Genomic DNA, 144,179 nt, shown 5'->3' with positions numbered 1-144,179 from the left:
GTTTGTGCTTCCAGTTGATTGTTTTTGTAAAGCAGAAATACAAGCATGGTATTAGTATTGTGCTAAAGTCCTAAAGGGATCCACAATCAGTTGAACATGTTGTCCTAAATGTTTTGTAATTTTCCAGCGTATTATGACCACAGGGGGAAGAAATTTCCACTAAAAAACTTTAACATTTTCTGGAAAAAAAAAAAGGAAATTTCTGAGCTTCAAAAGTCAAAAATTTGCTAGAAAGAAATTTGAAATTTTGAGATTAATCTCAGAAATTTTCTGGAGAAAAACAAGAAAAGTTCTGAGCTCCAAAAGTTGAAATTTTGCTTCAAAATTTTGAGATTAGTCTGAGAATTAAATATATATACTGTATATACAGTATACTGTATATATACATATATATATACTGGAAATTTCTTAATTTCAAGTCAACTTATTTTTAAAAATTTCCAAAATTTGAAAAGTTTCGACATTTCAAACTTTCATTCAAGTTTTTTTCTAGAATTTTTCTTTTAGATTAATCTCAACATTCCTGAGTTATTCTAGGAAATGTTCAACTTGCAGAAATATGCTTGTTTTCTAGATGATTTTGGAGAATAATCTAAAGTTTATTGTTTTTATTTTCTAGAAAATTTCAGAGATTAATCTCAAAATTAGATTTTTTTTGGAAATGAACGCATAAACACAATGCCTGTGTGACAATATTTGATCTAAATTTATAAAAACTAAACATAATTTACATTAAATTAATGTTTCTTAAAGTCTATTGTTACAACTAGTTGTGGATTTTTTTTTAAGTCACCTCTAATTTTCTTGCCAATATTATATTTTCACTTTCATCGAATCTTTTAGAAACTTTTAGTTTATATTTTAGGGCCTCTTTTGCAATAAACTCAGATGCCAACATGATGAATGGTTTGTTGCAGAGAGCTGCTTAGAAAAAAAGTAATTTTATTCTGCAAACTTTGCTTTCACAGCAAACATTTATTTACGACTTGGCGCCTTCCCTGCTATTACGTTTTTGACACATTGCTATGCATTTCTGACTAAATGACAAAACAAGCAAAAGTAAAAATAAAAATAAATCAACATCCTTACAAACTGTGATAATTTCTCCGCTCCATTTTGCAGAAACCTGTAGTCTCATCGGTTGAATTACTGAAATATAATTTTGTAAATGAATATTTTTGTTTTACCACTGAAACAAATAGAAGATGCTCCACTTCAAGAGTAATTTAGTTTTACCTTTGAAGCTGGGAAATAGTGAAGAAAGTGAGTTCTCCTCCCTCAGCATCTCGTCTCCAAACTGATGGTGGTATTACTCTGGTTTTATTTCAGACCAGCAAAATGAATTTTATAAATTCACCTCATGAATTTATAAAATGAACAAGAGTTTTAATGCATGTTGCTCTTAATATACTGACATTAAATATAAAAACCTAATTTTGACGCTATTATCGGTTTGTGCAGGAGCTTTTAGTTTCCTGGAACTGACATTCAGACTTTATTGTTATGCTGATTATCCTCATGAAACACTTAATTATATTCTTGAGCAGTGCATCTCGCCACCATCTGAATCAGTTAAATCTCTGGGGCTTTTGTGTTTTATGAAAGGCATTATTTTACTTCCACAGACTAATGAAAACACAAATTAAGATTTCAGTCAGAGATCAGCACATCCACAACGACGCAGTGCATTTTAATGTAACGTCCAGTTGTTTATTTCTTCAGCATGTTCAGTTTTCTCCACAGTTTGCCCTGGAGGCAGGAAAACTTCCCAACAGTGAGGAAGAATGCAGGTTCAGTGTTCTGGAGACTTTTGACGGACACGTTTGTGGTCGCAGGGTTTGAACTTTTGGGTCACACCGCTGCCCTCTAACCACCGCCTTCAAAGAAGTGCATTTCAAAGGAGCCGATAATCTTCAACAACAGGAGTAATTTATGGGTCACTGTAGCCAAGTCACGGTTTATTAATTCAGAGAGCCGACGCAGGTCACTGCCAGCGACTGGGGCGAGTTGAATAACATGTTGCCCAACCTCCCTGTGCTTCACGAAGGTGGAAGTGAATGCTAATCCAGCCAGCCTGCTGCACGGTTTACTAATAAACCGTAGAGAGCAGGATGGGGTGCGAACGCCGCTGCCTGCAGCTGGTGAGGCTAAAGGCCAGAGAGCGACTCAAACCTCCCAACCTGGAGGATTGTAACGTTAGTTTGTGTTATTGGTATCTTATATAATCTAAACCTAAAGTTTACAATTTACTTCACATTTTTCTCTAGCGTCCGTGTGCTAGCATTAGCATGCTAGTCGCTAAGGATAGTCCATGGATGTCTAATCTTTGTTTTCAAACCAAGCAAGTGTCTCTTTGGACTTTTTGTACAAACCTTGGCTAAAAAATATATATATTTAAATAATTATGTTGAATTTACATAACATTGTTATGTAATGTTATGTATAGTACTTGCAATGTCTTATGTCAACTTTTCCCTCTTTAACAGAATTTGAGCGAGTTTATTAGGCGAGGATGAGTTCAAAACCAAACGACTGTAATTCCTCAAAGCCTTTTTCCCCATTTACAGTGAAAATGCAACTAAAAGTATGTCTGTTAGTCATACCCTGTAAGAAATGTGTACTTTTATATTATCTGTGACATTTCTGTGGCATTTGAAACCACTTCCTCGCCGTTCTCCTGGAGCACATACAGGGATCGGATAAGCCATCTATATTGGATTTAAATCCCAGGATCAGAATGTTCCTATTAAAATACCCTCAAGCTGAAAACCCGATGACATTTACATCTGCTGATTGCTATTTCAGATCGGCGCGACACCCAGCGTGTTATTTGGATGTTGTCTGGATAGTCGGTGACGCTCTTATTCTGCAGAAATTTCTGGATGAAGTGGGGAAGCTCCCTGCCAGACGTCCATTAAACGTAATGTTGTGACAGGCGGGAGTCGGCTGCAAATGAGCATGTGTCACTTTGCAGAGTTCATACTCTATATGTTTCAGCAGGTGCTTGTGTGCCTTCGCCTGTGTTTATACCCAAGTGTCACAACAAATGATTGGAAACATGTATGAGCTGATTCTGTGTGCGGGCGTCCATCACCGGCGCTCTAATGGAAACGTCTCTTCTCTGGATGACGGAGCGAAACGCCTCCTGTTTACAAAATGGAAATCTTGTGCAGTCAATCATTTATTACAGTTTTTTTTTTTACGTGTTTTTCAGCCGAGTTTGAACTTGATGCCTGGAATATAGCTCCATGTTTGGAGAACTAAGCAGCAAAGGTGGGCGATATGGACTTGGAATCTTGTCAGTAAATTTCATGGTGGTATTGTGATAATGATAAAATGTTTTAAAAAAAAACTATTTATTACACATTTTTGGGTGATTTCATGGCTGTGGATGCATGAAACAGAAATCATGGAGCCACAAACACAAATACTCCTCCTGAAAAACTTTCCCATTTTCAATTGGCTTCTTAAAAATAAGTGTGATTTTCACAGAGATACCAAAAATTGTACTCGAGTAAAAGTATCACTACTTAAACATATTTTTACTCAAGTAAAAGTAAGTAGCTGTCCAAGAAATCATTCAAGAGCAAAAGAGTATTTGGTAAAATGTCTACTCAAGTACAGAGTAACTAATCAAATTATCAATCATTTAATATTTAAAAATTTACATTATCATATGGACCAAATTATAAAGTTAAGTGGAAATTTTGGTATTTTAAGGACCAAAATGATAATAATTCATGTAAGTAACAAAAAATAACAATCAGGGAAAATAATTTTTTTAAATCAATGTCTTTTAATAAAAAACTCATGAAGCTTTAACAAAAACTGCAGGTGTGTCTGAATCTTTGGTTAAAACATGTTTGTTTTTCATTCAGTGGGTAGAAAATCCAGAACATTTACTCAAGAAGAGCAGAGATATTTTATAATAAAGTCACTGAAGTAAAAGTAAAAAGTACAGCGTAGAAAAACTACTCCTGAAAGTAACTTTTTTCAAAAAGTTACTCAAGTAAATGCAATTGAGTAAATGTTACGACCCTCGTCTCAGTAAACCCAACTGACCAACATGCTGGAGTTCTGATTGCGTTGCCAGGTAACGGGCTGGGTTTTACTGGGGTTGCTAGGTAACGGCTCAGCGCTGCTCATTCGTACATTCCAGAAGTTTCTGCCAACGGGTCATTTTCAAGACGTGAAAAAATAGTAACTTTAAGCACTTTGGCTGTTTTCCAGAAGCAGTAGAAACTCAAAGTATTAAAAATAAAAAACAGGTAAAATGTTCATGTGCGAAATTTCTGGATGTAAACATCAACATGCAACGTGTCTGTTATTTTTTGCTCCATTCTGGCAATTTTACAGCTTAAAACATAAAATTGTTGTAAATGTAATTGAGTAAATGGAACTAGTTACTACCTAACTGTGGTAGTTAGGTAGTAACTACTTAGAACCTAACTTCCTAAATATATACTTAAATATATATGTCTATATATATTTAAATATGTGCCTATATACAGTTACATATATTTAAATGTAGCTACACTTAAATATATTTTCAAATTTAATGATATGATGGAACTTAAAACATTTGCGGAAATGAGTTGGGCTTTTTTTTACTGTTTGTATCTGAAATTTATCGAGACGACGATAAGTCAAAATTCTTATTGTGACAAAAAATTTTCACAATAAATGATAAACGATCCAATAAATGCCCACCCCTCCTAAACCCGTCATACTGGCTCTGTGGGGCACAATTTCTACAGAACATCATCAAACTGAAAAGAAAATGCAGATTTTGCTGTTCAGGCTTCCTTAATCCTCCTGAACCATCTTCAGTATAAAGACTTTGATCTTGTTTTTGATGCCATCAGTTTACAGAGACAACAAGGTGCCAAATCAAATCTTAGTCAGAGGACCATCATTATTATAAAACATCACGTTTCCCTCCACCAAACAGCAGTTTTTGTAGCTTTTTTCCTGATTTCCACCAGTGATGGACAAGCACCCAGAGGATCAGCCCAGTAAATTAGCAGGACTGCTGCCTAATCATGTAAGCGACACCCACAGACATCTGGTAAACACTTCAGCCGGAACCATGCAAATGAACTCTGGCATAATGGATGGCCAATTATGGATCTGACTGATGGGGCGAACACAGGGGGCTCAGGCGTTTTGTGTGTGGATTTTGTTTTTGTGAAAGCCAGCGTGCAGAATAAAGGTGTTTTACACGCTTTATTATAAATATGTTCTTCACATTAAACATTTCCTGTCAGTATTACAACACTGCTTTAGGGCCACTGTAGATATTAAAGAGGACTAAATGTCTGCAAAAAACCCCTCAGAAGTTGAGAGATTAAGCTCTAAAATTTGATTGAAAATATGTTGAATTTTCTGAGTTGGAAATGTCAACAATTTGCAAGAAAGAAAATCTGAAATTTTGAGGTTAATCTGAGTAATTTTCTAGAAAAAAACCAGAACATTTCTGAGCTCCAGAGGTCAAAAATTTAGAAGAAAACACTTGGAAATTGTGATATCAATCGCAGAAATTTTGTAGAAAAAAACATTTCCGAGTTGGTGAAGTTGACAATTTGCAAGATAAAAATAAAAAATTTTGACGTTAATCTCAGAAATTTTCTTGAAAAAACAAGAACATTTCTGGACTCAAAATGTCAAAAGTTTACAAGAAAAAAAATTTAAATTTAGAGCTTAATCGCAGAAATTTTATAGAAAAACACAGAAATTTATAAACGTCTATAGCCGAAAACTTTCATATTTAGAACTGCAGAAATTTTCAAGACAAAAATCTTCTAAATCTTTCTAGAACATTTCCTAGAGTAATCTCAAAATTTCTGGGGTTTTCTTGCACATTTTAAACTTCTGAAACTCAGAAATTTTCTAGAAAAATCTTTGAATTTTCTGAGATTAATATTAAAATTTGTCTTGGAAATTTTTGACTTGCGGATCTCAGAAAATTCCTTGTTTTTCTCCAGAAAATTTCAGATATTAATCTCATATTTTTATTTTTCTTCTATAAATTTTCAACTTTTGGAGCTCAGAAATGTCCTAGTTTCTTTCTGCAAAATACAGAAATTAATTTCTCCTTTTTTTCTAACTACAATGGCCCTAATTCACTGTCGTATAACATAGATTTTTTTTTTTTCAAATTAGATCTACACGGTTGCAAACATGTTTATCTCAATAGTGTGTAGCAGGGTGGATTTTTGCTGCTCTCTCTCCCCTGCAGGTTTCCTCATCTGTGTGTGACAGGATGACGAATTTACATTACGTTTATAAATGTGTGTGTGTGTGTGTGTGTGTGTGCGCGTTGGGGGTCCTGTTGCTCGTGGGGGTTGGACGTTCTTCTCCAAAGGTATGGTTTGCGACGCAGCAGGCAGGTGACGAGGATTATACAGCCGCTGGCAGAGGTAAATAATGCGGCCACTCTGCCGGCCGCCGTAGCGGTTGCCTTGGAAACAGAGAGCAGAGAGTGGCCCTAATTTTGTGTTGGACTCCCTGAGACAGATGAGCTGTTTGGCGTGTCGAGGGAGGTTGTTCTGCGTTTGTGTTGGAGGAACAGACACAGGATCCGCCATTATGCTGCTGCTGAAGTTGCTTTCGCTGAAATGTTTCAGCATGAATATCTGGAGAGCCTGAGAAAAAGATAAATATGTGACCAAATTTATTTTGAAAAATAAAACTAAATTGGTGAACAACACTACAAAAAGACAAAATCTCACCAGGTATTTTAGTATAGTTTCTCTTAATACACTTTAAATATGACAAAACTTTTACAAGTAGCAAAATGTAGGAGCTTCTTTTAAGTCAATAATACCTTAATTTTAATGAAATAGAACCATTTCCACTGGCGGATTGTTTCACCTATAAAATGGGAAAATGTCATGTAATAAGTGGAATAATCCACCAGTGGAACTAGTACTTTTTCATCAGTATTAATGAATTATTGTCTTAATACAAGCTCCTGTGGACACGTTGCATGTTATTGTTTACAACCTGAAATTTTCCGTATGAGAGAAGAAGGTATTATTAGTTTAGTGCGCTGTGCTGCAGCAGAGCGCGAAATAACACAGAAAAACTGTTGGGGAACAATTCAAAACCACTTACTCTTCCTTTTTCTCGCTCTCTGAGTCGCCTACATGCACACAGACCCGTTTCCATAGCAACTGACTGGCAACAGCTCCACTATATTTATCAGGATTCAATATGTAAACATTTCCCACACAAAGAACAGAACATTCAGTCTGTTACAGTTTTATGTTTTCAGGCTTGATGTTCATTTTGAGATTATTAAGTGATCGCTGTGGTAGATTAGCTGCCGCTGCTATTAGCCAAGCTAACACAGTGGTGGTTGATTTGCTAATTTAAACTCCTGCTCTACTGATGATCTGTCAGAGCTGATGCTTAGTTGCTCTTTTTTTGTTGTTTTTTTAACTGGACCGAAACACACAGAAATCCACAGCACATCTACATGCTACGGTTGCCATAGTCAAGCTAGCAAAACTGACATTCTTCCCTCTTCATCATTATTTTTCTTAATTAAAACTTTGTTCTGAACTTGTTTTGTAGTTGACAAAGTATTGACAATCATATGTGCCTTTTTCCTTTATATATCACACATACACTTAAGGTTTAGCGGGTTATATTGACAACTTAATAGCTAAAACCAAAGCAAGTCAACGTTAGCAAGTTTGTTGCCCTTCGCGTGACGTTGGGTTGTTTACTTGTATTATTTCAAGTATACAACGATATTTGCAGTAGAAAATAGACCAAAAATACTTTGTAAAATTTTGTCTTTTTGCAGTGAAATTATCTGGATATTCTATTTGTGGATGATATGCTCCACCGTAGGACTCATGTTTTAAAACCCATACAGAGATTGCACCAGTTGACTCTTGAGATGTTTGTACACCTGCTGAAACTAAAATAATTAACTGCAGGTGGGATTAGATTAGAGGAGGCTCCTGTAAATCAAACCAAATAGGGTTCATAATGATATTAACATGATATTGAGTTTTCAGGGTTGACAGGAGACCCATTTTTCTTGGTTTAAAGACTCTGATCACTGTGGAATATTCGTTTTTGAGATAATTATGATGTTTGGAGCTTAGAAAGGTTTACATATTTCTCAGTGTGTCATTATACAACTTGGTCTTAAAGTTTAATGTGAAAAAATGTTTTTATGTCATTTCATTAAAAGAAAAAACACAAAATCTCACAAAGTCTAGTTTCTACTACAAATATCTTTGTATACTTGAACAAGTAAGACATTGGTGGTTGTTTTAAGTTAATAATTCCTTAATATTAATGAAAAGGCAGATTATTTCACTAATAACATGGGAAGAATGTCTTGTTATGAATAAAATAATGGAACTAGTACTTTTTTCCATCAATATTAAGAAATTATTAACTTAAAACAACTTCCTATACCTTATTTGTAAGATAGTTTTGTCTTATTTCAGTATGAAATTAAACCAAAAATACTTAAGATTCTGTTTTTGCAGTGTAATGTGCAGGTTGTCCTAATATATATCAAACATCATTTATTTGCTCTTTTTGTCTCTTCCACAGCTATAAAATCAGACCTTTGTTATGTCAAGTTGTAGGTGGAGTCTGAACAGTCGATCAAGCTTCGCCGATGACAGCTGGACAACAGCAAATATTTCAGCGACATTAATAAAATCTTTCATTTTCAGCCTCTGCTCCACAGTTTGATATTACTGTCTCTCATTCAGCGCGCCTCGCTCCGTCCCTGTCATCCGCTGGGCAATAAATCAATAGCGTATCATTGAAGGAGACGTCTGTGGGAATGGGAGGAAGCGAGACCTCGGGGAGGAGCGAGGCCGGACTTTAAGATGCTCAGATGAAGTGTTTCAACGCTAAACTCTAAATCAGTTCAGGTCACAGAGAAGGAGCCATAAATGGCTCCCATAAGAGATAAGATAAACATTTTAATGTTGTCTCTGTGTTTGTGCAACAGCCAAATGTTCTGGAGAAAAATGTTTCAACTGCAGCACATATGTGGTTTGTTTTTCTGTTTACAAATCAGTTTGGGTTAAGGTCTGCAGAGATTTTACGGAGCTGAAGTTTGATCAGATTCTGCTGTGTGAGTCGGCGCCATACAGCAGGGCAGAGGCATTGTTATAGCTAGAAGGACAAAAAAGAGGAGTAAATGTCAGCCAAATATTTTATTTCTTTTAATAATCAGAAGTTTTCTAGGAAAAATTGTGAAATTTCTGAGTTTCAAAAGTTTAACATTTTCTAGAAAAAATACCTAAAAACATTTGATCAATTGCAGAAATTTTCTTAAAAAATGTTGAAATGTTTGAGTTTCAAAAGATGAAGATTTTCAAAATTGTTTTTTATTTTACATTAGCGAAAAATTTCCAAGGTTTTGAGTACATTTGTAATGGAAACACAGCTATTGAGAAAACCAAATGGAAAGGATCAGGGCATGTTTCACATTGGGAGCCAATATCCATAAATGCAGCTTTTTTAATCAGACTTAAGTTTTTTTGGCTAGAGAGTCTGTTTTAATCGGGGATGTTTGAATACATAGCTGAACTCTCATGCAGACCAAAAACAGTGAACTGGACTGCATAAAAACCTCAGTCTTGGTTCAGTTGAAGTGAATTCTATTTGAATGCTTATGTGAACGCCAAGCAGACCAGCGAAAGCTTCAAAAGCAGGAAGTGGACTACAGCACAGGGCATTTTGGGTGAAGTACAACCAAAGCAAACGCGCTACTCTAGTGTGAAAGACAAAAGAGAACTCCTACAACCACTAAAGTCTCCATTTTTGTTTACATTTTGTGAAGGAAGTTGCTCTCAGCGTGTTCTTCATAGGATTTCATGTTGTTTCCTTCAGTGGTTCTTGGTGCAGCGCCACCACAAGTATTTCAAAGGGTTTGCAGTGTGAAAGAAAACCATAGCAGTTGGAAATGTAACAAATGTTGCCACTTCGGTTCCCGATCAAGCCGAGTCTACCAGACTACACCCTAAAATTACTCCAAGAATGAATCAACAGTCTCACTGGAGGTAACCAGAAGTCAACAAGTAAACCTCTGAATGGTTTAAAACAAACTAAAGGAAGGTTTTGAAGTGACCCAATTCAAGTCCGGACTGGAATTTGATACAGAAGTTGCGGCAGGGTTCGATTCCTTCCCAGCAACCATGAAAGACTTGCTATCGGTTTTACACAAATCCTTTCTGGCAGTTGTTTCTGCCAAATGTGACACAAGCATTAATTAGGTTTACGACGCAGCTGTACTTTTTCACAGAGGTGGTCCGGTTGGTTTGGAAATTTAATTTTCGGAAATTAAATTGTGTTCGATCTTAGAACTTTAAATCAAAGAATCAGAATAATGCTTCAGCATCCATAATGATCAATGAGTCTTTGTAGCTCCGACCAGTGCCTCCCTGTATATTTCATCCCTTTGGCAGAAGGTGGGCCTCATTCATAATGTATTGTGCATATAAAACACAACAGACTTCATCAAATTTCAGACTGTAAACCGTCTGGCTTCAGTCCCAACAGCAGCGCCCAGGGCATCCTAAAACGCAGACACACACACACACACAAGTAAACCTAAACACTTCCTGTTCAAACATTGATCTGCAGTCTTTTGTTTTCAATTTAGTCACACCTACAGTCACTAAAAATGGGCTTTAATTAATGCTAATCTACAAGTCTTTGCTGTTTGTCTTTTATTGCTGTTAGATATTAGATCTCTGTATTTTTAGTTGCTTTTCCCCCCCTGCCTGTCTCTAAATTGTTTGTCTATACATGTAGTTTAATTTTGATAGTATTTAACTTTGGTAAATACTGTTTCTGTTTGTATTCTAAATATCTATAAACCTGTACCAAAGATCATCTTCAGCCTGCTTGTATAATATTTAGGTATAGCTCTCTGAACGCGAAACAGACCGAAGATCGTTAAATAAGGAGATGCGATCGAGAGCCTAAGGAATTCTGGGTAAATATAATCAAAGCAAACAAGCTAGTTGGGCGCTTGCAGGAGTAATGTCTCGTTGTCCTTTACCAAAGAAAAAGCTAAAATCTGACGATGCTCCATTTTTGTTGCAGCGCCATTTAACCGTTGTTAAATGTCCTCCCCTCATTTTGCACTACGTTACCCATGATGCACCTGTTTGTTTTGTATTTCCACTCGCTCGTAGCTTAGCGAGTTACTTTCTGTCCTTTGTGTGGCTCAGTGCCCTGAAACAGCTTCAACGTAGCAGAAAATGGCTTCCGCCGCTCTTATAATGTAAGTATAGTTTTTTTTCTGCTTGAAATTTGTTTACTTTAGTTATTAGTTTAGTTGGCAAAATTGTCTCCTGTTTTATCTGACTGCTGGTAACTGCATGGGGTGTCTTGGTGTGTCGTTTTGATGGTTCTCTGCATCGAAAGAAAACTGTTTAGGTGTTTTGAGTATTTTGGCTTACTGGAGACTCTATTTAGGTTTTAAATTTTACCCTAATGTTTGCCCGTGATGTAGGTAATGCGCCAGTTAGACGCTATGAAGCTTACCGGAAATTACGTGCTCTGTAAACAACCATTCGCCACCGCTAAGAGAGAAGTACCGATCCGAACCCGATGGCGGTTAATATTTATTCAGTATTTAGAGGTGTAGCCAACACGTCTTCTTTCATTTCCTCCGCTGCCATTGCTAAAACTATATGGGACGGTTCCACTCCGGAAATGAAGGGAAGCTTTGTCCTATATTATCTGCTGTCTCCCGTTTTTATTTTCTTTTGAGGTCTGTGATATTTTCAACTTTAGGAAGAAAGTTCACTCTCAGAATGGATTTGAACTTATCTCTTCTACTTAAGCAAAGCTCATAGTTAGTCATAAACTCTGTAGCTTTCTATGTCCTTCTAAATCTGGTCCTTAGTTGCATCTTTTGGGGTCTGCTACTGCCTCTAGTGGTGTGGGGGTAGTAACACAACTAACATAAATACATCATTAAATCAGGACATCATAAAATCTTTATGGCACAGTAAAACATGAATTTCTTTAATAAAACACTTTCTTCATTTGCTCAAGGATGTAGAGCTAATTTGTATCTTTTGTGTTTCTAATATATAAAAATGTTTAGTGTTTAACTGATAAATTTTCAGAATGTGCACATTTTTTTTCCGATTAATCGTCAGAATGTTCGATTGTTTTTGTTTTATCCCAAAAACTGTGAAATTAGAACCTTATCTTGTTTTGTTTTTAATCTGCCATAAAAAAACATTCCAACATGTTGTTAATGTGACATTGTTGCGGTGAAATCACGTTTGAATGTTGTTAATGTGCGTTACAAGCCATAACTGTGGAGAAGAAACCACTCAGAGGAGCAATTTAAACACAAACTGAGTTGTGTCATACCACCACAGCACAGACGAGCGCTCACCTTGCCTACAGCAGATTTTCTATTTAATCAGCATTGCTAGGCAACCATTGTTCAAGCTGCAAGGACACCTGTTACATAGAAATATTTCTTTATAAACTGTAAATCAGACCGAGAGAACAGTGAGTCTGAGGAAAGTCATCTCGTTATGAAGTTTAATTTCTCTACTGGGAATTTAAAAATCTGCTCGGGAGTCGTTTCCAGTCCATAAATCAAATCCTGACGAGGCTGACGCATAAAACGGCGAAGCCTGTTCGGCACCTGTTGGAGCCGAAGCCACGATTTCAGGAGTTAATGGAGGAATTTGCAGTTTCAGCTCCAGATGAATGAGTTCTGCAGAGAGTTCTGCTGAGTTGACACAGTTCAGGGTTTGATGTCCTTGTGGTTTCGTTTTGATGTAAAGCTGACCTGTTTCACATGATGCAAAAGGTCATAGATTGGTGTGTCAGCGTGCGGATGGATTCCCTAAACTCCAAGAATGACAGAAAAAGCAGCTGCCTTCATTCATTTGACTAAAATTTACACAAACTATTGATTGGCCTGTAAACTGTCGTCTGGTCTGAGCGAGTAATCAATGCGCTGCAGTGACAGTGTCTCTGCTGAGAGACTCACTACTTTCTGAATGAGTCATTCTGCCGTTTTTTTCAGCAGAAGAGATGACACCACAGAGCATCAGCTGCGTTTCTGTTTCTACATCAGCGGGCTTTGACTGGGCGGATGGACGGGTTCATAGTGAAAGTGGTTAGAGGCTAAATATCAGCCGATATAATGATTCGCTCTCAGTGTTTGGGGCTATTACAGCTTCCTGAAAAATGTGCGTTCTGCTCCAGAATTGTCCATCCATCCATCGGTTTGCAGAGCTGCAGCCTGGTAGATGAGGATACCATTAAAATGTTTATTTCTGTAACTCTTTGTGAGTTACACGGCACACAAATGTTGATTGTAACATTTGTGTAACGTTTGTGTAAAACTCAAACTCCAACAGTTTGAGTTTTATAACTAGTCATAAGCGAAGAAAAAACATGTTCTAACATCATATTTTCACCGTGTTATTCATTTATGAATAGCACAGTTTCAAACTAAATATTTATTTTGCAAGCTAGGTAGTTAGCAAGCTAACTGTTTAATTTGCAGCTAAATACTTGCCTTCAAACTAAATACCAAGCATACTATGTAGTTACCTAAATAGTTAGCTGAGTGTTTAGCTTCAAATTAAATATTTAGATAATATTCAAATTGACTTGCTAAGAAATGGAGGTAGACTACCAAAATAAAAGCTGCATTTTGCAAACCTCTTTATAAACTCTTTTAGCTAGCTCAGAACTAACTAAAAAGTGCAGAGCTAAATATTTAGCTTGCTCACATATTTAGTTTCAAACAATATTTGTCTTGCTAGCTAAATATTTAGTTTGAAACTGACATTTATTACAGTTCTCAGCTTATGGTTTCTTAAATATCTCTGGCTTTTTATGTTTTTATATTTTAAGATCTTGTTGCCAAAGATGTATCATCTTGTCTGTTTCCACTATTTTAACATTCATCCATCTGTTATTTTAAGTCTCTACAAAGGACAGAACATTACATTTTCTCTTAAAGGTTTAATCCTTTTTTTGTGAAAGACTATTTGTCTCTGTTTAATCACAATTTCAGGTTGTAATTTGCAAATTACCATCAGCTAAAAGAGCAAATCAGCTGCTTTAATTGAAGGGAAAATAAAGCAAATACTGAATTTGATTCCAGGGTTTTGTTGAAAAAATTACTGCAGATGTGCATGAACAACTTGCGTCATGTTTTTAATGTAAACATATATACAATATAGTACATATTTTAAAAAATATTAGTATCTTTCAATGTGCAAAAGCTATGCTCAGCTATTTTTTTGGCAAAGTTCTTGTCACATTTCAGACTTCTGGTGTCTTTCCAGCTGTATGTAGCAACCATAAAAAACTGCAAAGCCCTAAATCCTATAATCCTTTTTTAATAGTAGTTATAAACAAACCCAATCTTCAAGCAATCCTAATGGTAACTCCATACCGTAGATATCAAACCTACAAAAAAAGGGTTGGAAATCAAGCATTTTTCATGGTCCTCTTTTAACCCTGAAAGCTTTTAACACTCCAAAATATGCATTTCCTTCCCTCTTTTCACGACAAACCTGCCCTGTACTGTACTAAATTACTTGTTAAGACGGATCATGTTTTATTTCTTGGAGCTTGGCGGCTTTCTGAGTCCGGATCTCGTCTCGGGGCGGACAACAAATCGGCTCCTTCACGGCCCAGTGAACCATCGACTGGGTAACCAGCAGACAGGAAAGATGCATGGGGCTTTAAACCGTCGCTGGCCTCTGCACTCTTCCTCTGCGAACCGCGCGCTGCTCCCTGACTCTGGACGCTACACACAGAATAAAAATGAGGCGAGGCAGCTGGAAAATTGAACATGTTGTCAGGCTGCTCTCGGTGATTTAGGAACTGTGGGTTGGAGTCATTTGTTTTAGCTAATGTAAATACAGTGATGGTGGGGCTGGTGATGCACAACGCTCACTGGGGTTACTGGTAATGGGAGTGTTACACTGGGATATGCTGATTACTGCAGTGTAGCATTTTGACGTATACCCACATCAGTGTGGCAAATGGTGCCATTTTGGTTGATGGCGCCAGTTAAATTTGGTTTTAACGGGGTTATAAGAACAGAAGCTGATGCACAGTCAGTGTTTTAAATGCTTTATATTTTCTACTTCTAATTAAAACTGATGTGAAATAACTATGTAGAGTAACCAGATGCATATTAAATCATTATGCACCACTTTATTTCTAGGCCTGTTGTAATAAGTAATAAATAAATTAATCAATTAATTGCATTAATAATTTCCATTTGGATTATTTATTGTTTTCTCTTTTCTCTTTGTGTTTCTACCAAAAACTGGATGATAAAAGTCTTCAGTCTGGGGCTTTGGTCTCAACTAGCCCTACTATTTGTTTATTTTGGATTTAAAATGTCTTCCAGTTCCAGTGGAAGACATTTTAAAATGTACATTGGAATTTGAAGTCTATATATCTTTGAAATGTGTTCTTGCATTATTATACCATTATCAATATATGACTTGAAAATAGGCCAATTTATTAGCTTTTGGTTTATGTTATAACTAGGCTTGTTATGATAACAAATAAATTGTCCCAGAAATTATTGCAGTAAACAATAAAACTGTTTTGAGCACATTTTCAAGTATTACAGTGGTAATGGCAAGATCAATAAAGTTGTTTTTTTTATTATTGAGCGAGTAAAATAAAAAATAAACACTAGCGAAAGATCACAAGTGTATTTACTGCTAAATACCATTCAAACTTATGAAATCTCCTTGTTTCTTCTTCAGTTTACTATAAACATGCCCATTAAATGCAAAACCCACAAACACATTTGTGTCACTTTCACAATTACTTCTTAATCCTCTCAGTTTATAAAAAAAATACTTCTCAGGATCTCAAACAATAAGTTTTCAAGTGAAGGTGTAAAAAAAAAAAAAGTCTTCCTCTTCTTTGTTGCTCTTTTCCTCCGCTCCCGTGCCATTGCAAATGAAAAAGCAGATTATGTTAATACAATGGTTGGCACGTAAGCAGCTTAGCTAGCATCCAATCTTTGATCCACATTATCAGACACAAGAAATCCCACAAAGAAGGCTGCGTGTTCACATGCTGCCAGCCTGCTCTGATGTTACACGTATGCTGTTCGGCTTTCTGCTACCGACACAATGGCTTCAACGAACCTCCCGCTTCTTATACCGAATCACAGCTCGTCTTTATACGACTACATATTCATTTTGCCTTTATCTGGGCCGTATAGGAGGCGTAAAAGAGAAGAAAAAAGATCAGAACAAATTTGTTTTAAACTGTTAAATTGCCAGAATGTTATTGTTTACATCCAGAAATTTTGCGCATGAACATTTTGCCTGTTTTTTTTTTGTTTTTTTTAAATCTTTGATATGACTTTCTACTGCTTCTGGAAAACAGCCAAAGTGCTTAAAGTTACTATTTTTTGGTGTCTTGAAAATGACCTGTGGGCAGAAACGTCCGGATTGTACAAATGAGCAGCACTGCGCCGTTACCTAGCAACCCCAGCAAAGCCCAGCCCGTTACCTAGCAACCTAATCAGAGCTCCAGCATGTTGGTCGACTTGGGTCATAACTAGTTACATTTACTCAATTACATTTACTCGAAAAACTTTTGGAAAACAATTACTTTTAGGAGTAGCTTTACTAAGCTGTACTGTTTACTTTTACTTAAGTAATTTTATTATGAAGTATTGCTACTCTTACTTGAGTAAAATTTCTGGGTTCTCTACCGTCTGTGAGTAAATTCACTGAATAAAGAACAAATATGTTTTAACGCGCAACGCCGGAAGTCAGAAATATGACTTTTATTTGTCATCCATAGTCGAGCTGCAGTGATAGAACAATGTTAATTAAATGAAAACTGGAGATGTAGGTGTTATTAATTTAGTGCAGTGTGCCATAGGCAGGGTAATAATAATGCAGAAAAAACATTGACAAAAACTCAAAGAACTCGAAGCTGAAGAACTTGAGTTCTTCAGCTGCCCATTGTTATAGAAACCAACAACAACTGCAACAATATATCAGGATTCAAAACATAAAAACACTTGGACATTTCCCACACGAAGAACAGAACATTCATTGGATTACCGTTTTATGTTTTCAGGTTTAATGTTTATTTTGTGATTATTAATGCCATTATTAATAAGAGATTGCTGTGGTAGAGTGACTATTTATATGGTAGATAATAAATTGGCAAATTTGAACATCTGCTCTACTGATAGTCTATGAGAGTTGGTGTGTAGGTTTCCCATTTTTTAACTGGACCAAAACGGACCGAATTCTGCAGCACATCTACATGTTAAGGTTGTCAAAGTCAAGCTAGCATAGCTAACCTACTTCCTTCTCCCTCGCTATTTTTTTTTATTAAAACTTTTTTCCTGATCTCAAGTAGTTGTTGTAGTGTTTACAATTAGTAGCAAGGCACTGCATTCCTCTTTCTTTTATATATCACGCAAAGATTTAAGATTTAGCGCATTATGTTGACAATAGCTAAAACCAATGGTAGTCTTTGTCAGCTAGCAGCCTTCCAGCAGGGATATGGGGAGCAAGACGTCATACTGCAATGTGTCTATAAGTTCAAGGATTTTATTGCAGTAATGGTTTCCCATAATTACTTATAGGTTTCCAGCTGTTCTAAAAAGCTATTTCTCCCATAAAATAAGCTACAATGAGAAGTATTGTTCTGGCCATGTGGAGTAGTTGACTCTTTTCAAACATTAAAGGAAAATAAATAACCCCTCCATAGTAGCAGTGAACGCTCTGTTTGAACATTTAATAAAACTGACAATTGGCCAGGACTTGACCTCCGGTAATAATTAACCGCTCGGGTTCTCGGGAGTCAACGGACGCGACCTCGCCGCTCTATGACCTCCTGTAGCAGTTCTGCTGAAAAATCCTGGGACCAATTGCAGCAAGTTCAGTAAAAGTCTTATCTAACAAACACAGACGCTCTTTCTCTCACACTTTGCGCTATCTTAAAAGTTTCAGCATGACATATCTCCGTCACATACACTCCCTTACATTCCAGTTTGCAAACACAATCCTCAACGTATCGCTGCGTCTGTTATTTCAGGTTTCTTCTAATGAAAGATCTGTCAAACATAAAGGCTGCATCACCTCATAACGCTCTGACTTTCTTTAATTTTCTTTAAAAATGGGCCTAACCTTCAGATGCTGGCCTGACCCATTGCGAAACTTCAAACCAAAGCAAGGTCTTAAATTTAACCCAAATGTTTGTTGGCACAACATGATCACCACAGTCTGGTTGCTCCCTGCCTCTCACTCCGGTTCACTGACCACACTTTCTGTGACCTTTGGGTCATGACGCTCTCACGTTTCCACCCTCTCCCAAGTGCCAAGTTAGATACATCTTGGTTAGTGTGTTACTAATTGGTTAAATCTGCCACTTACTGTTGAGTTGTATTAGGCACAGTTGTTTTGCAATTTTAACTTTAAGAGGACATTTTACACGTTTCTTATATATATAACGTGTAAGTATATACAGTATATACTTCAATTTGTGTTTCTACTGCTTCTGAAAACAGCCAAAGCGTTTAAAGTTACTATTTTTTGGTGTCTTGAAAATGACCCATGTCAGAAACTTCCGGAATGTACAAATGAGCAGGTACCGTTACCTAGCAACCCCAGCAAAGCCCAGCCCATTACCTAGAAACCCAATCAGAGCTCCAGCATGTTTGGTCAGCTGGTTTTTTGCTGATTTTACTCAAACTTGGGTAGTAAGGAGTTACATTTACTTAGGTAAATGTACTTTTAGGAGTAGTTTTACTGCGCTGTACTTTTTCTTTTACTTAAGTAATTTTGTTATAAAGTATCGCTAGTCTTGAGTAAAATTTCTGGATTCTGTACCCGCTGAGTTAATAAACTGAATGAAGAACAAACGTGTTTTAACCAAAAGTTTGTTTAAAATTAAAAAAGTTCTTTTGTTGAAAGAAACTGAAATGTCTTTTGCCTGGTTTTGTTTTTTATTACTTACATGAATTATATTTTGTCCTTAAAATTCCCACATTTTCACGTAACTTTATAATTTGGTCTGACTATATTATTGACCAGTTACTCAGTACTTGAATCGACTTTTTACCAAATACTTTTTTACTCTTCAGTAATTTCCTGGATGGCTACTTTTTACTTTTACTTAATTAAAAATATGTTAAAATACTGCTGCTCTCACTTGAGTGCAATTTTTGTGTACTCTGCCCTGCACTGGTTTTGCTGTACAATGGCTGCTGGAAAAGACAAGTCTTTTGTTGAGTTACCATCCAGAAACAATGCAGATTCTTCACTTTTGCATGAATGGGAGAGGACAAAAAATTTATTTTTCTAAAATAGATTTACTGCTTAATTATAGCTCCATTTAGAAAATACTACATAAATATGTTGATATATTTACCTGATATTCTCTAAAAGAGAACGAAATGGTGTTTGAAATGAACAAATCTCAGTTTACTCTGTACAAAGTACGGAGTGAACTAATTTAAAATGCACTACTAAGAGTCTGTTTTGGTTTATAACATACAATATATGCATTTTTTGAACACACTTTAAGACTGATGTTTGTGAATCTGTAGTGATATAACTCCACCCGGATTCATCCTCCTCCTCCTCACAGACATGGATTCTGTTGGACGTTTCAGTTTTCCATTTTTTGACGAGCAGCTCTTTATATCACTTGACAAAGTAGTGGATTGCCTGGAAGTGTCAGATTCTGGCAGCAGCACCGAGAGCCTCCCCACGGTGGTTTCTCGGTGCCAAGCGAGGCTGAACCGCTGACGACTGTGCCAACGCAAGAGCATGGAAGTGGAAAATGCTGAACAGTTGTCCCCAAAATTAAGCGAAGCAAACATCGCTCTGGGCAAACATGAAGAACACAAGTGGATGACAGACAAGTTGTAAATCCAGCTCTTTGAAAAGATCATTTAAAATAACTTACACTGTGTTAAAACAATACAACCTAAACAAAGGAACACTTTTGAGCTGAAAAACAAATGGTTTTATTTGTAGCTTTTGGGCCAAAATACACTTAAGACCGTGTATAATTATTATTTTATTTTATAACTACTGATTTTGTTTTGGTGTCGATATATTTTAAAACCTTATTTACACATGTGAAAGATGATTCATCAGTCGTCTTTAGCTGAAAATGTCCTTAATATAATATAATAAAAATATCCTTCCCTTTTTCAAGCTGCAGGTGGGGGTTTAACAGACTAAATAGAAAAATCCTTTATTGTCCTACAATGGGGACATTTCAGTGCAACAGCAGCAAAGTGACAGGCAATCAAAGCAAAAAGAATCACACAAAGAATATAAAATATGTAAAAACAAAGTAAGGAATAAAAAGGCTGCACAGTAAGGGGAAGATTTCAACATGTAGTGTACAGCAGTCCAAAGGAATGTGCTACTGAGTTGGTTAATTTAAAAACATACAAAATGTTCTTGTCTATTTGACCATAATAAAGACTGTTTACGTAACAATAAAAAATGTACTGGTCTGGGTTTGGTTAAAGTGAACTCTGGTGCGGTTTGAATGCAGATGAGCGGACCGGAGACTGCTCCAAAAGCAGGAAGTGGACTTACAGTGCAGGGCATTCTGGGTAAATACAATCAAAACACGGGAGTCGAACTCTAGCGGGAGAAATGGATCGTGGTCTTTTACCAATGACAAGCTAAACCGCTAAAATCTGACGCCACTCCATTTTTGTTTCTATTTTGTGAAGAACGAAGTTGCGCTCAATGTCTTTTTCAGAGGCTTTAGTGTCATTTGCTTCTGTGGTTCTTGGTGCAGCGCCCTCCGCAGGTGAGGAGGGGAACAGGTTTTCCAAAGGGTTTGGTTGTATTTTTCACAGTGCAGTGAGAACGAGAACCACAGCAGCCGAAAATGTAACAAATGTTACATTTTGGTCTCCAATCGAACTGAGTCTAAAGTGGGAAAATGGCATATTTGTGTCCATGTTCATCCTTCTATAACCACCGTGTTCCCATTCTCAGACTCCCAACATGATAGAGCAATGTTTGATGAAGGCCAAACCAACTCAAACTGTCTAAGTCCACTTCTCTCCAGTGGTTTCACCAGATCTCAGTCCAGTAGAAATCCTGTTGGATGTGCTAGAATGGGAGATTTGACTGCTGGTTGTGAAAATAAAAGTCAAAATGGTTCAAGATCTCTAAAGAATGGACTCTATGCCATAAGGGCTCAAGAAAAATGAAGGTAAAAGGGGTCCAACTCAGTGCTAGCAAGGTAAAGATGTTGCTTGTGATGATTTATAGCATATCTAATATACGTATTTATGACTTACATTGCTGCCTTTACCTTTTAAAATGCAGAACCTTGAAGAAATTAATCAGATTCAGTCAAACTGTTGCCTAATTCATCTGGTTGGACGTTGTGGGATCAACACTGACTCACTGTTGTGCCGCTGCTCAGACTTACTGAGTAATGAAGCTCGGCTCCTGCTCACAGGCACAAAAGGTACGACTTTCAGCCGTTTCTGACTCAGACGTGACTCACAACGAATGAGGATCGGCTTGACAGAAATCTGATTTTATACGGCAACCTTGAACATATCACAGAAAGTTCTGAACTGCTGTGAGTTTTATACTTTTATTGAAAGTAGGAGCCGAAGTTTCCCCAATTTGAGCTCATATTTATAACAGATTTTCACCTGAGCTCACAGGTCAAAAGGCTTGTACACAAATCATGGTAATAATTACCACATGTCACAGTGAGCAGCTGCATTTCAGTGGCAAACTGCGGTGCTTCTCCGTAAACGAGCCAGCAGTGTCCTTTATTGCTTCCATTTTATTATTTTTAGTACTTTGCAATAACATTTCAGTGGATGACCTTGTCAGCAATAAATCTTTAAATTATAACAGAGTAAAAGGTGTCTTATGGTTTTCGTTTTTCCTCTTTCTGTTCATGGTATTTGTGATTGTAAATCTTTTTAAGACTTCTTTTAAGCGGAAAATCTGTATTACACCTGAAAATTGCCGTTGCTCATTTGAAAATGTTAGTTTTTACAGTTTTATCTCTTTGCTTAAGTTTTTGAAAGGGACCCTATTCTGCAAATTTTACTTTTTGCATGTTTTTGTTCTTCCATTTTGGGTCTAAGCTGCTAACAAAAACACCCAGCCCTTTTTCGCCAATAAGTTAATGTTTTGTGGCGTCCGGAAATTGAGGCATTTCACTAACTTTCCAGTTGTTGAGTCACATTTGACAGGCACTGCGCCGTTGCCTAGCAACCCAGGCTGAGCATGTTTGGTCAGTTAGTTTTACCGCTTTATCCGCTGTACAATGGCTGCTGGAAAGGACGAGTGTTTTGTTGTTGACTTACCATCCAGAAACAACTTTCTGCATTCTTGCTGGTTGTGCAGAAGGCTCTACTCATGCTTTTCAGAGATCTACAGTTGTTTTATTGTACATTTCTTGGCAGCCATTTTCACGTGTGAGTGTAAACGTTGAACAGCTTATTTGGATTTAAAGTGAGAAGATTAAAACAACTAAACATGAATATGTTCTTTATAGGCAATATCCTATCCAACATTAAAACTGGAATGAGATTTCTTGTGATATTCAGATTTTTAACTTCAGGCGTTCCACTTGGTTTTATATTCAGACTTCAACATTTTTGGGATTAAATGTTAATTTTAATACCTTCATTTCCAATTATATGTTTTCAATTTAATTCAGTGTGCAATCTGCCAAATAATATACGTTTTTTTATATAGTTTTCTGTGAGCATTAATTTTGTTAAAAAATTTGACACTAGTTTCCTTATTAAATGCACCTATGCTAAACTAATATCTGCAATTACAAATTAGCTCGAGTCAGCTGTTGAGCTGGAGCGAAACAATCACAGCAAAGAGTGCTGAATGGATTTCAAAAGGTGGGAAAATGTGATTTTTCTCTAAGTACTCACAGACCATGTGGATGAGTCATCCCTGCGGTTTTGTTTTGAGGCAAACGTTTAAAATTCATAACATAAAGCGAACCTCATGTCATGTATTGTTTTCAGGCATATTAAAAAAAGACGTGGGCCAAGCTAGCAGCAGAACAGATCAAGCTTTACCCGCTGCTCTTTTTCTATCCTCTCCTTCATACTAGCAGTAATCATCACAGCCTGAATCCTGACAAACAAGGCGTTTTTCTGGCCAGTATGGATCATGTTGTTCCTTCATTTGGTCTTTTGAAGAGGTCAAGGCAGATGCAGACAGTGGCTCTAAAACAGGGTGAAAATAGAAGCTTGTTCCTGCTGTGTGAACCAGACAAGGCCATTTGTTTCGGTCCCAGGCGGTGAGATCTTATCCGCGTCGTGACCTCATGTTGTGTGAAGATATCCGTTCAGATTGGGGCTGAATTAAGTGTGCATGTTTAGAAGCGTCTGCACACGAGCGTTTGGTGAAAAAAAGTCTGGAAACTTTGGAAAATATTCTTTAAAGCTGAGATTTACAAGATTTCACTGCTGAATTGTGTTCTGATTATTCCCTTGAGGACGCTCCGATTATTGTGATGTCTATGAAGATAATCTTAGCGGATATTCCTCTTGTGGAAAGAATGATTAGGGATATTTAACATGTTGAAAATGAACAACATGAATGTGACGTGTAGCCAATCAGAAAGCAAAGTGACAAAAACATGGAGGCAGAATCCAAACAACAGAAGACAAAACAACCATGGTACACCGTTTTTTTGTGTTTTTTCTTTGGTAAAAAATAGTCCACAAACTATAACCATTGCTTCCTTTTTGTCAGCCATGTTTGTTTTCTCTGAACTTCGGTTTCACCTCGAAAGGTTTTATGAGATTTCCCGTCTTGGAAGTAAAATCTCTTTGTTTCTGGTGCACATTGTAGGACAAAGCCTGACATATCAGATTTGTTTTTATGATGTTCAGGTGCTCCAGATCCAATAAAAGCACTGAAATGTACTTTTATCAAACTTCATGATGCTAGCTGCATTCCCATTACAAATGTTTGCCAAATTTAGTTTCTATGCTGCTAATGTATAAAAAACACAATCTAGCTAATGGGGTATTTCCATTAAATAAGAATCACATTTAAAATCACGCGTAAATAAGTTTGCTCACAAGATAAATCCTTAAAAAAACCATATCGCACCATCATTCTCCCTCCACTTCCTGTTGTCTTCGTTGTCGTTTCCTTCAGTAGTAACATCCATTTGTTGATCATGTGACTCTTTATTTGCCACCATTTGGTTTGGATAATTTTGGGAAAGACTGTAAATGTAACATTTTTCTTAAAGTGCGACTCAGAGAACACGATTTGTGTCTTAAGGATTCAAAAAGGTGAAGCTGATGCTTTGTATTTGTGAAAAAGAAAATATATAATTACAAACCTGTAGTATTTTCCTCTGCCACTTCAACTTTTCAGTTACAATCCACAAATACTTTTGCACCTAAAATACCTTATAAGAGTCTCAGGTTTTGAGAATCACCCGACATTTTTAAACTCCTGACATGTGAATCAGGCACAAAGCGGACATCTTGAGAGTGCAGTCTGTCGTTTTCCCCAGTTTTTTTCTTTCAACTTGGTTTTGGTCAATAGTTCTTGACGCTTTCTGAAGCTTTTAAAGTTTTTCTTTGGTCTTGTGGTGCTTTTACACTCATTTTCAGAGTGACATAGTAACAGTTACTTGAATGAGCTATGAAATGGAACTATGTGCCTGGAAAATATATAATACCCCCACGTTAAAGCACTTAACTCTGTTATTTGGGTGTAGAGAGTTTTGTTTACTCAAACATCTGAAAATTTAGCAATATGATTTCAAATTAAAGTAAATTAGTTACCAGCAGCTTATCAGAAAAAACACATTCATGTTGTTCTGAATCTATGAAAAATGCCAAAGTTAACATAGATTGATAGAAAATGTGTATTGGATTAAATTACAAAGTGATTCAGAAGCTTGCTGTTGCTGAAAACTCACCTCAGCAGGGAATGGATCCCTGTCTGCATGTCCTGTAATTACTGAGGTCTGTCCGTGTCGCTGTGGAAAGGCGGTCCCTCCTCCATCATTCCACAGACGTTACCTGCATGCGCCTGCAGGTGTGTGGGCGTGTGGCGCCTCTGCATGCTGACGCCTCATGAGGATCCATAATAGTTTTTCTAGCACTTCTCAGCCTTCATGCATTCACTCACTCGTCGTCTCTGCCCTCTTTGCAAATTCCCACTTTCATTTTATTCGGCCCTTTTAAAGGTTGTGAATATTATGGATGTTTAAGTGGCTTTTTACTGCACTTCATGAGAGCGCTCTCCATATATGTATATCTAGGAGGAAGATGATATTGTTAGAAGAGAAAAAGACGAGTCAAAAGCTGCGTTTCCTTTCACCATGTAACTGCGCAATTTGACATTTTAAATATAAATTTGCTTAAAGGGGCAGTGTTATGACATATTTTTTTTACTTTACATCATTAAATAATGTTACTCCCTCATCAAAAACATACCTGGAGAAATCGTTTGGAGAAACGCTGGTAAAAATGTTATTAAAGGGTTAATGGAGGAGGCGGAGTTTCAGAAACCAGGAGTTTTTAAAGAGACATAGACCCAATTTTCATTCATTAAATTACAAAGTTAATTTTATTTTAAGGTATATTTAATATTTGTAGCATTTTTATACCAACTGAATGTAAGATAGTTACTTAATTGTGTTATAAAATGGCACTGTGTGCCTGGAAAATGCGTTGTACTGCCCCTTTAATTGAAACAGCAATTTCGAAAACTCTTGTTTATTGATTTAAAAGTTTTGGACATAAGATGACAAGATGTTTGTTTTTTTTTTTTTGTTTGGCCATATTTTAAGCTGGATGTTGCCACTGGCGCAAACCACGAAGAAGACAAGAGGAAGTAGTCGGAGGGTCATGTCGCCGCATGTTTTTTACTGACTTATCACATAAACTTTAATTTTAATTGTTTCGTATTTAATGGAAACATCGCAATTGCAAAATAGTTTTGTTTTTTTTTTACATTCGCGGAATAACAAAGTTTTACGAACATTTGTAATGGAAGCTCAACTGCAGGCACCAACAGATGTGATAAAAATGTTTTTCTGCAGTTTCATCCCGAGTAAAAACTGAGATGCTGCACTCATTAACTTGTCACCTCAAGAAAAAGTCTTTTTCGTACATTTTTCCAATTGATTCTGTCATCAAATTCAGTTTTCTGACTGAAAATGTTTCCTATTGAGTCACAAATAAGTATGTAAATTAAACCGGGAAGTCCCATTAAAATCAAAAACATCTTTCACAACAGAGACGCTGAATTTGACTCAACATCTGTTTGCAGCCTAATATTTTCCACTCTGACCTAAAAAAGAAGAGCAAACAAAACAAACTTCTGATGATTAATGATCGTAAACATAGAGTAATTTATCAGGCTGTTTAATGACTGCGAATTAATGGAAGTGCTTTGCATGAAATGTGAAAATGTCAAGACGCCGATAACAAAAATATGATCCGTCAACAGAAAGGCAAATAGTAGTAATCAGTCTTGAAAAGCTGAAGTTCTGTTCTGGCTTTGCAGAAATAACACTGACTTAGTGACTGATGGCTCCGCTGTCATGTTTGGCAGAATCGGGGGGCGTGCGTCGCTGCCAACCGTTTTTATATCATCTTCCACTGTGTGGAAAAATAATCTGCGGACCAATACTGGATTCTGAATCACATTGGAGCGGAAGCATTAAAGTCTGTTGGGATTTTCGGATTGTAATACAAACTGTCTGAGAGGATAGTTAGCGAGTTGCTATGCCAGGGAAAGTCAGCGGCTCATTGGTTGGTCTTTACGCTGCTTTCATCTCCAGTCATCCACTTCATAATTCTCTCTTTTTGTGGTTATCTGGCTCAGTTTATGTGGCGTATCTCTCATTTTTTTATATTTCCCTTCCTAAGAACAAGACGTTTTTTATTTTCTTTGAAGTTGGTTTGCTGTTCTTTAAAGGAGTTCTTCTTTTTTTTACTTTACATCATTAAATAATGTTATTCCCTCAAAGAGAACATACCTGGAGTGTTGCTTTGATTCTTTCATTCATGTTTGAGAAATCCTTTAATCTCCATGGCAACCATTCAGCTGTGCAAAATGCCTGGGTGGCCTTAGCTCCGCCTTCGAGGACGCAGCTTCTCCCTCAATCAGCTCCTTCAGACTAGCCAGCAGCAATTAGCAAACACCTGGTGCAACTGCATATCTGCTGAGCTCAATATAGGAGCTACTCCTCAGTGCTAAGCTTGTAAAAATGTTGTCAAAGGGTTAATGGAGGAGCCATGTTGTGATGACTTCCTGAAGGCGGATTTTCAGAAAGAAAATGAGTTTTTAAAGAAACAGAGGCCCAATTTCAAAGTGCTGCATTATAAAACTAATTTCTTTTAAGTCATATTTGACATGCAGCATGTTTTTACAAACTTAAGGTAACTTTGTTATTTAACTGTGCTTTAAATGGCTCTTTGTGCCTGGAAAACGCATAACACTGCCTCTTTAAAGTTTTCATTTTTGAGTTTTTGCTGCTTTTTTGCTCTATTTTTATCCCAGTTCAGCATCAGACCATGATGCCATGTTGTGTCATTTAAAAGGAATGAGGTAAGGTGGGAATAAAGCATGTTTTAGGGATAAGTGTGTGTTTTTCGGACTTCCTGTTTTAAATACAGTCAGATGCTGAGTTCAGTATCCAAGATGGCCGCCACATATCTTAAGGCTGTTGGTACCATAAGACACTTTATGCTTTTAATACAGCTTGAGTTGCTGTTTTATTTGATTTATTTACTCAACTTGTTTTCTGTTTGCTGTTAAATATCTTTATGTTTTATTTTATTGTTTTAGTCTTTGTTTTTGTTATGATGGTTGGTGTAAATTGTGAAGTGCTTTGGTCAGCTGCTGCTGCTGCTGTTGTTTTTAAATATAGAAATAAATAAATCTGACATTGACATTTCTGACAGTCTGATTAAACCAGTGGTGCACATATTGCTGTATAACCTCCATCGGAGACATGCTAAAATAAAGTGTTAAAGAAGGTCATTTTATTACAGTAGTTCAATTCAAAAAGTTACACTACTTTACTTAAAGTGTTTATTTCTAAGTCTTATTTTCCAACAAATTAAATTTTAGGTTTTCATTATGTGTAAGTCCTGTACTTAAGATATTCTTGTAAAAAGAACAGTTTGCATAAATTAAGCTGCATTAAAATACAATTGTTGCGTATAAATCATCTCACTAGTCAAAATAGATCTTAAGAGGAAAATTTTACAGCTAATCTCATTTCAGTGTAGTTTATAAGCCATAATTATTACCAAAAGAGGTGTAACTGTTAATATATTTAAAGATTGAAGTACAGTGATTTCAATTTAAATATTTAAAGGAATCTATCATCTTTATTTTTATTTATTTTCAGTGTTTGGAGCAGCGGTGTGCTGATATTTTTATGCTTCTGTATTCAATGTGACAGTGTGTTTTCTCATCTGTGTTTGTTTTTTTAAGTGTTAAATTTTTATAGCCCAGCTGCTGGCCTGAAGGTAAATCTCTGCTCCTGTTCTCACTGCTTTTATTTGGTAAATATCCAGCTTACGGAGCTGAAAATATTCAGACGCACTGGTGTGTGTGTGTTTTTTTTTTTTTTTCTTCTGGCTACTGTTTAAATTAGAAAGTAATTTACTAGTTTTATTTTACTTTCATTGTAGAAGTATAAATCCTCTGAGATGTTGACCTTAATCTGAGCAACTGTTGCAGAGATTAACGGGCGAACTGAAAGTGAACAGCTCTTATTCACAAAACGCAAACAGACTTGAAGGTTGACCAGCCTAGCTTAAATTAATTACACCGAATCACAATTTACAAGATTAAAAAAGTGTTTTATAGTCACAATTTTATCTTTATTTGGCACTAAAGATGCGCTGAACAAGGAAGCTTTTGTTAATTAGAGGCGCTCAAGTCTCGTGTTTACCATGCAGAGGGGATTTTAGACAAACTGAGGTCATGAATAAAAAATACAGCCATTGTTTACGGCTTTCATTTTGCTTATTTTATGTTCATGCAGTCGTTTGCATTACCTACGATAAAAATGAATGGAAAAGGGAGGCTTGATTTGACCCAGATTGCAGAAGTTTGTCATCTAATATGACAAACCGCTAATCTCCTTTTCAGGATTCGCTGCTGCTTTTTAGTAATCTGATGAAAAAAATGGCACACAGGAAGTGGATGAGAAACTCTTTTATGTAGTAAATGTAGTTTTTAGATAATATACAGTGACATTTATGTCAGATAATTTTGTAAACAGGACACTGTTATTACAATTTTTGTCAATATATTCTGACTTGTATCATATTCCATAAGAATTGCCAGTATTAAAGCAAAGTTGATGGCAACAGTAAATTACACCAAATCACAGTAATTATTTTACTGTGTCAAATAATTGACACAGTAATCAATAAAACGCAAACTAACAGCAATCCTTCAATTTGTGAAACCTATGGTTAATTAGCTCTTTAAAATGTTGCTGTTCTATACTCTTGTAAGAGCTGGCTGTACTGGAGGGATAACCCTAACTTGTATGTAAACAAGTGGATTTTATTTGTTTATTATTTGTTTTATTATTTAGGAGCCGAATTCAAAAAGGTCAAAGTATTGTGATTATACATTGATTGGGTAATGAATACTCGATAAAAGATTTTCAAAAATTTATTCAGTTTATGTTGAACAACCGACTGACTCTGGTGTTTTCTCCCAATTTTTGCTGCCGCCATTTTGTGGACAAGTGTAATTTGCCGACAGCTGATGTAAACTGCTTGTGTGGAGGGAAAAAATTAATTTCACATCAGTTCAAAGGGCTAATAAAGAGAATCATAAGCACAAAAACAAAGGATATTATGTATATAATTTTAGTACGTTTTGTTTTATAAACACACTATATAGTTACAGTTATGTTTTCTCCCATTAATTACTGATTCTATTTATTTCAGTTAACAAAAACTTTTAGTTTTTACTTTGTTAACTTAATAATAATGTTGGTGCTAATGCTACCTTTCATACAAGAAGAAAAGCCAGAAGCTCAGCTTTATCTGTTTTTAGTATTCTCTCTATATGTTACACATAAAATCAATAACATAGTGAATACTGATTCGGAATAGGCAGGGGTCCACTGTACAACATAAACCAGCTTAAACATAAACCCCACTGGGGTTAAACATAAACCCCACTTAAACATAAACCCCACTGGGGTTTATGTTTAAGCTGGTTTATGTTTAACTGGTTATGTGGCTGCTGTGCTTCTGCGCTAACGCTAGCTTGTAAAATTTGTTTACAATGGAGGTATTACAAAAAATAAAACAAATTCATAAAATTAAAGACTCATGAGGATGGGAAAGTCACATTAAAAGTAGCTCTTGAAAATAAGTTAGCCACCGTATTTTCGAACGCGGAAGTAAATATGGAGCACACTTCCGGTGTTTGAGCGCACTTCCGTTTCACCGCTTCGCTATGCTAACTAATAGCAGCTTAACTAAACTGGTGACAAATTTCGTGAGCACGTTTCCAAAAATCGCTGAATGATCGAAATGGCAGGTCTACGACAGAGACTAAGACAATAAAAAGACAATAAAAAGTAATAATATTTCGAGAATAAATTTGTACGATAATAAAGTCTGACTTTATTCACGCAACCTTATGACTGTATTCTGTAATACATGACATATTCTTGTAGCCTAAGACTTTATTGTGGTAATTTTACGACTTTTATAATGACTATTCTCCTACGACTTTATCCTATTTTATTTTCGTAATACTTTATTCTCAAAATGTTCAGACTTATTCGTGTATCATGACTTTATTCCCGGAATTGTATGACTATTCTCGTATTTTTTTTATTGCCCCATGACTCCGTCCTGGTGCTGTCATCGAAAACATGTTCATTTAAAACATAAAATATAATAGACTTCTTTCAGAACAACTTTTGTGACATTTAAAAAGGATTTAAATGAGCATTTAATGTGATCATCGTGACAACAGGCGTGCGTGTCCTTTCAGCGGGAACAAATTCATCTGCTTCAATCTTACTGTCCACATCTGATTGTGTCACGGAGCCGCATGCCATCATGAGTTTGCGTGAGCCACCTCCTCCTCCTCCTCCTCTTCCTCCTCCAGCCCCGCACACGCGCGTCGGGAGCGCACAGAGGGCGCACCGGTGTCAGTTTGCTCCAGCCCTCCTCTGCAGCGGTCGCTTGTTGCTGTTGTCTCGGAGCAGGGATTTTTCTTATTATTATCTTTAGGGGGAGTGGAAATTCCGCCGTTTCTGCCTCCCCACAACCAGACTGCGTGTGTTCCTGACAGTTCAGCTGCGAGCAGACACGCAGAGAGAGAAGCTGGACTCGAACCGCACGGAGTCCACAGCAGGAGAGCTCCGGGGTATTTTTCGGCTGAACCCTGATTTTTGTGGCGTTATTTATTTATTTTTTTATTCCTCCTTTTGGAAGTATGTGAATCATTTCTGCCGGGTGTCAGATCGGGAGCGCAGCGGTGCCACTTTTTGCCCCTGGATTTTGGTTTTTGCTTCTTGTTTTTTTTTTTGCGTTTGGATTATTTTCTTCCAGGAGATGCCAAGTTGTTGCCTGTGAAACGCAGGATGCTGGGGACTCTACAACCACCAGATCCCTTACTCTGAGAGAATATCCGTTATTTCTGATTCTCTCCTCTTCTTCTTTGGTCTTGTTTTTGGTTGGTTTATCTTATTATCGATGTGGTGCCATAATCTAAGGATGCGCTGTGGATTTCTATTGTTCCTTTTCACCCAAATCATCTCGGTGTCTCCGTTCACTTACATTGGTAGGTTGACATTACAGCATTTATTATTGACCCGTATTTATTTTTATTTTATTGCATGTTGTTATCAGCATTGTTAGCTCCCACCTGGCTTTCCTGCAGTGGAACCAGAATCGATTTGTTTTTAATTTATTCACAGATGAGGGGGAAAAAAACAAAAACCAAACAAGCGTAGGATGAAACAAAAGTGAAGAAATAACAAATTAATAATCAAGTGAGAATGGTTTAAAATGGTAAAGATATCTAAAGAATTTAGTTTTATTTCCATCCGAACCCGCTGAAGCATGATCTCCAGGCAACAAGCAATTTCATAAACCACTCAGAGAAAATTTAATTTTATCGCGCCGCCCGTTTTGCTGCTCCTCACCTTGAAAAGCGCGATCACACCTTATGGCGCGGATGCGACTCGGCTTCACTTTGTGTCGCACATTTCTTCCGAAATACCCGGCAGGAAAGTTGGAAAACGTTTTTTCTTGGAAGAAAAAGGCGCATTGTGCGACCCCTCCTGCGCCCTCTCAGTTACATGCATGTGAAATATTCAGCCTGTTGGATGGAGACAGATGGTTGTGTCCAAGATGTTAAAGATCGGAAAAAAGAGTGGAGAAAACTGTTATGATGTCATATTTAATCATTTAAATTGTTAATTTATCCAGAACTACAGTAGAATCATCACCCACTCCAGGTTGTTTTTTCTGCTTCTTTTAATCAAACTTGGTCCAAATGTGAAAATAATAAGTATTTTTAAATTTCAAACTGTGGTTTAAAGAGATTTCCAGATTTTGTCATTTAAAAACAGTGAAGCCGCCCTTTAATTCATGCATTCTTCTTCATGTCCAGCCATGTTTTCTGACTGTTTACACTCAGGAGGCAGCTCACTACAAATTGGCTTGAATAGAAAAGTCACGTGGTACTGGTGCCGCCCTCTGATAGAGCTGCGCCCTGAGTGAAGAGCCCTATCACCCATAAAACCACCACTTTCTTTCTGGATTCTGCTGTCATTTTTTACATCCTTTGTAATCACTTCCCGCCTTCCTTTGTGGTGCAGATAGATGCGGCGGAGAGATCATGATCCACTCGGCGAACTACCTGACCTCCCCGGGTTACCCCGGCGCCTACCCGCCCTCCCAGCTCTGCTTGTGGGTCATAACCGCACCGGAGCCCGGGCAGAAAATCCTCATCAACTTCAACCCACATTTTGACCTGGAGGACCGAGACTGCAAGTAAGAACCCTGTCTCTCTTTCTCTTTCTCTTTCTCTCTCTTCACTCTTCCTCACTTTCTCTCTCCACTCAATCCTGCCTGGATACAGAGGCAAACTCTGCCCTCTGTTGGTGAAGAGGCTCTGCTCTCAGACGGAGGTGATCTCAGAGGAAATGGAGTTTGATGGGTTTCGTTCTTGATAAGGAAGAAGGTTCGGCAGCAGAAAGCCGTTTGCTGCAGCTCTGGTCGATGGAGTTCAGTTTTCTCCCTGCAGGAACGAAGATGATGATTTTCATCTGTTGTGTGGATTTATTTTACTACCTGAAAACTGTCTGCACAGATAAAGTAACTGGATTTTTTTTGTTGTCATTTTGTGAATGAAATGTGAAAGGATCATTGCTTAACAAATTATTGCAAATAAGTAAAAACAGAACTAAAGATGTTAAATGTAACCTTTTAAATAACCCACTTTTTATCAAACAACATGACAAGAGATGTTATTCCTGCATGTTTCTTTTATTTCCATGAGAAGGGGTGTCCAAAGTGCGGCCTGTGGGCCATTTGTGGCCCATGAACTGAATTTATCTGGCCTCCGACCACAAAACAAAAATGGCACAAACTTGTTTTTCCAGCTCCAGATTTGATTTGAGGTTGATGAGGCTAAAAAAAAAATCTTTCAGTTAAGAGTTCACTGTCTTTCAAAAAAGATACAAATTAAAGTTTTCTAATTATGGAAGCAGCCATTTAATTACATTTCATAGTAAACAGATCCACAAACATTCAGTGGCTTTTACTCGAGGGCAGACTTTCACTTTAAAGCAAAAGTTTGAAGAAGGAGAAAGACATAACTTGTTGCTGGGAATATACACAAAAATCCAGACAAATTGAAAAAAAACTATAATTTTTTAAGATATAGACATCAAGTTTTCAACAAGATCACAGGCTGAGGTGATCATCATCGCAGGTATTTATGTTAAATTACTCTTTCTGTAGTCACAATGAAAACAAAACACATAATATTTTATTTCTTTGGGACGAGATATTAATTTGTATTTAGTCCAGACTTGTTTATAAAAGGATCAAATAAATTAGGGGCTAAAGAAACATCCATGAGGAACACCGTTAGATATCATCCTGATTTTTAATTTGACACAGTGACTTTTCTCAGATGTACCATTTATTGCACATGCTTCAAACTCCAGGCCCGTGGGCCAAATCTGGCCCGCCATAGCGTTTTATGTGGCCCTCTGGGTTCTAGACTAAACACTAAATGTGCTTAAATATCATGTTATCAATCAAATCAATGCAGTTTTCATCTGTTTACTGCCAAATATACCAATCATTCCCTGCAGTTTCTTGAGATTTATCATGGAAATTCACAGAAAATCAACAAAACCCCACACTTTTTTGAGCCAATACATAATTGGGAGTTTATTGCAGATTTTTCTCAAAAATTGTGAAAAGCTTTTCTTTCTTTAACTAAACGGTTTCCTCAGCTTTAATTGATGTCAGATTATAGTCCATGATCTAAACAGCGAGTAGTAAAAAGTCGCATTTACCCACATAAATGAGCACAAATATTGTAAATCTTTCCAGATAAGCACCACAAACACTTTGATTTTTATTGCAAAAAATCACAAAAAGAATCATGAAATCCTGGAGGGACTGAAAAGATGTTCAGTAATATTATGTAATTTTAAGGATTCATTGATATTTTAACAGTTTGTGATCAGGTTTTGTCAATATATTCTGGCACAACCGGCCCTTTAAGAGCGTTTATGATCTTGATTTGTATGGTAAGGTTTTCTTTTTGGCTGCATGTTTGTTGAATGGTGTTTGAAAGCCCAGAACCGGACCTGCAGGGTGCCACAGTCCCCCTGGTTGACATGGCGAACGTTCGCTTGTTGCGCTCATCATGTGTGTTTTTATGGCATCTCCTTTGTCCTCTTGTAAAAGCTCAGTAAACGCGTCTGGTGTAAATCTCTGCTTGCTGTCCAGCTCTGCCTCACAGATGTGGGGCAGGAGGTTACCTCCAATACTATCGGATCACATTTCAGCACCAAGGGACTAATAAACCATTAGTGCTCGGACAGATACTGGATATCGTGTGTCCTTCACTGGGTTGCACGTCTTCTGTCTGCGTTGGGGAAAATGCGTCTGGAACGGGTTTGTTTTTGGGAAACGCTGCTGGTTAAGTCAATTATTTCCAAATTAAAGACTTCCTGATGGATAATTACTAGCTTATAAATAGCAGAGGGGGAAAAAAAAGAAGCGTTTTCTGAAGTTGTGACGCTGTTGACGCCTGATTGTCCTTCCTACAGTGGACGGTGGCATCGTTTCCACTCTGAGACTTGCAGGAATCAAACAGCCTGGCCACCCAGCAGCCACCGCAACAAGTCATTTGGCTGTTGCCTGGAGGGCCTCCGCTCCGCTCGATCGGTTTCATTATTTGCTGTGCGAGTTTGTGTTGGATGATGGTCGGGTGTAGCTCGTAAGTCTTGGGCTTGGCAGGAGCGATGTTGTTTTTGGGAACGACTCAAATGTACTCGCCGAGGGAGGCCTTGAGCGTTTTGGCGAGACGGCATTCCCGCTCAAAAATTTCCTGAGATTCATATCTGCGTTTTAATAACTAGTGGTCTGAACTTAACGGAAACGAGACTTTTAATTGGAGTTTTTCAGAAGTCATGCTTGTTTTCTGAAGGTCTCCAGCTAATACCTCCTCAGGAATCGTCTTATTTGTGTAAAGTTAGGCTTCTTACAATAACAAATTTAGCTTTTCCCTGAAATTATTGCGATGATATTATCGTTTTGAAACCATGTAATGTAAATAACGGCGTAATAATGCAAATTTACCCTCTCAAAGATCAATAAACTTTACACTGGAACTGGAAAACCATTTAAATTTCCAAAATTAATAAACAAAACAATGAAAAACAACAAAATAAATGAAATGAACCGTTTAGTCTCTACACAAAATTACTTTTAAAAAAATATGAATCATCAGAATGGAAACTATCAAGCTTACTTTAATTTATTATTAAATTGGTTTATTGTGACAGGCCTATGTATAGTTTTAGATTCAACCAAATTGCCTTGGTTTAATTGAAAATGTTATGTTTGCATGGTTTAGATGGCAGACTTAACTTATCTCTCCTTTCCATTAAAAATGGTCAGTTAACCAAATAGAAATGGGAAAATTTTAATTAAACACCTTCAGAAAGTGTGAAAAACTATCAACACCACCTTACATGTTAGCAAGAAATGCTCCAATTTATCAAACACAAAAATCTAACCAAATAGTTCCTAAAGCAGCAAAATATTAAGGATTTCCTCCAAAATAAACAATGTACTAATTGGGTATTTTATTCAAACATGGCCAAAATGCCACGTTTATTACACTGGAAATGTTTTTGTTTGTTTCTGCCAGCAGGTTGGAGGAAAAAACTATCACCTTAATTAGAGAAAATAACAAAGTTTAACATTTTCCCTTTGAAGCCTCATAAACTGATGAGGCAGTCATCCTAAAGCAGCTGTTATCATTTAGATCAGAGTAGTTTTAGTTTTATTCGAAGACTTAAACCAGTGTCCGTCTCCTCCAGGCTGCATCTGGTTTCAGTGTGTTAGTCACATGGCTTCTTTTAGTTACTTTATTAAGTTATTACCATTTGCTCTTACAACACTGCTTGGACATAAATATTTATTTATTGTCAGAGTGACACTTGGACATTCGGCGTTAGAAAACTGATCTTTAATTCACCTGTTGTCAATTTGCAACATTAAATTTGAGTTTCACCCTTAAAAACAGGATTTTTAGACATTTGTTGCTAAAATACTTGACGGTTTTCATGGATTAGTGGTAGATCTAAGATAAATAGTATGTGACATGTAACCAGGGTGAACATTGTTGATTAGCCAGGGCTAATTTTTAGCTTGGCACTTTTGCTAGCTTTGAAAACCTAAGTTAATTTTTTCTAAAGCGCTAATTTCCTTGGCTGTTTTGTAAACTTTTAAAGTTGAACATTTGTGTTGAAGTTTTGGTTATTTTGGTTCAGAAGACTGTAAGTAGCTTGAAGTTTATATTCATGCTCTTATTTTGAAGTGGGCTAAAACTGTTTACGCAGCATCTCCATTTCCTCTCTTTATGTTTTCTCTTCCCCCCCAAAATTATTTAAAACAAGAAACATACACGAATAACATAAAACACCGACAGTAGAGAACTGGATAATGTTCCATAGTTTAGATTGTAGATCATGTAAATTATAACGTCTAAATCTGTTGTAGTCTTTCAAGGACAGATATAATTTGGGTTGAAGCTAGTGCTTTAGCATTTGCTTTATGTTCTTTAGGGTTAGCGCAAATAACGTTTTACCACTGTGATGAAATAGTTCATTATTTGGTTATTATTTTCCAGATTTACTAGCAATCCTGTGTATAATTTTGCTTCTGACCTTGAAAACTTTTCTATATTTTGCTTTATTTTAGCCCTGAACAAGTCAGCAGCTAAACACCAAATAACTGTAAGAATCAGAACAGTATCAGTATTAGGTCGCCTCCTTTATTTCAATAAAAGAAAAGTTTTAAAGTAAAAATCAAACTAATTATAGGTGTTTTTGATAAAAAGTTGCAACTTTTTCAGTACTGGTTACTGAAATGATCAACAAACTTAGAATCACATCTTCATGTCAATAAGTTTCTGATTTTGTTTCATGAATCCTTCATAATCCCACACTGAGCGTCATTTTCTCTCGTCGTTTCCGGAGCGACGGCCAGATCGAGTCTTCTTTCACGTCTGCCACGGAAATAGTTGTCGAAGTGAATCCCTGCAGAGAGCGGGAAAAATCCAAGTCGAGTTACGGGCGGGGAACATGCGTCGGCGGCCCGGATAATTTTGGGACGTCTCTCTTTAGGAGCCGGCCAAACCGTTTCCCTCCCACACAGCTGCAGCTCAACTCTTCTCTCTCAGCCTCACGCTTCCTGGCAGCTCAAAGTTTCTGTCACTTACAGTATGCTTGGTGTTCGCACAGCGAGAGTCTGCACAGTCTGCACATTCAGATTCATGCACCAAGAGGGAAATTTAAAGCTAAATCAACCAATTCCTTCTTATCAGAACTATCACTTTAATCCTGGTTGTATTGCTAGTTGTGTGACGTTAATTCAAGATTTTATTGCTCCAGGAAAATTCCCTGAAACACATCATCTGATATCATCTCTGCAAGAGTGTAATGGGAGCCAGTCACTCCTTACTGAAACCGTTTCCTGGAGCTGAGACTGAGTCACAAGACCAGCCGACGTCTTAAAGTGTGACATGAGCTGGAAACAGGCCAGGATGTTTGCATGCACACATCTTCGCGGTTTGATTCACAGCCGGTCTCTGCTGGTACAATGGGAGCTCGACGTATTTTTATTCATTCATCTACAGCTGGGACGTATAAACTTATGGCCAAAATTGAGGACTGAAAAATAGTCACAGGCCAAAAACAAAAACTAAAATCATGAAAATAAAGTAGCTGGATATGTATTTATTGTAGATCCAAAACTTGAACTGAATCTTTACGACAGCCGTTGCAGAGACAAAATAATTTGTATATTTCCACCAAAAACTCAAAAAATTTGTGATTTGTTTTGAAATTCCTGAAAAATTTCCAAAAAATGTTGACATTTGAAATTCAGAAAGTTTTTTTTCTTTTTTTTTAGAATTTTTTCACATGAAGCTAAAAATTGTATTTTTTGAATAAATTTTTCTAGAAATGCACAAAATCAGTCCAAGGGCCACAGATGGCCCTCGATCCGCACTTTAGACGTCCCTGATTTAGAGTATGTTGCATATTTTTTGTGTTGAGTTGTGACAGTCGGTAATCTAAAGATGGTGACCATAGATGTGTATTTATTTAATGGATGGATGGCAGCAGGTTGATTGTTATTGAATAAACCTGCTGAGGATAAATGAATGCAAATGATGAATGGATGATGAAATTAGATTAATGGATCGACAGATGAGTGGCTGATGGGTTTTTGAGTGATGGGGTTAAGTGTCCAAATGGAAACCAGTCCAGAAAAATGTAAAGTTTGATGTGAGGACTGATTAAATAAAGGCAGGATGGGTTAAAGGATTGACCTTAGGAAGACAAAAACAGAGACTAATCGATCGATTATTCCTCCAGACGATGTGGAAGGAAATAAGTTTTGGGCCAAAGACCCATGAATCCCAGAAAAAAAGATTGTGGGGAGGGAGAGAGGCATGGATGGATGAATCGTTGGATGGATGGTATACCATGAATGTTGGATGTTGTGACATGGATGGATGGACGGACAGACAGACAGACAGACGGATGGATGGATGAATCGTTGGATGTCTGTCTGTCTGCCTCGGTTCGGTTCGGTTCGGTTGAAGTGAAATCTGTTTGAATTCATATGTGAACGCAAAGCGGACTGGCGATTGCTCCAAAAGCAGGAAGTGGGCTACAGCGCAGGGCATTCTGGGTAAATACAACTAAAACAAACATGCTAGCCTAGTGCTAGCACGAGAAACGGCTCTTAGTCTTTAACCAAAGACAAAAGAGAAATCTTACAACCGTTAAAAGTTGCGCTCGGTGTCTCCAGAAGTTTCTGGTCCTCCGGTGACGATCAGTGTTTGTAGGAACCGGATGGAGAATCATTCTTCACTCTGAATTGAAGTGTAGAGAACTGAGGCCTAAAGCGGTTAGAGGAGCCAGACTTTAAGCTTTCTGTCTGTCAGGGTTGTTGTGGTCAGTCTGACCTCTGACCTCTGGGACAGTCCTCTCACTGTTTCTCCTGCTGCCTCAGGCTCTTCTGACACGTTTCTTTATTCTCGCTCTGAACTCCATCTGCACTTGTCCTGTTTTCATCCCTCTCTTCTTTTTTCCTTTTTCTCGTCTGTTCACCATATGCTCTGCCTTCCTCTGCTGAGTTTGACAAATGAAGGTGAACTTTAGACTTCTGTACAGCCAGAGTTCTGGTTCTGTCTGTCAAAAGACACATGAACGCAGCCGCCATATTGCTTCCAGTATAACCAAAGCACCAGTAGATCTATTACTGGTGTCCAATATGCGGCCCGGGGGCCATTCATGTTTCATCATAAACATGAATGTATGACAACAACCTTTGGAAATGATTCATCAACTCCTAAAAAACACTTTGTTGCTGCCATATTGATGCAATTTAAATTGCTACATGCCTTTTTCAACAATACTGTGCGAGACAACAATGACAATAACTATTCTTTATGCTTGTTGTGTTTAGTTTCCAGACTTGAAGCTGAAATTGAGTTTAGGAGCAAATGTAATTATGAAATTCCCCAGATCAGAGTCAGAACAGTGGGAAAACGCTGGAGCACAAAGACTTCCACCAGCTGCCTCTTCTCTATCAGCAGCAAATATTTGTCCAATGGGAGGAAGAAGGAAATATAAATCCTGCTTTTGTTTCTCTTATTTAAAGGAATATTGTTTAGAATTGCTTTTCAAACAATTACGGCCGCAAACTATGTGAATCCATTCGCACATCTGGGAAAAATGATGCACAGTTACCAAAATAAAAGCCCACACACCTGGAAATAAGCAATAAAATCACAAATACACAAAATCTTACCAAATATTTTTGGTCTACCTTCTAGTGCAAATATTTTTAAAACACATGAAATAAGATAAAACTGACTTACAAGTAACTTCTGTTCAGCTTATGAGTCAATAGTTCCTTAATTTTGACAGAAAAGTTCTTGTTCCACGAGCAGATTGTTTTGTTTATAACAGGAAGGTTTTTTTTCCATTTTATAAGTGAAATAATCTGCCAATGGAACAAGCACTTTTAAGAAATTATTGACCTAAAACAAGCTTCTATAACTTGCTGAAATGTTACTGAAATGCTCAAGTGTAATAAGATATTAGCTGTAGAAACTGGACCAAAAATACTTGGTAATATTTTGTGTTTTTGCAGTGAATTTTGGGTCCATTGAGCAGCATTTCACACGCAGCAGATCTGACTCTTAACGAGCAGATTAACAAGAACAGGGTTTGCTGGGAAATTCATTCAGCAACGTCACACATCAGCGGCAATCCCAGGATTTACAGCCTGCGTCGCTGATGCAGTCCAGATGTCTGCCCACCCCCAGCTGTGACAAAGGGACTTATGTCAGGACGAACAGCTGGACTCATGACGGAGCTCAGGCCCAAACAGGCTGGAGCTCAAACGTTGGTAACTGGAGGTGAATTCGGACCACAACGGAAACCGTCTCACAGACTTTATGGAAGAAAAGCCGTTATACATTTCCTCCCAAGACAAAATTTAGTAACATTTATTTGAAGACATTTATTCTAAGACTGACACAACACTGTCATAAACATGATATAAACATCTGAACATGAAGGAGTCTCCATGAATGCTTTCAGCTGTTGTCATGAATTTATATTTGGTAAATAATGATGCTTTTAATGCAAAGTTCCTCTAAATGCTACATTAAAAGTGTCAACTTTGCATTATTTGCATTATTATTTACCAAATAATAAAATGCCATTATTTAGTAAATAATGATAATAATTGTGATTGGTATATAATGACAATGACACTATTGGTAATAAAATTACCAAATTATGACATTATTTGATAAACAATAGCCAAATAATAAACACAAGAATATCCACTATTGTTGATAATATTACCAAATAATGGTCAATAATGGACAATTATTATGGACCATTATTCCATACCAAATAATGACATTTTGATGCAATGGAAAGTTGCATTAAAAGTATCAACTTTGCATTAAAAGTGTCATTATTTACCAAATGACACTTAATGAAAAAACAAACATTCATGAAGATTCCTTCATGTTCCTGAACAGGAAAAAATAAACCTAGTTATATGTAAATGAACCCATTTTGAGGAATTAGATTTTCAATCATACAGACATAAACACCCAAATTATTCTTGTTTTCTTTAAGGAATCCCACTTCTGGAGCTCCAAGCTAACAATTTACCATCATAATTGACACGCTGGGAACAGATTTTACAGGAATGGCGTGTGATTGATTTAAGGTTATGAAGCCTATATTCTCACGAGGAACAAAAGATATCCCCCTTATGGTGAAATCTGTTAACACCAACACAGCATTTCTGACATAACATTATGTCAGACTTATGCACACTTGTTCAAAAAGAAAACCAAATTTCTTTTGATTTTGTGGTAAAAATCTATTTCCTGTTCTGATGAACTCAATATAAAATCTTCTTTTATGAGCTTTAACAACCTACATCTGATCTCAGAAGACCGTGACCGAACTTCACTCGGTTTGATCCAACTCCCATTCAAATCCTCCATGGAAACAAGATGGCAGCCTAACATGAGGTCACTGTCAGGATACCGAGGGGTCGGAGGTCAATCAGCAGGTTAAGCTGCGTCCCGACCTCCTTGTTGGAGGATGAGCAGCCTGGGAGGCTCTGTCCTTCCTTACATGTGTGACAGGAAGCTCTTCCCTCAGTGGAGCGGAGCGGCGGTTGTTCAGTAGCCAGAGACGGACAATAAAGCCTTTCTGTGGCTGGGCTTGTGAAAGAACGTCTGTCTGGGTAAGAAAGGCCACCGACTGACCTCCAGCTGTAGAAACTGAATATTATTCACATGGATCCAGTGGAAAGATGAGACGGATAAACATGTAGGAGGCATAAACAGATATTAAAAGCATAGATGCTGGAATATACTCAGTCTGGTGACCCACGTCTCTGAGGTCAACCCAACACTTTGGGCTTTCATTAAGAGATGCCAATGGAGAAGCACTGAAACATACTTAAAACTGTACATTTGTTTTCCATTTGTTTTCAGTTCCAGCTTTGATTTTTGGTGTGTTGTTACTCCCACAGAGTTGGGAAAAACCCATGACAACCCAAAACACATCAAAAGGTGTTGCAGAAAGCGCCAGGAAAATTATTTTCATACACAAAGAGCCAAATTTGGCTGAAGAAAAGAGACGTCTCAGCCCTCTTTAGAATAGAAAGACAGTTTCAACTAATCATGGAAATCTGAACTTGGGATTTTAGCACCTTTTATAGATCTTAAAACTTAATAATTATGTGTTATTGAAAGATTGGAAGATTAATACCTGGACACCAACTATAAGGTCTTAAAAAATGCAAACATTTTAAAAAGACTTAAATAAATAAGTAACGTTTAGCCTGGTGGGGACACAATGAAGCCTGGTGGCCCGCCAGGCTTATAATGAACTGGGGGAAACCCTGCAATGGGAGCTAGACATCGATTGGAAAGGCCTTGGCGTCTGCATAGATGGAGATCATTGCTGGGTGGAGGAATCTTGGACCAGTTGTCCCAGTGAACCCAGATAAGATGAAACGAAAGATGGAGTGGATTTATATCAGATGCATACATTTTTGGGCTATAGCTACCATTATCGCTCTGTACTCTGAAGTATTTCATGTCATTGAAACTTTATTATTCCAACTTTTCAGTTAATAATGAATCAGACTACTGAATTACTGGAGCTCATCAGGCTTTGAGGAAATTAAAACATTCGTCTTCATGAGTGTTGAAGGGAGAAACTGGACGGAAATTTGTTCTGGCGCTTTCTATGGTTCACATAAGGATGATAGATAACAGAAAGTCGTCACTCTGCTGAAACACCATCCCTACGGAGAACATCTGAGCTGCAAATGAACACCTTCATTTTGAGAAATGCTGTGTTGGTGTTAACAGATTTCACCATAAGGGGGATATCTTTTGTTCCTCGTGAGAATATAGGCTTCATAACCTTAAATCAATCACACGCCATTCCTGTAAAATCTGTTCCCAGCGTGTCAATTATGATGGTAAATTGTTAGCTTGGAGCTCCAGAAGTGGGATTCCTTAAAGAAAACAAGAATAATTTGGGTGTTTATGTCTGTATGATTGAAAATCTAATTCCTCAAATGGGCTCATTTACATATAACTAAGTTTATTTTTCAAATGTTTGTCATTAAGTCCAAACACCAGCAGGCGGTTACATTTTTCTCATGTTTCTCAGCCTCCAAACCCTCCTCTCTGTCCGTCTGTCAGCGATTCTCCCTGCTGGAGTTTCAAAGTTTGCTCCTGAACACAGTGGGATAATTAAAAACAAATGTTTTCAGGCAGGAAGTCTCCTGCATTTAAGCCTGGCTGTGAATATTGTCGGAGACCCGCGCGTGTCACAGCGTATTGGAAGTGACGTTGTGTTTATTGCTTTGGCCTTAGCTCACTTAAGAGAGGTGTGGATTGAGTGTCTGTTGACAAAGCGCCATTTTCCTCCCAAACCTCTCAGGTGCTGCCTGAAAGGTTTTTGCTTTGCTCAGGATCCAGACAGCTTTCTCTGTTTTCCTAAGAGTCGGGTTACCCAGCCTGAGTCGGGATGTGGCACTTTCGATTAAAGTGATTAGATTGTCGGCCATTTTTCTGTACAGCAAGAAGAAAACCATCGGTCGTCAACCAACAAAGTTTTCCACTACTTTCTGCTTTCAAAGCAAAATTCACATTTTTGCACGTTTTTGTATTTCCATTAGAATCTCAGCTACTTCTAAAAACAGTCCAAGCTCTAAATAAAAAACACCAACCTGTTTTTGGCAATAAGTTGATGTTTTCTAGTGTCTGGAAAATGAGCCATTTCAAAACTTATTTGACGGACACTGTACCGTTACCTAGCAACCCAAGCTGAGCTCCAGCACTTTGGTCAGCTGGTTTTACCAGTTCAAGTTGTAAATAATCTGCCAGTGATTTAAAGGGGACCTATTATGCAAAATTCATATTTGTCAAATTTTTGTGCTTCCTCGTGGGTTTCTGCTGTTTCTAAAATCAGCCCAACTGCTAAATTTAAAAAACACCCAGCCATTTTTTAGGCAATAAGCTAATAATTTTGGTGTCTGGAAACTGAGCCATTTCAAAAGCATCCCAATTAAGTCACTTTCAACAGGCGGGCACTGTAGCAACCCCCGCCTAGCCAAACTCCGTTACCTAGCAACCAAAGTAGAGCTCCAATGCGTTTGGTCAGCTGGTTTTACTGCTGTATGTGCTGTACAATGGCTGCTGGAAAATATGTGTGTTTTGATGTTGACTTTACCATCCAGAAACAGTTGTTGCATTCTTGTTGATTGTGCAGGAGACTCTACTAATACTTGTGAAAGATGTGCGGATGTATAGTTGTGCATCTGTTTGCAGCCATTTTCATGCGCGAGTGTAAATGTTGAGTTGGGGGCGTGGCCAGCAGCAGATTGGAAGGATTTAAAGTGACAGAGGCCCTAAAAAATAAAAATTACAGAACTGATCAGACTAAAATCTCATTATCTAAGAATGCTTTTATGACAAATATGCAATTAACATTTTCTTTAGACCTCTACTTACCGATATTATAACTGGAACTAGATTTCGTTTGATATTCAGACTTTTAATTTCAGGAGTACCACTTGGTTTTCTATTCGGACCCCAACGTTTTTTGGTTTAAATATTACTTCGAAATGTATATTTTCAATTTAAATCAGTGGATAATCTACTGATTTATAAATCTTGTGTTGAAATGTGATGAGCGTGTTTTGTATAGCCCATAGATTCTAGCCTGCCAGAGGAAGCATAATATTTCACTTCTAACTCCATAAAATCTCATTTCATCCTTCAAGCTCCCTGAACCGTCTAGGAAAGCAGGGGGTGGAAGCGCCGTTTTCCCCTTTTCCTCGTCTGTCTTAGGGATTAAGACTCCTCAAACGGGAACAAATTTCTGCAGTTTTTTTGCCGTGGTTTTAATTTCCCCGCAGGATTGCCGGGAAACGAATTGCCGAGACAGTTCGTTCGTGTCTCGGCTCGAAGGTGAAGGATGAGTTCGTTCTTGCTCCTGCTGCTTGGCCTGGTTTATTTGTTTGTAGCTGGTTCTGTGCGATTCCTGCGGGTTGCTTTGAAGGAAAATGTTTTGTACTTGCAGCTTTTACTCCAGAGTATCATGTGGCGATTTTTTAAGGCGTGAGCTATTAGAAAATTACATTTCACTGTGAATATGATCACTTTATTGGCAGAAATAATTGTTGTTTTTTTAGTATAACTAATATAATTTAAAAAGAGTGAATTAGCTAATATTTTGGTGAAAACTGGCATGAATTGCGCTTTTTATTTTTACTTTTCCACATCCTCCAAGCTGCATGAATGTGCTTGAAGCAGCACTTTGTGGCTCTCTGTACTTCTATTCTTGCATATCTAACAAAAATGTAGATTCCTGAAGCTATTTTTGAAGTTGAAGAGGATTTTTGTTGGTATTTTTTCTGTTATGATATATTCTTTATTTCTTAGTTTCATAGAAGTCTACCCCAGATTTTTGCTTTAAGCAAGAGAAAGAAAATTTGGCATGAATCAAAAATCAGATGGTGTATTTTAATACCAAGCATTCTTGGTTTTTGAATTTTATTTGTTGTAAAGCTGTTTTATAACCACAAAATAAGAGAAACAACCGCAGAGTGCCACTATCAGGATTATTCTTAAAATAAAAACCATAAAATCACATTCACACAAATCATGTAACACATTGGACAGTCGTAGTTTGAGCGTATCTAAATTATTCCCAATAGTGTTTCACCAACTGCAGTTTCCTGGTCCACCACCGATCTTTAAGATTTTGATTTTGTCAGATATTGTTTAGCAGCAGTAAGTTTGTTTGAGACGTGACGTGGTGGGCAGGTTTGTCTGTTTCTCACGGCAATGCAAACGATTACATAATCTGATTTTTAGACCTTAGCTGAAGTAGATATGCCGAGTTTCATTTGATCGCCAAAAATGAAGGAAATCGGGCCCAATTTATCGGTGTACCCCAAAAGAAAATTCAGGTCAAGTAGCGTGAAAACTACGCTACTTGACAGCGTACTTGGCTGCTTTGCTAACTTTAGCAAAGCAGCCAATCCCGGAGCGCCATTCTTTTTCTTTGGAGTTGATTGAAGCAAAAATAAGTAAGTTTGTAGCTTCTGGGTTTGTCCCAAAGCGGTTTTCATTTATAACATTACATTTTCATGTGCATTAACCACTAAAATAATGAGTGTTTTTGTTTAAATATTTGCAGATTTTAGCTATTTGTGGTTAGCGCTGGTCACCTCAGGAGTCCAGTTGTACAAATTTGTATTTTTTTAATTATTTTTTTAAACTTACCGACTGACTTGCTTTACTGCAAAAACAAAAAATCTTACCAAGCATTTTTGTTGAGTTTAGCAAGATATAGGAGCTTGTTTCAGGTCACTAAATTCTTAATATTAGTGAAAAAAGTAGATTATTTTACTTAAAAGACATTTTTCTTAAAAGTGAAGTAATCTGCCATTGGAACTCCAACTTTTCATCAATATTAGTTAATTGTTTACCTAAAATAAGATCCTGTAGCTTGCTAATAAGTTATTGTAAATTAATGTAGTCTTAATTCAAATATACAGAGATATTTTCTTTAGAAACTAGACAAAAATACACACTGTTGTTCTTCTAAACTACATTAAATGTGGTTTTTATCCCTTTTACTTAAAGATTAATCTTCCATTGTGACGTTTAAGTGCCTGAAATTTCCACCAAATCTTCCAAATTCACCAAAATCAGTGAGTTTTCACATGTATGCTAACACAACAGAAATATTTTGGATACATTTTCGTCAGCTTTCACAGAATCTGCAAAAAAGTACTTCATCACATGAGCAGAGAAACAACTAAAACAACGTTTGTCTGTGACAGAATATGAATTACTCAGCCGTGTGAGTCATTTAGCGAGAGGCTATTTTAGGTCGAAAACAGGGGAAGTGTGAAAAGAGTGTAAAAGCAGGAGGCTTCGCTGGGTATTTCCAACTCTAAGCACACATAAAGACGCCATCTGCAGCGCTCCGAAGACGACAGGCCTGCGTTTATCTGCCGTCTGACAGAAACTCCTCGTGTTTTACAGCGGCTAAACGCTGCGGCCTTCTGTGTAACTGTGTGCTGACGAAAAGCTGCTCCTCGGTCGCATTGTGGCGGCTTCGCTTGCTCTGAGCTGAAAGTGGGTTGAAGTGGGTTCAGGTTAGCGAGTCAGACTGAGTCAGAGATAAAGACATAAAATCTGCTTGTCTGGGAGTGTTTGTGCGAAGGACTTCGGTTCGATCGAGGCCTCTTGAAGTTCTGAGCGCTAATTTAAGTCGCCAGGATGTGACCAAAAAACCGCGGCGAAGGAATGCACGCATCAAACGGACCTCAGACTTTCTCGTTGGCGGGTTTTATGAGCTGCCACATTTCTCAGCTGTTTCAGATCGCTCAGCGTTTCTGAAGGCAGACTTTTTCTGGGTAAATATTGAGAAGGGAAGAAAGGGCCGAGTCAAAAGGTTCGTTTACCTTCTGACTCCCACATGCAGTCACGGATAACATTGTTACAACGCTGCGACGAATTAAAACAAGCTCAGTAATTTGTATTGTTTTTCTCTTTCCTCCAGAAACTGGATGACAAAAGTTTTCAGTTTGGCTTTTTTTTAAGAATAATTTTATTTACGGAGACTTTATAATTCATTTTATTTGTTGTTTTTGTTTTGGATATTTAAAATATTGTCCAGTTCCAGTGTTAATTTAAAATTAAAAGTTTATTGATCTTCCAGAATGTGTTCTTGCATTATGATACCATTATATAACTTGAAAATCAACTCAAAACAACAATATTATCATTTATCGCTATAACTTCTCAGACAATGTTTTGTCCAGGCCTCACAACGCACTTAAACATTATTCGAAAAAGTTTTATAAACATAATTTTAAGCTTTCCTTTTTCATAAGCAAACACCTCTTGTCATTTTTTCGGTTTAAAGTTACAGGCATTAAATTTAAGAGTGATTAAAAACAAAATTTTACACATTTAACTTTTAAAATAAACATGTTTCCACCACACCTTACTACTGTTGGTGCGAGGAGCGGCCATCTTGAAACGCAAAGCCCGTATTCCAACTTGTCCACAGTGAAAAACTAGAATTTTGTGGAAACAAAGTTAAAATTTGGTGAAAAAAGTAAAAATTTGGTGGAAATAACAAAGTCTAAATTTGGTGGAAAAATGACAAACACTTCTGGAAATAAAAATTATTTTGCGGGAGAATCAAAATTTGGAGGTGAAAAATTTTCATTGTGTGAACAAAGCAAAAATTTAATGTTTATATAGTTTGGGGGTCCCAAATTAAAATCTGCCTTGGGCCCCAAAAAGGCTTTGGCCAGCTCTGGCCAGGAATTTTCAGAACCGCTGTCTCTGTTTGTTCCGACTTTTCTCACCAGAATCTCAGTCCTGCTGAAGCTTTTGGTAAGAAGAGGAAGGATGAGAGCCGGCTGTGTTTTTACTGACATTAAGAAACAGATTGATTAAAAAAATTGGGCCGGTGTCCGCAGACACCATGAATCACTTCCAGCTCCGGCTTCGCTTTGCAGGAGGCAAACGTCTGCGAACCCGGCCCGTAAATTCCTCTGCGATGCCTTCCAGATGTGCCGTAAGAAGCCGGCCGCAGGGGATCGCATCGCAGCACGGCGTGGCATGTTAATGAGCTGTAATATACGAGCAGATCAGGGTGTTCGCTTACAGCCCGCCACTCTGAAGTGGGAAGGAGGTGGGAAGAAAAGAAACTCCCTGCTTCCATTTGGGTCAGATCTATTTAAAGTGGGATGCGTTAAATTTAGCAGTAAGAATCATTGCTGTGTTTAGTGACGGTTTACTCACTACTCCCAGGGATAATTCGCTTTTACCCTGACTAACCTGCAATCTTTCTGTTTTTATTTTTGGTAATTTTCTACTTTCTTTGAGCAGAATTCATCGTTTCCTTACTACTCATAGTTTAAAAAAAATTATAATTGATGTTTTTAGAGTTTTGTGGTAAATTGTTAAAGATGGGAAAACCAAAAGCTAACAAGAAGATGAAGTTTATTAACTTGCTGGAGGAAATTAGGAAGCCACACAAATAGAAAGAAAAATCTTCTGATGGGACAGAAACTGGTAATCCGGTAAAATGGTGGAATAAGTACAAAGAAATCTGATGAATTCACAAATTCAGAATAGATTTAGCTGCAAAAACTAAAACTTTCAAATCAAATTAGTCTGATTGTTTTCATTATTGAGTCTTTTTAACTCTCTAAAACTCCTGTTTTTCTCAGAGTGACGTCCAGTTACTGAGTTATCCAGGAGTTAAACTCTGAAGCTAATCATTGAGTACAAGTAACTGGCTGGTGGAAAATGATTAATGGTTATCTCACTTATGATTAGTTGTTAGCTTGACTCAGATTAGCTGGTAGCTTTAATCTAACTAGAGGTTAACTAAACTGTTTAACTGTTAGCTTGAGTCCAATTGGCTGTTAGCCTGTATTTAATTAGGGGTTAGCTTGAATATGAGTATATCTTAGCTGTTAATTTGTGTCTAATTAGGGAATAGCTTAACAGTTCAGCTGTTAGCTTGAGTTGGAGTGGAGCTTAGCTTGAGTCTAATTAGCTTTTAGCTTGTCTCTAATTAGTGGTTAAGCACTTTAAACTGCCTTATTGCAGTAATGTGCTATACAAATAAACTTGATTGATCAGTTTGTCTCTAATTTCAGATTAGCTTGACTGTTTAGACGTTTGCTTGAGAGCAGTTAGCTGTTAGCTTGTCTGTAATTAGGAGTGTTTAGATGTTTTCTTGAGCCTAATATGTTGTTAGCTTGAGTGTAAAAATCTGTTAGGTTCTCTGTTATTTGCTGTTAGCTTGACTGTTTAAATTAGCTATTAGCTAGTCTGTAATTAGGAATTAGCTTGAGTGTTTTAACTGTTTGCTTGAGTCTGAGTAGATCTTAGCTTGAGTGTTATTAGCTGTTTGCTTGTCTCTAGTTAGGGTTTAGCTTGAGTGTCTAGCTTTTAGCTTTGAATCTAAGCTAGTTAGTTTTCTTCAGATTAGTTATTAGCCTGAATATTTTCTTTTTGGCTAGCTTTGATTTCCCTTTTTTATCAATAAAGCATTTTTGAATTTGAATTGAACGTGACGTGTTGGTAGCTTAACTCAGCAGCTAACTTGAATATGATGAGCAATTAGCTTAATCAATTAGCTACTGGCTACGTTAAGTTGTTTTAGGATAAACTTCTTTATCAGAGCTAAAATTGATTATACTGCCTGGAGTTTAAACAAAATTTCTACTTGATTATTGAATTTTAAATATTTTCTAGTGTTAGCGGCATTCATGACAACTTTATGACGTCCAAATTGCATCTGTTGCTCACTGTGAGGAAGAGAGGCTACTAAATATCATAAAATGTTAATTTAAGCATCTGCCCTGGGCTTCCAGATGGACGGATGACTGTTCCCCCCTTGAGCAAGGCATTTTCTACGGACAGCTGCCTTTGCAGGGCATGAACAGCCTCTGTGGTTAATGGGGAGATGTGAAGGGCTGCGGACTGAAAGCCTCTGTTTAACTAGAGAGTGAAGAGACAGAGCCACTTCATTAAACGGCCTGTCTGTGTAAACACCGCCTGACTGAGTGAGTGTAGCCATCTGCATGCAGCTGATCACGCCTCTCCCTCCTTACCGCTCGTACTTTACGAGAAGCTGGAGGAGAGGGATGAGAAGTCTGGAAGCTATGAATGAAATCACCTAAACATGGCCGCTGACGCTAACGCTTTACAGCTGAGCGTGTAAATCCATTTCTCACCGGGGGCTTTAAAGCAGACACAACAAGAACCAAACGCAGAAGCAGAAAATGAGCCGATTTCATTCTCCTGCGGCGGACGTTTTACCCATTTTTACATGTTTATGCCCTGAGCTGCCTAACAGACACTGGTTTACAGGTTTAAACATAACTCCGTTTGATACTTTACTCATAAATAAATAACTTGTTATATTTACAATAACTATAAATCAATTAATCACATGATAAATCTAAAAAAAAGTTTTTCTCTTTTTCCCTCCAACGCCTTGAAAAACACTGATGTAGATGTTTTACTCACCTCAGAATGCCTGATGCTAGAAACTGAAAGCGAAGCTGACAGCATTACCTACGTTTAGAGCATTAAAAATCTCCTTCTCAGATGGTGAGTTGATCATTTCAATTGAATAAAGATAGATAAATAAAAACCAACTGTGACATCACAGTAAAAGTGTGATTCCAGTATACAAGCACAATTCTGAAGAGTGACACATTTAGACTCATGTCACGTGTTTTTTTACACCATCACTAGCTAATTTTTTTTCTTATGGAGTTGGAAAGAAAATACTCGTCTTTTCACGCCATTTTTTTATAAAATGAAGAATAATTTTTTTTCTGAAAGTGGCTCAAGTTTTTGTGTAACATAAAAATAATAAATTAGCCATTGACTGGTTCCAGATTTGGTGTTTCCTCATAAATTGGTCTCATTAGTCACACATTCCTTTAATTCTCCAGATTTTTACCCGAGAGCCTGAGACCTTCAAGCTGAGGAAATATTTTGATATTCTACCCTGTTTCTTGTCACAAAGGTTAAAGGTCAAACTCGGTCTTAAAAGGGTGATCCCAAAGCTGCTGGGGATTCTCAGCAAAGTGTGAAGTCTTAGTTTGAAGCAGCTTCTGCTGTTACACATTTCAGCTTTCATTTCTGATTTTTTTAATAAATCAGTGAATTCTTGGTTTATTTTGTACCATTTTGAAGATTTTCACCTTTATTATTATTTACAATTTGTAGCTCTATTGTAACATGGAGTTCAATAACCATTAAACCTTGTTATTATGTCTGTTGTCCGTTGATATGTTTGTTTAATTGATGTTGAAGGAAATCGTGTGGCAGTTTTTCTGGCTTTAAATATTTTTCTTTAAAAAGTCAACATTTTTGTTTTACTGCATTATATTCTCCAATCTTGAAGGAATTGTATTTGACTTTAGACAGAGATTATGATTTAAACTGATGAAAATGCATAATTTATTCATAACTCTGTAGGTAAAAAGTCAGAGTGTGTTCGCTGGATATTTTCTGCTCTGTTGTTACATTATGGAGTTATAGCTTAATGCTGATCAATAGTAATCTTGATATTTTTTTCCCGTCTTAGTTGTTTTTTTTGCAGTGTTAATGCTTCTGATAACATTATCTGATCATCTGGAATCCAGTTATCGCTCCCACTTTAGCGTAATGGAACCTGGATAACAGATGCCACTGGACATCACGTTGCTCCTAATGTGTTTTCCTTTTCAGTTTGACACTAATTAGCCATTAGCTTTGGGATTATTAGCTATGAACTTTATTATGTCTACCTGTTAGTTTGACTGTCATTTACAATTATTTTAGTTATGGCTGTTAGCATGACTCTAATTAGCTAAGTATGATAAGCTCTTTGCTTGACCTTGATGGACTTTTAGCTCAATTCTGATTAGTTTGGCTAGAATTAGCTTTTAGTTTCCCTCTGTTTTAGCAAAATGCATCTAATCTGTGCTACAGGTGCCAGAGGGAATGACACTACTTCTGTTTGTTGTTTTTTAGCTACAAATCAATAACTGTTGGCTTAACTATGATTGGCTGCTATCGTCACTCCAAGCAGTGGTTAGCTTAACAATGATAAACTTTTACCTCGATACTAATTAGCTGTTAGCTTGACTAGGTAGCTGTTGGCATGTTTTCTACCTAGAGATTTGCTTGATTAAAAGCTAGACTGACTATGATTAATTGCTATCTAGCCTTGTTTAGCTTTTAGCTTAAGTAAGATGGACTTAGCTTGAGAATGAATAACTGCTAACTTTATGCTGAAAAACTGAGTGTGACATTAATTGTTGAATTAGTTTTTAGCTTTATTGTGATTAGCTGTCATTTTCATTTTGATCAGCTGTTAGCTTGACATTCAGTAACTATTTTTTTCTTTAGCTCTGATTAGCTGTTAGCCTCACTCTTATTGCTACTTAGTTTGACTCTAATTGGCAGTTACCTTTACTTTGAGTAGTGGTTACCTGGTTACACAGATTACTTGTTTAATAAGAACTAGCTGTTAGCTTGACTGGTGTTAGCTTTTAGCATGATAGTGATTAGCCTTTAGTGAAAGGTTTCCAATTGAGCTGAAAACTGATACTGCTTTAATTCATTTTCATCAGAAATTTATCAAAGATCAAGAAACTTGACAATACTTTTAACTTTTTATTTTAAGAAACATCATTCGTAGCCTATGGCTACCAAACATACAATCACTGCATTTTTCTATTATTTACTTTTGGGATATATATTTTGAAATTTTTTTGAGGTTTTAAAATTGTATTTTAGGTGATTTAAATCTAGTAAAAACACATTTTGGCTGAAAAATGTGAACAAACGACAACAAACAAGGCGGTAATATTAGCTTATGACCAGATATTGCGGAGAATTTTCTTTAAACTGGAGATACATGCTGAAAAAGAAACAGCATTGTTGGTAAAGGTGGTAGTAGGTTCACTCACAGACAGCGAAGACAGATAAAACTTCACGGTGGGAATAATTTTCTTCACATTGCTGATATCGCTGCCTTGTTCTTCCTTCCTCGCTTTGAGAAAGAGGAACTCATGTTCTCTGTCATCCCCTCCAACTCTTTTTATACTGTTATCTTTCTAATATGCTTTTCATTTACTCACTTGAGCAAGAGCTGATATTTTCTTATCGGTGTGTGTGGAGCAGAGACATCCACACACACACACACACACACACACAGCCAGTTGTTTTTCTTTTATCTGTGAACGGGTGTGTATATAAAAGAAACTACTTTGCTTAATGATAGTTTAAAGTTTTTATTTTACAAGGGAATTATCAACAGAAATGGTTTTCTTTTTTTATCATTGATGCAGAACTGCACAATAAATAAATACCAGTATGTATCGTGACAGCCACTAGCCGCTCAACCTCTCACGGCTTTTAAGCTAAGCTGGTGGCATTGACTCACTCCCTCTGTCTTTGGTTACCTAGCAACAGCCTGCTTAGTAACTTCTGGTTACCTAGCAACGACTTGTTGAGAAAGTTCCGGTGCAGCAGTTTTATGTTTTTCCACCATGCCTCAAAGCTGCTTAAAAATAAAAATATATATTTTAAAAAATAAACGGCGTGAAGTGAAAACTGTGGATAAAACAAGAATTATTTCAGTTATTTAAAACAAAAAAAAACCCACGAATGAATAACTGTCGATATCGACTCATATGTAATCCTTTTATTATAATATATTTTTCAGCCATTTCGTCTACATTAAAGTATTTATGTTTAAATATACACAAAAAGCGTTTAAGATTGTTTGTGTCTTCAGCATATTTTAAAAACCTGATCAGTATTGATCTATGTCTGTGTTTTTCTGGAGGTGTGAATTGTTTTGTATCATGTCTATATTTTAATTGAAATATCTTTTAAGGTATGACTATCTGGAAGTCTACAACGGCGGCGTAGACGAGGCTTCGTCCATGGTGGGGAAGTTTTGCGGGAAAATCGCGCCGTCGCCGATCATCTCCAGCGGCGACCGGCTCCTCATCAAGTTCGTCTCTGACTATGAAACCCACGGAGCGGGATTCTCAGTTCGATACGAGGTCTTCAAGACAGGTAGCTTAGTTTTTATTATGTCACCTTTGGATTCCTATTATGTAGATAAATAACCTTAAAATGGTTGACGGTTTGGTAGCAATCTCTCCTAAAGGCAGCGGAAGATGATTAACTCGAAACATTTGCTTTTTTGTGACTTTAAAGAGTTTTAGATGTAATTTCTAACACTTATATTTAGATAAATTAGGAAATACAGCAGAAAGAAGGCCAGATGGAGCAGAAATACTCCTATTTGTGTCTCATAGTTTTGATTTTAGTGATTTCTGTGAATATCTTTCAAAATATCTTTGAGACCTTACCTTTCAGTAAGGTCTCAAAAAAAATCTGAGACCTAATTTTTCAATATTAGGTCTCAGATGTAATTTTACTGACATCAGATAATAGCTTCATCTGTAAAACATTGGTTCCCTTTGCTTTATTGTTTGCCCAAGCCTTTATTCAGACTGCATTATTTGCTATTCACAGCTTTATGTCAATGACAGCTCAGATTATAGCGTGCCATCCAAGCCGTGATTGTAATGAAAACATTCTCATGATGGATAAAAGCAACTCAAAATATTGTTTTTGTTCACATCTAGATTAAATCCCCCAACTAAAACAAGACTCTTCCCTTCTCTATGTAATTTATTCACTATTGTTTATCCTAAACCTATACAAACAGACTCAAATATACACACAGACCCACAATATTGGGTTAAGTGTCACTTGGCGAACTGTACCTCAATCACAGATGTTTTGTTTGTCATTTCCAAGCTTCTGGCATAAATCTTGATGGTTTCCTGGTACAGATCCAGTTTTTCAACAAAATAATCACATTTTTTCCAATGTTGAGGTCTAGACTTTGGGAAGTGGCTGCTTTTTCCAATATTTTGATCCATGTTTGTGATCAGTGAACTCCTGAAACGTCAACCAGTGTTCACGTTTCGCCCAGCTGTCAACAGGAAGTCTTCAACAGGAAGTTGAAGATTTAATCCACCAGTACCAGTGGTATCGAAGACCACCATGCTTTAACTGGTATTAAACATTATTACAGTGTTTTTTGGTTTGAATGGCTCATCTTTACTCCTCAGTTTCCATCCAATTATCAGGCGAATTTCGACATGAATAAATTCATTGGTGTGTTTCCATCTGCTGGACAGAAAACTGTTGGTTTAAACTGATTATTAACTCTATTTTATCAAACTAAAGGAGACTTTTTGAAGACAATTACACATCAATGATCTCTAAAGCAGCAAAGCCGATACCAGTGACCATTTGAAATGGGGAACTTCTGGTTCTGTTTTTACCAATGTGGGAAAGCGTGGTTTATAAATATCCTTCTGTTTGACGTCCTTGGTCAGAGCGGAGCCTCTGGTACACTGACCTCTGGACCGCCAGCTAAACAGTCAGCGTCCCGGTGGAGCAGGACGTATCAGGATAGACCTACATAAACACTTCCAGCGCTGGGAGGAACCCCGATCCCTCTGTCCTACATTTGTGTTTTCTCTTCCCTCCTGGCTTTATTTGAGCCTCTGCTAACAGAGAATCTCCTGTGGCCACTTCATTTTTTCACTCCAAGGGGGAGGCTGGACATAAATCAGATGAAAACGGAGCTTGCATGAGAGTCCTCCTCATTTTTCTAATGTTAGCTCCCCAGAGAGCAACAAGCGTTCATGTGTCTCCCAGAAATAACAATCCCCTGCGAACGCAGGTTACAGATTGCTGTGATAAACAGATAGGCAGGTCCTCGTCTGTCCCTATGTGGGTATTTTGGAAGTCGCGGCTCATTATGCTTTACTGCTCTGTGAACTGAAAACAAATTTCTGCACAGCACCGTTCGGACTGATGGAGGTCAGGATGACATTAGAAAGTCTGGGTTACAGTTCTGTAAATGCAGATTTGTAAGGAAGCGTTTATATGCAGGGCTTATTAGTATTAGCTTCAATCAACGACTGTTTGGAGACAAATTTAGATATTTGATGCCTGAATTAGAGATATATTGATAACTTATAAAGGTGACCTATTAGGCTTCCCTGAACAGGTCATTACATTTTTCTTTTACACAAAATCATTCTCAGATAACGAGATTTTAGTCTGCTCAGTTCAGAATGAGCTGTTTTAGGCCATCTGTCACTTTAAACCTAAATAATCTGCTGCTGGCCACAAACCCAACTCAACGTTTACACTCACACGTGAAAATTTCTGCAAACAGATGCACAATTACACAACTGTACATCTTTGAAAAGCATTAAAAGAGCCTCCTTCACAATGAACAAGAATGCAGGAAGTGGTTTCTGGATGGTAATTCAAAAACGAAACACTTGTCTCTTCCAGCAGCCATTGTACAGCGCAGCAGTAAAACCAGCTGACCAAACGTGCTGGAGCTCTGCTGAAAATCCTACTAAATACTTGGTAGGATTTTGTGTTTTTGCAGTGTGGTCCTGATACATACTGGTTGCTATGGTAACCACCAACTGAAAACCACAACTTAACGTAACTTATGTAGCAATAAAAGTGAGGAGAAAACAATTTGTATAAAAGACGAAATGTATTTGAAGAATAAACCTTACACTTTTACAATTTTGAGAAACCTTACACTTATAATGATTAGGACTGGACGTGTCACAATATAAGCATTTCATATCAGTCGATATTGATAAATATTGATTAGTTTATTGAAATCCTGCCAAACTGGTGGCTTGACCTTTTCTGTTTCATCCACAGTTTTCACTCCTCACTGTTTGTTTTTAAGCAGTTATGAGGCACGGCGGGAAAACCTTAAACTGCTGCAGCGCAAGTTACTCTACAGGTTGGTGCTAGGTAACCAGGGGGAACTGGAAACTGCTCATTATGCAATGGGTTGTTGCTAGGTAACCAAAGAGTGAGTGAGTTAGGTGATGCTACCAACGTAGGTTAGCTAGCCGTTAAAGGTTGAGCGGCTAAAGCCTTTCCTCTGCCTACATCTCCCAGAATGCTGTGCGGTTCAGTGAACGTTCTCTCTACTGAATATTGAATTTTCTATCAGATGTATTATTTATGTCTATTACGATATATATTGTTATTGATTTACTGTCCAGCCTTAATAATAATGTCATAAAAATCTTTTAGAGCAGCAACAAGCTGTAGGATTTATCTATGCTAACATCTCCTGAACACTGAGTGTCCAGCTCTGTTTTCCGCCTGGTGTTTTTGTTTCTGTTTGCATTTGTCGGCCTTTCTTTGTCCCTTTGTGTCTGAGTAACAGACAGGTGTGTGGGACCTCGGGCTCATTTAGCTAATGGGCTGTTTGTCCTTGGAGGCAACAGGGGTGACCTGCAGATGAGACGGATGCTGTGGCATAGAGAAACGGCTCCGAAACTGGGACACAAGTGTGTGTTTCCGTTGGTGTGTGTGTGTGTGTGTGTGTGTGTTGGCCTCAATATGGGTCCTCCACCTCCTAACAAGTTAAAAACAGCACTTGTTCTCACTCAGGTAATCCCCCTGCCATGCTGCTGCCTTTTCTTCTCGCCACATTTAAAATCCATTACAGTCGGAGCAGCAAACTGTAACCGGCTGCTAAATGGAGCCGCTGCTCTGCTTACAAATAGGCTTTAAATTCAGTCGCCAGCTTTCTCTCTCTGTGGCATTGTGACTCTCGTTCTGATTTGTCTTTTGATCTGGGATATTATTCTGAACAGTAAACCCAGTGGTGCCACTAGGACCCATCAAAAGATTACTGAAAAAACATTAATTTAGTTAATTTATGCCTGTTTAACCTACATATGGAGCCACATTTTTGGCCGAGTTCCAGTTTCATTTTGGTAATTTGATTTGTTTCTGTCTGAAATTTGTTTGGTTTTGGATGTTTAAAACAACAACAAAAAAATTTTATATAGCTCTAATGTACAACCAAACCAATAACAGGTTATAGTTTTAGTAAATTTAGCCGTTTCAAAATCCAAATTTTCAATTTGAATTCAAAAGGTAGTTCTTTTTTAAAGCTAGTTAGTCAAATAAAATCAGATACTGACTGAAATCTAATAAAAAAGTCAAATGTGAACTATATATATCAGTTTCACCCCTTTTATTCAGATTCTAACCTTTAATCTGTCAAGTGCAGTCCAAAATATTTTAATTCAATCCAACATATTATCGTTCAAATTCAATTCATTATACTGGGAATTAAATTAAGTATTTCTTGTGTAAATGGATCCAAAGCATCTAATTAGTTTCATAGCAAATTAGTATTATTTCAGGGTAGTTAATGTTGGATCCAAAATATTTAAATTAGGAACCCTGGTCTTTATTTTATTAAGGTGATGTTACAGTAAACTCTGTCTGGACTAATTTACTCATTTATTTGTTGCTTTTTTGCATTGAGGATGAAAATACTCAAACAAAAAAGTCAACATTTGTTTTATAATTGTTCATAATGAAGTCATTGTGGTCGTGCTGAGCTGATTTTTTAGAGTTAGAGAGGGAGGGTGGTGTTGCTTCCCCATCGGAAAAAGCAAACCGCAGCATGAGGAAGTTGCTCCGATAGTTGTGGATGCAGAAAACAGTTTCTTCCTGATTTACGGCCGATTTCTAACAACCAGAACCAGAAGTGAGTCGTGTTGCAATCTTTCCCCACCTTCCTTTCTGCATTTCTGTGCATCAGTTTGTGGCTTCAGCCTTCACTTCCCTGCCTGTTATTACGACATGAAACCCCTAAACACAGCCTGAAGCGCTGCGACGCTCGTCCAGACGACACGCTCCGCTGCGCTTAAAGATGGCGGCGGTAATGAGCGTTTTGCAGCAGCGTTGGGTTGCGTCGCTCCACCCTTTCTTCTGACCACAGCGAAGATTTCATTTATAAAGCCAAGTGGGACATTTCTCCCCATCATACTGGGACTATATTGGTCCCAACTCTACATTAGATGTTGGTTTTTAACCAAAAACACATGTCTCTGTTTTTTGTGAGATCATTTTAAAGCCATTGCTGATTGAATGGCGTCGTCTAGGCCTGTCACAATAACAAAATTTGTTGCGTGGTAAATTGTGATAAACAATAATATTGTTGCTTTGAGACCATTTTCAAGGAATATGCAGCTGCAAGAACCATAAGAACCGTGGGAATAAATACAATTTGATGTGATTAGTATAAAATATTACATATTTTCTTATAATCAAAATAAGGGATGGTGATGAAAATTTTTATCTGGTGATAAAGTCACAATATATTATCTGATAATCTATTAATATAATATAAGCTTCTGCATTTTGCTTAAAAGTTACTTGTAAGTTTTGTAAAACTTACAAACTGCAACTTTAATGCGGTCTACACTGCAAAAACACATAATCTTACCAAGTATTTTTGGTCTAGTTTCTAATGTAAATACCTTATTACACTTGGAATACGACAGAACTAACTTACAAGTAGTTTATCAGCAACATAAGACCCTGTTTTAAGCAAATAATTCCTTATTATTGATGAAAAATTACTAGCTCCACTGGCAGATTATTTCACTTATCATGTGGGGAAAATGTCTAGTTTTAAGTTAAATAATCTGCCAGTGGAGCTAGAACTTTTTTGTTAATATGAAGTAATTATTGACTTTAAACAGGCTCCTATATCTTGTGAAAATGTACTTGTAAGTTTAATAAAAGTTACATGATGCGGCTTTAATGCGGTCTACATCGTAGAAACAAAATTTTACCAAGTACTTTTGGTCTAGTTTCTAGTGGAAATATCTTAGTTTTGTCTCAATTCAAGTATTCTAACTTAAAAGTAACTTTTCAGCAAGATACAGGAACTTGTTTTAAGTCAATAATTAATTAATACTGACTGAAAAGTACTAGTTCCACTGGCAGATTATTTCAGTTATGACAAGACATTTTCCTGTGTTGCTCTGCCAGCGGAACTAGAACTTGGTTGCTAGGTAACGACCTGCGCTTGACTGGCGTTGCTAGGTAATGGTGCAGTGCCAGTTGATTGCGAAATAATAAGTGGACCTAGTGCTTTTTCACCAATATTAAGGAATTATTTACTTAAAACAAGAACCGATATGTTGCTGGAAAATTACACGAGTTTTATAAAAGCTACATACTGCAGCTTTAAATTCTTATATAATATTTATTTAGCTTTTGTGTAAAATTGATCTTTTAAAAAATTTGGTTTGGCAAATCTGCGCTGATTTTCCCTCCTTTCTCGGCCCCAGCTGCGTGTTTCTCAGACTCTCTCTCCGAATCGAAGCATGCTTCACCTCCCGTCCCTCCTCATCATTTATCATGTCACCCCTTAATGACGCCACCTGTGTCAACAGCAAGGGGTCCTCAGCGGTGTGTGTGTGTCGGGGTGTGTGTGTGTGTGTGTGTGTGCGTCTCGCTTCATGTCCCATCTGGACCCGGCATCATGAGAAACGCTCCTCTTCCTCCTCCAACACGGTAACTTTCACACGCGCAGCCTCTGCCTCGGAGCGATGCTTCGCCCTCGAACGCGCCTCGTGTCGACGCCGTTTCCCCAACATCGCTCTCTGGCTCGTGACATCGGTCACGTCGAGGTGCGGGCCGCCGGCGCCGATGACGGATGAGAGGCGACGCAGGCTTCTAGAAAAAAAAACAATCAAAAAAAAGGAAAAATGTCTGCTGCCTCTGTTTACATGTTCATCCGTTATTTTATGAAGTGAGTTTATGATCCAAAGAGCTAATTTGTGTAAACACAGGATTGGTAGCAGTTTATAACAACTACACCAGGGGTGTTCAAAGTGTGGCCCGGGTGCCTTTTGTGGCCCTTGGACTGATTTTGTGTGGCCCCAATTGCAATTAAAACATTATACAAATTTGGCCCGTAGATGCAGATGGAGACTTAAAACATTGTTACCAACATAATTTTCCTACACAGGAAAACGTAAAGTGCCACACAAATTATTCGTCTTTTTAGTTTTAACTTTGCTTCACCCAGAACGTTTTTCTTTGTTCTTAAACTTAAATATAGCAAACGCTTTGAAACAAAGTGACCCAAATCTGGTTCTTGTTACTGAAAATAAATTTATTCAATTGAGTCCAAAAAAACTGAAAACTGAACATTTTTTAATACAGCAAACCTGCAAAATTAAAGTTGTAGTAAGTTGTAAATTTCCGTCAAAAAAATCACAAAATTTCTGAGTTTTTGGCTGAAATTTATTCCCTTTTTCCATCTACAAAGGTCCTAATACACCTTTAGAAAAATCCCGTTCAAGTTTTTGCTGTAGAATAAACATCCAGCTTCTTTATTTGCTTGATTTTAGGTTTTTGTTTTTTTGGGTTTTTTTACCCATGGCTATTTTAAGTCAACAATTTTGGCCCACATGGCAAAACTTCAATAATGCTATAAATTATCACTTTATCTCAGGAGTGTCCAAACATTTGAAATTCAGAAATTGCCAAATTTTGTGTAGAAAATTCCTGATTTCAAATTTCCTTGTTTTTTCTAGAAAATTTCTGAAATTACTCTCAAAGTTTCTGAGTTTTTGGCAGAAATTTACTGCTTAGCAAACTACTTGGGTTTTCTGTATTAAAAGAAATACATCTAGTTTTCAGAGTTTTTTTTAGGTTCGATTGAATAAATTTATTTTGAGTAATATGAACAGGATTTGGGTCACTTTCTTTCAAAACATTTGCTATATTTATCCAAGTTTAAAGATTTGGGCAGCAAAGTTGGCTTTTCAGTAAAAATCTCTGAATAAACGTATTTTTGTCTTTTGTTAAAGGATGAATAATTTGCGTTGTACTTTCATTTTCCTGCATACGAAAATTATGTTGGTAACAATTTTTATCCTGATTACAAATCAAAAGTCTCCATCTGCATCTATGGGCCAAATTTCTATCATTTGTGAATGACAGTGGGGGGCCACACAAAATCAGTCCAAGGGCCACAAATGGCCCACAGGCCGCACTTTGAACACCCCTAGTCTAGGATCTATTGAATCATATAATCATGCAGCATTTCTGCAATATGACCTGACCTGACTCTTCACGTTGACTTTCTGATTTAAGAGTTTTTCTAAATATAAGATAAATTTATTTTTTCAAACTGTTTGGTGGAGAATTTAGCAGATAAAAAACTGTTTCTCTGCAGGAGCTGATTTATTTTTACCGTCTCTGTTCTGCACCTTTTGGGTTTCTTTTCTTTGATTCTGAGTTGATTCCTTTAAACGTTCAGAGTTTTTGAAGATTTTAAAAGATCAAGCTAAAGATATTTTTCCAGACATCTGAGGGCAGATAAGTTGTCTCTTTTCTCTGGGTGAAAATCAAAAGCAGAACCTTTCTTGTTTTGATTATCCTCCATGTCTTACATGTTTCCGTTTGTCTTTTCTGTCATCTAATGACTTAAATTTGCAGAATTTGTAGCTTTAATGAATTTTAAATGTCTTCGTGACTCTTTGTGTATCTCAGAACAAACAGGAGCTATTTTAGTGGCCAGCCAAGCTAAAAACAACCATGAAACGTCTCTGAACCATTTTGCTTTTCTTCAGAGAGTTGAATAAAAGCGTGAATGGACACGCAGTGATAAAACACAGCTGCCCGACTGCAGATTTACTGAAAGTCATTTGGACGAGCCACAGATCTGTTGGGAAAACTGTTAAATGTCCTGATCTGACCAACAGGAAGGAAGTTGTTGGTTTGGAGGAATAAAACCTCGACTTTCAAGCAAAAACTTGTGTTTTAAAACAGAAACAGATAGAAATCAGCAAAATCGGAGTCTTTAATGCTTTTAAATAAATAATAAACATAATATATTGAGCTTTTCCATGGAGAGAAATGAACAATATTCACTGAAAACGTCACTGTGGTTAAAAAGTCACAAGATTTACATGTGGCTGATATTTACAGATAATTAACCGATAATTTCTCTCAGTAGATAACAAAACGGTTTTGAATGTTTTTCTGCCTTATTTCTTATATTTCTCTTACCAAATAAAGCATTTATTGATTTATTTATAGATTAATAAAATTTCAATGTGCATTCTTATTAATTTGTCTATTTATGTATTTATTTCATAGATTTATTTTATTATTAGTCATATTTAAATGACTTAAAATACCACATTTATGTACATATTTTTAAAATTTGTTTTATATTGCTTATAGTTATAATTGTATTTACCAATATTTAACAGTTTGGATGCTTGTCAGCAAATAAGTAATTTCCTCTTTAGGATCAATAAAGTATATTCCATTCTGTTTAATAATTGCTTAGTAATAATAAAATTCTGGTTATAAAATTCTGTATTTTTGCAGAATAATGTAATCAAACCAAAAAGAAACCCAAAATACTGGAGTCCTGACAGAAAGCCGATGATAAGATTATTATCTAATTGTTTGTCGTGTTAGAAAAATAACATGTGAAACAGATTTTCTGAGTAAATAATTACACGGATTTCTGTGTCTGTGTGTTTGTCTGAGTTTTTGTCTCGTTGCTTCATGTTGACACTTTCAAACTGCCTGAAACCGCCAGTAAATACGAGCCAAACTGGGCACGGGCTAATGTCTAATTAAATCTAAGAAAATCTGTTTTATTGCAGCAACAAAATGTTTCACAGGAAATAAAAAAATTATATATATACAAAAGCAGCCTCTGATACATGTGTTTATATATTTAGGTTTGGGGGGAAAATCTGAAATACAGCAGTTTTTTAAGTATTTAACATTAAAATCAGAGTCTAGTTACGATATTACCATTTTCATTTCTGTTAAACATCTTCAAAATGGGAAAGACAAGGAAACAACTCCTCATTCAGATGTTACAATCGAGGCACATACGTTCACATCAAAATTAAATTAAGAATATCATACTGTACAGCAAGGGCGACATTTCTACATAAAATGTGTGAAGTTGTCAAAAATATTGAACTGCAGTCCAAAAAAATGTGCAAAATGTGCATTTCTTAATGCAAGAAGTGAAAACAAAAACTGTTCAAACAGCAGAAATGTTATTTCAAATGAGTAAAACCTGAAAACACAAGCAATTTGTTGAGAACAGTGATTATTATATTCTATTTTATTTAAGAATTTTAGCAGCTGCTGGGAGGAATGATCTATGATTACGCTTTTTTGTGCACCTGGGATGTACTGTGTAGTATAGAGGAGGATCTGAGACGAAATTTTTCACTTTTTAAACCTTTCTTTAAATGTTTAACAGGGAAAAAAATGAACTAGTTCACTTTCCATGTGAATTTAAAGCTGCATTATTTAACATTTGTAAACAGATAATCGATTAAAAAAGATAATTTTTTTAATCTGTCAAAAAATCAATCTCCCAGAGCTACTATTGCTGTCCCCAACAACCAATCAGAGCTAGGAGGAGGGTCTTAGCGCTGTCAATCAATCTCATGTTGTTACACGTTGCTAAATGTTAACGGAGAACAAACAATTCACAGTTACAGGAAAACAGTTTATCTGGTGTCATCGATGGTTATGCTAACTAGCCTTAGCATTCAAATCAAGCTATGCTAGCTGTAGCTTAGCACAGAGCAAAGGGGTGGAAGGGAGGAAGGATGAGATTGACAGCGCTTAGACCCGCCTCCTGGTTCTGATTGGTTGTTTCTAGTTGTTTCCAGCTAGTCCCCCAGATTAACTTTTCATATTTATTCGACATGTAAAAAAAAAATATATATATATATATATATATATATATTGTAAAAGTTACATACTGCAGTTTTAATGAAAATTTTCAAATTGTGAATTGGAAACGTGAATTCACTGAACTGGTTTTATTTCTGAACGTTTCAGCTTCGGATAAGTTCTGACTCCTCATCTGTGTCGCCTTCAGGTCCAGAATGCTCCCGGAACTTCACAGCTCCCAGCGGCGTCATCGAGACGCCGGGTTTTCCCGAGAAATACCCCAACAACCTGGAGTGCACCTTCATGATATTCGCCCCCAAGATGGCGGAGATCACGGTGGAGTTCTACAGCTTCAACATGGAGCCCGACACCACGCCTCCGGCCGGCGCCGTCTGCCGCTACGACTGGCTGGAGGTTTGGGACGGCTTCCCCGCCGGTGAGGAACCAGAACCAGACGCTCCGTTAACGAAATGAAAATCACAAATTCAGAGAGTTTAAACTACAACCATACATTAATTGGACTAGATTCTCTTTGAATAGCTTTGAGATTATTAATTTTGAACTGCAAGATTATTCAACTAATTCACTTTTCAAAAATGAGATTTTTGAAAAACACTGAAAATTCTCTTTTCATGTTTCATGTTCAAATGTTGAACAAGAAACATGAAAAGACTAGTTTACCTCTGATGTGACTTTAATGCAAAGATTTCAAATTTTTAATGATGATTGTGTAAAAATTAAACTAGTTCCCCAATAAATTTAACTCCAAATTTTTACATTTTGAACAGAGAACATTTATTTTTTTATGAATTTACTTTGAACATGAATTTTGAGCAATATTTTCAAGAAATATTGAGTTTATAGTTTATTTGCAGTCCTCTGCATAACATTGTTTGGCCCTTTGGTCCACACTGCAAAAAAACAAAATCTTACCAACTATTTTTTTTTGTCTAGTTTCCAGTGCAAATATCTTAATTCACTTGAAATAAGACAAAACTTTTCAGCATGAAATCTGAGCTTGTTTCTAAGTCAATATTTCCTTAATATTTATGGAAAACGACCAGTTCACTGACAGATTATTTCACTTATAACCAACCAAACATTTTTCCATGTTATAACTGAAATAATCTACGAGTGGGACAAGTTTAAAAAAAATAAATATTAAGGAATTACTTACATAAAAATGTCTTACATCTTGCTAAAAATTACTTGTAAGTTAGTTTTGTCTTATCTCAAGTGAACTAATTTAACCGATTAATTTAACTCCTACAGACAAATAAAATCTTAAAACCTTTATTTATTTAGATACAAGACAAGGTATTTTTCTTTAAATAGCAATGTTTTAAAAAAAAAACAGACAAGGACAATAAAATGTTATTAAAACAGCAGCAGTGCATTTGTTTACAAATTTACAGATTCTTTTTCTACAAAACTTAGACTACTTTTCTATTTAGTATATAATTGAAGACATAAAAACAGCAAAAGTCTTAAGAAATAAAAACTGCTCTCAATTGGACATTTTTGGCACTAATGGCAAAAAGTTTGGACTGCCCTGATCAAGGCAAACCGTCTAAAGTTTGATTAAATGGGACTAAATAGGAGCTCCAACTCAGTGGAGCCGATAAAATGAGTAATAAACAGAATCATCCAGCAGGTAATGATTGTCCTGTTTGACTCCAAACCAATTCTTCTTTGCACAAATGGCATCTGGATGTACTGACAGTGGAGGGGAGACGCCCACGCAGCTCGCTCATTGTTCCTTCACCAACCGCGTCTGGAAAACCGGCTCATGAATGACGGAGACGCAACCTGTTCACACTCCCTTTCCTCCAGCTTGGACGGCTCGTCTCTGCCTCCATTGTTGCCTAATTAGCCGTACGGCGCGCCGATAATCACCAGAGCTGCAAACCTGGGCCGGGCGCCTGGCCCGCGGCGCCCAGAGAGCCTTTTCTCCCCGATTACTGGCTCGGGAACATGAGGGACTGGCTCAGGTACACAGAAACTGACACGCACTTTAAAGCGGCGCCAACCTGCCAGGACTCTTCCTGTCAAACGATCCGTGTCGGCACGCGTTCAGGTGCATCTGTGCTCAAGAGCGTTTGTGGGTTTGATTGAGCCAAACGTGTTTGTCAGGGAAGATAAGGGAGCGTCTGCAGGAGGGTTCTCTCCGACATGCATTGATCTCATTTCCTTTCAACTTGCTCCCTTTAATTAAAATTCAGTCAACTTAATCAGACTTACAGACATCTGCAGCTTCCAAGGTTTTCATTTGATCAGTCAAGTTTATTTCTGTGGCACATTTCAGCATTGAGGCAGTTCAAAGAGCTTTACATCATGAAAACATAAAACATCATTACATTTCGTCAAATTCACATTAAATATGGCTTAATGTTCCATTTATTATGAATCAAAAGCAACTCTAAAAGCATGGGTTTTAGCCTTGATTTAAAGCATGTGTCAAACTCGAGGCGCAGGGGCCAAATCCGGCCCACCATAGCTTTTCATGTGGCCCTTTAAACTCCAAATTACATCAGTTAGTCCCTCCAGTTTTTCACAAATCTGCAAATCCACACAAAATCAACAAATCCAAATGTAACAAATTGTCACCTGGTAACCCCAGCTAAGCCAAACCCCGTTACCTAGCAACCTCAGCCATGCCCAGCCCCGTTACCTAGCAACCCAAGTGGAATTCCAGCGTTTGGTCAGCTAGTTTTACCGCTCTGATATGTACAATGGCTGACACCTGTTTTGTCCTGGGCTTTCCATTCAGAAATATATTAATATAATATAGATATCTATACAGATACAGTTTATTTGAACTGTATTCAACGTCAGGTTTTTACGCTCCATTACTATTACTAAAAACGCTCAGGTTTAGTTTCTTCTTCTCTCTCTATCCAGTTTTTGTGAGGCTCCACGTTGCCTGCAGGATGTTTTTTTCTTCTCCTCGTTATTTTAGGTGTGATTTCATCAGCCGACGGCTTTGGAGTAAAAACCATTTCCAGTACACGTCCTGCGATAAGGCTGAAATCACTCCAAACGTAATCCGTCACAGATCGCCGACTACCTGCTTCAGACTGTAACTGATAAACGTAATCCATCAGATTACTGCAGCTCAGCATTCCTGTGCAAGTGCTTCATGTCTCTTTTTTTTATTTATTTTTTTTAGCTTTTTACCTCTAAGCTGAATTAAAAGAATATATTTTTGTATCATGTAAGAGGAGATACCGTATCTCCACCAGGCAGCACTACAAGCTTCATTTTTGCGAGTTGGAGATAAGAATAAAGCTAAAATGTGTGACCGGCTGGGGACTCTAAATGTCATTAGATATAAAACGGCATGTCTCTCTGTGCTTTTAATGAAAGAAGAAGAAATTTCTCCTCACTTTTAGATATTTATTTTCCCGATGGGTTAATTCCCTGAATAACAAATGCTCACATCAGTTTTTTGTGTTTATCTCGGTTTAAAATGATCCGCCTGGTGCACAGCAGAATTACTTTCACCAATTTACTTTGGTATTCATAAGAAGGACCGAATGCATTTGTTACTTCATGAAAACGGTATTGATTTTTCACTTGGTACGCTTTCAGATAATTAATGACACTTAATTACCAGCTCACCATTTGTCAAGGAATTGCATTATGGAGAGAAATCTAAAAAAAATGGCTGCAGTTCATTTAACGAGACAGTTCCAGAGTAGGAACATAAAGTTGGTCATTTATAACAATATTAATGCTACTTTGTAATATTAAAATTGCCTTTTCTCTGATTAGTTTTAAAAGCTATATTTAATTTGTAGAAACATAAGAAATTATGAAGTAATCAAAGTGTGAAAATAGAGCAAAGACCAAAGTTAAAGCTGAAATAATTGAATCAGAAAGATAAGTCGTACATCAACAGTAGGAAATGTTTTAACAGGGAGGTTAGTACGGTAGCCCAGAAGGGTCAACAAAATGCAAAAAAAAAAAAAAAGACCACAATGCAACAGCAAAAATGTCACAAAGCCAAAATGGAAAAATGGATCAACAAAATCCACAACTCAACAGAAAAATCCACGACAAGAAGTCACGACACAACAACGAAATCCATAACAACACAACAAAAACTTAGGCAACAACAGTCATGGTACAACAACAAAAACCCAACAAAACAGACAAAGCAACGGTAACAAACCACAAGGAAAAGTTTTGTTAAAACAGAATTCATGCTAAACTGGCTAGCGTTTGTTTTGTTGACACTTCTGGACGACCATATATGAACAGGAATATTTAAAAGATAGGTTTAAATATTGACTGAAGCCATCATGCTTTACAACTCTAACCTTATTATCTGTATTTTAATCTACAGACTGATCAATGACCTTACCATCATTCATATATGTAAAGAAATCTTATTTTTGATATTAGTAAGCAACAAAGTAAATGTTAGAAATACAGTTCCTAACATGTATACTGTTTTGAAACCTGATTCTATTTAATCCCAACAATTCATGACAAAACTTCTCCTCTTATAAATGGAAGCTAATAACCATGACGTGTTTTCAGCCGTATGAAAATGTAAGATGGTGTGAATAAGATGGAAAGTGCTGATGAAGCTGACTGTCTCGTTCTTCCTCTTCCTCAGTGGGTCCTCACATCGGCAGGTACTGCGGCCACAAGTCGCCGGGTCGGATCATCTCCCACACGGGCATCCTGTCCATGACCATCACCACCGACAGCGCCATCGCCAAGGAGGGCTTCACGGCCAACTACACCATCCGAGAGAGGGAGCCGCCCGCTGGGCTCCAGGACGACGGTGAGACGCTAACACTTTCTATGGCCGCTGTTAAAGATTGTTTCTTAAATACAACAATAATGTTGGACTTGCTGGGATTTTGTTATTTCTTTAATATTTCTATTCAGTTTTAAAAAGGGCTTTTTATCTTAAAAAATGTAAACAAAAGTCTTAAATTTAGGCTAATATTGCTATATATTATCATTATAGATTGATTTATCTTGCTAGCTATCTGGCTATTTGTTTAGCTGGGTAATTAGCTAGGTATCTAGCAATCGTCCTGTTTATTTGTCTATCTAGGTAGCTATCTAGCAAGCTAATTAGTGATCTAGCTAATTAGATAGCTATTTTAGCTATCTATGTCACTGTCTATCTAGCTTGATAGCTAGCTATTTGGAAAGCTATATAGCTACATTTTCTGCTAGCTAATTAGCTATCTATCTAGCATGTTGTCTGTCTATCTAGCTACCTGTATGTCTAGCTAATTAGCTATTTGTATAATCTATCTAGAAGTAAACGGTCGTTAATATGAGCCCGCTCTTATTTATCGCGATGACAAAATAATAATTTTAATCATCAAATAACTAATATTTAAATATAAATATGAAACTAAAAAAAACTGATTTCACTTCAACATTGTTCAAACATCATTGAATATTTTGTAACAATCTCTCTAAAATCAAAACTTCTGCATGTCATATGAACTTTTTAGTTCTCATAATAGTAATATTTGCCGCAGGTCAGAGTTCATTTGTTCTTGGTAAATAAACACTTTCAGCCAGTGGAGCCTGCAGGTTGCGTTAATAATGTGTGATTTGTTTTGACTCACTGCTTTAACACCTCTGTTCCTGCAACCTGACACATTTCTCAGCTCTAACTGAGCACGCAATGAAATGTTATCTAGTATTTAAATCATTAATAAGTCATGCAACTCATTAATGGAATCAAAACAAAAGATATTTCTCCTGTTTAAAGTATTATAACATTTATATCTCAATAAAAAACGTCACTGAATGCCTTTTATATGATGACTCCAAGTCAGTTTTCTGTTAATTACCAATAAAAAGGGATTAGATTCCAGCAGTAGCATCACTCAGTTTATTGTTTCAAGAATTATTTAGGATCCTGGATCAGCTTCAGTAAGATGGATTGATATAAACTAGATTTACTGGTCAGAAAATGTGTAAATAAATATACCAAAATGTATTTAACAAGGATAAAACAAAGTAGTTTTACAGAAACAAAGCACAGCTGGATTTAATGGTAGTGAAACTGCTGAGAAATCAGGTTAAACTGGTCAGAATATCAACCAACTGAGCTGAAAAATTTACCTGAGCAGAGAGAATAAAAGTGAGAAAACGAAAGAGCAAAGTAATAAAATAAAAATCATGAAAAACAACAAAAACATCTTCAGTCTTTAAGCAACAGAAAGAACATAAGAAGCAACTTTTGGATTTATCTCTAGCCACAGTTTGTAAATGTAAATATCAGTTGTGAGATCTAAATTTAATCGTCTCTTATTCCTCTTAGATTATTATTTCGATTCAGAGTTTCTTCCTGGAGCAGATAGCTCGTTTTTTTTATCATGTGACCCATTTTCAGCTCTTATCTTCTGCTGCTAAGCAATCTGTTTGACCGATTTCACACCAGACTTTTATCAGGAATCTCCAATTCTGTTAAAGTTGCTTTCTGGGGATTTTATTCCTTCTGGTCCCTGACAGAAGTTGCCAGTTTTCTGCGTAGTTGGGATTCCTTTAGAGGTCTAAAAGGCGTTTTTAACCCTTTGGTTGTCGCCGGCGCTGACCCGGTTCAGGAATGTTAGGTCCCATGGTGTCTGACGTTGGCGCTCTGGGGAAACATTCACGTCAAACAAAACTGATTTTACTGGGGGGAGGACTGGGACTGGGAGGACTGGGAGGACTTTGAAGCGACTGCAGGATTTATTTCTTTGTTCTGGGATATCAGCGTCCTGCCTGGACAGGGAAGAGACGGATAAATATCGATTTACCAAAATAACAAGTTTGGTGAGACAAACTTCTGCCCACGTTTTGTTTGTGAAACTCAGGAATTGATGCAAAGTGTTTGTGTCAGGTTTGCAGACATTGTGTCTCCCACTCAGAAACACTCACACTTCCTTTTGTGTCCTCCTCCCTTTTCCTTCCCAAGGTTCTCCTGCTGTGACAGAAAAGACTCTCAGATGCAGAGATGCGTCTCGTTTAAAGATTTGTTTAAAGTTTGACATGCTTTCTCTTAAAGTTAGTGTCAGATTAGCTAAAACGAAGACACAAACATGCAGAAACTCATCAAAATCACCACATTAAAGTATTAAAACTATTACATCTGAAACGATTAATCATGATTAATCGATTATTGAAATAATCATCAACTAATTTAGTATTTGATTAATTCTTAACTGGCAACAAAAGGTAATTTCCTGCAACAACATTAATCGTGATTAATTGATTTTTAAACAGTTGTCAACTAATGTAGTATTTTATTAATCGTTAACTGCTGTATATAGACTCAAGAGGCTATTTGTAGAAATAACAAATAATAATTGATTAATTGTGATTAATCAATATAGTAATATCATTTTGTCATTGGCTAATTGCTAACTCGCAAAATACAATCTCAAAAAAGGCCATTTGCTGAAATGACAAATAATAATGGATTATTTATAATACTCAATGAAGAATGATTAATCAATTATTGAAATAATTTAAATAATTTAGTAATTGATTAATCGTTAACTGCCCTACATAGACTCAGAAAAGGCCATTTGCTGGAATAACAATTATTATTGATTAGGTCTGAAACAATTAATCAGATTAATCATGATTAATCAACTATTAAAATAATCGCCAACTGATTTAATAATCAGTTAATCGCTACCTGCTGTATATAGACTCAAAAAAGGCCTTTTGCTGAAATACCAACATGCTCAGAGCAGTAATTGGCACAAATCGTTCACTAAAGAAATCCTGCTATTACATCTTAGGCAATAAAATATTTACTTTCTTGTTAAAAATGAACTGAATTATTTGTTTATTTGCGTCTTGTAATAGCCTCCCTCTGTGTTTCTCAGATTTTGCCTGTATGGAGCCGCTGGGCATGGAGTCTGGGGAAATCCCCTCAGACCTGATCAGGGCGTCCTCCCAGTATAACTCCAACTGGTCCCCAGAACGCTCCCGGCTCAACTACCAGGAAAACGGCTGGACTCCCTCAGACGACACCATCAGGGAATGGATTCAGGTCAGACACCTCCTAATAACGGTCTCAAATAGAGCTGCAACTAACGACTAATTTGATTATTCTATTCTGACGATTAATCAATTAATCAAATTTTAAAAATTGGTACATTTTGGATATTTGTCATTACACCGTTTAAACCTTTTTATACAATATAGGAAATGTATTAAAAGGTGAAAATATACAATTGAGTAATTTTTTAAATAAGAAAATATGTATTTTATTGCTAAAAATGCAGAAACAACAGCTTTAGTGAACAGTTGGTTATTTGTAGCGAAAGATCAATCTGCATTTAAAACATAGTAGAGAAAAGCTCAACCTTTCTGCTTGATTCAACATCAATGCAGTGTATGAATAATCTGATTATTATTTATTGGATATCAACTCAATTTGTTTTATTTTTTCAGAATTTGAAGCAAGTGAAGCTAAAACTGTGTTACTTCAGGAGTTCAGGGTTAAATATACCTACAAAGAAAGTTTTTATCATATCTTAAATGTAAAATGTATATATTTTTGAGTCTGTATACTCCAGTTAACAATTAATCAATCACTACAATAGTTGACGATTATATTAATAATCGATTAATCGTGATTAATCTAGAATTGAATGAATCTATAATTTAAATTCAGACCTCTACAAGATCTTTCCATCACCACCTCCAATAACTCTTTTATTAACCTGACATTTAATTTCCCTGTGGGATCAATAAAGCATATTTGAATTTGAATTAATCCGATTAATCGTTTCAGTCATAGCTTCAAACTGCAGTTTTTAAGTTGGGAATGTAAAGATAAAAACATGTTAGTAGATAAATCAGCTTTGCATGCATTGAACACACTGTTTGTGCCCTTTTTTAGCACATGATGTTTTTTTCCAAGTGAAGCAGTTGGAGGTTATGTCACTTTAATCCTCACTTCCAGAGTCTGAGCTCAAAATAAAAGCCTCTGATTTCCCAGCGGAAAAACATTGCTCCTCTGTTTGCCTTTCACTGCGCCACCGAGAACTCGCTCACATCTGCTCTGAATATTGCTCACTCATTTGTACCACTTCTACACACGTTATAGTGATGGTAGACGGGGAAAAAAGCCAACATGAATTAATTATTTACATCTGCTTCTGCTGCACAGTTTCCTGCCTCGTTCTGAAATCTGATGTAACGGCCTTCAGCCACTAAATGTAGACTTTAAACATTTATAAAACATTCGTGTATAGCTTAAAGTGGAAACATTTACTCATCTGAACACTGATGAAGGCTAAAAAAACTGAATTTGACAACTTTACGTTTTAAAAAAAAGATGATTTTAGAGGTGGTTTGGTCAAAAGGTTAAAAAGTTGCAGCGAGAACCTGAAAGAAGGTAACCAATTAATATTTTTCATAGTTTAGATGTTTAAACCAAAACAAATCATAAGCAATATTAAAAATGTAAATAAATATAGTAAATAAACTTTAATTGCACGTCGTCTAAAGTATCTGCAGTGCTAGTTTGAGCTCTTCTTTCCACTTAGATTAGTTATTCTCATGGCTGCATCTCCATTTAACTCTCCATCCATCCATTCATTATGTTTATGTGGCGACTGGCCGCCTGTCCACACCGGGTACACCCTGTACGGTTCTCCAGGCCACCACAGGCAGACACACACAGGACAAACACACACTCAGGCCTGAGGCGCATTTAGAGAGACTAATTAATCTAACATGCATATATTTGGGACGTGGGAGGAAGTCGGAGTACCTGGGGAGAACCCACACACGCACAGAGAAAACATGCAGACTTCGTCCAGGCTGGGATTCAGCTGCAGGACGAAAACACAACAAAAAATTCAACTACAATTAATTGGAAATTGTTTTAGGGAACTGAAAAGGTGAAAGTTAAAATCTTTATAGATTTAAATACAGAAATATAAGAGAACAAAAATATAATGGTGTATATTTGGGTATTGAAATCGATTTATCTAGCAGCTACGTTGTTCATAATGATGCTAAAATGTAGGCTACTACTGTTTTTTCATTCAAATTCATCCACATGTAATCATGATGCTGGAGCTAGCGGGAAATACAGAGAGGAGTGAATGTTTATTGAAATACAGAATGAAATAAGAAAAGTATTATGTTTGTCTAGCTGGCAGTTAGCCTTTTATGTATGCTAAAATATAGCTTAATAGTTATATCTTTAATGTTTTTTATTTAATTATGATATATATATATATATATGACTTGTTCAGTTCGCTATTCTTGCCCTAGTTGGAGATGTCAACAGACTGAGCTCCAACTATAATATCCAATTTGTGAATTATTCTGTTAAAGCAAATGTTTACTTCACTGTTAGCAATAATTAGCTGTGTGCAAACACATGCTAGCAGCTACACAGGTGAGCTTTTTCTTGTCATAATGGAGAATAAATGAAACAGTAAAAGTTATTTAGAGATTTGTTCTTCAACAATGTAAGTTTTGGTCTTATAATCAAATCTTTAGGTAGCAGCTAGCCTTTGTTTAGCCATGCTACAAAGTAGGTTGGAAGCTAACGATGCTAACTGCTTGCATGTTCAAACATGACTTGATTTTGAGGGGTCTTCTTGTTCGAGTCAGTGAAAATTAAAATGTCCATTAATTATGGACATCAACATAATCTTATTTTAACTCAAGACTTTTGAGATAACTTAAACTCTTTTGGTTTATTTATATATTTTATTTAATTTTGTCTCTTTTCCAGAAATTAGTTAACTGAAGCTGTGAACTAGTGAAACTGTAATTTAGTTTAACTGTTTAAATTCCACTTGGCACTGTTTTATTTCTACTCTTCATTTGTTTTAAAATAAATTTGGTTTAAGTTCAGGCTTCAGGTAGAGTGTTTCATTTCTGTGCCAGCACATTGTGCTTTTAAACTAAACAAAGTTACTCATGAGTTAAGCATGGCGTAAATACACGTTTTTCTGTTTTTAAAGCCTCTAAAAAGAAATTGAAGCTAAAACCACAGGAAGCAGAAACAATTAATTCAGATTCAGCCCCACGATTCAAGCTGCTCAAATCTTTAGATATTTACATAAACTCTGTTACCCATAATTCAATTTACGAGCCCAAACAGGCATGTTTGCTTCTCCTGTGGGTCAAGAAAACAACTGGATTCAGTCTGAATTATCAAACCAGTATGGACGTGTGTGGCTGGCATCCAGCGCCGACCCATTGTCCAGGACAGGAACTCATAGAGGAAATCCCACAATGCCCTCTGCTGCAGGATTAGACCTCCACTTCCCTCCTGTGAGAGTTACAACAGGAAGTAGACAGGAACGCCGCCACAGCGACGGATTAGTAACTGTGGCTTTCTATTGTCTGTCTGGGGACGTTTTTTACCGCCGGGGCTTCTGGGATATCAGGAAATGAAGGACGGAGATTTAATTGGGGTTAATGGGTTCACGCGCTGGGTGGAAACCGCTGGTTTTACACGAAGGTCACCAACGGCATTAAAAATGTGGCCATTTTGAATAAAATTATTTTGAAGGGCTGAAATAATGAGGACACAACTAATGAGACGGTAAAGTTGACAAAGAAACTTGGATCAATAACTGGGCCGCTCTGCAAAAGCAATTAATGTTTCAGCAGAAATGTTAGAGGTGTGGACGTTCATTAGACCCTCCGGTAGTTTCCTGTTCTCGTTTCTAATTTATACTTTATTTAGATAGTTGTGTTAAACTCCAGTGTGCATTCACAGTGGGTGATGACAAAGTCTCGGTTCGGGTTAAAGAAAAGGTTAATTATGGACTCGGTCAGTTCTTAAAATGTGAGAAAAGAGCCGTGAGAAAATATCGACTGCATATGTAGTTCATATGATGTTTTAATTATATTTAATTGGAAATACAACCTGACTTTAACTATGTTTACATTTTATTTTCGCTTGATTTTTACTTTGATTTCTAAAGAGGATTTTTTTAAACATGCTGTTCAAACTCCACAAACTCAACTTTGACCCCAGGACTGAAGCGTTCAGTTTGGTAACAGGATCACAACATTTATGCATTTTCCCAAACAATGGTTCCTTTTTTTGCTGTATATATATTTATATCCAAACCCTATTTGCACTCATATGGAAAACATTCTCTTTTTGAATATGCATCAGGATAAATTAAACTTACAATCAACCACTTTCTTCTGGGTATTTAAGGTTAGCAATATTTTTATTTGGCAAAAGAAAATATTTTAAAATTTTGCTTTTTATTCTGATCTGATCCAAATTTAGCGGAAAGAAAGACATTGAAAATCAGTTTCGGTAAACCCATTGGATCGACTCCAACCTTCTTTGATTTGGATTCACACTGATCCTGTTTGGTTCGCTTTAGAACTCCAGTTCATTTTACTGGAAAGTTCAGTTCATTTGTTGCCGTTTGAAACTGTGATCGAACCCTGATGAGAACCAAAGAAGCGAACTTGAATGCATATGTGAACGCCAAGTGAATCCGACACCACTCCAAAAGTAGGAAGTGCAGGGCATTCTGGGAAAATGTAACCAAAACAAACACGCTAGCCTAATGCTAGCAGGAGAAATGACTTGTGGATTTTTATTAAAGACAAAAGAGAAATTGTACAACCACTAAGATCTGACGCCGTTCCATTTCTGTTTATATTTTGTGAAGAAGGAAGTTGCACTCAGTGTCTTCAGAGGTTTTCATGTTGTTTCTTTCAGTGGTTCTTGGTGCAGTGCCCCCACAGGCGAGGAGGGGAACAGGTTTTTAAATTAATTTAGTTCTTTTGACTCAGTGCAGAGTGAAAGAGAACCGCAGCAGCTGAAATTGTAGCAAATGTTGCAGTTTTGGTCCCGAATCGAGCCGAGTCTACCGGACTGTCAGGTGTTGCTACTGGCAGAAACTACAACAAAGATGACAGGAAATGGTCTTCGTGGTTAGTTTTTGTTTTTTTCAGACAGTTAGCCTCTCACAGCATCACAGTTCATTAAAAGTTGAGTCCTTAGCTACAACTACAGTTTCTCCAAATGCATACATATCCGCTCCCAGATGTAAACAAGACACCAACGTCTCCTCTGATTCACTGATTATGAATATATCTGATATTTATATCACGTGAACAAACTTATTCAGGTGTGATTTTAATTTCATTTCTTATTTAATGGAAACATTGCAATTTCAACATTAGCAGAATATCAACAAAAATTTGTGCACATTTGTGAAGGAAATGCAGCTTTTGCCGTATTTCTGCGACAGAACTGAAATAAAACAAGTTTAATGATTATTTTCTGACTGTATCCAAAGTTTGAGAGAGGAGGTAAGACTCTATGTAAACAGCAAAATGTTTTTCTGCCCTCCAGCTTCAAATTCAGTTCATCTGGTCACAAGATCTACAAACCTATTGTTAAAAAAATGAAATCACGTCCTGATTGCTGCATGAAATCATCTCTGTTTATCTCTGCTGTTCATGAAAGCCTCTTTCTGGCAGCTTCTCCTTAAGAAACAGCGGCGCGGCTACATCTGGCCGTGTGATTTATGTCCCTCTGAACCGGGCCTGTTGCTCTGCCTCATTGAGCCTCCAGAGTAATGACTGGAGGTTTTTTCATGAAGAGGATTTTCCATTTTATTTGATTAAGTGTGCTGCGATCCAGCTCTGCACCGCGTCTCTCTGCCTGTGGTTTGGATTCGTCTTATTTAAGATGAAAATTATGACTTGGTTAATTCCTGCATGCCTGGCCCCTCCACTGCAGGCAGCTCTATTAATTATTTACAGCCATGTATATTTTATCGATACTATTTTCAGGTTACTGCTGGGTGAAGCGTCCCGCTGGCCGTCTGCTTGGAGGCAGACAGTCGGCTCATTATCTGGCTTTATTGTGACTCTGTAATCATATTTCTCACAGCAGTGACTCATTTCAACTGCATGCTGGAAATTTGCAATAAAATTATGAGCTCTTATGTTTAGACATTAAAAATCAGAGAAGCTTTGGTTCAGCTCAACAGTTACAGTTAACTAAAACTAGTGAAAAACTGAAAATTAGAGAACACTTTTACTGAAATACATAAAATATTAGTTAATGTGGGAAAATTACAACACTGCAAAAACACAAAATCTTGCCCAGTATTTTTAGTCTAGTTTCTACTGCAAATATCTTAGTACATTTGAGTTTAAAAAATCTACCTTATAAGCAACTTTTCAGCAAAATATAGGAGCTTGTTTTAAACCAATAACTCCATAATTTTGATGAAAAGCTTCTACTTCTACAGGCAGATTGTTTTCTTATAACATGGAAAAATATCTTGTTACAAGTGAAATTATCTGCCAATGAAACAAGCACTTTTTCAGCAACATTAAGAACTTTAGCTCTTATTTCTCTCTGAAAAGTTACTTGCAAGTTAGTTTTGTCTTATTTCAAGTGTACTAAGATATTTGCACTGGAAATTAGACCAAAAATACTTGGAATGATTTTGTATTTTTGCAGTGAACTTATAAAATTAACTAAAACACACAAATTATGTGTGTTTTATAAAATATTATAAAATTAATATTATATCCATAACAAATTATACGTAGATATAATATTATTAGTTTTTGAATCTGTTAATTAGTTTACGTCGGTTTTCGGCAAATTACGGCGCTCCATATGTCTCAAAATGCAACAGTAAAAGTTGGTACAGAGTCAGTTGTTGTTCAACAATAATTGAATCTTCTGTCGAGTATTTATTATCCAATCGATGTAAACATAATCACAATACAATACCTAAAAATTAACCAACATATGAAAAAACTACTAATAAAAACTAAAACTGAACAATACACTGCCTGGCCAAAAAAGAAGGCGCCACCTGGATTTAACTAAGCAAATAGGTACAAGCCTCCTATTGGATAAGTACTGCATAGGCAATTATCTTTCAGCTGGCAACAAGTTATTTAACCCCAACTGATGCAATGAGTAACTCCTCATTTCTTAAACAACCATGGCAAAAGACACATCCTGTGGTCGTGGAAAAGACGTTAGTCTGTTTAAGAAGGGTCAAATCATTGGCATGCATCAAGCAGAGAAAACATCTAAGGAGTTTGCAGAAACTACTAGAATTGGGTTAAGAACTGTCCAACGCATCATTAAAAACTGGAAGGATGGTGGGGAACCATCGTCTTCCAGGAAGAAATGTGGTCGGAAAAAAATCCTGAATGATCGTGATCGGCGATTACTTAAACGTTTGGTCAAATCAAATCGAAGAAAAACAACAGCAGAACTCAGGAGTATGTTTAATTGTGAACGCAAAAGCATTTCCACACGCACAATGCGAAGGGAACTCAAGGGGTTGGGATTGAACAGCTGTGTAGCCGTAAGAAAACCTCTAATCAGTAAGGCTAACCAGAAAAAAAGGCTTCAGTTTGCTAGGGAGCATAAAGATTGGACTCTGGAGGAATGGAAGAGGGTCATGTGGTCTGATGAGTCCAGATTTACCCTGTTCCAGAGTGATGGGCGCATCAGGGTAAGAAGAGAGGCAGGTGAAGTGATGCACCCATCATGCCTAGTGCCTACTGTACAAGCCTGTGGGGGCAGTGCTATGATCTGCGGTTGCTGCAGTTGGTCAGGTCTAGGTTCAGCAACATTGTGTGCCCAAAGAATGAGGTCAGCTGACTACCTGAATATACTGAATGACCAGGTTATTCCATCAATGGATTTTGTCTTCCCAAATGGAACGGGCATATTCCAAGATGACAATGCCAGGATTCATCGGGCTCACATTGTGAAAGAGTGGTTCAGGGAGCATCAGACATCTTTTTCACACATGGATTGGCCACCACAGAGTCCAGACCTTAACCCCATTGAGAATCTTTGGGATGTGCTGGAGAAGGCTTTGCGCAGTGGTCAGACTCTCCCATCATCAATACAAGATCTTGGTGAAAGATTAATGCAACACTGGATGGAAATAAATCTTGTGACACTGCAGAAGCTTATTGAAACAATGCCACAGCGAATGCGGGCTGTAATCAAAGCTAAAGGCGGTCCAACAAAATATTAGAGAGTGTGACCATTTTTTGGTGGCGACTTTTTTTTGGCCAGGCAGTGTATTTAACCAATAATACTAGATGAGATGTTCCAATAACAAATTTTCCTGCACGATAAATTGTCCCAGAAGTTATTACGATGAATGATAATATTGTTGTTTTGAGAGCATTTTCAATTAGTATAATGGTAATAATAATGCATGAACACATTCTCAAATATCAGTAAACTTTAAATTGTAATGAACAGTTAACACTGGAACTGGAAGATATTTTAAATAATCAAAATAAACCAAACAACAGAAACAATAAATAAAGTCAATTATAAAGTCTCTGAAAATAAAGTTGGACTAGTTGATAGTGTTTTTTGAGCAGCGATGTGGAACCAGGAAATGCTTCCTTCCTTGAGTTTCAGGTATTTATAGAGACATCTCTCGTTTGACTTCAGGATTACACTGACGCCATCAGGAAGCGCTGGGTTGTTTACATCTGGAGAACGCATTAGGCTTTGTCTGCCTGAGGTGCATTGTCAACGTCGGGGATCCGGGTAACAACACGGATGAAGTTCCTGCAAAGAACTTTAAAGAGTTGCCCGACCCGGAGCACATTTCTCCATGTTTACTTATGAACCTGGAAAATATCAGGAGAAACTTGTTAAAACAGGTTGACCACACTAAAGGACCCCATGAAAACCTCATGGTTCGCAAGATAAATGGGATTATCTTGCAATTATTCAATATTCCTGAATATTTAACATTGTTTAGCAATAACTTTAAAATTTTAAAATTTTGATTCAGTTTAATTAATCAAGTATAATGTAATGTAAAGATCGTTGGACCAAGCACAGAACCTTGTGGAACTCCAGTAAACCGTTTATTTTTTCAGATTCACGATGCATATGAAGCATGAGGTTCATCAAGGAAAATAATTCCTGAAACAAAACAGTTCTGGTTAAGTTGCTCTCCATTTTGGATGAAAAACCAAAGAGTCTCTACGCAATTCTGCTTGATTCTCATCTCCTTTCACTTTTCCATCTTGGATTTCTCCCATTCAGCTTGATTACGTCAGTTGAATTCAAACAAAAGGATGAGTTGGGATCAAAAATGTTGATTTTCTGTGTTAGAATTGTAGTCTGTAATCTGGTTGTAGTTTCAGCAATGGCAGCTGAGGAAGTGAACAAAGCTGTTCATTACAAACACCACGGCCAAACGTTAGCGATTGAGTGAAATCGGATTTAAAACTTCAACAGGAAGCAATCATTTATCAATAGCCAACAGTCCAAACCTGCTATACGAAGCAAATAGAACAGGGGCTGATTTTTACCAAACTACCATTGACATAAAATGGCCGACTGTTGTTTTTTGGGACTGATAGTTTTTTTGTTCTTCTTTTGGAGAGTTATTTTTGTGTACCAATTTTCAAATGTCTAGGCTACATTACAATATTTGAGATAGGCCAGTGGAACCTTTTCAGGTCCATTTAAATACATACATTTCACTAATAATTGAGGCGTGTGCATCATTTGTTTTGTTTTCGGATATGTTTAGGCCTCCAAAATGCTTCTTTACTTCGGAGAAGATTAATGAGAAATACTATCATTACTAATTACCGAAAAAAACTGGTGAAGTCCAATTTGTGGTGTAACTGAATACAAGCACAGAGAAACTCAGCGAGTGCTGAACCCCCAGATAAAAATGGGGTAATTAAGGGTTTTATTTTTATTATAGCTAAGTCCCATTTGGAAGGTTGTGGCATCATTAAAGTTTAATCCTAATTTGCCAAATTTAAACGAGTTATGTTCCCGTCTTGCAGTTTGTTTTCCTTCATTAAAAAGTTCTAAGTGAGAGTATTTCTCTGTTATAAATAGTTGGCAGTGCCAGTCGCTGAGCAATTAGGAGATGGAAGGCCAATTACCTTCAGCCAGTTGATGGAGAAAGTGTGGAAAATGGAACAATGAGCCAAAGGATAACTGTAAACACTGAGAGTTTTCCTGTTTCAAAAGGAAAACCCAGTCAGTCTGCGCTGTTACTTTAATCTCTGGAGGCTGGATCTCTTACGTTAGCCTCCTTTTGCTGCATTTGATCTTAATTATCAACTCATTTTCCATTTAAATATTGGATAATATGAATGTTTTCATCTATAATTACGTCAAGTTTTCCTGACTTTTTGTGTGTTATGTATTTAAATGTGAAACTGACTGTATGACCTACTTCCTCCTTCAATTTGCAGCTGTTTAAACACTCATTCAGTTGATTTGTTTAATTAGTTTAGAAGTGGATTTGAGTTGAAGATGGATGGATGGATGGATGCTCTAACATTACTGTGTAGCTTTCCCTACTGGACTAAATCTGTTGTGAAAACCTTTAACTGAAATTGTTGTTCATTATTTGATTGAGCCACGATTTATTGATGTTGCCAAACATCAGGAAGAAAGTGTCAACAAATATGACAGTAAATATTTGTCATTTCCTTTTCCATGTAGATTTAACATCAAACTTCCAGCTTGACTTTAAAAAAAAAAAAAACATCAAATGGTGAGAGAAAATACAAATACTAACTTAAAGTAACTGGTAAATTATTGTAAATGGTCAAGTTAACAATTTCTAGCAATATCTGCTAGCTCCTATGTAGCTAGTCATGCTGGCTACTTAGATATGGTTGCTATGACTATGTAGCTAGCATTTCCATAACTATGGGTACTAGCTACTATGTAGTGACCAGCTCCTATGTAGCTATATCTGTGTATCTAGACATCCTAGCTACATAGGAGCTAGCATAACTAAAGCCGACTTCAAGTGGCATTATAATAATTACAATAATTTCCATTACAATGATATCCAACAGTTGGTCAAAACAATGATTTCTGGTCAGTAGTCAGACAGCTGACGGCTTAAAGACATATTTGCTGTATTACCAGCACCAAAATTTGATTTGATTGTTGCCTTTTGCCATAATGCGGACCAAAAAACAAACTAGTTCACCTATAAACCTCGGCCTCATTTTGGTTGAAGTGAACTCTGGTGTGGTTCGAATTCATATGAACGACAAGCAGACCAGAGTCCGCTCCAAAAGCAGGAAGTGGACTACAGCACAGGGCATTCTGGGTGAATACAACCAAAACAAACAGGCTAACTAGCGCTAGCGGAAGAAACGGCTCATGGGTTTTACGAAAGACAAAAGAGAAATCCTACAACCGATAAAATCTGACGCTACTCCATTTTTGTTTACATTTTGTTAAGATAGAAGTTGTGCTCTGCCTCTTCTTTTGAGATTTATATGTCATTTCCTTCAGTGGTTCTTGGTGCAGCGCCCCCAGAGGCAAGGAGGGGAACAGGTTTCGCAAAGGGTTTTGTTTGTTTGACACAGTGCCGTGAAAATGTAGCAAAATATTGCAGTTTTTGTCCCCAATCGAACCAAATCTTCCAGACTATGTAGTAAAAATTATGTCTTGATTTTACTTCTCTTTGAAGGCGACGCTGAGTTACAAATAAACATGATTTAACTTAAAAGGCATCGTTTTTTAGTCTTTAATGAGCAACGCAGACATTTTTCCTACATGCGACCTTTTCATATGGGCTCAGTGCAAACAAGTGTTGCATCTCGTGGGAATTTAGATGAGTACAGACGTGGGAGCGGCGGAGAGCGATCCCACGCAACATGATTTCCCAGGGGTCTCCCTGTCAATCACGGATCCCGCAGAGACCTGTGGCGTGCTATTTCCTGCTCCTTTCCTGAAAAAGCTTCGGCAGGAGCAGTCAGCACCCGCCCTGTGGGGCCTTCCCATGTAGAGCAGCTTCTCTTCGGTCGTATAATTACACGCTACATGCGGCGGTCGCCCCACACGCTGAAGCAGAGCGCCTATTCTGGCCTCATAATGCTCAAACTCAACAAACAGGATTGTAATGGAAGTCGAACGGAGAGTAGCGTCATAGATTGCTTGGTTGATTCAAAGGGAAATCCTGTGATGCAGAACAACTTTAAACCATTTTCAGTTTAGATAGCCCCTACTAATTGTTAAAGGTGACCTCTTATGCTTCCTTGAACAAGTTGGGATAGGTTTATGAGCGATACATGTTCTTTACGTTTGAGATTTTACTCTGATCAGTTCCGAGTTTCTAGCTGTTTTTGGGCGTCTTGCTGTTTTAAATGTCAATAAGCCGCTGCTGGCCAGGTCCCCCAAACTCAACATTTGGGACTCACATATGAAAATGGCTGCAAAAAGATGCACAATTATACAACCATACGTCTTTGAAAAGCAGAAGTGGAGCCTGCTGCACAAACAACAAGAATGCCGCAAGTGGTTTCTGGATGATAAGTCAACAAAAAAAACAGCGGCTCAAACATGGTGGAGCTCAGCTGGGGTTGCTAGGTGACGGGGCTGAGGTTGCTAGGTAACGACGCAGTGCCAAAGAATATGACTTAATCATTTTCTAGACACCAAAAACATTAACTTATTGCCAAAAACTGGTTGGATGTTTTTTTTAAAGAGCTTGGGTTGTTTTTATGAGCAGTAGAAAGTAAGTACAAAAACATTCAAGACATGAATTTTGCATAATATTTCCCATTTAACAGCATACAGACTGCAAGGCTTTTTGCTATCTCTGCTACTGTTTGATAACAATCAGCTTATTAATCTTTTCACTGTTGCTTTCTGGGTAAAGACGGTTTGAACTGCCTCCTTTTCAGATTAAACAGCACTCACACTCCACACATTTTATTTTATCTACTCTGATTCACAGTTTCATGATTATAAAAGGAAAACTGTTTCAAAGGAATGTGATTCTGATACTGGGACTTACAGATAAAGAGACGTGTTTTTTTGTTGTTTTTTTGAGTGTGTAAGACAGAAAAAAGATCACAATTTGCTATTAGAAATATAAAAGTAATTAAGTTTGACTGTGTTCGCCTTTAGCTGACTTGCAGTAAAGGAAAATCAAATCAGCTGTAATTGAATTTCTTTTCTATTTTAAGGCTGCCTGAAGAGTCTTGTGATGTCTATCTAGTGACTTTATTTGTGCTTTTTACCCAAACACAGGAGTGTCCAAACTTTTTCCATTAGTGCCAAAAATGTTCACGTTGAGAGCAGTGAATATTTCTTAAAACTCTAAAATATAAACAGGGTTTTGCACAGTTGCTGTTTTAGTGACAGGTAAATATTTATTTGAACTTTTTTGGGATTAAACATTGTTATTAAAGAAAAATACTTTGTCTTGCACTTGAATAATGAAGTCTCTTAAGAAGATTTTGTCAAATATTATCAAGTCTTACTTCAAGTACACTTGAAATAAAATAAAAGTAACTTACAAGTAATTTATTAGGAGTTTATTTTAACTCTTTAATGTAGACGAAAAATCACTTAATTCATAGATCATTTCACTTATATCATAAGTTATACCACCGGAAAAACATCTTGTTAAAAGTTAGATAATCTGCCAATGGAATTGGTAATTTTTTCAATAATCTACACATAATCACAATAAAACACTTTGACCTTTTGAATTCTGCTCCTACAGATTAATCAAAGTATGAAAAAACTAAAACTATTACTGCATTAGTTAGTTTAATAAAACTAAACCATATGTTGAATTATGGATGAATCTCAGCATAGTTAACGAACCAATCGGTGACGAGGAAAATAAACGATGCTCCTGGATTGGCTGGTTTGCTAACATCAGCCATTAGCATTAGCACATCAACTAGCATTGTGACTAAGTATTTTAGCTTCCCAGTCTGCATTCTTTTAAAAATATTTTAGATAAGCTCAGTTAAAAAAAACACGAATAAACAGATTTCCGGCAAACAATTTGTAATTACGTTCCAGAAAGAAATCTACAAATAGGCGGAAACGAGGAATGAATGAACTTTACAAAATAAGAATAAATGTATCAGGCTTTACTGACCTAAACAGAACCTTCCTGGAAGCCATTTTACTGACCTGTTGTTGTTTTCTGTGTCTGCAGGTCGACCTGGGCTTCCTCAGATACGTCTCCAGCATCGGGACCCAGGGAGCCATTTCAATAGAGACCAAGAAGCATTACTACGTCCGCTCCTACAAAGTGGACCTGAGCACCAACGGAGAGGACTGGATCACAGTGAAGGAGGGCTCGAAACAAAAGGCAAAAATCAACTATTTCATTGTTTTAATTCACTGTCTGGATACGTGTTATTGTCTTTGGTATTTACCTTGAAACGGCTTGTATCTCTCAGGTCTCGTTGTCAGTTTGCTTCCATAAACCCCACATTGTGGATTTTGATGCATTTATTTTGTTTTGCAAAATATCACTCTTACAGATTTGGTGACCTTTTCTTGCAGACCAAATGAAATGACAGAAAGCAACTAAAAAACACAAATATTGTTGGTATAAATGCAAATGTCGCAAATCAAAAAATATAAAATATGCCGTTTAAAGAGTGATTAATTTCGACAACAGAGCATTTTTAGAAAATATTTGTCTTTCTAGAAAAATAAAGTCTGGAAACTGAAATGTTTTTTCAGATAATTTTTCCACTTTTTTTATCCAGGCCTGGAAAATGATTAAAATAAACTACAGACTATATGGGAAGCTTGTTATTGTGAGTTTAGCCTAAATGTTGTCAGAATATTCTGACAATATTAATAATGACAATTATTTTTTTTTTTATATTATTTTGTGGTAATAGTACTGATCTAAAATTAAGTTCTTAAAATATCTTACATTAATTTTTAAAAATGTAAGTTGGCCTTAAATACTTTTATTAATCTTTGATTTTATCTAAGTCTTCATTTCTTTCTGAAACTTCAGATTACTGCTAATTAGCTGCTAATATCTAGCTTGCACATACGCTAACTAGCTAAATGGCTAGCTAGGTAGCTAACTAGTTTTTATTTTATACTTTATATGTTATCAGCCTGTTAAAATGCCAGCTTTTGAACACTTTATGATAATCAGCTCAATTCAAACTTTTTCTGTCACAATATTTAGTTGGTTTTCTAAGATCTTTTAACAATAAAGAGTCAATTAACAAAAACAGAAACAATTTTTTTATTCTTCTTATTTCCAGATCTTTCTGGGGAACCACAATCCAACAGACGAAGTCCGTGCCTTCCTCCCCAAACCGACTCTGACCCGATTCGTTCGTATCCGCCCGCTTACCTGGGAGCAAGGCATCTGCATGCGCTTTGAGGTCTACGGCTGCAGGATATCAGGTGTGAGGCAGAACTCCATGTTTATCTGTTAAACCCACTGATTCAGCCTCATTCTGCATGTTTTTCCTCATATACTGACATCTGTGCTTGTTTTGATTTGTTTTTTCACTTCTGACTTTCCCATAAACATATTTTTTGCCGGTTTTTCTGCACATCATGTATCAACCTTATCCGGTTATCATTTGGGGAGCTACACTCCCACTGCTTTCTGTTGATTTTAAATAATTATTACTTCCAAAGAGAGCGAAGCCTCCCTAATGAAGGACACAATTATTCATTACAGTAAAGCTGTGCGGGATCATTCTGGCTCATTAATCATCCTCAGACATTATTCCCCGTCTCTGATGTGAAACTCTCAGAAGGAGCTCTGTGAAGTTGTTACAGCTGAGTGGAGATCTGGCTGCTCTGGACCGGGCTATGAATACATTTAAGTTATTCTCCACTAGAGAGGACATTTTGTACCCTTAGCTCTGGGTTCTGCAGACAAATCAACAATTATAGGGTCTAACTATTTGAATTACCTTGTTGAATTGCTGTTGTAACTTCTATAAGTTTAAATATTACGGAAAATATTTTAAAGTAAGATTATTTCACTGTATTTTGATTATTTGCACAGAGTTATTATGTCATATCCAGCTAAACAGTGTTTGGCACCTGCCAGATAAAAATATTGTACTTTTCCTTACTTCCTTACAACTTTACATAATTCAGTAAAATAAGAAATAGAAAATTTATTTAATATATTTTTGTAGAAAATGTTTTAAAGTAAGATTATTTCATTTCATTTTGAGTTCTTATGTCAAATCCTTCTTAACAGTATTGGACTTTCCTTAGGATTTATAAGCTTTGCTAAATTATATTTAATTATGTTACTGTATTTATGTAAGTCTTATTAAACACTAACTTGTTTCAAATCTGTATAAAATTTGCCTGAGGGAAGATTTATTTCCTTACCAACGAGATATTGCATATTTTGAAGTGGCGATAATGAGATTTCAAAAAAGGATTTACAATTTGACACAATCTGAAAATGATAAATTATCCTAAGATCTAATCTATAAATATTCCAATAGGCAATAAGAAAGTAAAACAGATCATGAAAACTATTTCAATGTCTGGGAATGAGCATTAAATATGTAATTTAAGCTAAATAAAGGTTGAACTTTTAATTAAAGTTTTCCCTGACCTCATTAAGACGTACTCCAGTCATACCACCGATAAACTGGCCAACTTAATACCATACATTTTAGAAGAATTGCTTGTTACCTTGTTAAAAGATCATATTTAGAGTCTGAGTTGACTTCATCAATTTGAATGAATCCATTGTGGAAATTCCTGATCAGTTTTGTGTTTTTGGTTCCTATTTAAATTCCCTGACCTCTGCTTGCTCTGTTTTCTCTCTGCCGTCCCGTCTTTCAGACTACCCGTGCTCGTCGATGTTAGGCATGGTGTCGGGGCTGATCTCTGACCCTCAAATCAACGCTTCGTCCTTCGCCGACCGGGGCTGGGTGGCCGAGAACGTCCGGTTATTGACGGGCAGGTCGGGATGGACCGGGCAGCAGTCCAAGCAGCCCTTCAAGAACGAGTGGCTGCAGGTGAGTCTGCAGCTCAGCCGACTTGGATTACCTGGCAAAACCTCTGAATGGTCTCAATAGATATGATCATATCTCAAGAGATATGAGTATTTGTACAATTTATGAAGTGGATTAAAGGGAATCTATTATGTAAAATTAACTTTTTGTGAGTTTTTTACTACCATTTGGGTCTCAACTGCTTCCAGAAAAAGTCCAAACACTAAACCAAACTCATCCAGCCATTTTCTGGCAATAAGTTTGTTTTTGATGTCTGGAAAAGGAACAGTTTAAAAAGAAAACTCAATTATTAAATCAGAATCGACAAGGCATTGCCCGGTTACCTAGCAACCCCAATGGAACCCACCCCATTGCCTAGCAACCCAAGCGAAACTCCAGTCACTTTATTATTAATTGAATAATAAAGTGACTGTATTTGCTTTACTGGCTTCTGGAAGAGATAAATGTTTTTTCTTGTTGGCTGCAGTGAACAACATGTTGAATGTGCAACATTCTCCCAGAGCTGTGTGGCTTCATTTTATGTGCAAACCTTTTTTTATTTGCAGATTTTTGGCACCTTTTTGGAAGTATGGCATTTGAAAAGGTTGAAGGAAATGACAATGTTTGAAATGACTTCCTCAATTTTGTAAAAATGTTTTGTAATGAGATTATTCATGTCATGAACTACATGACGGAAAAGTTCATCTTCTTTATGCTCCTTTTCACCAAATAAGTCGTGTATTTGATTATAAGTATATATGTTTGGTTGGTATTTTATTGTCATTTAAACTTGGAAATATGTAGGTGCTACTTTTATAGATGTTTTTTTCTCATGGTAAAATGTCTGAGATAAATTCAATGCAACAGTTTGAGGTCTTTTTTATCTTTTCGGATAAAGAGTTTAAAACACTAAAGAAGAGATGGAAACACAATTACTGAATAATTTCTGACGTATCCAACTTTCTTCTTCTGCTTCTAGGTCTGACTCAGGGTTAAAGATATACTGTTGTATAATTAGTATTCGTTTGCAGCCACTTTCATATGTATAAAGTTTAAATGTTAAGTTTGGGGGTGTGGCCAGCAGCAGCTTCTTTGCATAAAAGTGACAGAAACCCTAAAACAGCAAATTCTGGAAAAAAACAAAATTAACAGAAAAGAGGAGCAGAGGTAACATTTTTGTTAAAAAAAAGTCATTAATATGTTTTATTTATCCCAAAGACCAATGCTAACCTGTTCAAGGAAGCATAATTAGTTACCTTTAAGATATTTTTGGATGCATTTCTAAAACAGCAAAAGAAAATCTAAATGTGTGTGAATTAAAGTGACTCCTCTTCAGTAGCTCCCACATTAAAAGTGACCAACAGTGACTGCGGTCTGGGTCAGGTTGTATTTTACATGCATATAATCCTACGATAGTGCGTAATCATTACATTTCCTCCCTTGCAGGTGGATCTGGGCCAGGACAAGATACTGAGCGGTGTGGTGATCCAGGGAGGAAAACACCACGACCGCAACGTTTACATGAAGAGGTTCAAGGTCGGCCACAGCCTGGACGGTGAAAACTGGACGGTCGTTAAGGAGGAGAACACCACCAGGCCGAAGGTTAGCTCGCTCACGCTGATTTAAAACACAACTGTTCTGATTGCAGCTGGCGCTCAGCGTGGCAGCTGCTGCTTCTGGGTAAAAGAGGAAAGCTTAGAGCGATGGGGAAGAATTGTTGCTGAAGCAAAAGACGAAACATGAAACGCCGTACAAGATGGTTCTGGATGCAAGCGGCGCCATCTTGGAGCAGGTCTGAGAACAGCAGCTGCTCATCGACATGAGAGGGAGTGAACGGTTTGGACTTTAGATTCAGTTTCTGGCTGGGCTTAAAGGTTTTCAGGACAGCTTCAGCCAGTACACGACAATGGGGCAACTGGAGAAATGTAAACAGGAAATACTCTGGGAATCCATCTGTTTCTGAGGAAATGGATGGATGGATGGATGGATGGATGGATGGATGGATGGATGGATGGATGGATGGATGGATGGATGGATGGATGGATGGATGGATGGATGGATGGATGGGTGGGTGGGTGGGTGGGTGGGTGGGTGGGTGGATGGATGGATGGATGGATGGATGGGTGGGTGGGTGGATGGATGGATGGATGGATGCTTAGAATGATGATTGGATTGACAGTTGGATGAATAGATGGGTGGGTTGGTTGGTTTATTGGTTGGATGGATGATGGATTGATGGATGGTTGGTTGTCGCCTTTACTCTGAGGAATGATGAGCGACTGATTGCCTGTAGAACCTGATGTAGAACCTGATCTGCTATAGAACCTGACCTGGTTCTGTGTTTCTCTAGATCTTCATTGGGAACCAGAACCATGAAACCCCGGAGATGAGGTCACTCGGCCCGCTTCTGACCCGGTTCATCCGGATTTACCCAGAGAGAGCGACAGCAGAGGGCATCGGCCTCCGACTGGAGCTGCTGGGCTGCGAACAGGAAGGTCAGTCTGAGTCATCCAACCATCTGAACATCCATCCAACCATCTGAACATCCATCCAACCATCTGAACATCCATCCAACCATCTGAACATCCAACCAACCATCTGAACATCCATCCAACTTCTGAACATCCATCCAACCATCTGAACATCCATCCAACCATCTGAACATCAATCCAACCATCTGAACATCCAACCAACCATCTGAACATCCAACCAACTGAACATCCATCCAACTGAACATCCATCCGACCATCTGAACATCCAACCAACCATCTGAACATCCAACCATCTGAACATCCAACCAACTGAACATCCATCCAACCATCTGAACATCCAACCATCTGAACATCTATCCCACCATCTGAGCATCCAACCAACTGAACATCCAACCAACCAACCATCCATCCATCCAACTATCTGAACATCCATCCAACCGTCTGAAGATCCATCCATCCATCCAGCCATCCATCCATCCATCCATCTGAACATCCAACCAACTGAACATCCATCCAACCAACTGAACATCCGAACAACCAACCAACCAACCAACCAACCAACCAACCATCCATCCATCCAACTGTCTGAACATACATACATCCATCCATCCATCCATCCATCCATCCATCCATCCATTAAAAAAACTACTAAAGTTTCTGCTGTCTTTCAGTCTCACTGCTAAAGTAATACTAACACTAATACTAACTGTGAAGGTAACATTGTATTTACTCATAATTAGCTAAAATATTATTTTTTTCATTTTGGATAACTTTGCATGAACTTGCTGTTGGTTTTTGTTTTGCTGGCTCCTTCGAGGTTTGAGCTGAGCGGTTTTGTCTCTGTGCTGCTGCTGCTCCAGTTGTTCGGAGCTGCAGGGACAACGGGAGGGAAGGCAGGGCGCGACCTCTCACAGGAGGAGAGCGGGGAACAGATGAAGGCAGGAAGTGGAGGATCTGGTTGCCCTGCAGGGAGACTGATAAGAAGCAGCCAAAAGCAGATGAGATATGTTTTATATGCGGGTGAAAGAGAGCAGAACAGCAGAAAGAGGATAAGAAATCAGTCTGAGTTGGAAAAAACTCTTCCAAGCTGTTAAAAAACGAAAACTCTTTGGAACTAAAATCTAAAATGTGAGATCGCTCGCTCGCGTTTCTGTTTTCACCGAAAACACAAGAAGAACGCGCAGAGCAGAAGGAAGCTTAACGAGCTTCGTGATGCGCCTGCAGATTGGTTGAAAGTTAAATCATCCTCGCTGCTGTGAGAACAAACCTCCATCCATCCCACTCAGGATGTCACAAACACGCTTTAATTACGTCTCGACCATCTGGGATCCGGGGCCTGTTGTTGTTGTCGTTGTTGAAGCTTGGTTGATTTTATTACCATAAAACATGGATTTTATTTGCAAAAGAAGAGAAAAGTTACTTGAGTTCGGGGAAACTTTGTAATTTTCTGAACCATTCTGGGTCAATTTAACTAACTCTGAACATCTTCAGAGGACATTTTCTTTTTATTTTAAATTTGGCAAAAATTATTACTGGTTTTGGTTTTCTTGCAATGGAAAATATTAGATATATCACAAACTATTATAATAAGTAGAACCAAATCAATCCAGAGACTTTTACTGATAAGTTTTCTGCACCCAAATCAGCTTTTATTTAATTTGTTAAACTCACTTAAATATAGGAACCGCTTGGGAAAGAAAGTGACAGAAATTGTTTTTATTGAGAATCAATTTGTTCAACTCAACCTGAAAGAATTTGAATACTAGATATCTTTCTTATAATCTAGAAAATTTGCAAAATCCTAGTTATCCCAGTATTGGGTCTAACATCTCTTTCCTACAAAGAAAATAAAAATCTGACTTTTTAATTTTTTTTTATTATTTTTTCATGGCCCGGAAGTACTTTTGACCTGATGATTTTGACATGACATGTTACCTTCTAGAACTTACCCAATACTTTACCAGAACTTGCTGCATACATTCTGCATCTTACGTGTTCTTGAGCTCATATATCACGTTTTTAGCCCTAAACGGTTTGCAGGAACTTACATTCTAGAGCATAGATGTAAATTTGTAATTTAGAGGTACCTAAAAACCACCGCTAACTAATGAGCTAACCCTAAAGCACTAACTGTAAACATTAGCTCCGCTAATGCTAAAGCGCTAACTTCAACCATGTTCCCTTCCATGTGTCAACAACACATTATATTGCCATCAATATTAAAAATACATTAAAATACAAGTAAACAAATAATTTTTTTTAATAAGAAAATAAATATTTTATTGTCTAAAATGCAATAATGTAGCTTATGTTTAGTGAACGCTTGCAGAAGATGCATCTGCAGCTAAAAAACTGACATTTACATATGAAAACTTCAGTTTTTCCTGCTTTACTTAACATCAGTACAGCTTAGGGCTAATCTGCTGGTTATTCTTTTATTCATCAACTAGTAATTGGATGGCCAATAAGAAGCAGCCAAAGATGCTTAAAATGAGTTTGTATGTAATTTGAACCAGGTGAATCTAAAATTGCCACATACATACAAAGTTTTTTTTATCTTTAGTATAAAATGTGTATATTTTGTATATATACTCCGTATACTTCAGTTAGCGATTAATTGATTACTAAATTATTTGATTCATAATCGATTAATTGCGGTTAATTGTATCAGCTCTAGTTTACGGTTTACTTTCTAAATCTTACAGGATGCAAATTGAAGTAAATATGAGACATTTTGTGACTCCTGCTCTATAAAAAAAAGAAAACACATTTGTGAAAGTTTTTGTCAACCTGATCCTCCTTAACGGCTAAATTGTGAGTTCAGCGCTTCACGTTTTAGTCTTTTGTACAAAATACTAAATTTTTTTTATTTGTTTTTCCAGAGAAAACCACGACAGGGCCTCCCAGCACCACCGCGCCGTCCACCACGCTGCCCATGACCACGTTCGGTGGCACCACCGCAGCGCCGACCACGCTTCCCACCAGCATGTCGTGTCCGGAGTGCCTGGAATGGGAGCAGGACTCCGACGAGGAAACGGAGACCACTCTGGTCTACGACGAACGTTTTGGTAAGATGACACAGAGAAATAAACATGCGTGGTCAGAGGAAACATGGGACACATTCATGCAATTTTAGAAACGAATCAGTGGAATGGAGTATTAATAATATTAATATTAATTTATATAACTAATATTTAAAACAGCGATACTACATTAGTTTTTTAGTACTTTTAGCATTTGTACTTTATTTTTAACTTGTTCTTTTTTTATTATTATTATTGTCTTTATTTTCATTTTTTAGCTGAATTTTATTTTATTTTCTATCCTGAGTATTGGTTGGGGGTTGGGGATATTCAATGTTTGTTTAAATCTATGTTTTCTATTTTTCATATTTGAAAAAGTTCAGTAATTATAATTTTTTTTTTTAAAACACAACTTTCCCTTTTTGAGCTGCTCCTTTAAATAGTTGCAGATTTTTATATCTCTCTAAATATAACTTTAATAATTAATTGAATAATTATTTGAGCTTTTTGTTCTGTTTGATAACTACGATGAATTGGAATGTATGAATGATTTAATTTGTTTTTAAGTGCGTTTAGACGACATTTGTTGTGAATTGGCGCTAGATAAATAAGGTATATGTTATTATATAAATAAATAACTATAAAAATCAAGCTCTCACTTTGACTTAAATGTTTCCTTTAAGCCTGAAATTATGAAGGAAAACCTGCAGCTTATATATTTTTGAACAGCATAATGAGCAACACATATTTCAGTTGAAAAAATTTATTTTGGGCTAAATTATTAATTTAACTATCAGATTAATCTGACCATTAAGTATTAGAGGCTTTTATTAGAAAACTGAATTATTATGTTTGTTTTTTTTGTTAAGATACAAGTATTTTGTGTTTGTGTTGACGTGTGTGGTTGGGACGTGCCATTCTGACCTTTGACCTAACCCTAACTGTCCCATCTGTGTGTAACAGGAGTCGTCATGACCCCCAACCCCAAGGTTGACATTCCAGGTGAGGATATTCTCCAGAACGTTCCCCCATGTTTACAAAGTCTGTCCTATAAAATCTGTCACATCGAAGGTCGAGTTACATCATTTTTTAACAAAAGCTAAAAATATATATATATTAAATGACGAAATCTGCTCAAAGTTTATGATTTTCAAAGGTTTGCCAAATTAATTTAATCACTAAACATGCTTAGATTTATTTGTCTTATATTATAAGTTTGTTGATTAAGGAAATGCTTCATATGAGAGATGTTGGAGTAGGGGATATGAAGGATGTTAGAGCTGGTTTGAACTTCCTCTTCCTTCCTCTTCTCTCTCTGCTCTTTGCTCATAGTTCAAGTTATATTTAACTATTGTAGATGCTAATCAGCTGTTGTAAAAACACCCTGTTGCCGTGGCTACGTATACTAGAAACAGTTCAAAGATAAAAAAATAAAAAGTAAAGATGGAGCAAATATCCTTCCAGCTGCACAGCATCCAAAACCATTGGGAAACATTTGTCCAAAAATGATTGTTAATCCAAAAAATTCTGAACAAAAGTCAACAAAAAAACAAATCAGAGCTAATGTAACAAAGGAAGAAAAACTGGCAGAGTGAAAATGTTAATAAACTGCAGAAATACGTACAGTTAACCACTGTAGAACCTTGTAAAAGTCCTCATCTCCCTTGAATACACCACATTTTGTGGCCTAAACTGAAAGAATTTAGTGGAAAAAGTTAAGTTATAAAAGCCGGACTGGAGGAAAAGACAAACAGAAAGAAAAAAGGGGAGAGTTGTAATAAAAGAGAAGAATGAAGGGAGGATTTCTCCTGGAGAGAAAGAATAAAAGCCTCCTGGGTCTCAATTAGCCGAGCTGAAGCATCACACGAAGGCAGTTTGGGGTCTGCCAGTGCAGCTCCACAGTCGTCTCTGCATCCTATTAGCCTGTAAAAAAAAACATGTCCAATTCACACAGACTTCTGAATGCATCTGAATGCTGTGGTTAAGCTGCTGGCGCCTCTCCACTGCCAGAGCAGCAACGGACAGAGATTTCTCCCGTCCCTCTGACCCCAAACATATGCATGAACCCAACATGATCCCAGTCAGTTGTCACTCTTTTTATTTGGGGAATCTTCCTAAAGGTGGTGCTTTGTTTCTCTGGTAGCGAAACACTTTACTTTCAGATAGATTACCGTTTACTTTTCATAACTTAGAAACTTTAGGGAGTAGAAAATGTCAAGTCAAGGTTATTTGTAAAACACATTTCAACAACAAGGAAATTTTGCGCCTGCGCACAACGCTGGAGGGCAAAAAAGTGTTGTTTTTTTTATTTACCAGCTGCGCTGCCGCTGTCGAACGTTTATGTTGACAAAATGAAACCTGAAACATGTAGGTATTATTAATTCAGTGCAGTTCGCCACCGCAAAACAGAAAATAATCCAGAAAACCGCATATTTCTCACTCCCTGTGTCAGCTACGCTACACACAGACTGGTTGCCATAGCAACAGACAACAACGGCACTTTTTGAAACAGGATTCAACAACTGAACTGAACATTAAGAACAGAACACCCAGTTATGTTTTTAGGCTTGGTGTTTATTTTGAGATTATTAATAAGTGGTAGACTAGCTACCGCTGCTATTAGCTAATCTAACTCTGCGGCGTTAGATTAGCACCCCAAACCAACCCTCCCCAAAATAACTTTATTTCAAACAAGAAGCCAACAGGGGCAAATATAACACAAGACAGTGGAGAAACATAAATACAACATCTAAGGGAATTTTAGAACATGTAAATTAAAATCTCAAAATTAAATTGCTGCTCAAGGTGTTACATATTTAGAATGATCACAGTTGCTATAGTAACGGTTGCCTGGGCGATGATGGGTAGGTTAGAGCATGGCAGTAGAAAACCAATGTTAATAAAAAACACAAGACTGAAGCATCTCCATATCCTCAATGTTACATTGTGACTAAAAAGGACTGAACACATTATATCAAGGTTGCAGTCTTTCACAGGCAGATGTAATTTGAATTGAAGTTAGCGCTTTAGCATTAGCTCCACTAAATTTGACGATGGTGCAGCACTTTAGCGTTAGCAGAACTATTATTTGTGCTTTAGGGTTAGCGCAAGTAAGTTTTTAGTTAGCAGATTAACTAATAAAACTACAAACTCCCTAGTTTGTAGTTTTATTTTATGTATGGCTACCATTTTACCCCAGAGAACATTTATATTTTAGCTTAGCAATGAACTAGCAACCAAGTCAAATTCAGTTTTCAAACCGTCCAGCAGTTAGTCGAGACATTACATGAAGCTTAAAAGACACAGGATTCCTCATAGACACATAAAACAGCAAAACCTGATCAATTTGGAGGTTTTCAACCTGTTTCAAATATGGCGGCATCTTGCAATACCCGTCGCTGGTTGGAGCGTTTCTTCTGGAGAATAAATACACACAACTGAGTACATGTGTTTTTAATAGAGATGCCACAAAACCCTGAGAGAATTAAACGAGTTGGTAAACACAGCGTGAGATTGGAGTATTCAACTTTATAAAGTTACTATATGATGCTTGGCTCCAGGAAGCTTCTAGTAATCCCTGCCTTGGCTTCCTGTAAGGTTTTACTAGAGCAGATGGGGGAGCTTTACTTGAGAGAGGAAGCTCATTAGTTAATAAAATACTTGGGATTCAGCTGAAGGATAATCAACTCCTTAAGGTTTTCTATCAGAGCTGTTCTTTATGAAGATCACTTGGTGTTTCCTCAAAGCTTTGGTGCATTTTAAATGTTTGAAAACCAACAAAAATAAAGTGAAGTTCATCAACAAAACTGTTCATTTTCCCTTTATCAGAGATTATATTAAAGGTACGCAATAAGCAATAAATCAGGGGTTTTCAAAGTGTGGCCCAGGGGCCTTTTGTGGCTCTTGGGCTAATTTTGTGCGGTCCAAAACTGCAATTTAAACATGATGCAAATTTGACCAATAGATGCAATTTGTACCTATTTAATTTGTAACCAGGGTAAAAATGGTTACCAATATAATTGTCTTACATAGGAAAATGTAAAGTATGACATAAAGTATTTTTGCACTTATAACTAAGTTTTAACAAAAGGTAAAGCCAAGTTTATCCAGAGACTTTTACTGAAAAGTTGACGGCTAAATATATCAAGCGTTTTGAAAGAAAGCGACCCAAATCCTGTTCGTATTACTGAAAATAAATTCATTCAATCAAGCCCAAAGGAAATTTAAAACTAGACGTCTTTCTTCTAATACTGCAAACCTGAAAAAATAAAGTAGTAGTAAGTTGTACATTTCAGCAAAAGACTTAGAAAATTCTGAAATTGATCACAACATTTCTGAGTTTTTAGTGGAAGTTTAGTTTGTTTGTTCTATCTACTAGGACCCTAATAGACCGAATCCTTTCAACTTTAGATCTACAATAAACATCCAGCTACTTTATTTGCTCGATTTTAGGTTGTTTTCTTTGGACCACAACTTCTTTTGTGTCGACAATTTTGGCCAACATGGCAAAAAGTTCGACTATATTGCAAAAAATCTATTAATTATATGATAAGTTAAAACAAGCTCAATTATTTCCATTTATTTACCAAAAACTCAATGATAGAAGTTTTCAGTCTGGCCTTTTTTGAAGAACAATTTTGTTTACAGAGACGTCGCAATTCATTTTATTTGTTGTTTTTGTGCTTATTTATTTTGGATATTTAAAATGTCTTCCAGTTCCAGTGTTAAATGTTCATTAGAATTTAAAGTTTGTTATCTTTGAGAATGTGTTCTTCCATTATTATACCATTAAAAATGGTCTCAAAACAACAGTGTTATCATTTGTTGCAATAACTTCTATCGTCCAGCAAATTTTATGACAGGCCTGAGTAATCAGGTCAATGTTTAGATTCAAACGTTGGCTGTAATGGTTTTTTGTTCTAAAAAAGTTGTTTTGTCTTCCAGCTTACGTTTGGTTTGCCTGTAACTTCGACTTCTCGTCGTTGTGCGGTTGGACCAAGGACAGCGGCTCAGGAGCCGAGTGGTTCATCCAGAGCAGCGAGGCTCCGGCTGTCCACAAAGGCCCGACGCTCGACCACACAGGTAGGCCACACATAAATAATAATAATAAAGTTTATTCCAGGATGAAACAAGCCTTGGGACTCTGCTGAGCAAAGCATGTTCATAAAATCTTTAAATGACACATTTCATTCCCAATGCAGGAGGAAAACAACAGCATTACTTTTCTGTCGTCACATAAAAGCAGTTCTGGTCAGGAGTTACACTCAAATATAGTAATAATTTTAGGTTTTTAATGATTTATTTGAACCATTTTTTCTGCGGTGAAATGATTAACTATTCACATTCAATTAAATCTTTAAAACTTCTCATTGGTGGTGTGATCATGATAGAATGTTGGTGTAAAAATTACGTTTTCAAAGTAATCAATTGACCAATAATCAACGCGAGCAATACGAGAGTTACTTTCCAGAATACAAAGTTTACTTTCTGGAACACAAAGCTTACACTTTGAAACTTTAAGATTATTTTCTGACATATGGAAACCATATGGAACTATCCCAGAGTTTACAGGGTGTTTTATCAGAACCTACAGAGTACTTCTGTGTGACTTATGGGTTACTTTCTAGAACTTAAATCAAACTTTTCTTCAACTATCGGTTTTCTGAAACGTTTAGATTACTTTCTGGGATCTACATGATACTATCCCAGAGCTTGTTTTCCCAGGACCTACAGAGTACTGTTGTGTAACTAACTCACAGGTTACTTTCCAGAACTTAATGTGTCACTTTCTATAACTTAACAATACTTTTCTGAAACTGTTTTCTGAAAATAGAGGTTGCTTTCCAGAACTTAGAGATTACGTCTCCAGAACTTACAGTGTGTTTTCATTGGTTCTACATCGGTAGTTTTCCTTTCCAGAACTTTCTTTCTTGAACATGAGTTTTCCTGCAGTAAAGGTTTCAGGTTTATTTCCTGAACTTTTTGTTTCTCACGACCAACAACGTACTTAACTGTAGCGAACAGGTTACCTTTTGAGAATTTAAAGGTTACCTTCTCATAGAGCTAAGCAATAAATCGTTGACATTATATATACGTGATCAATATCAACAGATAATACGTTCACTGAACTCCAATCCAGAACCGCACATCATTCTGGGAGATGTAGGTCTAGGAAAGGCTTTAGCCGCTCAACATCTCACAGCTAGCTAAGCTGGGTTGGTGGCATCAACTAACTCTTTCATTCTTTGGTTACCTAGCAACAACCTATTGAGTAACTTGTGCAGCAGCAGTTTAAGGTTTTGCTAACGTCCCTCACAAATGCTTAAAAATAAAAAACGACGGTGTGGAATGAAAACTGTGGATAAAATGGGAAATGTTTTACCTTTTAATATGTAAATAGTTTAGGCTTTATGTGTAATTTTAGTCATGTGTGGATTGAAAATCTGTCCTGGTTAAAATCAGTTGAAGTTATTTATGATAATATAGTGATCATAAATTACATATGACGACAATAACTTCCACAATAAGAGATTTTCCTATAAAATCTTCCTTCCTGTCTCTTTAAAGCAGCTTTAAGAAATCCAGAGATTTATAACTCTTGATAATAAGCAGGATGTTGAATAGAGCGAACCTTCAGAAGTTCGCAGCATTTAAACATTTCTCTAAGCGATGGAACAACCTTGAAGTGTTCGACTTTTTTTCTGAAAAACGTCTCAACAGAGAAATCCATCAGCATGCTTCACCTCTCTGGCCTTCTTCTCCATTGGATGGATTTGATGGATGTTTGCGTGGAGGCGACAGCAGCGCCAAAATGAATGATTTCTCCTTGATTCTTTGACTTAACCAGATCACAAGTAAAAAAATGAGCTCTTTGTGACGGCAGGGCTGACTTTCTCCTGATACCCGATCCTTTGTTTTCCCTGAAAAACCTTGTGAAGTCCTTGATGTCTTCGGAGTGTTTGAGGCAGATATTCGGAAAGTGAAAAGACTCTTTGACCAGAACACCCTTGAGAGCTGTGTGGGCTTTTTATAAAGCGCCTCTTTCTCACTGAGAAATATGAAAGAAAAAAAACTTGCATGTTTCATTCATGGAGCCTTTTCTGAAGCTCATCTCTGTCTGCCATGGTTTGTGTTTTGCTGCCCCCTGCAGGCGCTTCAGGGAACTTCATCTACATGCAGCTGACAGACACAATCACACCCAGTAAGCCTGGAGAGGAGCAGAGCGGGGAGGAGAAGGTGGCCCGGCTGGTCAGTTTATCCATCACCACGCCGGACGCAAGCCTCTGCATGTCCTTCTGGTACCAGATGGCCGGCGAGCGCGGAGGGGCGCTGCACATCAGCTATCGCCACGACGACGATGACGAAGTCCAGGTCCTGTGGACAAATAGCGGTCATCAGGGCAGCAGATGGAGGGAAGGCCGTGTCGTACTTCCTCAAACAAGACTCTCCTATCAAGTAAGGAGCGTCTGTAACAGCTGAGAAAAATTCAAAATGGCGGGTTTGTGTTGACGGTAACAAAAAGAGGCTCAGCCAGAGACGTTTCTGCCAGTTACAACATAATTAACTTATGGATGGACTGACATTTGAATCAGAAACAAGCATGAGCAGCAAAATTTATTAACCAAATCTTTTTTACAGACATCCAGGGTTTCCTCTACACTGCAAAAAACAAACTCTTATCTCATGTTTTTGGTTTAGTTTGTAGTGCAAATATCTTGGTACACTTGAGAAAAGACCAAACTAACTCAAAAGTAACTTTTCAGCAAAAAATCTGAGTTTGTGTTTAGTGACTAATTCCTAAATATTGATGAAAATGTACTAGTTATAAGAGAAATTATCTACCATTGGAAGAAGTAATTTTAACTTACAATATGTGAAAAATATCTTGTTCCTTTGACATTTCACTTACTTTTTCAACCAATATTAAGGAATCATTATTATAAAACAAGCTCCTATGTCTTGCTGAAAAGTTTCTTGTGAGTTAGTTTTGTTTTAATTCACATATATTACAATATTTGCACTAGAAACTAGACTAAAAACACTTGATAAGATTTTGTGTTTTGGCAGTGTACATGTAATTGATCACGAAAATAAAAGCCGCCACGCCTTCAGAATGAAGTTTGTTTTTTTTAAATATATGTTAAAACAATGTAAAGCATATGATGCTGTAACCCTTCTATGTTTGTCTCATTTATATTTTTTGAATTTATTCTAACAAAAGAAAAAATCAAGTTTTTGGATATCATCAGTCCAGCAGCTTCTGGCCTTACTCAGTAAATAAAATACAACAAATAACCTTAATATAAAGTAGAGAGTAATGGTTCATGGTTCTGATCCTAATGATTATAATAATAAGTTACAGGACGGCAACAGAAAAAGGGGGAGGAGCTGACAGTTACCGGTTGCTACGGTAACCACCAACTGCCAAGAGCAGAAATTCCATAGCAATAAATGTCAGGAGAAAATAACTTTTTAACTGAACAAAATGAATGTGAAGAATAAAGAAAGCAATTTTGACAAACTTTACATCTATAATATTAAAATAAAACCCTGCTATATATATGTGCGCACATGTATAGATAATCAACCGATTAAAGAAATATTTTGTGAAGCTTTTTGGGTGTTAGTTCTACTGTGATTTGATGAATAACAGTTGAAAGAGCTGAAACCCAGGAAAAAATGACATCTTAAATGTGAATTTAAAACGTCCACATCCAAATGCAATAAACAGCCAAAGTGACTCTTTAAATAGGCCATTAGACACCATTTAAGAAGCTTGTTTACTTGTTGTTTGAGCTTCCTGTTTGCTGCTGTTTCCAGGTGTTGGTGGAGGGAATCGGAAACAGACGCACCACAGGCCACATAGCGGTGGACGACATCCAAATCATGGACGGGCTCAACATTCAGGACTGCAAAGGTTTGCATTTATAATAAGTTAGCAATATTAAGGTGAAATAAACCTTCAGGAAGTGAATTAACTTGTTCTTAATTCTTGTTTTTGTCTCCAGATCCAGAAGCTCCAACATCTCCACCCACAAAGATCTTAATGCTACGTAAGTGATGCGTATTTTACATCCTGCTAATGTTTATTTTGACACATTTGTTAGTAAAATATATTCTTTTTAACCAAGAACGTCTTTGCAGAGTCTCAGCAAACTTTCTTATATATAATATTTTTCATTGTAATGACCTTCTGTACGCTCCTTATTCAATAGACAGGATTGGGCCAAAGTTTTGAGTAATTTCTTATTTCTTTCCATATTCCTTTGATCAATAGTTCTCCATGTTTTCTGCCAAAGTTTTAAGATTTTCCTTTAGTGATTCTATCTAATCAATGATTCTTCCATCCAACCATTCATCCATTTTTCTGTCCGTCCCTCCACCAATTCATCCATTCTTCTTACTATCCATCCAGAACAACCAACCAATCTCCCAAGTCTTCTATTCTTCCATTCATCAATCAAACCGCTAGTTAATGCCACCAATTTATTCAGATTTCCATCCAACAAAATAATCAACCATTCAATGATTGGTCCAAATGATTGGTCCATCCATCTAACTATCCATTTGTATATCTTCTTATCCATCCATCCACCAACCAACCAGTCGTCTCTCAGCCATCCATACATTCATGCAGTCATACATCCAATCATCCATCCATCCATCCCGGCATAAACTGGCACAACTTTCCAGGATGGGAACTTGATCTTAAAGATAAATGTAATCAATTTTAACTCAGGTCCGATTGTTGCTGTATACGTTAGATGTGGATCTTTTCTTCTCCAGCATCACCTGAGACCTGCTGAAGGAAATGTTTCTGCACTTTAGACGATAAGACTCGTAAAAAAAAACTTGTAAAAATTAAGAAAAATAAGTCAAAATGTCTCTGTAATCAAGTTGTTTTATTGAAGAAAGCCAAAGAGACACAACAGCAGAAATTTATTTCACTGATATTGATATAAATATTTATAAGAAAACAGCATTAGTTCTAAGTTTATGGTAGTTTCACTTTCTTCTTTGAATTACAATAAAGGAACCAACATGAAGTAAGTTCAGTTCATTTCAACCTCAACTGATTTAAACAACAACAACATCCTAATAGCTCAACAGAAATATTACAGAAAAACTACTAGATCCCAGAAGCATTTAGATTTTCTTGTGGAGAAATACTTATGTCATATTAGAATAAAAGAAAATGTCAGCAGTGGTTCCCTTTATGGCTCCTTGACTGAGAGAAATACATTTAAACCCGAAAAATCAGAAACAAAACTGTAGAATAGAATAATCAACCCTAATGAACAATCAGAATAATGAACCCTAATCAACAATCAGAGAGAAAATCTAGTTGGGTTTACAGAACTCTGCAGAACATCCAGTTTTATAAACATAAACTCCAGCCAGCAGCGGTTCAGTGAATGTGGTCTGGACTCTGTGGATCAGAGTCATGGTTTCAGAGACGCTGTAGAAGGACAGAATACCTGCTCGGTGATCCAGGTACACTCCCACTCTGGAGGAAACTGGACCTGAGACGGAGGTCCAGATGTTGTTGTGACCAAATTTAGAATCATGACAATTTAATGCCCATGATTTGCCATTATCTCCAATTAAACATTCCTTTCCTATTCCTACTCTGCTGATATTCTTGTATGCGACTCCTATGATAGTTGGTCCTCCACTCCACTCCACCTCCCAGTAACAACGTCCAGTCAGACTCTCTCTACTCAGAACCTGATAGTAATGAGTGAATCTGTCTGGATGTCTAGGATAAGACTGAGATTGACCCATCAGTCTCACCTTCCTGTTCCCCTCTGATAGTGCCAGCTGTGTTTGTGCTGTGATTGGATCCAAAGTGATTTCACATGAATATTTTAAGAATCCAGCTCTGCTCTTTGGTTCTGGTTCTGACAGTAGAACATCCACCTTAGTGACCATCAGTGAGATGTTTGTCCATGAGTCTCTCAGGACGTCCTGTAGTTTATCTCTGAGCTCTGACACAGCTGCTGTCACGTCCTCAAAGTGTCTCAGAGGACGGATGTTGATGCTGGATGAGTGTGTAGACTCACTGAGTGCTGGCAGTGAGGGGTAGTTGAGGAGAAACTGGTTGTGATCCTCTGTGTGTGAGAGCTGCTCCAGCTCAGCGTCTTTCCTCTTCAGCTCAGTGATCTCCTGCTCCAGCTTCTCCTGAACATTTTTGACTCGACTCACTTCAGTTTCCTGCTGGGATCTGATCTGCTGCTTCGCATCAGATCTTCTTTTCCGGAGGAGACGGATCAGCTTGGTGATGATGGTTTCACTGTCCTCCACTGCTTTATCAGCAGAGCGATTGATGGCCTCCACCTCCTGTTGAAGCAGCTTCACATCTTTCTTTCTGTCCTGGATTCTCTGCTGGATGTTTCCTCGTCTCTCCTCCAGCTCTCTCTGCCTCTCAGCTATTTCTGCTGCAGCTGACACTGTGTCATGGCCTTTATGTTCCTCCACAGAGCAGAGATAACAGATACACTTCTGATCAGTGCGGCAGAAGATATCAGTCACTTTATCATGCTTAGTGCAGATGTTCTCCTGGAGGTTCTTGGACGGCTCCACCAGCTTGTGTTTCTTTAAAGGAGCAAGATCATTATGAGGTTGAAGGTGTTTCTCGCAGTAAGAGGCCAGACAGACTAAACAGGACTTGATGGCTTTCAGTTTTCTCTCAGTGCAGAAATCACATCCTACATCTTCAGGTCCAGCATAGCGGTGATCAGCAGGAGCAGCTTGGAGTCCAGTCTTCTTCATCTGCTCCACTAAAGCTGCTAGCATGGTGTTCTTCTTTAGCGCAGGCCTCGGTGTGAATGTCTCCCTGCACTGTGGACAACTGTGGATTCCTTTCTCATCCTCTTCATCCCAGTGGGTTTTGATACAGTTCATACAGTAGTTGTGTCCACAGGCAATAGCCACCGGATCCTTCAGTAGATCCAGACAGATCGAACAGAAAAAAGTTTCTCTATCCAACTGAACTGCCTGCTGCTCCATTTCTGCTGTCAGTCTCAAAGACTGTGTGATTTTTATTTCCTGAAAACAGAAACATGTTTGAGCTCTCATCTATGACTCACTGGCTGCAGCCAATCAGCTTTCACCTTCTGCTGCTGGTTCCTCAAAGCTTTAAGGCGTGTTTGAACAGGAAGATGGGAGGAGTGTGAGCCTGAGGGAGAGTCTGGAGAATGATTAATCAAATGAATGATATGAGAAGAATCAGGTTATCCTGTAATGAACAATATCTACAATGTTAGTGCAGACGTTTTCCAAAATACATCGTACAAATAATATTAATGAGCAATGTAGAGTAGCAACTTTAATAAAAATTAAGGAAATAAATAATGCAACACTGAGAGAGATAATGTCATTATTATGAATTTTTAAATTGTTACGACATTCATTAAGAAAGATTAAGATGTCAACTCCAGGAATTGATTAAATCTGATATATTATAAGTGTACTTAGGGAATATTAAAAGTTAATCTTATTGGATTTTTCTTTTCTTATATCTTTAGATATAAACTTTTAAACTACTTAGCATAATTAATTTAGCGTATTGTGCTGTTTGATAACTACGATCAGTTGGAATATGCAGGAGTGACTGAATTTAAATTAGTTATTTTTGTAAAGTTCCTTGGTGATTTGTTGTGAATTGGTGCAATATAAACAAACAAACAAACTGAATTGAAATTGAGTTGTACAGTGAAGTATGGGAATGTGGAACATTACCTAACAGTTGGAAACAGGCTGTAGTGACACCAATACCAGAACCTGGGAAATATTGCAACGTGGACAACATGGTGCGTCTGTTTTTTCCCTTTTCAAATTTTCATTCATTTTCATTATTCCTTTATTTAACCAGGTAAACCCCGTTGAGATCTAGATCTCATTTTCAAGAGGGACCTGGGTAACCTGTGGGAGTTTTAGTCAGCAGATACCAGAGTGAGACACACAAACAGAATGGATTGTTTTGTATCAAAGCCGAACCAAACCGAACCTTTGGGGCAGAACCCCAAAACGGTTCTGAACGGGCCTACAGCCCGCCCACTGGGAAGTGTCCTGGTGCCCCTCATTGCCATCCATCCATCCATCCATCCATCCATCCATCCATCCATCCATCCATCCATCCATCCATCCATCCATCCATCCATCCATCCATCCATCCATCTGATATGTAAAACTGTTGCTGTATACATTACATCTTGGTCTGATCTTCTCCACCATCACCTGAGACCTTCTGAAGGAAATGTTTCTGCACTTTAGGCGACAAATCTCACAATTTATTGTAAAAATGAAAAAAACAAATAAGAAATTCTTTGTAATTAAGTTGTTTTATTGAAGAAAACAAAACATTTATTTGTCTTATCTACATATAAAGATGTAGAAGAAAACTAGCATCAGTTCTGAGTCGATGGTAGTTTCACTTTCTTCACTGAATCACAATAAAAAAACAGAAGTAAGTTCACTTAAATTTCAACTGATTTAAGCGAGAACAACAACATTGAAATACATCAATAGAAATATTAAACCAAACTGATTGGAGCCCAGAGAAGTTTAGATGTTCATGTGGAGAAATATTTCTGTGTCATGTAAGAATAAAAGAAAACGCTGCTGATGTTTTCTTTTATGGCTCCTGGAACACAGAAATCTACATTTAAACCAGAAAAATAAAGAACATAACAGCAGAATGAACCCTAATCAAGAATCAGAGAGATGAGAGAGACTCTAGTTGGGTTTACAGAACTCTGCAGAACCTCCACCGTTATAAACATTAAGTCCAGCCAGCAGCGGTTCAGTGAATGTGGTCTGGACTCTGTGGAGGAGAGTCATGGTTTCAGAGACGCTGTAGAAGGACAGAATACCTGCTCTGTGATCCAGGTACACTCCCACTCTGGAGGAAACTGGACCTGAGATGAAGGTCCAGATGGTGTTGTGACCAAAACTAGAACCATTACAATTTAAAGCCCAAGATTTGTCATTATTTCCAAAGAAACATTCATTCCCTCTTCCTTCTCTGCAGATATTCTTATATGTAACTGCTACATTTACTAATCCGCTGTACTCCACCTCCCAGTAACAACGTCCAGTCAGACTCTCTCTACTCAGAACCTGATGCCAATGAGTGAATCTGTCTGGATGTCTAGGATAAGACTGAGATTGACCCATCAGTCTCACCTTCCTGTTCCCCTCTGATAATTTCAGCCGCGTTTGTGCTGTGTTTGGATCCAATGTGATTTCACATGAATATTTTAAGAATCCAGCTCTGCTCTTTGGTTCTGGTTCTGACAGTAGAACATCCACCTTAGTGACCATCAGTGAGATGTTTGTCCATGAGTCTCTCAGGATTTTCTGTAGTTTATCTCTGAGCTCTGACACAGCTGCTGTCACGTCCTCAAAGTGTCTCAGAGGACGGATGTTGATGCTGGATGAGTGTGTAGACTCACTGAGTGCTGGCAGTGAGGGGTAGTTGAGGAGAAACTGGTTGTGATCCTCTGTGTGTGAGAGCTGCTCCAGCTCAACATCTTTCCTCTTCAGCTCAGTGATCTCCTGCTCCAGCTTCTCCTGAACATCTTTGACTCGACTCACTTCAGTTTCCTGCTGGGATCTGATCTGCTGCTTCACATCAGATCTTCTTTTCCGGAGGAGACGGATCAGCTTGGTGATGATGGTTTCAGTGTCCTCCACTGCTTTATCAGCAGAGCGATTGATGGCCTCCACCTCCTGTTGAAGCAGCTTCACATCTTCCTCCCTGTCCTGGATTCTCTGCTGGATGTTTCCTCGTCTCTCCTCCAGCTCTCTCTGCCTCTCAGCTATTTCTGCTGCAGCTGACACTGTGTCATGGCCTTTATGTTCATCCACAGAGCAGAGATAACAGATACACTTCTGATCAGTGCGACAGAAGATCTCCAACAGCTTATCATGCTTAGAGCAGATGTTCTCCTGGAGATTCTTGGACGGCTCCACCAGCTTGTGTTTCTTTAAAGGAGCCACATCATAATGAGGCTGAATATGTTTCTCACAGTAAGAGGCCAGACAGACTAAACAGGACTTGATGGCTTTCAGTTTTCTCTCAGTGCAGAAATCACAGGCCACATCTTCATGTCCAGCGTAGCGGTGATCAGCAGGAGCAGCTTTGAGTCCAGTCTTCTTCATCTGCTCCACTAAAGCTGCTAGCATGGTGTTCTTCTTTAGCGCAGGCCTCGGTGTGAATGTCTCCCTGCACTGTGGACAACTGTGGATTCCTTTCTCATCCTCTTCATCCCAGTGGGTTTTGATACAGTTCATACAGTAGTTGTGTCCACAGGCAATAGCCACCGGATCCTTCAGTAGATCCAGACAGATCGAACAGCATAAAGTTTGGTGATCCAGATGATTGTGCTCCATTCTGGCTCTCAGTCACAGTAGCTGTGTGAGTTTACTGAAAACAGCAACCGGTTTGAGCTCTGATCTGTGATTCACATCTAAGTGCAGATAGGCTTCAGCCAATCAGGTTTCACCTTCAGCCGCTGGTTCTTCCCAGCTTCAAGGCATGTTTGAACAGGAAAGTCAGCCTGAGGGAGAGGCTGGAAGAAGATTAAGCAAATGAATGAAATTAGAAAGAGTCAGTTTGTCCTGTAATGAGGAAAAAGCAACCATGTTAGTGCAGACATTGTTGGTGTAGAAGAACCGGTTCTCAAAATGTTGGTCAATGTTTCTTTTATAATGTTTTAAAAGCAGCTCTAGACAGATGGGTTTTTAGTCTTGATTTAAAGGATTCAGTGTTTCAGCTGTTTTGTAATTTTCTGGAAGTTTGTTCCAGATATGTGGTGCATAGAAGCTGAATGCTGCTTCTCCATGTAACCAGTTAATACCCATCTCAGTTAAATACTGAGTTAGTTGAAAATATTTCCTGATCTCAACCATCTAATTTGAACGTCTTCTTGTCCCTTGCAGCCATGGACTCCCTCTCTCAGGAAACGGGTGAACTCGGCAGGCCGGGCAACATGCTGAAGACGATAGACCCCATCCTCATCACCATCATCGCCATGTCGGCTCTGGGCGTCTTCCTGGGCGCCATCTGCGGCGTCGTGCTGTACTGCGCTTGCTCGCAGGGCAGCATGACCGACAGGAACTTATCCGCCCTGGAGAACTATAACTTTGAGCTGGTGGACGGCGTCAAGCTAAAGAAGGACAAGATAAACGGACAGACAAACAACTACTCAGAGGCGTGAGCCCGAAGGCGCAGGGGCCGGAGCTTTGGCAGCTCCGCTAGCGGACACGTTACAAGCAGCCAATCACGGGGCTGACACCACTAATGGGACGGCAGGGTGGGCTAACAGTGAGCCGATTTCATTTTTATTTCTCAGGAGCGTTGGTGGAAGGGACTCACCTGTAGGGGGCACTGTGTATAAAGAACATGTACAGCAAAAAAGAAGAAAACTAAGGATTCTCTTTGTTTTTCGGCGTGCTTTGTTGATTTCATGTAATCACATGCTGGTGTTGAGACCAATTCAGACGAAAGTATCGTTAGTGAACTTTTGCAGAAAGATTTAATGTTTCTGTTTGTTGTTTTTCTCGTCTTTTCGTTCAAATGTTTTGAAGAATGAGCAAAGCTAGCTTAACGCGTGTGGAAGTGTGTGTGGACGTCTCACTCATATACATCTGCATCTGAGGTGTGTCTGACTATACAAACCGTGTGTGTGTGTGTGATCTTGACGCAGGACCACTGACCTGCTCCGACAGTGCCTTTTTTTTCCTGTTTTTCTGTTGCCTTGTTTTCTGCTGGTTGTTTTCCCATCGGCTGGCATTCTTTCCAGGGTTCCTATACAAACTACAGGGAAAGGTTTCCAGACTGTGTCTGTAAAGCAGCATCTTTTTATTGCTGTAATTTTACCATAAAACAGCATCTGGTTACCCTGGCATTCACTCAGCTGTTGAGTTCCAGGTTTATATTCGCAGAACTGAAGAAAACTATGAAAATTCCCAATATGGTAAATGTGTAGGAGCCCTGAATGCCTCATATTCATGGCACATGACACATCCAACGTATTGTACATAGGTTTTAATATATATTTGAGCGCCCTTTTCTATGGAGGAAGACGCCAGTGCTGCAGTATCCTTTCTGTTTCAAATCACACCAGTCGCTGAAGGATGTTTACCATCCCTGGTGATTCAGAGGAGAAAACGCACCAATGAAAGGGAATTTATGTCTTAACAGGGTAAAAACACACAACCTCAGCAGCTACAGTGACAGAAAGTCAAAGGGGTTTCATTGATTACACTTGGATCTGGCTGGACACATTGTTAAACTGCCTCCAAGTATTCATCTTGTGAGAATGTAATGTTGAGGTACCAGAATACAAACTACAGGGACCTGTATGTAACAACATGGCCGCCGCAATGCAAGCTAGCTGCAGGACCTCTGGTGATAGGCTTGAAGACCTAATAGGAGGCAATGAAACAACACATTAGAGTTAACATTCTTTTCAGAAAGGTAAATAACTTTGATTTATAGTTTTAATTTGCAGTACAGATGCTGAATTTTAACTAGTTTCCATTGTTTTCTGAGAAATTGTTGTTTTAGACTTTCCTGCTGCCCATTTTTACCTTCACAAAGTTGATTGGGTTGTCCAGTCCATTTGTGTTTCATGGATCAAAAGAGCTCTTAAATATGTCCCTTTGATGAATCTTGTTGGAATACAGAATGCCAGGTTTGCTTTTTATGGGCGGCCCAGTCCTTTAAATCCAAAACAAGAGCTTTTGTCTGCATTGTTGGCATTACAACTGCCTCTGGCCACAGATCCTGTTGTCTGTGCAGTTTTCTGATTTATGGTTCGCCGTATTCAAGAGAGCGTTTCCACCACCAGTTGGACTCTCACTGGATTAAAGCCAAATGTCTGACATGGTGACATGGTGATGTCTCGTGCTTGAATTTTAACCAGTTCCCATTGATTTCTGGGAAATAGTTTTTTTTGTTCCAACAGTAGAGCGACTTCAAATTGATTGTCAAACATTGGACTCTGGGCTAGCATTTCCTCCTGGCCATCTTTACCCCTTTCCAAAGTAGATTGGGTTTTTGAGCACATTTGATCCCTGACCCTCACCGTACCGTTCCATTGTCCTATGGACCTACAACTGAGGGGAATCCAGGAATGGGTACAGGTCGGCTGTATGGGCCACTTTTACAATGGAAGCAGACATAAAATATCAAACAAAACCACACCGACTCGCCCCATATCTCTCAGTAGAAACGAGGCAAAGGTGTATTAAGAAGAGTAGGTTACCTGGTTTGGGAACATCTGGGTCTCAAGAGACCGTTTCCACTGCCAGTTGGACTCTTACTGGACAGGTGGGGTTAACATCTAACGTATTGTCCTACTAGTAGGACAACAAACGTCTCGTGCCTGTCAGAAGCAGTGATGCTTTTCTGTCCCCCAATCAATGGACTGTGTTGCCTGATGCCAGTATCGCCAACCTAACTGTAACGTACCATTGTCCTACGGACCTACAACTGCAGGCGGCCCAGGAATAGTCCAGTATGAGTCGGTTCTATGGGCCGTTTTTACAATGTAAACAGACAAAATGGCGTACCATTCTACACCGATCTGTGCCATTCTGCTCAGTGGACACAAGGCAGAGGCGCATTATGGAGAGAAGGTTATCTGCTGTGGGGACCTCTGGGTCTCATCTTTGCGTTTTTGCAGATGATATGATGCTATTAGCATCATTAAGCCATAGTCTTTACATTAAGAAGAGTCTGCTATTCAGAGCCTGAGGCTTTGCTTCTCATTGTTTTTCTGCATTGGGCACCATTTGCTGCCTTAAGCAGAGCAGTTCGAGTATCTTGATGGTTACATTGTCTAAGGAGGCTAATGCCTACAAATAAGCAGCTGGATAGAAACTTCTTTAATGCAAATAAAGTGTTTCCATTGCAGTTCTGTGAAATACACCAATTCATATACTGCTGAAAACCCAATTCTTTTTTCAAAATTAGCGTGTTCCCATTAAGCAAATTTATTTTAGTAATTGCATAACGTAAAGTAATGGAAACTCAGCTACTAGAGGCACCAATAATCCCTTCAAGTCTGGAAAAGCATTGGGATTCAGAATCACCTGGAGGATGAATTTCTGTGTGTTTGTTTCTTCAGTGACATAATTTCAGATGATTTTGGAAAAGTTTGGGGGACGTCTGTTCCTTTACTCCATTTTTATCACCTTTTGACACAGTTCTTCTTCATTATAGGGATAATTTTTCTTAATTTTTGATATGACAGATGATCATTTTTGAAGATTTAGGGAAGATCCACTCCTTGTGAGAAAAGTTGATCATTTCCTTCTCCAAAGAACAGATATGAACATTTCCATTTAGTTGGAAAAGAAAATCCTGAATGTGTTTTAGTTTTATCTCAGCTGAGCAAATAATTTGATTTTGTTTAAGCCATTTTTTTTTTTTACTTTAGTGCATTCATATCTTTCTAAACCAACATAGGGAATGTTGCTTTACAATTGAAAGAAAACTCTGGGAGAAAAACTGTTTCAACAGTTTGTTTGTGTTCATGAGCAGATATAAATGATAAATACACATCATCATTTGAAACTTTTGGGAGAAACAGATGCGTAAAGTCTTTTCTCCTTTTCTATAGGAATGTCTGATGTTTCAGCCGGACTCTTCTAAAGAAAAAGGATGCTGCAGCACTCGTCCAGAAAACAAATGTTGCACTGATATATTTAAAAAAGAAAAAATCTATGTGTTTATGATGTTGATTTATGAAAAGAGAGGAGGAAAGACGGAGAGGACAGTGTTATTGTTGCTTCTTTTTAACATGGTTTTAGACAGCCATGGTATAATTCTGAATTGTACAATTTACAGAGATGTTTTTCATTCTCGAAAAAGCTTATATACGAGTAACGATTTTATTTACTTGGTATAATATCACCTTGTGTTTTTTGTACCGTCACTGATGTACGTGCCATTGTTTTCTTCTGTTTTTCTTTGGATGACAAGAGAAAGCGTTTTATTTTCTGTACCGTTTCTGTAGTTTTCTTGTCTAAAAAAAAACAAAGAAAAACAAGGAAGTAAAAAGAATCAGAAAGCTGTGAGGCCTTATGTGACTTAAAGTATTGTTTGTACTTTGACTTTCTGCTCCGCACCCGACTCATCCATCTCTGTTGTTTCGGACTCTCATCACTGACTATTACATTCCAAAGAATTGGGTCAAATAAATGTTTTAAATAAAACTTGCTCTGGTCTGTTTTATTTTTTTAATTTTACCCAAAATTGTAATTTCTGGAACCACCCATCCTTTCACTAACTACCAAACACTATATAGTAAAAATGTGTTAGCTTACGCTAGCATAATTTAGCTCATGTTGTTTTTACAGTGTTTTTTGTTTTAACCCCTCCAGGGGGTCTTTTGTGGGCTCTAGTGTCCCTTATATGAAAGTAGGCTGACAGGAAAGGGGGAAAAACATACGGCAAATATCGTCTGGTCGGGGAATCGAACTCGCGACGAGGACTCAAGGCCTCCAAACATGGGTCGCGCTGTCCCCTACGCCACCACGGCACGCCCCTATAGTGTGTTTTGTTGTTTTTCTTAATCGTTTCCAGTTGTTGTTGCTTAAATTTCCATGTCCAAGTCTAAGCGGTTGACACAGTTTGCACAATACATTGTACTTCTATGATGTTAGCATGATAATGCTAATTTTGGTTGCTGTTACTGTTAGCATGCTATTTAATTGGTAGTGTTTTAATTTTCAGCTGTGATCCTTCACTAATTATCACTTAATACATTAAAGGCAGGTAAATTGAGGTTAGACAATACCTTTAATTATAACTTCTATTTTAGCATGTGTACGCTAATATTAGCAGTTACTGTTAGCATAAAGAGTTAGCCATTAGCAATGATAAAAATAAATAAATAGTTGTCCCTTGTGAGAGTAAAAGAATAGGACGGTGAAAGTCTTTTTCACTTAACATGCTTTGATTCCTGTTAGCAGTTACTGTTAGCATACTAACAATAACTGCTAACAGTTAACATTGCTGTTAACTGTTGTAACTATTGTTGTCTTAAATTTAGGCTTACGCTAATAAAAAGAAAATTTCCATGATCAGTTCTCTGGTTCACAAAATGAATTATCTGGTTTAGCCACCATTGAAACTAAAATCTAACCTCAAGTACATAAAAAATATTGTCTCACCGACACCATATTGTTGCTTATTATAGAATTAAAATAAAAATACACACTAAAAACCATTAAAGGGGGTGCACTTTCTGTTCATCATGGCTGTAGTTACAGGTGCTCTCTACACTAGTGCTAATTAAAACTGCAGTTTTATGAAAACAGATGGTGTTTAACAGCATGATTTTAATCAGAAACATCAAAATTATGCTCTCTATCACCTCACATTTGGTCCTAGATTGCATTTTCAATGTATCCTGCCAGGTTTTGTTAAGTATTACTAATTGCATAATTATAAAGTACATCTGTTGAAAGTCTGTGCTGTAAATAGAAAAATAGCACTCTCTCCACATTCACCTCTTTCTCCTTCATAGCAATAGAAAAATATTGTCTTCAATACAAACTAATCCTGTTTTTATTGCTCAGAATTTACCAAATCTTTACTTAATCTTTTTTTTTTCAGTCAAGATTGAAATAAATTTGAAAACTGAATGCTTTTTTTATTTAGGCAAACTCTCGAAACTTTTTAAAATTTTGAATGTACAATAATTTACACATCCCTTTCCAACAAAAATTCAGATTACTTTATTTGTTTGACTAACGTAATGTGGTATTTCTTCCCAAAACAAGAAATTAAACAAAAGCTGAATTAAAATGTATCTCCAAATTCAACCCAGTCAGATTTAATTCAATCAGGTACAGTCCAGTTTGAATTTAATCTGATTGGGTTGTATTTGGAGATACATTTTAATTCAGCTTTTGTTTAATTGTTTAAATCAGGTACAATCCAGTTATTTTTACTTATAATATTCTCCTTTATTTTTTTCTTCAAATAAATTGTTTTTCATGAATATATTTTTTATAAGTGTAACAGAGTTTTATTTTGACATTAAAGATGTGAAGTTTGTCCAAAAATGTTATTTATTCTTCAAACTTATTTTGTTTAATCAAAAAAGTAATTTTCTCATATTTATTGCTACATAAGTTATGGTATGTTGCGGTTACCGTGGCAACCAGTAACTGACAGCTCCTCCCCCTTTTTTTCCTGTTGCCGTTCTGTAAGTAAGTAAAAGGATCATATCGGTGTTTTCTTTACAAGTATTACATTTTAACATATATTTTAGATAAATTTATTAATGTACAGGGCCTCGTGTGTAATTTTTGCCATCTTTTATATATGTTTTTAACTGTTATAATTCATAGGTTCTGTTTAATTTTACAAACGGCTGTCAAATGAATCGCCTGCTGTTTGCCTCTTTGGCCACAAGGTGGCAGTGTTGCAATATAAAATGCAACATTGCCGTATCAAAGCTACCTTTTTTCTTATTATTTTTAAATTAATTGACAGTAATGTACAAAAGTTTTGGACAACACTAAATTCTTGAAGTCTGTCTTGATCATTTCAGTTTCTTTTGGACTATTTTTGGGGTTTTCTACATAAAAAGTTTACAAAAATGCCAAAAGGAAAACATAAAGATGGATGACTCAAAGTGTATAAAAATATACCTGAGATAGTGTGGTCTTCAACCTGTTCTGAGTCTGGTGTGAACTTCAGTCACACCAGCTTCTGCTTGGTTGAGGTTTCCGACCTCAGTATGATTTCTCATAGATATTTCATCTTGGTGTTTATGTCGCAAGAATCCACTGTGTTGCAATGCAGCTGCCTTAAAAGTGGCTTGAGGGTTTCATTTTTAATTTAATCATCTGATCTCAACAGATAACTATTCTTTAAGTGTCAAAATTGCTTCTTGATCTTTGACTTCTTGATTATTAATGAGGAATTTTAGGATAGTAATGGATTTCAAACCAACACAAGGATTGTTTTTCTTTTCTTCTTGAAAAACGTTCATGTTTTAGGGACTCTAATTTGTGTAAAACCTACAGTGAATTATCAGATATACATCACAGAAGATGCATAATGGAAATAATGTGCCAGCTGGAAACAACAGCTGCTGGCGAGAAGTTATGTTATAACAGTTTTCTACAGTGTTTTATATTTATAATTCAACACTTTTCTTTTGATTATTAAATGGCTAATAAAAGAAAGTACAGATTACACTTTTATTAAAGTTTTCTGACTTTATTTATTTCATGTAGAAAAGTATTCTGCTTTGGAAAATGCACAGTTAGGATAGTTTAAAAAATAAACGTAGGTGATTGTACCATAATAAAGTGGATTTATGTAGTTATAGTGAGATTTATGGGACTATACATACACAATTCAGATTGTATTTGTTGTATGACTTAACTCTGTTAAGGACAATATAAACAATATTTGGCAGACTTTCTAGCAGGCTAGATTATTATTATTAATTATCCTCAAGACAACAGTTTTCTTCTTTATTGTGAAAATATTCCATAAACAGAGCTGACCCCTGGTGTAACAGAACAGACAAGATTATTAAATGCTTTACTGAAAAGTATAATCAAATAATTTAAATGATGCAATTCAAAAATATGTTTTTGGTTCTTGTTTCATGTTGGGGGGGAAAAAACAACAAAACAGCAACCAACTCTGATAACAAGAAGTTGTGTTTTTTCAACTTATAAAAGGAAAATAAATGTAACTTATTAAATATTATTATCCACAAAATTTTGAATTTACTTATATAATAATAATAAAATATTTTAATAAAGCTGACCAAAAATAGTTACTCTGTACATTAAATGTATCTGAAATTATAGAATCACTTTTCAACTTCCTCTTATCAATTTTGTATTTTATTCATCAATACGTTATTAAAGGTAGCATTTACTGTGTGAATGTGTAGTACTGTTGAAAATACTTCAGTATTTGCCGGAGAAATGTGAAGATTTAAAGCTGGGGTTTCTGCGCATGCTCATGAAAACAGTTTTGTCCACATCCGAGGTGAGCGAGGGTTCATTCTTCTGGTGTGTTTGTTCTTTTTAACGCAGTTTGCCGCTTTACTTCCGGTGTGGGCGGGGTTAGATTCAGAATGAGGGGTTTGTTGAAGTGAGGCAATAGAAAAAGCCCCACCAGTGTTATACTGGGACGAACAACGTGTCCCAACCTGATTCTGGATCCTCATTTACTTCATTTATAACGAATGAAAAGAGTTTAGTTGCTCCTGTGTTTTTCACCCCCAAATTGTCTACCTGCACGGTGCTCAAACAAAGCGAACCCAGATATCAGTTTTAGCTAGTTTTTTCTCCAGGATCCGTTAAAAAAGGGACACTTTCTGGACCTAATGTTGCTCTGATCCAACAACAAACACCCCGTCAAGCAACGACTTAAGGTAAGTAATGTTGTTTTAATTTAAATTTATCCAGCTCTGCCTCGATTACAGCTACTTAAAACAAACAAACAAACAATGTGAGCGTCAAGAAAGAAAGAAAAGGGAAGAAAGTAAAGAATATTTGTCTTCAGGCGCAAAACTTCTGGGTGTGGATCAACGACAGGCTAGTTAGCGGTCGAAAAGTGGCTGGTTGTTTTCAACACACATCAAACAAAGCGGGGTTTAAACGGCTTTTGTGTTTAAAGCTGAGTAAAGGCTGGGAATTAATCCGAATTTGGGGTTTGTAAGGAAAGTAGGCCAGAAGTAGCCGCTTTGTGCGGCCAAACAGGGCAGTCCTCTGGCGGCTGGGACGAAATGAAGACAAAAGACAAAGTTATCGATCACTTCTCGCGTTTATTCTGTTGGTTTATTACTATCTAAAACATTCTGATTAGATCTGAATGACATATTATGCTGTTTTTCTCATTCTTGGTATCATTTTACACGATTTTTATCCTTATTTTTATACAACCTTATCTACTCAGTTGTATTTAAAATGTTGCAAATCTCAGCTTAGAAGTTCTGTATGCTAAAATAAAAAAGTATAGAGCTTTTATTAATTAAAGAGGTTTGAGAAATGACGTTCTCTTTTGTAAGAGATATGACTTTTTGCCCAGGGCGCCACGTTCATGGGGCGCCCAGGTCCAAACAGAACTGTCTTCAGAAATGTTTTCATCTACAGGAAAAACACAGAAAATGGACCAAAATGCTGTTTTTTACTCCTCCAAACCTGTTGGTGGCGCTAAACATTTAGTATTCAACATGTGGCCATATGCGCTGTAATGCACCAAGAAAAGAAAAAATGGCGAACGAGTTTTTTTTGCAGAACGTAGTTTATATCTACGGGCCTATAACCCTCAGATTTTGTTGTCATTATGTATGATGTCTTTGGATCATAGGTCATCGTCAAGGCTAATTCGTTTGCGTTTTGTTGTCCATATTTATAATTAAAGGCAAAATTTTCACTATGGAACCAGATTTTTGTTGTTGGGCAAAACGGTTTAAAACATTCTTGTTCCTGTTTGAACTAAAGGTTTTCTGTTTTTGTTTGGTTTTATTGGGTTGTGACATTTTGTCTAATTTGATTGGTTTTAATTAGTTGTTATAGTGTGTTTGCTAGTTTTTATTAGTTATTATTGGTTAAGTGTTGTTTAGTTTTATTACAGTAGCAGTTTTAGTTTTTTTATACCTTGGTTAATTTTTAGTAGCAGAATTCAAACAGGTATTGTATTGTGAATATGTATATATAGATTGGCTAATGAAAACTCAACAGAAAACTGACTGGTGAGACTTTTATTTTTATCTTGCTTTTGTAATAAATAGCAAGGTAGTTATTCATGTAAAAGCAGATGTTGCAGTTTGTAATTTCCTAATTTTATTTTAGATTATATTTGAAGTTTCACTTTATTAAAGTTGCGATAAATATTTTTTTATATCGTGAAAGTATTCTTGAAACGGTCACTATATTTTGACAGTATGGTATGAGACAGAAAATCTGTGAAAAAGTTAAGCTCTTCTACCTTCTCTAGTGCTAACTAGAAACAACCGATCAGAGCCAGGAGGCGGGTCATAGTGCTGTCAATCAACCTCATGTTCTCACCCTTCCTCTCTGCTATGCTGAGAGGAAGCAAAGCAGAGAGTATCTAACCAAATACTTGGTTAGATTTTGTTTATTTGTAGTGCACAATTAAAAAAACATACCGTGTTTTCAGTGTTACAGCTAGTTAGCATGGCCACCAATAAAAAGTTTTCCTGCAACTGTAAGTTGTTTCTCTGCCATTAGCACATTGAGCAGCAAGTACGTGAGTTGATTGACAGCACAAATATGGAAATATGTTTTGCACATCTGAATGGTTGACATGGAAATTAAATTACTTTTCAACATGCATGAAAGAATCAAGGCTACACTCCAGGTGTGTTTTTGATGAGGGGATAACTTTAAAAAGTTGATTTTATGCGATACTGCCCCTTTAAAACGAACTCGTGGACTGTATAAGCTTTGAGTCAAGAACATCTTACTCATCTGGTTAACCAGATCTTTAGTGGCTCTTGTTGAGCCTTGCCCAGAGCTGTGATAAAACGTGGAGCTCAGGTATGCTAACAGGTCTGGTCTTGTCTTTCATTGTCTTCCTGGAAAAGATTCGTAGCCTGAAGGCTGTTATTTTCTCTCTGGAGGATTAACGAGAAATCTGATCCCACAGAGTATAAATCTGCTAATCTGTGAAAGTGTATATCTTGGCTCTGCAGTGACAACTTGCTCTTCTTTCGTACGGATCAGGGCTGCTAATTGCAGACATAAGGAAGGGCTGCAGACTACTGAGTCACTTCCCTTAGCGACGTTATTGTGCGGTGTAAACAGGGAGCGCCATCCGGAGCAGGTTACAGGGTCGTTCTACGTTACTCAACGCCGAACCTTCACCCCAGACCCGTCACCCATGAGTCACTACTGACTCGAATTAAACTACAGCAACCGTCTGACTGTTTGTGTCGCCTTCTATGAAGAAGATTACAAGTAAAACGTCTTCCTGAACCAACAAGTCCTGTTCTTTTCTCATTATTTATTCAGTAAATTTGTCCTTTTTTGTGATTTCAGTTTGTTTAAAAAGTCAAGGGAGAGATTTTTCTTGGTTCTGGTTGCAGTTTCTGTGACGTTGCGCTGGAATGCATTCCCTCATCCCTCTAATTACAGCTGGGAGTTTAGGATTTTCTTCCTATGATGGCTGAGACGTTCAGTGAGAAATTCTCCCTTTGTTCTTAAGTTGACTTCTAATTTAATCTCTGAGGTGTTCTAGCTACAATATAGAGGATTATATAACCACGGCCCTGTAATCTGTTGTCTTTGGAGTTCTTTTCTTTCGGTATTTCTAGTGACTAAAAATCTAAAATATTGGAGGAAAATCCAACTTTGTAAGATGTACAAAGTGAAAGAGCACCACTTATGATTGAAGGAACTTTTTGTACATGTTTAAAGCTACATTATGTAACGTTTTATGATTAAAGTTGTTATTTTTTTCTACATATTTGCTAAAACTATCATGTCGCTACAGTATAAAATAAGACAGATGAAATGAAAAGCAAAAGTTCTAGTTCTAAGCTTGTGGCTTGTTTATTGTTGCCATAGCAACTGCCTACCAAGATGGCTGTCGATTACAAAGTTTACTGAAGTGTGACGTCACATGAGAACTACATATTGGAACTTATCGTGACAACAATAAATCAAAATCACGATAAATGATACGATAAACGCCCTTTTAGCTGTGAGGCTGAGCATTGAGTCTTGATTGATCCTCTTTGCTACTTCAGTTTGCTGAAAATAACCATTTTAGTCAGATGAACGTCTTCTCTACATGATCTCCTTAGCTTTTGCCTTTTTATCTGTAACAGCTCTTCTGTACTCAGTGAAACGCGAAGGGAAATTCCTGGTCCTTCTACAGATTCCTTGGGGTTAACAATAGGCTGGAGTTTGATCCAGTGAAGGAAACGGACAAAGGGTCAAGTTGGGGCGTTTATGTAACCAAAGGACCAGAAACAAACTCTCGGTCAGAGGCAGGTCTGGGCGGATTGGACGACCATGGGGGCAAACCAAATGGATGAGAAGAGAGGAAGAGCGCCCATGTTTTATTAACGTGATTCGGGATGAAAATATGAGCTTAAATGAGAAGTAATCCACAAAAAATAAGAGTTGTTTAACATTTTTACACTTTCCGAGGAGTTTGACCAATACTTCTCCTGTTTTTGCTCAGGTTAAAGTACCTAAGACAAAGAAAATGGACAAACTCATTTCAAGGAAGTGCAAAACTAAACCCAACCTTTCTCTGAAGAGTGTTTTTCACTGCGGTCTGGTAGATCTGAGGTATGGAGTTCACCAGTCAGGGCAGGTCAAACTAAAGATTTCCGTGTTTATCGGTGCATCGCTAACGGTAATTAAAAAATAACCAATTCCACTGGCAGATTATTTTACTTAACATGTTTCCTGTGTTATAAGTGAAATTATCTACAAGTGGAACAAGTCATTTTTCCTCAAAATTAAGGAATTATTTATGTAATATAAGCTCCTATATGTTGCTGAAAAGTTATTTAGAGGTTAGTTTTTTCTGTCTTAAGTTATTGCAAATAGGGATGAACCGATTGCAGTTTTCTGGCCGATCGCTGATTACCGATCTTTTAAAAAGCCTCGCTTACAGAAACCGATTTTGGCTGATAACAGTTTTTGTCTGAAATGTTGCTCAATATATCAAGAAAGTTGCTGAATTGGCAAAAATGAGGAGATTATTGTTGACTGTAAATGTTCAGACATTTACAGTCGGCCGGTTTGTCAGTCAAACCTCTCAGGAGAAAAGAAAAGCACAGCGGTTGATTTTTAGACCTTTGCAGAGGTTGATGACATCGGTGGATAAGATCGGCTTCACATGTAAAAATCGACCGTTCACTGATCTCCCAAAATTAAGGAAATTGGCACCGATAAATCAGTGCACCCCTGGTATTAAGATATTTACACTAGAAACTAGACCAAAAATACTTGGTTAGATTTTGTTTTTTTGCAGTGTACAATTAAAATAATGTAGCAAATTCACAATTTATTTTCTATTTCTAAAGATATTTATGTAATTAGTAATGTATTTTTATTTAAACAACAATGTTTAAAAAAACAAAATAAATATAAAAAATATTTCTAAAACAGCAACTGTGTAAGACCCTGTCTATAGTTTACATCAACAATGATTTACAGATTCCTTTTCTACAAAAAGTGGACTACTGTGCTTTATTATCATCTATTTAATATATATTCAAAGACGTAAAAACAACAAAAGTCTTAAGAAATGAATGTGGCCCTTAATGCTCTCAGTTGGACATTTTGGCACTATTGGTGTAAAGAGAGTGGTGTACTTTTAAAGTCATGCATGTGTAGTTATAGGAAGGAGAAGTTGCATTAAAGGGCCGGCGTACCTCATCGTGTCGGCGTGTTGATGTGACCTGCAGTGGTGTGGAAGTGGTTTTGGTGCAGTTCTGTTTTCATGAGAACAGATGCCATCAGTAACACCATGTGGTTAACCTTTGATCCTCAGAGCGTAGCAACCACAGAGACACCAGCAAGCTGCTGCCTCTATTTACGTTTTCTCTTGCAGGATGCATGCATGTGCAAAGGTTAACGCTTCACATGTGAATGCGCTGTTTCTGCGTCTCCTGGTGTCAGAGTGGACTCTTCTACACACACCTCAGTTTGTTGTTTGGTTCGAAGACTTTTAGCAGGAAGTAGTTTCTGCAGGTGCCCTTGAGGTCTGGTCACATTTACCATAAACTCAACCATATGGGGAAGACGTTGTTAGAGCTTGAACTTTGACCCTTCAGTCTTCACCTGGATGACATCCAACTTTTGGTGCAACAAGTTAGAGAAAGGTCAGGAAATCTGCTGAGCTAATCCAGGTCTTTCATTCAATAAAAACACACTGGCTGCACATCAGACCTCTAAATGAAAACACTTTGTTTCTGTTCACGCCAAGCTGCATGTTAACGTAAAGGAAGGGTGCTCAAAGTGGGGCTCGGGGGCCATGTTTTGACCGCTGGACTGATTCTTTATGGCCCCCCATAAATTAGGACAAAACTACAACTTTTAACAACCAACAAACATGTTAGGTGTTATTTTTTACAAACTTTCTGGTTTCCTGTTTGTTGTCATGGTAACAAGGACCACATCTACTCACTGACTTGTACTCTAAAGTAAACCTCGGTGCAGACAAAATCTGCTACTAATCGCCGTATTAAAACTTGGCTAAGTACACCAGGTGTTTTTGAATTTAGACTGACCCAGATCCTGATTTTATTGCTGAGAAAAAAAAAGAAATATTTGAAACCTCATGAAGTTTTGGATCAAGGACAAAAAACATTTTGATTAAAAAAAAAACAAAACAACCCTCAACACCACGAGGTGTTCTGAAGAAAATAATGGTTTTATACCAGCTAGAGTCAGTTTACTCATGGCTTGTGTTTAAATAAACAAACTACTAATAATACAACAGAGAGGTTTATCATGAACGGAAATATTTTGTATTTTGTGCAAATTTTTCATATATTTTTTACTTCATCTGCTTGATGTGTAAATGCATGAACATCTGTTTATTTTTTATTTTTTGGTTCTTTGCTTGTTTTCGTCTTTTTCTTTCTTTGTTTTTGCTTCATTTATTTTCTGTTTCTTCTTCCCTTCTTTCTCTCTTTGGTTCTCTTTTTTTATTTAATCTTTTTACTGTCTTTGTTGTCCTTTCTTTCATTTTTTATCTTTTCTTTCTTTTTATTTCTATTTTACTTGTGTTTTATCTCTTTGTCTTTTGTATTTTCCTTTTTCTTTAGTCCTGTTTATTTTTCTTGTTCCTTTCCCTCTTTCTTTCTGTATTTTTTCTTTCTTTCTTTTTGTGTTTTTTCTTTTTCTTTCCTTTTTTCCTCGCAATATTAATATTGGCGATTGACATTTGATCAAATTGTCTTATTGGTTTATCTCTAATCATCGCTGATTGAAATAAGTGGAATTACATTTCTACATAATTGAACTTGAATTTAAATGTTTCTAAATTCCATTTCAATCTGGAGAGACTCAGACAGAGATGAGAAGACAATTAGAAGAGTTTATTGACAAACAGAATTTAAAGTCTTTGGCGCTCGGGCCCCGGCTGGGGATAACGGTTATCGCAGCGTTAGCGATAGGCTTCAGATGAGCATCCCCGATGCTGTTAGGAACGTCATCCCCCGGGGCCCGGCACTGGTGGTGGAGGTTGAAGAAGGGTGCGGGCCTCAGGACCGGGCGAATGGAGGAGAAGGGGTGGTGGTGGGTTGAGCTCGGCTGGAGAGCGAAGGACGCCATGAATGAAGGTCCTTATCAGCTGGGACTTGGTCGATGATTGGACGTGACGTGGCTTGGTCCGGCGTTGATAGGTCGACGATTGTGGGCAGGTCGCTTCAATTAACGGGTCGCGGTGGGGATAAAAGAGTCTTCCAGTTTGAATTTGCGCCTAGGCTTCATTTTTGATTTATTTGCAGATTCTTAAAGATTTTCCAAAGTCTTGGGTAATATTTGGTTTCAGTTCCATTTTTTTTAACGACTAGCTGTGAGATTACCAAACTTTCTGAGCCAAAAATCAAGTTTATTTTATTACTGCAAACAAGCCAACTTCCTCTTCATAACTAAAAAGGTTTTGTTTTCTCACTAAAATTGGCTCCAAAGGTGAAATTTAGTTTTTTCATTTCATTTTATTATGAATCTTTCTCCTATATTTACACCTTGTGTGTCTCCAGCTGAGAGGCGTGACTCCTCGCCTCTGACTGTAATTAAAGGCTGTGATGATGAGCAGTGTGTCTGTCTGACAATGCAAAGTGATAATTATCATATTCTACTCATGTTTCTCTAAATATTAGATATGATACTTACCCTGAGTTTCATTTTATAGATCCAGGGATGCAGAATATATATATAAAAAGTAATTTCCCTGCTGGGATGAATAAAGTACTTCTATTCTATTCTATTCATATTTTACTCTCTTTTGATGTTTTTCAGTGTTTTTCCTTTAAAAAATTACCAAAAGTGTTTATCAGCATCAGCTCCGTTTGTACTGTTAATGGGACCGCCTACAATCATTCCAAGGGCACAAATGGCCCACAGGCCACACTTTGGACAACCCTGTATTTACAGTAAATTTTTTAAAAAATAAAAAATGTCATTGCAGAAAACTGAATTATATTAATTATTGATCTTTTTCTTCATTTGTAGAGCTAAATACTCAATCAGTACAGAATCAACTAATTTCCATGTGTTACAGAAAAATCAAACTTTTAAATATTTCTTCCTATTAAATACAAGCTTTAAAAGTAAGACATCACTATTCTGGGTTTAAAAATGCTTCAGAAAGCAGATTCATTTTTTAAAATTAAGAAAATCAGATAGAGGCTAGGGTGATTTTACAAATTACAACCATCTTATAATTTCTATAATTGCCCAGAATAGGCGGGTCAAATGTCAAATAAAACCTAACATCTGTATTAGCTGGAAAAAGCCTCCAACTGTCCAAAAATTTGATCTAAATTACAGAAATTGTTCAGATCATTAGATTTCAGGACAAAGTTGGTTTCTGTTCCTGATTTTATTCTCGTCAAGGTATTTTTCTAATTGGTTTTATTCTGCTGGACTCTTTGGGTCGATGGTTTCCCTCCAGCTAACGGCAGCTCTGAATGCCTCCAGTCAGTCAGTCATCGCTCTGCAATCTGCAGCCCAGCGTCGGCTCAAATCCCTGGGCAGCAAACAAAGCCGGTCTGTGGGAATGCTGGGGTGGAGCGTTAATGGTGTAGAAATTCTCCACAGCTGGGGTTGGTTTGAATTTAATTATGCTTTTTGTTGCATATGTTGCACACTGCCCTGAAACAACGCCTCCATTGTCACAGCTTAGCTTTGATTTTTTTAATTTCACTTTGTTTGTCACATTTTTTAAATTGCAAATGCCATCACTTTTACAGCTTTTGTCCTTTAATCGTGTTCAGGTTTGGAGCTTGTATTTGTTTATTATGGCGAGAAAAAAGTCAGGAGATTTCTTTATTTATTTTTTGCCTAAGAACGTTAGTTTTTTCACAAAGTCGGCCTTCTATCATCGCCTGAAGAACATTTCCAGGATTAAAGGACTAATGTCTCAGTCAGATCTAGAGAAACTCATCCATGCGTTCATCTTCAGTCGTATTGATTATTGCAACAGCGTCTTCACAGGTCTGTCCAATAAATCAATCAAACAGCTGCAGCTGATCCAGAATGCTGCTGCTCGCGTTCTCACTAAAACCAGGAAGATAGAGCACATAACACCAGTTTTAAAGTCCCTCCACTGGCTCCCTGTAGCTCAAAGAATAGACTTTAAAATACTGTTAGTTTATAAATCACTGAACGGCTTAGCACCACAATACATTAAAGATATGCTGCTGTTGTATCAACCCTCCAGACCTCTCAGGTCTTCCGGTTCTGGTTCTGCTCTGCATCCCCAGAACCAGAACCAAACGAGGAGAAGCAGCTTTCAGCATCTATGCACCACAAATTTGGAACAAACTTCCAGAAAACTGTAAAACAGCTGAAACACTGACTTCTTTTAAATCTCGACTAAAAACCCACCTGTTGAGGATTGTATTTGAAATGTGATCAATTACAAAGTTATTGATGGAACCTGACTTAATGCTGTGTTTTGATTATTGATTCTATATTGTATTGTGTTTCTGTGTTTGTAATGATGTAAAGCACTTTGAAATGCCTTGCTGCTGAAATGTGCTATACAAATAAAATTTGATTGATTGATTGATTGATTTTGATACCTAACCAACCGGCACTCTCTGGAGGAATTTAAACGCTCTCCGGTGGGTTAAATCACTTTCTGCTGTTTGTCACAATCAACTACTGGTCTTACTTTTATTTTTTTTCTATTGTTGAGATGGATCCATTGATTTGCTCAGTAACCAACAGCCTGAGTCGACTCGGCTGTTAGAAACCGAATATTTCCTGCAGGGTAAATTAACACGGTTCCTCTACCTTTTATCAAGGAAACGTGCGACGGCTGCCTGATTAAATACGGCCACATAAACATCTAACCGGTCTCATAAGCTCTCCTTGTTGCAGTCTGAAACCCGCATCTCTAAAGAGCCGTGGCTGTTTCTTCACGGTTTCTCATGAAAGCTGCTGCACATCTGCTGCTCGACTCGGTTGGACAGCATGTCCTGGGGCTGCGCTCCTCCTCCGTCTGTGTTTTGCTCTGTTGGTGCTTGTTTGGATGATAATTTGCCACAGCAGTGATGAGTCTGTACCTGAACTCCATGCCCACAGCAAAACGCGTCAACATTTCTGAGTTCAGTGCTGTAGGCTTGTTAAATTAAGTCCCTGAAAGCTGCCTACAAACTTTGATTGCATCTCATTTTCAGCTGAATGAAAATGCTGACTTTCTTCATCAACTTTCAGCCACTATTCAGTTAAATCATAACGCTTTTGTTGCGTAATTTACATGACACCAGTGACCGGAATCTGTTTTTGAAACCAGGTGTCAGACTTTCCTTTAATTTACCAAGCAGAGGTGTGAAAGCTGTAGAGAATATTCTACTCACGAACAGGCAGGTAACAACAAAAACAATGCTGTCAATCACCCCCATGTACTCACTGCTAAATTACCTAATGGCGGACAAAAAACTTGCAGTTACTACTATTAATGGCTGCTTAATTAAACTAGAGCACAGAAATAAAGTCTCCTAGAAGTCACTCTGTTTGGAGTTCCTGGTTTTTATTCCTTCTTTACTTTCGATTATTTGTGTCCCAGTCAGTTTTGATGGCGATGGCCTTCTCGTCGTTTTTTTTTTTTTGTGTGCTGCAGTACTTTATTTAAATGTTTCAAGGTTTATATAACATGAACAAAGCATATGCAGCTTGTGCAGTTTGAAGGGTGACGCTTTGTTTCTGGTGTTTGCACACACACAGATGGTGTGATAACAGCTTGCATGTGCCTCTTAAATGTGATATTTGTGTAACAATTCGTTCAGGGTCACAGAAAATCTGCAACCACAACAAATCCAGAAACTACACTGTTAATTTTAGGCATTAATCTGAATAAAACATGTATGTTTTACTACAAATCCCACTTGAATGTCATTAAAATGAGATACTTCTTCAGAAAATGTTGATCTCCTTGTTTTTACTCATTTATATTTACCTTTTTCTCTCACAGATGAATCTCCAGTTGCTTTTTATAGCGGTTTTATCAGCGGTCATCAGAGGCAGCTCGGCTCAGCAAGGTAAGAAGCACAAATACCAGCTGGTAATTATTAACTGGTGCCGCTGCGTTCATTGACCCGTTTTCAAGATATTTATTTATTTACAACCAAATAAAACATTTTTCAATGCTACAACCATCAATAAACATTTATTGACATAGTCAGAGAAAAGACTTTAGCTGCTCAACCCTTCACTGCCAGCTAAGCAAGAATCGGCTCGCTCGCTCTTTGGTTACCTAGCAACTCACTCACTTTTCGGTTGCCTAGCAATGCCTTGCTGAGTAACTGACTCAGCAGCAGTTTAAGGTTTCTCCACCGTTCCTCATAACTGCTTAAAAATAAACAACGGCATGGAGTGAGAACTCTTGATGAAACGGGAACACCACCGGTTTGGCAGTATGTCGGATATTTAAAACAGAAAAAACTAATCAATAATTATCGATATCGACTGATATGAAAGTTTTTCAGCCCTAGTTTTTATGAAAATGCCTAATTTTTCCTTCACCTTTCAATAAAAATACAATAAATACATTAAAGTTTGTGGGTTTGTTGCATTAAAATGTGAAATAGCTGTTGGGAGATTTCACATTTTCAATAACGGTTTAATAATTTGGGTAACAGTTTAAGGCTCCAGTCCTCGAGGGATGGCATCCTGCCAGTTTTAGATGAGTTTTCACTCCAACACAGCTGATTTAAATGATCCGACTACTTCAGCAGAAAATAATATTCTGCTAACGAACCATTTGATTCTGGGGTGAAAAAACAGGGAAAAGAACTGAAAACGTTAAAGATTTCTTTTATTTTTTCTTCTCTCCAGCGTTACCTCATCAGTTGGTCCGCTGCCTGAAACATTTCCCATCATGACTCACTTTTCTAAGCTGGGATGGGGTTTCTTCTTCTCTGTCAGGCAGCAGCTGGTTCGAATCAGTGAGCTAATGGAAAATGTCTTGTTCGCTGAGGCTCAGAGCAACTTTTCTCTTTCAGATGGCAGCATATGCATCAAGGCGAACGCGCAGTCATGTGGGGAATGCATCCAGGTCTCTGAAAAGTGTGGATGGTGCACGGATGAAGTGAGTTCTGTCACTAAAACCTGAAGAAAACACATTCATGAAATATCTTTGTTGGCTTCTTAGATGCTTTTTTTTTTTAATCGCCCCGCAAGGGGTCTTTTTGTGGGCTCTAGTGTCCCTTTTTCAAAGTAGGCTGACAGGAAAGGGGGGAAGACATGCGGTAAACGTCGTCGGGTCCGGGTGTCGAACCCGCGACAGCCGCGTTGAGGCTACGTTGCCTCTGAATGTGGGTCACACTAACCCCTCCGCCACCACGGCACGCCCTCTTAGATGCTTTTTAAGAGGCATCATTGTGTGCATAAAATGTTTTTTTAAAAGAAAAACAAAAACGGCAATTTAAGACAAGTTCAAACGTCAAGCTAAAATAGAAGATGTACAGAACAGTTTTGTTGTTTAAATTTAACATTTATTTGGTCACAATCCTTTTAATTAGTCATAGAAAGAACAATATCAGATGCAGTTAGGGCTGAAACAATTGATCGGTTATTGAAACAACCTTCAACTGAGTTAATAATCAATTAATCATTAACTGGAGTATAGGTACTTAAAAAAGTCAACTTGCTCAAAGAACAGCACACTCAAATCTGCAATTAAAGTAAACATTTACACAGTGTTGCATTTAGGATGAAAAAAAATTCTTTGTCTGTTAACACCCAGAACTTTTGCTATCAAAATAATTAATTTAATCGATTAATCCAAAAATTAGTCAACAGATCAGCCCTGCACTTTATTGATGTTTAGTTGAGCAGAAAGTTAAAATCTTGACGATATAAGTATCTTTGCTACAAATGATGAACTCTAAAGAAAGTGGTCAATTGAAAAATCTGGAGACTATGCCAATTTTTAATCTGATTAATCATATTAATATCAGAATATTTGATTAATCGTCAGAATATTTGATTAATCGTCAGAATATTTGACTAGTCAAAAGAATAATTGATTAATCATCAGAATAACTGTCTGTTGCAGCCCTAATTATTTTTCAGTTGTTTTTAATCAAAGTGAGCCGACTGATTTTGGCTCTGACTCAGTTTCTGATAAAATCCAACATCATGTTCTTAGGAACTAAACTGCGCAATCTTTTGGGGTATTGCGGTTTGGTACTTGCAGCAGCACGCCGTCGGCTCTTCATTCTCTTCATGACATCTGTGTTTGTCATCTCAACCTCCATTTTGTCTTGGCCAGCATTAACGTGCATGTCAGGGCAGGTTAACGCTTGTTTAAAATAGTTTTTAACATCTGTGACACTTGTTGGATCTTTTTTTGCCCTCAACGGAAATGAGATTGGATTTTCACCGCATAAAATTCACCTCAACTTGTTTGGTCTTCTGTTGTTTTTACTAAAATGTTTATTCATTTAAAGCGACGGTCAATTTACATTAAGAATCCCAACCAGAAGAATACACATTTAGGCTATTTTTACTGTCTTTTGTTGATGTAATTCTATGCTTTTTGTACAGAAGGAAAAGCAGAAGATCTTGACTATAATTACTGAAAGAATGAAGTCAAAGCAGGTTTTTGTTCCTCGTCTCATGTTCTTCCTCTGAGTGTTAGGCTTGTGGCATCCATTACGCACCATTCTGCAGTTTCTTCCTGTTCCTCTTTAGTCCAGATGCACCGCAACAGTTCATATACAACAGATTAATTATAGCTGCCTAGTTTGTACTCCAAATGTTTTTTTATTCATTCAAATTCAGTTTATTTGTATGTCCCAATTCTTAACAGCTGATGTTCGATTGTACCTCTGCGGTTAAATTTGCTGCAGTTCCCTTTGTGGGGAAGCATGTGGTGACGGTGGATTGTTGTTCGCATCAATTAAGTTTGCAGCAATCCCTTCTTTTGAGGAACATGTGGCTATTAACCCTGACTCTGGTTGCACTATGTCAGTTTTGCAGCAACTGCTTCTCTACAACAGTTTTTATTCAGATCTTGTTTTTGTGGATTTTTAGTGCAAAAAGTTACTAAAAAATGGAACAAATTGAAATTGAATTTCTTTTTTTACTATATCCCACTACATTGTCTTTTTTTGGAGTGGTCTTGTGCGGTCAGTTTCTTTGTGGAGTCGTTGAGTTTGTGCAAATACAAACGTCCATAAATTAAGAAATGTTTCTGAGATTGTGCTACTGCAACAGCAGGTGACTTTTTCTGCGTGTTCTGAGGAAACCGTGTTCTTGCAGAGTAGATTCTCCAGAGACGGCTTGGTTTTTGTTGCCCGATTCGTCTCTTGAATATTCCTCTGATGGCGTGTTTGCTTTTTTGCAGAACTTTCTAACCGTTGGTTCGCCCAAGTCGGCCCGCTGTGACGACCTTGAAGTCCTGAAGGAAAGAAAGTGTCAGCAAGTTGAAAACCCGCGTGGAAAAATCATCATTAACCGGAACACACCGGTCACAGTTCGCAACGACGGACCTGTGAAACTGAAGCCTGAGCAGATCACCCAGATCCAGCCTCAGAATCTCACACTCAAACTCAGATCTGGTAAAGATTTTCTCCCGTTTTCATAATGAAATCCAGAAATGTATGACCGTTGTTAAATATTGGGGTTTTGAGGTGGGAGGAACCGATTTTCTATGCGTTCTCAGCTGCTTTTTTTCTTTTTGTGTTTTAGGTGAACCGCAAACCTTTAGTCTGAAATTTAAGCGTGCGGAGGATTACCCCATAGATCTGTACTACCTTATGGACCTCTCCTTCTCCATGAGAGACGACTTGGAAAATGTTAAGAAACTTGGCACTGACCTCATGAGGGAAATGAAGAAAATCACCTCAGACTTCAAAATCGGTGAGTGGAAAACAGTCGAGGTTCCTCCGCCGATAAAAAGTGTCAGATCTGTTCTAAGAAGAGAGGCAACAACTAATTAATGGTTTATTGGATTAAAATCAGTTTCAATCTACTAATAACGTCTGGTTAGATCAGCGGTTTGAAATGTTTAAAATTCAAAGAACAGATTTTGCCCCAAGTTTTTAAGTTTTTTAATATTTATAGTTTAATTTATTTGTACTGCACTACCATTTTTTCTATTTTTAGGTTTTGAAAGAGAGAAAAACAATGATGCATCACAAAATATTTAAAGAAATCACAAAGTTTCCAATCGAATAAGAAGAGAAATAAATCTAAAAACTTTACTAATTCTAGTAAATCTTATTCTTTTCCTGGAAAAGCAACAAGAAAATAGAAAAACTGCTCAATACTACCTTTGTTTATTATATCTATATTTATAAACTGAAGCAAGCGCTGATGCTCATCCTTAAGTGGAGCCAGTTGATGCAGAAATAAACATGGTGGAGGCATCCCAGAACAGCAAAGCAAAACGGGCCAAACAGAACCCGGTGTAGGATGTAAAATGCACTTTATGTGGTTCTGTTTAGAAATATAAACATCTGGAAAGCTTCTCGAGTTATTACCTTAATAAAGCTCATTGGAACACGCAATTTTCAGTTTATTCAGTCAGTATTTAATACAGCGGACACAAAAAACTGTTAAAATACCGTGATGTGCTCAGGCCGGTCAAGATAACAAATTTAGCTAGACAATAAATTGTCAGTAATTATTGCGCTAAATATTGTTTTGAGATGAATAATATATTAATAATTAATTATATAAAATATCTAAATATAATCCCAAAGGGAAGTTAAGTATAAGTAGTATCATACAAGTAGTCCTGTTGTTTTCTTTCCACTGATATCTTCAGCTTTTTTTTAAGTGACTCCGGACTTAAGCCACGTTTTCATTATTATTTTTACACAAAATCCTTTATGTACCTCGCTAACCACGTTTGAGAAAGACCGTTATAGCTCAATAAATCTGAAACTCTTGCTTTAGTAATCATCTTTTCTTAAACTCCCTTTAGGTTTCGGTTCGTTTGTGGAGAAGACGGTCATGCCTTACATCAGCACCACCCCGGCCAGGCTGCTGAACCCCTGCCAAGGCAGCGAGAACTGCACCAGCCCCTTCAGCTACAAGAACGTCCTGAAGCTGACCGAGAACGGAGAGGAATTCAACCGGCTCGTCAGCCAGCAGCAGATCTCCGGCAACCTGGACTCCCCAGAGGGCGGCTTTGACGCCATCATGCAGGTGGCCGTGTGCCAGGTGAGCGACTCACTAGTACGGCCAGGCGATGCTGCTTTCAGATAAAATCTGTCAATGCAACTTTGATTAAAGTGTCATTATTTACTGAATAATCCAAAGTTGACACTTTTAATGCAACTTTGCGTTAGGAATGTCATTATTTACCAAATGACACTTCATGACAACAGTCCTAAAAATGTCTGAAGACTCCTTCATGTTTATGACGGTGTTATGCGAGTCTTATGCTTCAAATAACATGTTACCATTTTTTTCTCACTTTCTTTTCTAAAAAAATTAATTACAGATGACAGAAAACATTTTCAAAATGTGGCTTTTATTTCACTCATTCTTTCTGTGTGTTATAAGATGGAGCACTAGGGCCAGGCTGGGATAATTTTTGTTTATTTACAATAATATCATCATAGCAACTTAAAATCAATGAAATTTCACTACTTGGTGGACTATTATTCTGCAAGTAGGCCTTTATTTGGCATTATTAAGACTGTATTTTTATATTATTTTGACTTTGTCATATGACCTCATTTTTGTAGTTCTACAACTGCATTCTTATGACTTTATGTTGAATTCAAACTCTAAATAAAAAGAAGCTGTGAAACGTGCTTGTCAAACAAGATGGCCGCCCCGGGCACTGACGTCACTCTGAGCTATAGAAATCCAACAAACAAAATTTGGGTTAATCAATAACATTGATTTATCGTCACGTTGTGCTTTAACCAGAGGAGTTTCTTCGTTTTGAACCCAGGATCAGATCGGCTGGAGGAACGTCACCCGTCTGCTCGTGTTCTCCACCGACGCCGGCTTCCACTTCGCTGGAGACGGGAAGCTGGGCGGGATCGTCCTGCCCAACGACGGGAAGTGTCACCTGGAGAACAACATGTACACCATGAGCCACTACTACGTAAGCGGGTTCATTTAAATCCCACATCTCTCCTCTCTGACACGCCGCCCTGAAAATTAACATCCGTGTTGCAGGACTATCCCTCCATTGCTCACCTGGTTCAGAAACTAAGCGAACACAACATCCAAACCATCTTTGCTGTGACTGAGGAGTTCCAGTCGGTTTACAAGGTGAACTATCAGCTGTTTTACTTTGACTAGGACCCGTTTATCAGACCTGCCTCCTCTGACCTTTCGTCCTCTTACAGGAACTCAAAAACCTCATTCCTAAGTCGGCTGTTGGGACGCTGTCCGCCGACTCCAACAACGTGATGAAGCTCATCATTGATGCTTACAACGTAAGAACCGATGCCCACAAGTTGTAACAGGTTCTGGGTTTTTCATTATAGTTTTGCTTCTTTGTGACTTTAATTGAAGTTGATTTTTTTAGTCTATTGAGTGCGTTTCTTGATTTTTATTAGTTTTTATTTCTTATAGTAGTAGTTTTAGTTTTTTCATACTTTGGTTAATTTGTTGTATCGCGATTATTTTATTTAATTTATTTCAAGCAGGTTTTTAGAGACAATAAAACAAGTAATCAGTAGGACAAGAGAAAACATGTGACACCAGCCATTAAATCCAGGAAAGATTAATTTATTTTCCTCTTTTTTTTAAATTCTTCCTCTTTTGACAGTCTTTGTCCTCTGAGGTTGTTCTTGAAAACCCGAAGCGGCCAGCAGGAGCTTCTATTTCCTACAAGTCCATCTGCAAGGACAATGTGGTCAATACAGGAGAGAACGGGAATAAGTGCGTCAACATCTCCATCGGGGACGAGGTAACGCTGAAAACCCTGGAATATCCTGGAATATCCTGAAATCTGTGTCAACTTTAATGCTTTCTTCTGGTTATCCAGGTGCGTTTCGACATTACTGTAGAAAGCCATAAGTGTCCATCTAATGGGAATCCGGAGGTGTTCACTATCAAACCTCAGGGCTTCAGGGAGGAGGTGACCGTGATTCTGGATTACATCTGCGACTGTGACTGTGCGACGAAAGGAGAGCCCAACAGTCAGCGGTGCTCTGAAGGCAGCGGCAGCTATCAATGTGGATCCTGCAAGTAAGACGTTCTCCTCCTCCTTTCCTTCGCAGAATATTTCAAAACAACAACTTCGACTCTTCTGGGCGACATATTATGCAAAGTTCACCGTTTGCATGTTTTTTTGTGCTTTCATTCACCTGAGTGAAGTCAGCCCCCCTACCTTCTTCAAATCTACCAAATCAAGCTCCTTTTAATTCACCATGGGATTCATTGATTAATTGATTGATTGTTACGACTGGCTTCGTTGTTGACTTGCCATCCAGAAACCACTTGCTGCATTCTTGTTGGTTGTGCAGGAGGCTCCATTTATACTTTTCAAAGTTGTATAATTACACATCTGTTTGCAGCCATTTTCACGTGGGAGTGTAAACGTTGAGTTGGGTGGCGTGGCCAGCAGCAGCTTGTTTGGATTTAAAGAGATGGAGACCCTAAAACATTTCAGAATAGTCAGAAATTAGCAGACTAAAATCTCATTGTTTAAGAATTATTTTGTGATAAAATTTTTTATTAAGTATCGACTGAACTTCACGTTGTGTTTCAGGTGCAACGAAGGACGCATCGGGCAGACGTGCGAGTGCAGCAAGGACGACGTCCGGACCGAGGATCTGGACGCCAACTGCAGGAAAGACAACGGCACGGACATCTGCAGCAACAACGGCGACTGCGTCTGCGGTACCTGTGAGTGCAGGAAGCGGGATAATCCTGCAGAGGCGTACAGCGGCCAGTTCTGCGAATGCGACAACTTCAACTGCGACCGCTCCAACAACAAGCTCTGCGGAGGTCAGGAACAAATGATTTACCTGCATCATTTAAAAACTGCTGTTGGATTTTATCAGGCTGCCTTCGTCTGATATTATCTAATGGTGACAAGAGGAACGCTGAAAAAATCTATAAAGAGCAAACACTTTTGTCATTGCAGTCGATAAATGTTAAGTATCATTATCACTACATCAAAAGTCAATATATTTTGCTTCATGTATATTTCTCAGCTTTATCATTTCTTTAGCAACATTCAAGCTACATGGCGCTCGAGGTAGAAAAATGAGTGGGAGCCAAAAGAAATTAATCTACTTATTAATCACACAATCCAGCAAAGTGAAGGCCATTTGCTGAAATGAACCAGTAATGAAGCCATATGGATATTTGGCACTTTAGATGGAATAAAACCCTTCGTCTGTAAATATCTTCTACTCAGAATTGGCAGTTTTAGCTTCAGCAAATAGGAAAAAAAAATCTTCTATTAACGGCGGCATAATAGGGACTTTGTAGCTATTTAAAAAGGAGTAAATTTATCAGCGTTTGACGTTGGAATTTCTGAGTTTTCTGGCAGAAATTTACTTCTCCCTTTTTTCTGTCTGCAATGGCCGTAACACACCGTCGTATTTATTAACATTAACATCTTTATTAATGGATTAGTAATTGAAAAAATAACCAACAGCTTTTCACATGTTGATGTTAGAAGTCATTTTAACCGTAAATGCATTTTTTGCTCCAAATAATAAAGCATTATTGCATTTAATCATTAGAATAATTGATTAATCGTTAGCTCTTGTATCCGATTAATCGTTGGAATAATTGATTAATCTTTTGCCATGCCCCTTAGAAATTATTTTAACACCTTTACACTAGAGAGAAATGAAGAACATCAACCATTATTTTTGCTAAAGCACATCCTCATTGCTAACATTCAAACATGTAATCATGAATAAATAAAATAAATGACCCATTTAGAGTTTAGCACATCATGGATTTGTTTAAAGCTTTTTCAGGTTCTAACTTGGTAACAGTAGATTAGTTTTACATGCATTGCCTGGACTCAGTCGTGTGCTTCCAGCAGAATAAACCATCAGGCCGTCGTTTACTTTGCAGTAATTCGGTTGCTGCTGTTTGTGTCCAGGTCATGGACGTTGTGAGTGCAGAAAGTGCATCTGCGACGCCAACTACACCGGCAGCGCCTGCGACTGCTCCATGGACACCTCCACCTGCGTCGCCAGCAACGGCCAGATCTGCAACGGACGCGGCGAGTGCGAATGCGGCGGCTGCAAATGCACCGACTCCAAATTTCAGGGGCCGACCTGCGAGGCCTGCCCCACCTGTCCAGGTGTCTGCACGGAGCACAAGTGAGTCAGAACGCTTTCAGAAATTTAGCCCAGCTTTTCTTTTCTGTTAGTCGGTGTCATGTTTTTTAGTGTTGCACTTTTTTGGATATTCGTGAGTCTGATCAGCCGTCTCTCCTCAGGGACTGCGTTGAGTGTCTGACCTTCCAGACCGGAGTGAAGAAGGACGTGTGTAAGGATGAGTGTAAGAACTTCCGTCTGTTCCGGGTCCAGGACCAGGGCCAGCTGCCGCAGCCCAACGACCAGACCTTCCCCCAGGTCATCTGCAAGGAGCGCGACGAGAACGACTGCTCCTTCTACTTCTCCTTCTCCGTCAGGAACAACACCAACGAGGTCTACGTGGTGGAGAAGCCCGGTAGGTCAGGCTGGCTGAGGCTGGCTGGGTCTGGATGGGTCCGGCTGGTTCTGGCCATTTCTCATCCATCCATCCATCTGTCCATCCACACATCCACCCATCTGTCCATCCATCCACCCATCCACCCATCCATCCATCCATCCACACATCCACCCATCTGTCCATCCATCCACCCATCCACCCATCCACCCATCCATCCGTCCATCCGTCCATCCGTCCCTGAGTGTGTTGGTGTTTTCCGCCTCAGAGTGCCCGTCCAGCCCTGACATCATCCCCATCGTGGCGGGCGTGGTCGCCGGCATCGTGATGATTGGCTTGGCGCTGCTGCTCATCTGGAAGCTGCTCATGATCATCCATGACCGCAGGGAGTTCGCCAAGTTTGAGAAGGAGAAGATGAACGCCATCTGGGACACGGTCAGTCGCTTAAACCGCTCAGCAGGAGTTAAACCTTAACTGTAGCTGTTAGCCTAAAGCTGCTAAAGGCGCTATTTAACAGGCTTTAGCTCATATCTTCAGTAATGCTACGTCAGTTTATTAGCAACTCTAATCTGGATGTTTTTGTTGTTTTGTGAGGTCAGAGAATGAAACAACTTGAATCTTACACAAACTTTGTGTAAAGAGTGCCACTAATGTAGAGAAAACAGATGGATGGAGGTAATTAAAGGAGATTCCTGGAGTAAAAACTGCTAGCTGCTAATGCAAATGACTTGAGACTGGGGTGGAGGTTCAGTTTCAAAACGACCTGAAGCAGCTTTTACAACCAGGCTTAGATCAAAGCATAATCGTGTGTTAGAAAAATCCAGCCAAAGTCTAAATCCTTTAAAAAAAATAATCCTATTAAATTATTTATTTTTCTGTTTAACCATTTTTACTTTTTTTTTGTATTTTTATCTTTTTTTCCTTTTGTGAATATTTTTTATTTCATATTTGTGTTTTTTTTTAGTTTTTTTACCTTTTTATTTTGGATGTGTTTTTTTTTTTTTACTTTTCTGTGTAGTTTTTTAAGTTTTAACTTGTTATATTTATTTTTTCTTTCTTTTTTTAAAACTATTTTTCCTTTTTTGTACTTTTTTATTTTTGTGGAGACTTTTGTATTTTCTTTTGTTATATGTGTATTTTTTCTAATTTTTTTTCTTTTTTAACCCCTCCAGGGGTTTTTTTGTGGGCTCTAGAGTCCCTTTTTCATGAAGTAGGCTGACAGGAAAGGGGGAGGGAGAGGGGGGAAGACATGCGGTAAACGTCGCCGGGTCCGGGAGTCGAACCCGCGACAGCCGCGTCGAGGACTTGAGGCCTCCAAATGTGGGTCGCGCTAACTGCTACGCCACCACAGCACGCCCGTATTTTTTCTATTTGTATGTTTTTTACTTTTTTGTGTATTTTTGGCATTTTTATTTTACTATATTTTATTTTTTACTTATTGAAATATCTAAATATTTTTTACTCTTTTTGTGTGTATTTTAACTTTTTCTTTAATTATTTTTTGTTGTTTTTACTTTTTTTCATACCTAAATCTATTGCTGGACTTGGAAAAACATTTTACTCTCCATCCAATCTGACTGAGCTTGAACTATTTTACTCACTAGATGTTAAAAACAGTCATAGCTGAAATTCTCTTACAAAACCTTATATTGTTAAACCTGTTAAATATGTCCGCTCAGGATTTAGTTGTGCTCTAAATACTCTGTGTGTCTTCTTTGTTGGTAAATCTGAATGAAAACAGTAGAAACATGGAGGTAAATGAGAACATTTGGAGCTTTTCTTTCTCTTCTGTAAGGAGGGAGTGGCTTTGTCTGCTCCTTCCAGTGCTGCCACCTAGTGGAAGGGACTTGCAAGCAAAAAATAAACTTTTTCTTCTGTTGTTTTTTTTGTTTGTTTTGTTTTCAGGGTGAGAATCCCATCTACAAAAGCGCCGTAACAACCGTGGTGAACCCAAAGTACGAGGGGAAATGATGTTGCTTCTTTCTCCTTTTGTGACGACACTGTACATGGAGAGGAAAACGGGCCGAGGAGAGCAGAGCGGGGGTTTTAGACAACGTTTGATGTTTGTCGTCGTATGAAATGACTGCCACTTTCTGTTTTTGCTAACTTGTTTTTATTTCCTTTGCTTTATTTTGGATTTTTGGGAGATTGTTTTTTTATAACTGGACTTTCCGTTCATCGGGTTCGCTTTGTTCAGCAGGAGGTAATCAGGAATCAATGTTTTTAATTCCGATCAGCCGTCGGACCAAAGGTCTTTGGATCTCTGGAGCCGTTTTCAATCCTCCATGTTGGAATTGAAATGTGTACAGTGTGTTTTGGGTTCTGTAAAGCCATATATCTGCAGCTGAACAATCATTCAGAATCGTTTTTCTCTTCTCTCTGGCTGAAAGGACGTCGGTTTACAGCTTTACTCTTTCAGGTCTTATTTTGCTTAATTTAAAGCTCACTCAGGTCCTTCATCTGCAGCAGCACCAAATACACACCTTGTTTGTTTTTTTTAACGATCACCACTTTAAATTTAAAGGATTTTTAAACTTTTTGTCTCAATCAAATGTTAAAACTGCAGAAAACTGGAGTTTTGATGAAAACTATTTTTTCTGTTCTGACAGAAAACTGCCGCCATTTTTTTTAAGTGCCTTCTTTTACACATCTAGGCAAAGCGGTTTTCTCAAATTATTTATTAAATAAATCAAACCACCCCAACGTAGCGTCTGATTGTGTTCTTTACTGGGATGTAAACAAACTTTTGGTTTGGTGCTTTTTGATAAATTTCAGGTTCTTAAAGTGTGGGTCAGGGACCTGAAGGGGGTCGCGAGGCACCATTCAAGGGGTCAGTTGTGGCAAAATGTTTTGAAAAAAACAAACTGTTAAAATATTAATAAATAACTGTCTCTGCATTTGATAAGTAGGTCTTAAAATGAATTAATGTTGAATTTTTTTTCAGTTTGATGTAATTTGGCAAATTACAGATAAAAACTGGTTTGATTTGATTGATAAAATAATATTTAATAACACAACTCTTATGTTGA

The 144,179-nt window shown here is 37.5% G+C and overlaps 4 protein-coding genes across 4 annotated transcripts; 2 read left to right on the top strand and 2 right to left on the bottom strand.

Annotated features, from left to right (window-relative positions):
* Positions 1-31,179: 31,179 nt before the first annotated feature.
* On the top strand, positions 31,180-116,566 carry LOC116721263 (neuropilin-1a-like). Its single transcript, XM_032564885.1, has 18 exons — positions 31,180-31,835; positions 32,878-33,052; positions 55,339-55,523; positions 66,274-66,501; positions 70,690-70,860; positions 73,925-74,091; positions 88,022-88,177; positions 89,103-89,247; positions 90,667-90,842; positions 92,265-92,420; positions 93,169-93,313; positions 96,193-96,378; positions 97,297-97,335; positions 101,278-101,415; positions 103,484-103,788; positions 105,154-105,250; positions 105,342-105,386; positions 112,279-116,566. Exons 1-18 carry the CDS (start codon positions 31,748-31,750, stop codon positions 112,554-112,556), a joined length of 2,880 nt encoding a protein of 959 aa, XP_032420776.1. The 5' UTR covers positions 31,180-31,747; the 3' UTR covers positions 112,557-116,566.
* LOC116721264 (tripartite motif-containing protein 16-like) lies at positions 106,215-109,307 on the bottom strand. The gene has a single exon (XM_032564886.1). The coding sequence runs from the start codon at positions 108,409-108,411 to the stop codon at positions 106,675-106,677; it is 1,737 nt and encodes a 578-aa protein (XP_032420777.1). The 5' UTR covers positions 108,412-109,307; the 3' UTR covers positions 106,215-106,674.
* Positions 109,658-112,272, bottom strand: LOC116721265 (tripartite motif-containing protein 16-like). Its single transcript, XM_032564887.1, has one exon. It carries the CDS (start codon positions 111,727-111,729, stop codon positions 110,071-110,073), a length of 1,659 nt encoding a protein of 552 aa, XP_032420778.1. The 5' UTR covers positions 111,730-112,272; the 3' UTR covers positions 109,658-110,070.
* Positions 116,567-120,479: 3,913 nt separating the features above from the next.
* On the top strand, positions 120,480-143,853 carry LOC116721827 (integrin beta-1-like). The gene is made up of 16 exons (XM_032565817.1): positions 120,480-120,761; positions 131,525-131,591; positions 132,555-132,640; positions 134,903-135,116; positions 135,247-135,417; positions 136,487-136,725; positions 137,468-137,623; positions 137,698-137,793; positions 137,871-137,960; positions 138,296-138,436; positions 138,515-138,717; positions 139,241-139,479; positions 140,597-140,819; positions 140,939-141,171; positions 141,419-141,585; positions 143,056-143,853. Exons 2-16 carry the CDS (start codon positions 131,525-131,527, stop codon positions 143,119-143,121), a joined length of 2,391 nt encoding a protein of 796 aa, XP_032421708.1. The 5' UTR covers positions 120,480-120,761; the 3' UTR covers positions 143,122-143,853.
* Positions 143,854-144,179: the final 326 nt, after the last annotated feature.

This window comes from Xiphophorus hellerii, chromosome 6, assembly GCF_003331165.1.
Source record: "Xiphophorus hellerii strain 12219 chromosome 6, Xiphophorus_hellerii-4.1, whole genome shotgun sequence".
Lineage (NCBI taxonomy): Eukaryota > Metazoa > Chordata > Actinopteri > Cyprinodontiformes > Poeciliidae > Xiphophorus > Xiphophorus hellerii.
The sequence above is the reverse complement of the archived record's forward strand: the minus strand, read 5'-3'. Positions and strand labels throughout refer to the sequence as shown.

Coding starts and splice junctions, on each gene's coding strand:
- LOC116721827 (XM_032565817.1), top strand. CDS start 131,525: ATGAATCTCCAGTTGCTTTTTATAGCGGTTTTATCAGCGGTCATCAGA. Junction 138,718..139,240: donor TATCAATGTGGATCCTGCAA/GTAAGACGTTCT, acceptor GTTGTGTTTCAG/GTGCAACGAAGGACGCATCG. Junction 140,820..140,938: donor GGTGTCTGCACGGAGCACAA/GTGAGTCAGAAC, acceptor GTCTCTCCTCAG/GGACTGCGTTGAGTGTCTGA.
- LOC116721263 (XM_032564885.1), top strand. CDS start 31,748: ATGTGGTGCCATAATCTAAGGATGCGCTGTGGATTTCTATTGTTCCTT. Junction 31,836..32,877: donor GTCTCCGTTCACTTACATTG/GTAGGTTGACAT, acceptor TTTGTGGTGCAG/ATAGATGCGGCGGAGAGATC. Junction 105,251..105,341: donor CAACATTCAGGACTGCAAAG/GTTTGCATTTAT, acceptor TTTTGTCTCCAG/ATCCAGAAGCTCCAACATCT.
- LOC116721264 (XM_032564886.1), bottom strand. CDS start 108,411: ATGAGAGCTCAAACATGTTTCTGTTTTCAGGAAATAAAAATCACACAG.
- LOC116721265 (XM_032564887.1), bottom strand. CDS start 111,729: ATGGAGCACAATCATCTGGATCACCAAACTTTATGCTGTTCGATCTGT.